The 106,535-nt window shown below is 41.6% G+C and overlaps 4 protein-coding genes across 14 annotated transcripts; 3 read left to right on the plus strand and 1 right to left on the minus strand.

The window, feature by feature from the left end:
* Positions 1–10,150: 10,150 nt before the first annotated feature.
* PGAP4 (post-GPI attachment to proteins GalNAc transferase 4) lies at positions 10,151–50,240 on the plus strand. 6 transcript variants are annotated; one of them, XR_011254225.1, is made up of 5 exons: positions 10,168–10,408; positions 25,707–27,388; positions 31,972–32,138; positions 32,918–32,996; positions 50,179–50,240. XR_011254225.1 is itself a non-coding variant. In XM_069575541.1 (2 exons), the coding sequence occupies exon 2, from the start codon at positions 25,783–25,785 to the stop codon at positions 26,992–26,994; it is 1,212 nt and encodes a 403-aa protein (XP_069431642.1). In that variant the 5' UTR covers positions 10,151–10,800; positions 25,707–25,782; the 3' UTR covers positions 26,995–29,669. The 6 variants fall into 6 exon arrangements, 1 of the variants encoding a protein (XP_069431642.1); XR_011254223.1 differs by having other exon boundaries at positions 10,212–10,800; XR_011254222.1 differs by lacking the exon at positions 50,179–50,240 and adding an exon at positions 34,122–34,601 and having other exon boundaries at positions 10,212–10,800.
* A 12,285-nt stretch (positions 50,241–62,525) lies between these two features.
* On the plus strand, positions 62,526–76,208 carry ALDOB (aldolase, fructose-bisphosphate B). Of its 2 annotated transcripts, XM_069575549.1 has the most exons (10): positions 62,541–62,989; positions 64,293–64,398; positions 67,715–67,836; positions 68,680–68,891; positions 69,922–69,976; positions 70,268–70,428; positions 71,359–71,442; positions 72,285–72,459; positions 72,875–73,074; positions 75,675–76,208. In XM_069575549.1, the coding sequence occupies exons 3-10, from the start codon at positions 67,725–67,727 to the stop codon at positions 75,768–75,770; spliced, it is 1,095 nt and encodes a 364-aa protein (XP_069431650.1). In that variant the 5' UTR covers positions 62,541–62,989; positions 64,293–64,398; positions 67,715–67,724; the 3' UTR covers positions 75,771–76,208. The 2 variants fall into 2 exon arrangements, with proteins under 2 accessions (XP_069431649.1, XP_069431650.1); XM_069575548.1 differs by lacking the exon at positions 64,293–64,398 and having other exon boundaries at positions 62,526–62,989.
* Positions 76,209–86,769: 10,561 nt separating this feature from the next.
* On the minus strand, positions 86,770–98,494 carry ZNF189 (zinc finger protein 189). Of its 5 annotated transcripts, none has more exons than XM_069575545.1 (3): positions 98,005–98,494; positions 97,204–97,288; positions 86,770–89,484 (listed from the first exon to the last, which is right to left on the minus strand). In XM_069575545.1, the coding sequence occupies exons 1-3, from the start codon at positions 98,035–98,037 to the stop codon at positions 87,764–87,766; spliced, it is 1,839 nt and encodes a 612-aa protein (XP_069431646.1). In that variant the 5' UTR covers positions 98,038–98,494; the 3' UTR covers positions 86,770–87,763. The 5 variants fall into 5 exon arrangements, with proteins under 5 accessions (XP_069431646.1, XP_069431645.1, XP_069431648.1 ...); XM_069575544.1 differs by having other exon boundaries at positions 97,204–97,330; positions 98,005–98,459; XM_069575547.1 differs by lacking the exons at positions 97,204–97,288; positions 98,005–98,494 and adding an exon at positions 93,395–93,479.
* Positions 98,495–98,557: 63 nt separating this feature from the next.
* Positions 98,558–106,109, plus strand: MRPL50 (mitochondrial ribosomal protein L50). The gene is made up of 2 exons (XM_069575551.1): positions 98,558–98,689; positions 105,323–106,109. The coding sequence occupies exons 1-2, from the start codon at positions 98,598–98,600 to the stop codon at positions 105,708–105,710; spliced, it is 480 nt and encodes a 159-aa protein (XP_069431652.1). The 5' UTR covers positions 98,558–98,597; the 3' UTR covers positions 105,711–106,109.
* Positions 106,110–106,535: the final 426 nt, after the last annotated feature.

A 106,535-nucleotide genomic window follows, 5' to 3' on the forward strand; every position in this document is an offset into this window, starting at 1 on the left:
TCATTGGAAGAGACCCTGATGCTGGGAAAGAATGAGGGCAGGAGGAGAAGGGGATGACAGAGGATGAGATCGTGGGATGACATCACTGACTTGATGGACATGGTTTTGGGTGGACTTCGGGAGTTGGTGATGGACAGGGAGGCCTGGCGTGCTGCGGTTCATTGTGTCGCAAAGAGTCAGACACAACTGAGCAACTGAACTGAACTGAACTGATGAGAGGGTAATAGGAAGGAAGGCTAGGGGTCTCCAAATGGAGGAAATAGGCTGCAAGTGTTAGACATTTTTTATCTCTCTCTTAAGCAGCAGGAGGAAATAAACTACAAGTGCCAGGTTTTTTTCCCTTCTGTATACAAAGTTAAAAGGAGATTTCTCTTTAAGTTCTATGTTGCCATGATGACACCTGGTTCCACCGGAACTTAACTTTTCTCAGACCTTGATCTAACCAATTTGTTTTTCTTACGGAAATGCTTTTCTAAAGCTATGTTAATGAACTATGTATTTTCTTGACTCTTTCTTCAAGGTGGTTCTGCCTAAGACTCAGAATGATAGTTCAGTTCAGTCGCTCAGTTGCGTCTGACTCTACGACCCCATGGATCGCAGCACGCCAGGCCTCCCTGTCCATCACCATCTCCCGGAGTTCACTCAGACTCTCGTCCACCGAGTCAGTGATGCCATCCAGCCATCTCATCCTCTGTCGTCCCCTTCTCCTCCTGCCCCCAATCCCTCCCAGCATCAGAGTCTTTTCCAATGAGTCAACTCTTCACCTGAGGTGGCCAAAGTACTGGAGTTTCAGCTTTAGCATCATTCCTTCCAAAGAAATCCCAGAGCTGATCTCCTTCAGAATGGATTGGTTGGATATCCTTGCAATCCAAGGGACTCTCAAGAGTCTTCTCCAACTCCACAGTTCAAAAGCATCAATTCTTCAGCGCTCAGCCTTCTTCACAATCCAACTCTCACATTCATACATGACCACTGGAAAAACCATAGCCTTGACTAGACGGACCTTAGTCGGCGAAGTAATGTCTCTGCTTTTGAATATGCTCTCTAGGTTGGTCATAACTTTTCTTCCAAGGACTATGTGTCTTTTAATTTCATGGCTGCAATCACCATCTGCAGTGATTTGGGAGCTCAAAAAAATAAAGTCTGACACTGTTTCACTGTTTCCCCATCTATTTCCCATGAAGTGATGGGACCAGATGCCAAGATCTTCGTTTTCTGAATGTTGAGCTTTAAGCCAATTTTTTCACTCTCCTCTTTCACTTTCATCAAGGGGCTTCCTAGTTCCTCTTTACTTTCTGCCATAAGAGTGGTGTCATCTGCATATTTGAGGTTATTGATATTTCTCCTGGCAATCTTGATTCCAGCTTGTGCTTCTTCCAGCCCAGGGTTTCTCATGATGTACTCTGCATAGAAGTTAAATAAGCAGGGTGACAATATACAGCCTTGACGTACCCCTTTTCCTATTTGGAACCAGTCTGTTGTTCCATGTCCAGGTCTAACTGTTGCTTCCTGAGCTGCATATAGATTTCTCAAGAGGCAGGTCAGGTGGTCTGGTATTCCCATCTCTTTCAGAATTTTCCACAGTTTATTGTGATCCACACAGTCAAAGGCTTTGGCATAGTCAATAAAGAAGAAATAGATGTTTTTCTGGAACTCTCTTGCTTTTTCGATGATCCAGCGGAGGTTGGCAATTTGATCTCTGGTTCCTCTGCCTTTTCTAAAACCAGCTTGAACATCAGGTCGGGGTGGCTAGGAGGAGCCACCCCATGCCCAAGGCCAGGGGCGGAGGCCCGGGAAGACTCAGAATGATAAGGACTCAACAGACCAGTATGTTTTACTCATACGTTGTTCTCCTAATCTATGTTGATGAAACTATATATTTACTTGGAAACCTGTCATTCTTCAAGATTCATGTCAATGTTTCTTCATGTTTTATGGCCTGGAATGACTCAACCTGTGCCAGTGTTATCTCAAAATGCACGTTGTGGGTGAGGGGCCTGGTGCCAGTCTGTGAGTTTTGAGACATTTCCTTTCTCTAATTAACAGCTTGCTGATAGGTACATAACTTACTCCTAAACACTAGCAAAAGGGCACTCTTTCTGCCCCCTTCTGATGTCTAAGTCAGAAGCTTTCTCTATCTCTTTTATACTGTAATAAAACTTTTTTACACAAAAGCTCTGAGCAATCAGGCCTCGTCACTGGCCCTGGATTGAAATCATCTCTTACAGAGGCCAAGAATCCTGGCATATTTCATGGCTCAGCAACAACCTTTCAATTAGGGATCCAGTTGCAGCAAAACCAGGCCATCCCAGGGAAAAACCCTTAAGCTGTCGTCTGGTTTTAGAAGTAGTGAGGCTGCAAATGGCTTCTTTCTTTTCCTGGGATAGGCTTTTCTAACCTTCTGTGAGAATGAGGCCTATGTAGGTCACCCTAGTTGGTGTCTTTTGAGCCTTTTGGCGGGGTGGGGGTGGGGGTGGGGGGCAGCACCTTACATCCATTATTGGCTAGGTGGTCGGGAGTGGTTACAGTATTTTTGTCAGAGGCCTCCTTAGCAGGGCTGGCATTGAGAATGTTTTCTACATAGTGGAGGAAGGTAGGGAAGAGATCAAGAAGGTCCTAAGGAGGAGGGTCAGGAACTGGTATTACCTCAGTGGAGGAGAGCTCACATCCCCTTTGAAGGACTTTGTTTTGATATAAGGCTGTTAAAACACTGGACATAAGGAATTTCACCCTACTTCTTTTGTCTCTGGCATAACAAGTACAACTGTAAAACAGCATTGTAATTTAGCAACCCATTGGCAGGACAACTTTCCTCATCTCCCAGTCAATATTGGGGCCAGGCTGTATAACATAGGAAGATTAAATATTTTGGGGTCATGGGGTGATACCCTATAAAACTTCCAGTTCTGTGTGATGCACCCTAATGGGCTATCCTTTGGCATGGTGGATGTTTTGTTCCTTAGATATTCCATTTTGGATTTGTTTCCAACTACTGAGGGGGTAGTTGGAGAGACTTATTGGCAGGCAAATGCCAGAATATTTGACTCAAGATTTATAGTTCAGGAAACTTGGAACCAGGACCAAACTGTTAATGGGTCCCTCACAAGACCAAAATAGGAGGTGTACAAATGTCATGGGCTTGGATATAACTGAGAGTCCTACTTGAATTTCTAATGACCCGTGTTTGAGGTAGTAAGTCCCTCCTCAGTCAGAATATCCCACAGGAGGTAAGAATGTCTCCAGGCCATGGCAGCTTAGCCACCTTAGTTCCTGACCATGTTGACCTGTTAAGTAGTGACATAGCTGTCTGGGGGTAGGGGTGGGGGGCGGGGGCGGGTGGCAGTCTTTTTCCTCTTCAGCTGAAAAGGAGTGTTTGGACTTCTGAGTGAGAGCTAAAAGCAGGAGGGAGTCCCACAGGGGATGTGCCAGATCTCTGGGGCAGCTGGCATTCTGTGCTGATGCCAGAAGAGCCCTGAAAGCTTGGGCAATAAGGAATCATCGAAGGTTCACCTCCCAAGCAGTTGTAGGAGGAGAGCTTGGGCAGTGGGTGTTTCCTGATCTTGCCAGCAGTTCAAAGGGTGTCCCAATAATGGGGCTTCTGGATTTGCAAGAAGCTTATAAGACACCCCAGCCTACCTCAGAGAAACTAGCACTGACCAGGAGAGGTCAAGTCACTGGCCGAGTATACCTACCTTAGGGCCCTTTCCCTTTCAGGCACCCCTGCGTGTCCTTTCCTAGATTTGGATTGAGCATCTTTCTGTTTTGTCAGGTAGCTGTCATTCTTGGCCTTTTCCTGGTCTCGCCTGTTGGCTCTTGGGCCTGGCCACTTCCCTTTACCAAACCGAAAGTGACTATGGGGAATGCTACTGTTGGCCCCAGGAGGTCAGCGAGGAGGGCAGAAAGCCCTCTTGCAGCCAACACTGCCTAGGACAGGGGTCAAGGGGAGAGCAGCACTGGCAAGACTGCAGTGGCCTCCTCTTATCCACAGGCTCCCACCGTCCCTGTGTTACCAAACCAAACTTGGGTCTGCTCACCACACAGTGAAGCCAATCTAGAGACACCGGGTTGTGGTGAAGGAAAATGCAGCATTTATTGTAGATACCATACAAGGAGTCCAGGGCAGCTAATAACTCAAATAAATCTGAACTCTCCAGTGGGTTTCAGGAAGCATTTTTAAAGGCAAGGTGAGCTTTGCCTTTAAAGGAGGGGAGTCACCCCTCCTTTATTTGATCAGCTGATGTGCAGTTCTCTGATTGGTTGATGGTGAAATAGCAGGGCAGTGTCTCAGGGGTTAACATTACCAATCCTCAGGCTTCAGTAGGTCTGGGGGCTATGTGCTTATGCTCATCTAGTAGCTAACTTCTGTTTGGTGGAAGTTTTAGCATCTGTAAAACAACTCAGGAAGTGTGCATCAGATACTGTTATCTAGGTACTTCAGGGATGAACTGAAGACTGCCAAACATAAAATTAGAAAATGAGTGTGAAACAACTTCAGATACTTGTGTAATCCTCTTTATTACCCACTCCAGTATTCTTGCCTGGAGAATCCCAGGGACAGAGGAGCCTGGTGGGCTGCCATCTATGGGGTTGCACAGAGTTGGACACAACTGAAGCAACTTAGCTGCTGCTGCTGCTTTATTACCTATAATGGATTAAGTTTAATGACACATAATTTTAAAATTACTCCAAAATAACAGCAACTTTAAAATTTTTGTTTAACCTTCTCATATAAAAGAGGTCTGGAAGGTGGAGGTCTGGACTTGGTTCGGGAGACAAGAATAACTTCCTAAGTTGTTTTCTTGTGCCAGATTCAGCTCTCAGCCTATGCGGTCTTATATAGACATCCTGGCATTCCTAACAACAGACTCCTTGAGAGCAAGATGCACATCGAATCCTCGTCTTCTTCTCATCTATACTGTTGGCACTATGTCAGAACAAGTCTTCAATAAATATGGGTTTTAAGAACAGAGGATGTATGGATGCTCAGTTGGATGGATGGAACTCCATATATGAAACTCAATATCTAGTTTCAACTATCCTAACAAACACAAGACAAAACTTACCTCGGGATGCGGCAGTGGGCCCAATAGTGCCAACAACAAGGATGATAAAAGAATTTACTGAGCCAGAAGTGAGGGTAGAAAGCAAGATTTATTGAGTACACTGAAAGGAAGCTGTGGGCAAGACCAAGAGGGGGTCTGCACCTGGGGAAAGAAACTGGGCTTCTTTCATGGACCGTTCTGGTCACCCTTGGATTACTATTCTACCCAAGGGTGGTTAGGGCTTCCTGGAACTTCAACTGCTTGTAACTGCTGGTAATTTTCCACTGGGGAAGGGTGAGATGGTCTTATCTTGAAATGCCCTCCCCAGCCTAAGACTGTTTTATTGTTAAGCTCTACAGAAATCATATGACCACACATAGGCTTTACGGCTTTCCTTGTAACCAGATGAACAGACCTTGTGGTATTGTAAAACCAGCTAACAGATTATTTTACACTAGGTGGGTCACAAGATCTCTGTCTCTATTCACCTCTTATGTTTTATACAATAATAACCATAGAAAATATCTAAATGAATGATCATATGTGAATAGCACTGGCATTTGAATTTCATGTGATTTTCACATGTCTTGAAATGGTCTCCTTTTAATTTGTAACCATTTAATATTGTAAAAACCATTCTTGCCTTGTGGGCAGCACAAAAAAACAGGCAGTGAGTGGTAGTTTGCTAATGCCTTGCCTAGCAAGGCAAACGATTAAAATTAGGAGCTGAAAAAGGCAGTAAAACGTTGTGGTAGAAGCCCTAAGAAGAAGGTCAGGCTGGAATATAGCTGGCTTTCACTTTTTTAACTCCATATTTTTCCTTTCCAGAGTCATTCCACATTTCTTTCCTGTGCTCCACTTCTTCCAGGATGGCTTTCAACAGCACACACATTTTTTCATGTGTCTTCAGTGTTCTCTTGCAGGACCATTTGTGTTTAAAAATGTTTCTAGAAGACTGAAAAACATTCAGGCCCCAAAGTAACTGCTTTCTAATGAAGGGCTTTAGTTCATTGGTTCATTGAGAGACAGCATTTCATTAATGCACATCAATCTCTGTGTGCCTCCCAAATGAAATATAATGCTGGATTCTATTCCTTTCACAAAAGCCACATGCTTCTGTTTGCATGACTTGGGGGCAGCCCAGAAAGCAGGAACAGATTTATATAAATGTGCTTCGATGGGTAGTGAAGGCCATCTGAGTGGGGCGAAGGGAAGGACATCCTGCAGTACTGTTTTGGAGACTGAGTGGGCTTGAGACCTCATTGTTCTTTTAAAAAGTGCCTAGATTTATGATCATTTCATTCTTGATACATGAATGAAACAAAAGTTACAAATTATAACAGATCACATCTTCAGTTCAGTTTGGTTCAGTTCAGTTGCTCAGTTGTGTCCGACTCTTTGCGACCCCATGAATCACAGCACACCAGGCCTCCCTGTCCATCACCATCTCTCGGAGTTCACTCAGACTCATGTCCATCGAGTCAGTGATGCCATTCAGCCATCTCATCCTCGGTCGTCCCCTTCTCCTCCTGCCCCCAACCCCTCCCAGCATCAGAGTCTTTTCCAATGAGTCAACTCTTTGCATGAGGTGGCCAAAGTACTGGAGTTTCAGCTTTAGCATCATTCCTTTCAAAGAAATCCCAGGGCCGATCTCCTTCAGAATGGACTGGTTGGATCTCCTTGCAGTCCAAGGGACTCTCAAGAGTCTTCCCCAACACCACAGTTCAAAAGCATCAATTCTTCGGTGCTCAGCCTTCTTCACAGTCCAACTCTCACATCCATACATGACCACTGGAAAAACCATAGGCTTGACTAGACGGACCTTAGTCAGCAAAGTAATGTCTCTGCTTTTGAATATGCTATCTAGGTTGGTCATAACTTTTCTTCCAAGGAATAAGCATCTTTTAATTTCATGGCTGCAGTCACCACCTGTGGTGATTTGGGAGCCCCCCAAAATAAAGTCTGACACTGTTTGCACTGTTTCCCCATCTATTTCCCATGAAGTGATGGGACCAGATGCCAAGATCTTCGTTTTCTGAATGTTGAGCTTTAAGCCAACTTTTTTACTCTCCTCTTTCACTTTCATCAAGAGGCTTCCTAGTTCCTCTTCACTTTCTGCCATAAGAGTGGTGTCATCTGCATATTTGAGGTTATTGATATTTCTCCCGGCAATCTTGATTCCAGCTTGTGTTTCTTCCAGTCCAGAGTTTCTCATGATGGACTCTGCATAGAAGTTAAATAAGCAGGGTGACAATATACAGCCTTGACATACCCCTTTGCCTATTTGGAACCAGTATATTGTTCCATGTCCAGTTCTAACTGTTGCTTCCTGACCTGCATACAGATTTCTCAAGAGGCAGGTCAGGTGGTCTGGTATTCCTGTCTCTTTCAGAATTTTCCACAGTTTATTGTGATCCACACAGTCAAAGGCTTTGGCATAGTCAATAAAGAAGAAATAGATGTTTTTCTGGAACTCTCTTGCTTTTTCGATGATCCAGCGGAGGTTGGCAATTTGATCTCTGGTTCCTCTGCCTTTTCTAAAACCAGCTTGAACATCAGGAAGTTCACGGTTCACGTATTGCTGAAGCCTGCCTTGGAGAATTTTGAGCATTACTTTACTAGCGTGTGAGATAAGTGCAACTGTGCAGTAGTTTGAGCATTCTTTGGCATTGCCTTTCTTTGGGATTGGAATGAAAACTGACCTTTTCCAGTCCTGTGGCCACTGCTGAGTTTTCCAAATTTGTTGGCATATTGAGTGCAGCACTTTCACAGCATCACCTTTCAGGATTTGAAATAGCTCAACTGGAATTCCATCACCTCCACTAGCTCGTAGTGATGCTTTCTAAGGCCCACTTGACTTCACATTCCAGGATGTCTGGCTCTACATGAGTGATGCGATTTAAATTAGCATTTATGATATACTCTATGAACACTTACTGCCTTCACAGTAAACACTTGCTGGGGGCCAGCGTGAGGAACTCCACCCATGGCAAACGTCATGAGGAAGGAGGCTTGGCATACGCAAAGGCGTGATCAAGCCTCAGGAAACCCCCTGTTCCCGAGCATCTAACCCCAAAACCAGAGTCTGTTTTATGCTCTCCCCTACACCTCTGACTTTACGGGGGGCTCTCCCCCATAACCGTTTCTCTCGGAGAAGGAGTAAATGTGCAGCTCCAAGGCAATAAAAATTCTTGGGTGTGACAAGAGTGTTTCAGCTTACGGACTCCTCTGAAGGTTATCTAGCCTGCCTGTATAGGTTCGTCTGGCCACATATGATTGTTTACAGCCTCCCAATCTGAGAGGCATGAGATGTTTTAGACTTACTAAAGGCAAATTCTTTTGGGGAGTTAGAAATTATTAGTATAGTGGGTTGGTTAGGAATTATATTGGTGACAGGTTTTTCATTTGTTGTGTCAATAATTGCTGCTAATTCCCTGCTCTGGGTGGGACAAGGATGTCTCAGGTCAAACCTCTCTGCTGACAGACTAGCTTGTGTGACAGGATTATCCATACTCCTGCCACATGATTGTTTACTACCTCTTAACCATAAACAGTACAGAGAGTTTTGGAGTATTTTGAGAGCCTTAATTTGCATAGGGCTTTTTCTTCTTGTTGAGTCAATGATTGCCGCCAGGCCTCCATATCCTTAGGCACCTGGGAATATATAAATCAATGTATTTGGAATAGAGCAAAGGAAATATAGTAGTTTTTGATGTTAGCAATACTAGACTTTTTGAGTTAATGGATTTTCTCTTTTGTAATAGATCACTGTGCTTTGTTATAAATCACTGTGTCCTTGCTATGTAAAAATGTAACTTTATCACTATCTTAAGACCAAATAGGTCTTAAGGGGAACATTGGTGAAAGGATTTTCATTTGTTGGGCTGATGTTTGCTGCTAAATCTCCATGTTCCCTACCCTTATAATGAATATAACTAGCATATAGGAAGAAATAAGTATTAACCTTTAAGCATATAGGAGAAATAAGTATTAACCTTTAAGATTAATCATGTTAACCTTGGGTTAAATAAATTCCTTTCTTGATTGTAACTCACCACACCCTCACCCTATAGGAATGCAACTTTATTTGGAGGGTGGTTCCTGGTTTAAGAGAAAACGCCCTTGGAAAAAATAAGTTTTTTGGTCATCAGAAAGACAGGCTCATAAAATCCCTAAGACCTTTTTATGTGAAGCACCTGATTTTGATAAAGGTCAGGACTGCTGACCCCTCTGTGACTCTGTATTCATCCCTATGTGTAACAAAAGGTATATAAGCAAACCTAAAAATAAAGAAAACGGATCAGTTTCTGGAAAGACTGATTCCCCCATGTCACTTCTTTCTTGTTCCCGTTTTTTCTGGCTGAATTCCCATCTGGAGCATGGATGCTATTCCATGTAATCCAAGTTATTCAGCCTCTTTTTCTCCACTAATCTTCCTACTACACTATCCATTTCTAATCTCTCTATATCTGTGATTAAATATGTATTTTTCCAAAGACGCCGACTCCGTCCCCACCTTCGAATCACCTTGGATCCACCGGGGCTGGACCCGGGCAAACACTAAGTTGTATTCAGCTATCACCTAATTATGTCTACAATCTTTTATTAAACTTCTGTCGCCTATGGAGTAAATGATTTTCAAGAGGTGAAGCTCAACAATGATCTCAATGCATGAAAGCCCAATGATCTAAATGCATGAAAGCCTTGAGGCTTTCATGGATAGCTAATTTGATTAGAGCAAACCTGTCTCGGTTTTTGTTGTTAATGAAAAAGTATTCTGGCTTTTGGAGTATTGCACTTGGTAAGTTACCTTCTCAAATTTTCTTTGGTCATTTGCAAATTGGGCGAACAGTCTCTTAAAGTGAAAGAGGCGTTTTCATACAGCGTCTTTGGCATAACGGGGGTACGGTGGGGATTAGGGATGGAAGCGGTGTCCGCTATTATTTTTATTACTGGCAAAAACAAATCTCCCGCAGAGAACACGTTTAATGGCCAGCTGGGACTGTGAACCGTGCAGATACTTAATCCTTCCAGCATTTCAACCTCCTTTGCGCGGAGCCTGCTTTTCCCTTTCTGCCCATCAGTTGGCGCCTTTTGCCGTCCTTTTTTCCCCAAGCTGGCTTTTGGGGGCTGCGGTCGCTCCCCAGCTCGCAGGTCACATGGCCTGCCAGAGCGAGGGGACCGCGCCAGAGCTGCGCCGTGGGAGGTGAGGCTTCCGCGCGCGTCCAAGTCCTGCGGCGACCGCTGCTCCTCTGAGGCCTCAAGGTCCAGCGATGGCTCCTCCGTGGTCATGAGCCAGACAGCCTAGGCGACTTCGGCAGTGGCCGTCAGCGTGCTCAGAGAACCCAGCTGACCGCTCTCACCCGGTAGGTTCCCGCTGCGAACGATCTGCTCTGCCCCTTTGGCATCATGACCAGAGCGCCCACCAGGGAGATGTCTGCAGAGCGAGGGAAAATGGATTAGGGTTGCTGCAGCCGGCACACGGAGAGCAGTTGCAGGGGCTGGCGAGCCTGGGAGGGCCTGTGCCCCCGGCGGTGCGCTTTGGCGGGCTGGCTTCAGTGTGGCCCCGCTCGTGGGGCCGGCTGCTTCCTGCGGGAGGAATGTGGAGACCCCAGAAGGGCGTCCCCCGCACGGCCTGGGCCGGCATCCGCGCAGGGATGACTGCGTGTCGCAGCAAGGACGCCTCCCTACCCCTCGCCTGTTTCCTTGGCGCCGCTAGGCCGACGGAAAGGCGCGAGCCCGGCGTGTACGAGTCCAGGTAAGATTCCGCTGCTTGCCTAGTGTGGCTGGGCCCAGCACCCCAAGGGTGGATCGCCTAATGGCCGCCCGCTCGCGGCTTTATCTGCCCGCGCCTCGGGCCAGCCCAGAGCACGGACAAACGCCCTGCTGCGGCGTTGGGTTTCTGCAGGCGACCTCGCAGCCCCGAGACCGAGGAAGGTCAATGGGGCAGAGGAAGGCGTCCTTCCCAGCTCCGGGAAAGACAGGACGCCCGGAGGCAACGCCGCGATTTAGGCTGTTAGTTTCCTCCTACGGGTAGGGAAACTGAGACCAGAGCGCCGCGGGGACTCCCCACGGTCGGTGGCAGACGCTAAATCCGAGACTCTGGTCCTCCGCTGCCATTCTCTTTCCTTGAGGGATAGTTAGGACCACCCCGGCTCGCCTCGCCCTTTTCCTGGTCTCTGTGTACGGGCGTTGCCAGTTGCCGCACTGCGCCCGCAGTATCCAGGGCGAAAATTGGAGGGTGAGTGTAACCCCGCCAGCCCCTGCTTGTCTCCTGTTCTCCCTGGAGGTGAACGGACACAAGGGCGGATCCAATGATGATCTCACTATGCGGACCATTAGCGAAAACCTGCTGGTATGTGTGTGCGCGCGTAGGCGTGCGCGCGTTTCCCCTAGAGAACTAAGCCTTCTAAGGGGAAATTGGCTTTTAGGAATGCATTTCTAGAGTGCCCGGCACCAGATATTTTAGGTGAGAAGATAAAACCATGCTTGTTTAACGTTATCTAAATTAGAATTTTTTAAAAGGATAAGCTTATTACAAAACAGAAAAATGTAAAGAAAATAAAAATAACTTAAAACTTCATCTCCTAGATTGTTGTTTTCCTAGATATCTTAAAAATTTCTCTGCATGCACACCTTTAAACCAGTAAGGTGGGCAAAAAAAATTATTTCAATTTGTATGTCTGATTATCCAGAGGTAATCAGCTTTTTCCTCTCTGTATTGGCCTTTTGCATTGGTGTGAGTGAACTATTAATTCTCTTACCTCTTTCAGTCAGTATCTTTCTGTTCATGAGTTTTAAGTGCTTGTTATATATTACACATTAAAGTACTGATATGTAATTCTGTCATCTGTGTTGCACAGTCTTTTGCCTAATTTTTTAAGATTTATTTTTAATTAAAAGATAATTACAATATTGTGTTGGTTTCTGCCGTACATCAACATGTGTTTTGTTTTTTTTTGGGGGGGGGGTCAGCTTTTCATCTTTGGCCATTCAGTTCTATTCTTTTTCTTTATGGTTTCTGCTTGAGAGTCTTGCTGAGAAAGGCCTTTCCCAGCTTGAGTTTGTATAAATATTCACCTGTATTTTCTTCAGGTATTTTTAAGCTTTTGTTGAAAATTTTTAATGTGTCATTTATTCTAATTTAAGATGTAAAGTGGAGAGCTAATTACTTTTTGTAAATGGTAGCCAGTTGCTGCAAAGCTAAGTTCATTTTTTATGCCTGATTTAGACTGCTATAATTATGGTATATTAAATTATTATATATTTATGTCTGCAGATTTTTGCATGTGTCTATCAGTATATTTCGGTGCAAGGGCCATGTTATTTTAATTACTGAAGTTTTATAACAAATTTAATATCTTTGTTATTACCCAGTAATATCCACCTGGCTTTTAAAAAAATCAGTTTTATTAAGATATAGTGTGTGTGCATGCTCCATCGCTCAGTTGTATCCAGCTCTTTTCAACTCTATGGACTATAGCCCCCCAGGCTCCTCTGTTCATGGAATTTCCCAAGCAAGAATACTGGAGTGGGTTGCCATTTCCTCCTCCAGGGCATCTTCCCGGCCTAGGCATCAAATTCAAGTCTCCTGCATCTCCTGCATTGTCCGGAAAATTCTTTACCACCGAGCCACATGGGAAGCCCCACGCTTTGGTCAAATTATCCATCCTGTCTCTGCTCCACCAAAAGAGACAAATCATCTTTGGATTCCGATAGGATCTTTGATAATTAGGGTCCTGAGAGTAGGTCCCCTGGGTGTCACATTCACTATCCCAGTGCCTGGTACAAGACTCAGTATTGGTTGAATTAAACTATGATCATAGAAGTAATGCATGTGCTTTCAGAAGGGTAGAAAGCAAGAGTAGAACCTTCCATCCCTCATACTTTAATCTCTCCTTCACTAAGTTATACTCCACATTAAAAATAAAATGATCATACCATGTACCCTTTTCTACGATTTGCACTGACATAGTTTACATTTTTCGATTAGAGATTTCAAACTGCTTTGTTTGATACAATGTATTACCATGAACTGGATAGCTTAAGCAGAACATTCATGTCCCACAGTTCTGGAGTCTGAAGTCTGAGATTAGGGTGGGTGCCAGCATAGTTGGGTTCTGATAAGTGGCCCTTTTCCTGGTTTATGGATGCCTGCCTTCCTGATTTGTACTCACTGGCAGAGGAGAGAGAGAAAGCAACCTGTCTTCTGTCTCTTCTAATAAGGGCACTAGTCCCAGCAAAAGAGTTCCATGGGCACGATCTTAATATCTCCTAAAGACCCTATCTCCAAACATCATCACATCAGGTATTCAGATTTTGATTATGAATTTGGGAATGGGGGACACAAACATTCAGTCCACAGCAGAGATTTAGGTAAGGCTTTTTAAATGTCAGTGTATTTAAACCCTTCTTTTTCTTTTTAATGTGTCCGTATCATCCCCATGTATAATTATCTAAACATTGTTCCCTGTTTTTGGCCATTTCCTTTCCCTGTAGTTTGCCTATCCTTCCCTGTGGTTTGTCCAGCCATCCTGATGCCCTGCCCTCCATCTATTCCTCTCCCCCTCTTTCTCCCTCTCTTTCTTACTTTCAAGCAAAATTTCTGTGAACATTCCTTGTCTATGTTTGGTAGCCTGTGTTGGCTTTGCTGCAGAGTAGATTGCTAGAAGTAGAATTTCTATGTCAAAGGAGATGCACATATAAAATTTTTGCAGATATCCAAACTTTCTCTCTAAAGGTCACACCAATTTATATAAAAGTGCCCATTTACTGTACTGGCTCACTCTCTCAAAGAAAATTGAATTGATGTTATCTTAAATGTAGAGATTGATTTTGGAGCAAGAGACCTCCATCTCCTCTTTTAATAGTGAAGGTTCTCAGCAGGGAAGATGTTACTTTTATCCATTTATTAGACTTTTACAGTGTCCTTCAGTGGGATTTTATAGAAGTATATATGCTACATATTTTTTAAGTTTATTCTAGATATTTTTGGTTTCTTTTTTTTGTTCATTTTGACTGAAATGTTTTATCCCATTGATTAGTAATTGTCTGATTATATGAAAGCAATCATATATATATGATTATGTGTAACATAGCATAGGGCTTCCCAGGTGGCACAGTGGTAAAAAGAATCACCTGCCAATGCAGGAGACGCAAGAGACAGAGCTTCCCTGGTGGCTCAGATGGTAGAGACTCTGCCTGCAATGCTGGAGACTTGGGTTCAATCTCGGAGTTGGGAAGATCCCCTAGAGCAAGAAATGGCAACCCACTCCAGTATTCTTGCCTGGAAAATTCCATGGACAGAAAAGCCTGGTGGGCTACAGTCCATGGGGTCACAGAGTCAGACATGACTGAGTGAGCACACACACAGATCATAGCATATATTATTTTTGCATACTAATTCTGCTACCAAACACATTCTGAAAGTCTGTACCATTTCTAATCATCTTCCAGTTGATTTTCTTGGCTTTCCAATCTATGCAGAGACAATATTGCATAATGGTTGAGAACATGAGTTCTGTAAACAGTCTGCTTGCTTTTCAAGTTTTGCCACCTATTTAAAGCTTTGCTAACCTTGGGTACAAGTTAAATGTGCCTTAATTTTTTTCAGATATAAAATGGATTTAATAATAGTATTTCTCATAGGCTTCTTATGATAATAAATGAAATGCTTAAAACTGTGACCATAAGAAGGGCTCAGCAAGCATTTCCAAGTTAGTTGATCTCTGCACATTATATGACCAGACTCTTTGCTACTCCCAATTTTATATCTTAGGAATTAAACCCTATAGAAGTCTTTTATTTGCTTAACAAACATTAAATCTTTTCTGTGCAAAGAATCCTGTTCTGGGTCTGTGAAGGATATCAAAGATAAATCAAACTGAGTCTACTAACAGGGGTCTATAAGTCCAGTTCAGTTAAGTTCAGTCGCTCAGTCGTGTCCGACTCTTTGTGACCCCATGAATCGCAGCATGCCAGGCCTCCCTGTCCATCACCAACTCCCAGAGTTCACTCAAACTCATGTCTATCAAGTCGGTGATGCCATCCAGCCATCTCATCCTCTGTCGTCCCCTTCTCCTCCTGCCCCCAATCCCTCCCAGCATCAGAGTCTTTTCCAATGAGTCAACTCTTCGCATGAGGTGGCTAAAGTATTGGAGTTTCAGCTTTAGCATCGGTCCTTCGAATGAACATCCAGGACTGATCTCCTTTAGGATGGACTGGTTGGATCTCCTTGCAGTCCAAGGGACTCTCAAGAGTCTTCTCCAACACCGTAGTTCAAAAGCATCAATTCTTCGGCATTCAGCTTTATTCACAGTCCAACTCTCACATCCATACATGACCACTGGAAAAACCATAGCCTTGACTAGATGGACCTTTGTTATAAGTCCAACTAGGTTGTAAATCACAGGCCATGAACCAAGCCATGTAAGATAGCATGCATCATATAAAAAGTATAAGCTTTGAAATCTTTCCTGTGTTTGAATTCCCTGCTTTCACCTTGGTAGCATTTTTTTTTCCATTTAAATGAGATTAGTTCCATTAATGTTTGAGAGTTGCTCTTTGGTCAGAAGAAATATATGTAAGTCTAGTCCAGAACTTGGATACGTAGTAGGATCTTAACTGTTGTTGTTTAGTCGCTAAGTCGTGTCCGACTCTTTGTGACCCCGTGGACTGTAGCCCACCAGGCTCCTCTGTCCATGAGACTTCCCAGGCAAGAATACTTTTGTGGGTTGCCATTTCCTTTACCAGGGCATCTTCCCAGGAATTGAACCCTTGTCTCCTGCATTAGGAGGTGGATTCCTTATTGCTAAGCCACCAGGGAAGCCCAGGAGGAGCTTAATAAGTGGTAGCTACAAATAGATGCAGTTTAAAGTAGAAAGTGACAAATGAATGTTCTGGAATGAAAATTCATGTAAAGGACCCTAGAACTTGAAGAAAAAAAGAAATTATTTTTGTTTGGGCGTGTTTACCTGAAACAGATTGCCATTTATTTCTCCAGCAAAGATGGGTTTATTTGGGATCAGCAGAGAACTGCAGGTCAGGATCTACAACCATGGTGAGTCATGTGCAAGTTTCTGCACATCAAGGGAGGGCAAGTGTTTTTATGGAGGGGAAAATAATGTTGGAAGGCAATAGTAAACTAAGAGCTCATGACTTTTTGTTGGCTGAGTCCTTGCCAGGAAAGAAGGGAAGTCTTTCTTCTTCCCGGTGACTCTGTTGTCATTCTAGGACCTGAGAGCTCCCTTTCTGATCCTCAAGCTCTATTTAATTGAGTTTTCTATTTATTAATTTTTTTATATCTCCCCCTTTTGATGAAGATCTTTTTCCAAAAGCATTGCTTATCAAGTGTCAGGTTTTCTACTTTCAGAGGTATTTTGTTCTTCAATGTAAGGAAAGACATTTTCTAGGTATTATGTCTCATGTTGGAGGGAATAGATTAGGAGTCTAATTATTAAGGTCACATGTGAGTAACAAGGAGTGGTAGGAGGGAGAATGATCAGGCACTTTTCATTTAAAGTTCATGTGTTATCAATATCATAGACATTAGGGATTTCCTTGGTGGTCCAGCAGTTAAGAACCACCTTCCAATGCAGGAGGTGTGTGAAGGGTTAATGCGACCACAATAGGGAAAGTGGAGATGTGCTGCTTGCAAACAGGATGTTCTGCCAGGGAGACGGACACAGCCTTGAGATTAATGGTCCCTTGCAAATAAGGGAACATTCCCTTCTTGTGATAAGGGCTCTGGACAGACTCTACCGTAGGCTGGAATTTCACTCCCTTTTGCTGTAGGATAACATTTATGCACATGTGCTGTATTGAACAAGTTTGGTCATACAGTCTGGAATTCTGCCCAGAGGGGATGTATATAAATAAACCGCGAGCTCACTGGTGCACGCAGTTCTTGTCCCTCTGGCCAGAGTGTATGTCTCTTGTGTGCATCTCGTATGTCTTGTATGTTCTGTGTCATTTCACTCATAGTAACCAACAGGTGTGGGTGTGATCCCTGGTCAGGGAACTAAGATTCCACATGCCATGGGGCAACTAAGGCCACACATCACAACTAGAGAGAAGCCTTCCCACTGAAACAAACAAACAAAAAATCCCTCAAGCCAACGATTGAGACTGGATGCAGCCAAAAATAAATCAGTTCAGTACAGTCACTCAGTCGTGTCTGACTCTTTGTGACCCCATGAACCACAGCACGCCAGGCCTCCCTATCCATCACCAACTCCTGGAGTTCACCCAAACCCATCTCCATCGAGTCGGTGATGCCATCCAACCATCTCATCCTCTGTCATCCCCTTCTCCTCCTGCCCTCAATCTTTCCCAGCATCAGGGTCTTTTCAAATGAGTCAGCTTTTTGCATCAGGTGGCCAAAGTATTGGAGTTTCAGCTTCAACATCAGTCCTTCCAATGAACACCCAGGACTGATCTCCTTTAGGATGGACTGGTTGGGTCTCCTTGCAGTCCAAGGGACTCTCAAGACTCTTCTCCAACACCACAGTTCAAAAGTATCAATTCTTCAGCGTTCAGCTTTCTTTATAGTTCAACTCGCACATCCGTACATGACTACTGGAAAAACCATAGCCTTCTCTAGAAGGACCTTTGTTGGCAAAGTAATGTCTCTGCTTTTGAATATGCTATCTAGGTTGGTCATAACTTTCCTTCCAAGGAGTAAGCGTCTTTTAATTTCATGGCTGCAGTCACCATCTGCAGCTCCAGGTCTTGTTTTTATTGCATAGAGTTTCTTCATATTTGGCTGCAAAAGAGCATGATTAATCTGATTTCTTTTGGTATTTACTATCTGATGATGTTCATGTGTAGAGTCAACTCTTGTGTTGTTGGAAAAGGGTGTTTACTATGACCAACATGTTCTCTTGACAAAACTGTTAGCTTTGCCCTGCTTCATTTTGTACTCCAAAGTCAAATTTGCATGTTTTTCCAGATATCTCTTGACTTCCTACTTTTGCATTCCAATCCTCTATGATTGAAAGGGCATCTTTTTTTTGGTATTGGATCTAGGTCTTATATGGAGAAGGAAATGGCAACCCACTCCAGTATTCTTGCCTAGAGAATCCTGTGGACAGAGGAGCCTGGTGGGCTGCTGTCCATAGGGTTGCATAGAGTTGGACATGACTGAAGTGACTTAGCATGCATGTATGCATTGGAGAAGAAAATGGAAACCCACTCCAGTATTCTTGCTTGGAGAATCCCAGGGACAGAGGAGCCTGGTGGGCTGCTGTCTATGGGGTCTCACAGAGTCGGACACAACTAAAGCAACTTAGCAGCAGTAGCAGCTAGATCTTATAGGTCTTCATAGAACTGGTCAACTTCAACTTCTTCAGCATCAATGGTTGGGGCATAGACTTGGATTACTGTGATATTGAATGGTTTGCCTTGGAAACAACCCAAGATCATTCTGTTGTTTTTGAGATTGCACCGAAATACTGCATTTTGGACTCTCTTGATGGCTATGAAGGCTACTCCATTTCTTCTAAGGATTCTTGCCCACATTAGTAGATACAATGGTCATCTGAATTAATTTTGCCCCTTCCCATTCATTTTTGTTCCCTGATTCCTAAGATATCAATGTTCATTCTTGCCATCTCCTGTTTGGCCACTTCCAATTTACCCTGATTCATGGACCTAACATTCCAGGTTCCTATGCAATATTTCTTTACAGCATCAGACTTTACTTTCTCCACCAGATACATCCACACCTGAGTGCCATTTCCGCTTTGGCCCAGTCACTTCATTCTGGAGCTTTTAGTAACTGCCCTCTGCTCTTCCCCAGTAGCATATGGGACACCTTCCCACCTGGGGGGATTATCTTCCTGTGTCATATCTGTTTACCTTTCCATACAGTCCTTGGGGTTCTCTAGGTAAGAATACTGGAAAGTGAAAGTCACTCAGTTGTGTTGAACTCTTTGCAACCCCATGGACTGTAGCCCACTAGGCTCCTCCTCTGTTCATGGAATTCTCCAGGCAATAATATTGGAGTGGGCTGTCATTTCCTCTCCAGGGGATCTTCCTGATTCAGGGATCAAACCTAGGACTCCAGCATTGCAGGTATATTCTTTACCATCTGAGCCATCAGAAAAGCCCCAAGAATACTGAAGTGGCTGTTATTTCCTCCTTCCTTGGACCATGTTTTATCAGAACTCTTCACTATGACCTGTCTGTCTTGGGTGGCTTATATGGCGTGGCTCGTAGCTTCATTGAGTTATGCAAGCTCGTTTGCCCTGACAAGGTTGTGATCCATGAAGGAAACTTAAATTTGTAACAATCTCTTTTTCTGATGTCCTGGCTCTTTGCAACACGCCACACACTCTGGGAGTAGCTTATAAAGTGTTCAGTCAAACCCTTACCCAGGAAAGAGTGGGAGATGGACATTGTTTTGACCTTTTCTCTCACCTTTGAGCCCTGGAGGTTCGGCAACGGAGAGTACTCACATACCCATTAAGAACTGCTTCTTTCTTTGCTATTCCTGTTGGTCTAATGGATGTGTGCCCCATTGGTCTTCAGAGCTAGGTGTTTGGGGCCTGTCCATCAGGTGGGAGCCTTGAAAGTTGGAGCTCTGTGTATGTGGTCCAAATCTTTCACTCAGGGACCAGCTGGTTGTTGTTGGGTGTGTTAGTCCCAATTGACTGGCACTGTGCCAGGTTGGAATTTTTGGTAAGAGCTTGTTTTGATATGGGTATTTTCTTATTTGCCTGATGTGTAGGAGTCACTCAGCTAGGTTCTGGATTTCTCTTAGAAGGAATTTTCCTTGTGCAGCTGTACATTCAATATGTCCATGGGAAGAGGAAAGATCAGGAGCATTAAATGTTGTCATCTTTGTCTCTCCCTGAGTTTCCTTCTTTTATTGGGTAGCTGTATCCCATTCTTTGGAGGTACCATAGTTTATTTGATTCACTTAATTGATGGGTGCTTGGCAATATTCTGCTCTTCTACTTGGTGCTATAAGTCATTCCTCACACATGAGAATATATATCTAGGAAAGAATGCTAGAAATTGAATTGCTGAGCTTTAGGGCGTCTTGTTGCGTGAGTGCATGCAAAGTTGCTTCAGTCATGTCTGACTCTTTGTGACCCTAGGGACCATAGTCTGCCAGGTTGCTCTGTCCATGGGATCCTCCAGGCAAGAATACTGGAGTGGGTTGCCATGCCCTCCTCCAGGGGATCTTCCTGACCCAGGGATCTAACCCACGCCCCTTATGTCTCCTGCATTGGCAGGCAGGTTCTTTACCACTAGTGCCACCTAGGAGGCCCCAGTGTGTCTTGTTAGATAGTTCTAAATTAATTCTACAGAGGTTGTGCCAATTTACAACTCCCATTTAGCTAATGCAAAACACATGAGTAACCTGTAACACATAAAACCTATGTAGTAAGTCCTATCTTTATGAAGGCCGCAAACAGCTCCTCTAGGAGACTGTGTTACAGAATGAGAAAAAAGCTTTCTATATGAAGAGGCAAGGAAAGGTGTGGGGATTAGAATGTTCTCAGGTAAGGGAGTTGAGTGAGCAAAGGCCAGGAGATAGGCAAGAGCTTAGCACAGTCGATGTTCTGAAAGAAGATCAGCATATCTAGAGGTGCCTTGCTCACTGGCTATATGTGGCTATTCAGTTCAGTTCAGTTCAGTCACTCAGTCATGTCCGATTCTTTGCGACCCCATGAATCACAGCACTCCAGGCCTCCCTGTCCATCACCAACTCCCAGAGTTCACTCAAACTCATGGCCATTGAGTCAGTGATGCCATCCAGCCATCTCATCCTCGGTCGTCCCCTTCTCCTCCTGCCCCCAATCCCTCCCAGCATCAGAGTCTTTTCCAATGAGTCAACTCTTCGCATGAGGTGGCCAAAGTACTGGAGTTTCAGCTTTAGCATCATTCCTTCCAAAGAAATCCCAGGGCTGATCTCCTTCAGAATGGACTGGTTGGATCTCCTTGCAGTCCAAGGGACTCTCAAGAGTCTTCCCCAACACCACAGTTCAAAAGCATCAATTCCTCGGTGCTCAGCTTGCTTCACAGTCCAACTTTCACATCCATACATGACCACTGGAAAAACCATAGCTTTGATTAGATGGACCTTTGTTGGCAAAGTAATGTCTCTGCTTTTGAATATGCTATCTAGGTTGGTCATAACTTTCCTTCCAAGGAGTAAGCGTCTTTTAATTTCATGGCTGCAATCACCATCTGCAGTGATTTTGGAGCTCAAAAAAATAAAGTCTGACACTATTTCCACTGTTTTCCCATCCATTTCCCATGAAGTGATGGGACCAGATGCCAAGATCTTCGTTTTCTGAATGTTGAGCTTTAAGCCAACTTTTTTACTCTCCTCTTTCACTTTCATCAAGAGGCTTTTTAGTTCCTCTTCAGTTTCTGCCATAAGGATGGTGTCATCTGCATATCTGAGGTTTATTGATATTTCTCCTGGCAGTCTTGATTCCAGCTTGTGCTTCTTCCAGCCCAGAGTTTCTCATGATGTATTCTACATGTAAGTTAAATAAGCAGGGTGACAATATACAGCCTTAACATACTCCTTTTCCTATTTGGAACCTAAGCACTTAAATGTGGCTCATGTTGAATTGAAATATGCTGTGAATATAAAATACACACCTGAATTTCAAAGACTTAGCATGGGAAAAAGAATATAGAATGCCTCATTTGTAACTTTTTATATTGATTTCATGTTGAAATCATAATTTTGATGTGTTGTGTTAAAATACATTATTAAAATGAATTTCATCTGTTTATTTTTACTTTTTTATTATGGCTGCTAGAAAAATTTTAACTGCATATATGACTTACAGTATATTTCCGTTGGACAGTCATAGTCTAGAGCATAGGGTTGGTAAACTATGAGTTGAAGGCCAGATTTGGTCTACAGCCTGTTTTGATGTGACCTGAGTGCTAAAAATAGTTTTTACATTTTTTCAAAGAGTTAAAAAAAGAAATAATGTAAGGGGAATATGCAACTGTGTGTCTAAAATACACACACAGTCTAAAATACTGACTATCTTGCCTTTATTAGTCTAGAACATACAAAGAGGGCAGTAGAACAAGATATCAAGGGAGGGCAGGGTCCAGATCGTAAAGGGCCTTTTGAATCACAATAAGATGTTTCAGTTCAGTTCAGTTCAGTCGCTCAGTCATGTCTGACTCTTTGCGACCCCATGAATTGCAGCACGCCAGGCCTCCCTGTCCATCACCAACTCCCGGAGTTCACTCAGACTCACGTCCATCGAGTCAGTGATACCATCCAGCCGTCTCATCCTCTATCGTCCCCTTCTCCTCCTGCCCCCAATCCCTTCCAGCATCAGAGTCTTTTCCAATGAGTCAACTCTTTGCATGAGGTGGCCAAAGTACTAGAGTTTCAGCTTTAGCACCATTCCTTCCAAAGAAATCCCAGGGTTGATCTTCAGAATGGACTGGTTGGATCTCCTTGCAGTCCAAGGGACTCTCAAGAGTCTTCAATACCACAGTTCAAAAGCTCTTATTAAAAGAGCAGTAGAAATATAAGAATGGTTTTAAGCATGAGCATGACATGATCAGATTTATATTCTTAAATAATTTTATGTGTGTGTGTGTGTGTGTGTGCACATGTATTCCTTGAATAGTCTACCCGGGACTTATTTGGACTAAAGAGTGTCACTTTCTTGTTGTACCAAAAACTCACTGGAAGAGGGTGTTGAAGGAGACTGGATGGCAGTTTTACACCAAACCCTGAGTTCTGCATTGTCATCATAATTGCACTGTCATCTTAGCACTTAGCATGTGCCTGGCATTTTCTGAGCTGCATGTCTTATCCCTTTGACTGCATTTTGTTCCTTCTTTAAGTGGTTACAGCTCCCTTAGCAAGATAGAACAGTATGAACAGGAGTGAATGACTCCATTCCCAAGACCAACTAAGGCTTTGGTCCTTGGCTTCCGCTGGTAGTGATGCGGAACTGGTTGAGGCCATGGAAATGTGCAACCATGTGACTGAACAGATCCCAGGGAGATGCAGCCAATCTGCAGTACTTTGGAAGTCCACATCCCAGCAAGGATTGCATACTACTCAAACCTCTCCCTGCTTATTTCCCTCTTTAATAGTCTTTTACTATTACTGGGATAGTCTGTCTCACCTCTGAGGCCCCGCAATATAATCTGCTTCTGTTGATGAAATGAGACTTGTCTCTCTACTTCCTTGAATTACTATGTCATCATACCATAGAGAGAGGTTTGGTATTGTATACAACTCTAATGGGCAGGGTGGGCTTCCCAGGTGATTCAGAGGTAAAGAATCCACCTGCCAATGCAGGAGATGCAGGTTCGATCCCTGTGTTGGGAAGATCCCCGGGAGGAGGAAATGGCAACCCATTTCAATTCTTGCCTGGAGAATTCCATGAACAGAGGAGCCTGGTGGGCTACAGTCCATAGGCTTGCAGAGTCGGTCATGACTGAGTGAATGAGTGTGTGTGTGTGCGCATGCGTGCACACACACACACAAAACGTGCAGGGTAGGCTAACCACTAATAAGTCAAAAAATCATTAGTGGCTAGATACAACAGTTTGTGTATGACTGACAACACATCCCACTCTAGGTTGGATGGGTGCTGGGAGATGAGCAGTAGGAGAGACCTCAGTTCTATGCAGTCATTCAAGGACCCAGGCTCATGCCAGCTAGTGGCTCCTCCCTCCTGTAGATCCAGCAAGGCTGTCCAGCTCCAGGTGGAGAAAGAGAAAGTCAAGAAGGCACAACTGCTCTCAGTTACCTTGATCTGGAAGTCATAGCTGTCACGTTGCTCACATTTTACTGGCAAGCCTGAGTCACATGACCCCACCTGAAGATGGTGGGATAGAAAATGTGATCTTTCTGTGTGCCCAAGGAGGAGAAAATGTATGAGAGCACTACAGACTGCAGCACAGCAGCCTCATATGGTACCTGGGCAGTTCTTTAGGATAACCCACAAGCTAGGCCATTTTCTTCCCAATATGTGCAAACTTTATTATACTTCTCAGGTAAGAGATTTGCCTTTATTCTGTTGGGCTTCCCTGGTGACTCAGACGGTAAAGCGTCTGCCTGCAATGTGGGTTCGATTCCTGGGTCGGGAAGATCCCCTGGAGAAGGAAACAGCAATCCACTCCAGCACTCTTGCCTGGAAAATCCCATGCTCATACACTGACCTTACTGGTGTTATACTGGCTTTGTCCTTTTAGTTCTGTTTTTTTGGTGCAAATCTATTTTCCCTCGGATTTTAGACCTTCTTACTCCTATTACTAAGTTTGTATGTATAGTCTGTGTATGTGTGTGTGTGTATCTATATATATATAGGCTGTGTATATATATATAGGCTTTCCCAGTGGCTTAGCAGTGATGAAGCCATCTGCAATGCAGGAGTTGCAGGTTCCATACCTGGGTTGGGAAGATCCCCTGGAGGAGGGCACGGCAACTGACTCCAGTATCCTTGTTTGGAGAATCCCATGGACAGAGGAACCTGACAGGCTACAGTCCAGAGTCACAAAAAGTCAGACGCAACTGAAGTGACTAAGCACACACATATGTGTATATATATATACATATATATAGGCTGTGCTGCACGGCATGTAGGATCTTAGTTCCCCAACCACAGATTGAACCTGTTCCCCCTGCAGTGGAAGCACAGAGTCTTAATCTCTGGACCACCAGGGAAATCCCCATATGGGTATATTTTAATGGCATTTTTAGTTTGTATTATTTTGCTCTGTAACACGCTTAATCTTCATAGTAACCCTATGAGATGGGTATTATTATTACCTCCACTTTAGAGGTATAGAGATGTGGAGAGATGAAGTGACCTTTTACCAAGTGAGTGGCTGAGCTGTTTTCACTCCTGCCTGACCTCAGGCCTGAACTCTGAGAGAAGACCTCATGCTGCATTCCTTTCTGGACCAGGCTAGACCAACTTTTTCATCTTCCTCTCTGCCTCCCCCTTCCCTACCTCACAAAAAGCTGCCCATACATCTTCCTTCAGATAACTCTGGGGCTCTAGATTTCACTTGCATATGTAGGGAGATCCTGTCTCTGACTGGTTCCCATGGTAGTTTTATAAAATATAAAATGGAAGACCAATCAGGATTAAGTTAATATGAAATTTTGAATTTAGTTACATAAAGTTAGAGAAAAAAGAATGGAAAACGTTGATAAAGACATTTCAGGGAATCCTAAATAGTCCCTTTCTTGTTTGGGACATACAAAGTTTTTAGAAATTACTATGTACAGTCAGTCAACAAGTACTTGCAGTGTATTTATTGGAACTTACTCTAAATTTGTTTTTCCTTTGGGTCAAGCCTTGCTATTTTTGTGTCAGTTGGAAGAACCTGTGTCTGTGTAGCTGTTGAATTGAAATAACGATTTTACTAGCCTCTCTGGTGATTTTTCTGGCACACTATGAATCTTAACTAAGTGTCTGTAGGTGTGGAGATTTGGTTGAATGCACCAAGGTTTCATTACTCTTAGAAATGATCAAAGAACCCCAGAGATCACTAACAGATACAATCTAAGAAGAAAGTACTAGAGAAAACACTTGAGTCTCTAGCAGCAACAGAGACTAGAATAAGAATTTCTGGTTTGATATGTGCTGAGTTCCATCCCTGAATTTTTTTAAGCCCTGTACCATTCTTTACTTCTTCCCTTTTTAGGTTTGACTTGCACTGATTTTGGCCTACGGTCCAGGATGGTTTGTTCTTGGGACCAGACCTGACCAGAGTCGACCTCATGAGCACTTCAGCCTCTCCAGCTGCCATGCTCCTCCGGAGGCTGAGGCGGCTCTCCTGGGGCAGCACTGCTGTCCAGCTCTTCATCTTAACTGTGGTGACCTTTGGTCTGCTGGCCCCGCTGGCCTGTCACCGGCTTCTGCACTCTTACTTCTACCTGCGCCACTGGCATCTGAACCAAATGAGCCAAGAGTTCCTGCAGCAAAGCCTGAAAGAAGGTGAAGCTGCCCTGCACTACTTTGAGGAGCTGCCCTCTGCCAATGGCTCGGTGCCCATCGTCTGGCAGGCCACACCACGGCCCTGGCTGGTCATCACCATCATCACTGTGGACAGGCAGCCTGGCTTCCACTACGTCCTGCAGGTGGTGTCCCAGTTCCACCGGCTCCTTCAACAGTGTGGCCCCCAGTGCGAGGGGCACCAACTCTTCCTGTGCAACGTGGAGCGGAGCGTGAGCCATTTCGATGCCAAGCTGCTGTCCAAGTACGTCCCCGTGGCCAACCGCTATGAGGGCACCGAGGATGACTATGGTGACGACCCTTCCACCAACTCGTTTGAGAAAGAGAAGCAGGACTATGTCTATTGTCTGGAATCCTCCCTGCAGACCTACAACCCAGACTACGTCCTGATGGTGGAAGATGATGCTGTCCCAGAGGAGCAGATCTTTCCAGTCCTGGAACACCTTCTGCGGGCTCGCTTCTCTGAGCCCCACCTCCAAGATGCCCTCTATCTGAAGCTCTATCACCCCGAGAGGCTCCAGCACTACATCAACCCGGAGCCCATGCGTATCCTTGAGTGGGTCGGTGTCGGCATGTTGCTGGGGCCCTTACTAACCTGGATATACATGCGGTTTGCCAGCCGCCCGGGGTTTAGCTGGCCCGTCATGCTCTTCTTCTCCTTGTACAGCATGGGTCTGGTGGAGCTGGTGGGCCGCCACTACTTCCTGGAGCTGCGGCGGCTGAGTCCTTCCCTGTACAGCGTGGTCCCCGCTTCACAGTGTTGCACCCCTGCCATGCTCTTCCCTGCCCCTGCGGCCCGCCGGACCCTCACCTACCTATCCCAGGTTTACTGCCACAAGGGCTTTGGCAAGGACATGGCACTGTACTCACTGTTGAGGGCCAAGGGGGAACGGGCCTACGTGGTGGAGCCCAATCTCGTGAAACACATTGGACTCTTCTCCAGCCTTCGGTACAACTTTCACCCCAGTCTGCTCTAGCCTGCCAAGAAATGCCTTCCTGAAACTGGCCACTTCTTGGGGATTCAACTGTTGAGCTCTTTATTTGGACCTGATTGCTTGCAGATAATTCATTGTTTTAAGGTTGCCAGGGATATAGGCACTGGGATGGCTGAGATTAAATATAAGTCAAGAACGTTGGCTTTAATAACTCTCAGGCAAAGGCAAGCTGTTGACTGTGGGCCCAGACCTCTTGCCCTCCACACAGCCACATTGCCTCATGCAGTCTGACCCACTCAATGATGGACATTTAAATACCACTTATATTCTCCTATTTCTCATTCTGCTTCGTGACAGAGTTTGTGACTGCCAAAATTATTGTGCACAGTGGTTCAACTGGTTTAGGATTTTAAAGGTAGAATATGAATGATGAAAGGTGAGATTCTCTTATAGTGACTTCTTTCTCACTGGGAATAAGAATGGATATATATTTAGGATATATATCCCAAGACGCAGGACCATAGATTCTATTTGTTTCCTTGCTATGACATAATAAAAGCTGCATAGTGCCTGCCATCTTGGAGGCAGGTGAGCTGGCTACTGTTACCTGGCATTTTCTTTTCCACACATCTGTAGTGCACTGATAATCAATTTTGACTGTGAAAACCTTAAGGCACAGCAAGATCTGAAAGCGCCTTCTGGATCATCAAGTCAGATTGCTTATGTTTAGTTTTCAATTTAATATTGAAGATTTCTATCATATTCTGATTCTTTAAAAGTTGGACTTTGCAGAATGATGTAGAATGGGTGAGCTCTTTACTGATAGCAAATCCTTTCCCCCAACTTTGCTGGCTAATCATTCACCCTCATTCTTTTTCTTCTATAGCATGATGTTACAGAAGAAAAAGTAGGGACTGAAGTCAGAAGACCTGAATTTTTATATCAAATCTCTGTCGTGTCCTAGTGGTGTGAACTTGGGCAAGTTATACGCACTCTGAGCCTCAGGTTTCTCACCTGTAAAATGGGGACAGTGATATCTTCCCTTTTAAGTTGCCTTGGGGATTAAATGACAGAATATGTGTAAAACACTACCAAGTGCTTATCTCATAAAGGGCATTTGATGAATATTAACTCTTTTCTCTCCTATATTCAGCATATAAAACTCAAGTGTATTTTGGATAAAGGTATTAGTGATATTTTTTAAAGTATGAGATGGGGTCTAGGGCTGACACCTATGGAGCAGCTGTTCCTGACCAAACACTACTAGAATAAAGGTTGACTTTTCCTTGTGGCTTCAGAAGGATATACAGCTCAGTTTCATCTAGCCCCACCTCCAACCAAGCCCAAAATAAGAATTGTTCATTCAAACTGAAAATGATCTAAGACTCTGGTTGAGCCTATTCCAAGACTAGCATCTGAAAATTACTTTTCTCAAAAGTTACAAATAAATGTCACTTGACAATACTTATCAAACCAGTGGCCAAAGAGTCCCTTATGGCGGTGGATGATTATATTAGAGTTCAAGCAGCTCTCTGCTTTGTTTCAGTGCCACGTCTTCTGTTTGCTTTAAGTTTTCACAGTGAGCTCCTGTCTTGGAATCTGCTTGAGAACATCGAGGGAGTAACAGGGCTTCATCACCACACTTTACAGATGAACAAAGAGGCCCAGAGATGTTAAAGGACTTCTTCAGGTTCACACAGCTGAACAGCAGCAGAGAGGACTGGAATGTAGTAGCTTTTCTGACTTCAAGCCCCTGTACTTTTCTCTCAACTACATTCATTTTATAAATATCTATATAGTCAAATTCTCTTTTGTGAAATCTGTAACCTGGATGAAATAATGTCTTTGTAAGCTAAGATGGTAAAAACTCACTGTGGTGTTGGTCTTGGGGAACAAACAGGTGTCCGTGTGTGTTGTGTTGTTATAGTGAGCTGTTATATATCCCCTGGGAATGTCCAAAGTGACCAGAGCTGCTAGGTGACTTACTGAGATGCTCAGATTCCACCCTTTCATCCCCTGCCCCCACCCCAGTAACAGGTTCAGCCTCATGTCTGAGAACAGAACCACTCCCAACCTAGAACTAATTTGAGTTTGTTGCATTAAGATTACATCTCCTTGCAGAAAGTTTGTGTCCGATGACAGAACATTTAAGCTAGCTAATCCCTAGATCAGAATCTTTGCTGGTTTTCATTTCTGCTCTTTCTAATTCCATTGTCTACTGCACACAGACATCCCTTCCTGTGACTCCTTCCTTCTCAATGGCTGAGGTCATCTTTGTCTTGTCTTATTTCTCTACCTACACACTAAGACATATTCCCACGTTGATCTTAGCTAGAATCTGCCACCCTTGGACGTTTTCTGCAGAAGCAACAATCCTACCCACTTTTATCCCTATCCACTCTCTAGATCACCCTTCCTTTTGTCTCTCATTCCTAGAGTCCAAATTGTGTACGTTGTCTTGGATTAGGACTGCTGGCAGCTTTACACCAAAGCTGAGGTCTCTCGTTTAATCCTAAGAAGGGGGCTAGGGAGAAACTCAAGTCCCCTTCCAGTATCAAGGGACATAATCTACCAGAAGGATGAAGGTCTCTAATAGTCCTGTATACTTTTCAGAATTTAAATTATTGTCAGGTCTAAGAAGCTCCCTATTGTGACTGAGTGTATTTGCATAGACTTATCAGTTCAAATAAATGAACCGTTTCACTGAGGCATCCTAAGAAGCCTTGGTTTTCTCTCATTTCTATAGCTGGATTTTTGTGATATGGTGAATAGGATCAAAACCACCCACATGCTTACACTATTGTGGAGTCCCAAGGTAGCAATTCAAAAGTATGGGCTGTTTGCTTAAAAGTTCATAACTGATTTTCTTATATTTCTTAAATGGAAACATTGGAATTGTGTGTGTGTGTGTGTGTGTTTTTCTACTGTCATAATTTTTAAAAAGTGGTGAGAATACTACAGTGCAACTAGAGAATACAAGTAGGATGAATATAATGATAGGATTAATTTAATTTACCTTGGATACAGTCCTCATTTAAGGGGATTTATTTAATTGGTAACTTAATTTGTGTAAAGAGACATCCTGATTGGATTTGATTACTGTGGGATTTTTATATATACTATGATGCATTTTGAATTACAGTGACATGATACAAAACTGGGTAATTTTAAAGTCACACGAACCATTTGGATATTTTTATCCCAACCACATGAATCTGCTGAGAAATGTTCATTAGTTGACAGTTATTTTTTTGGTTGGATTTTGTTTGAAATACCTTTGGGACTATGTCAAAGATGACTGGAGATGTAATTTTAAAGTACTTAATATAACTGCAGTGAAGATGTGCTATGGCTTCCAGTAGTCAGATTACAGCATTGTTGTGAGTCATCGGTGTGCAATGAATGGGGAATTCTGCTTTAAAATTTAACAGATTTTCTTTTTTTTCCTAAAAAACCTTTTGATTCTGTATGAGGATGTAGCCAATTAAAAATGTTGTGATAGTTTCAGATGAATAGGGAAGGTATTCAGGCACACATATGCATGTATCCATTCTCTGCCAAACTCCCCTCCCGTCCAGGCTAGCCCCTAACATTGAGCAGAATTCCCTGTGCTATTCAGTAGGTCCTGTTGGTTATCCATTCTAAATATAGCAGTGTGTACATGATCATCCCAAACTCCCTAATTATTCCTTCCCCGCATCCTTCCCCCCATGGCACCCATAAAGAAAATTAACAAATTTTCATGATCTTTTCTCTAATGACCTATGCAGAAACATAGATGAGTGATTTTTTTTAAGTATTATGTTAACAAATTGGGGGTAAAACCAGATGAGAATCCAAAGGCAAATGATTAATTTATCAAAAAGAAGGACAGCTGGCATACTTATGTAGGAACAGGGCAGCTCAGAGAGCTGGGTGAAGTAGACAAGGATGTAGAGTGAAGCAGAGGGTCTCACATTTGTCGCCTCTTGTGTGTCCCAGACTCCTTTATGTAATAAATCCTCTATGTCCGCCCCACTGTCATGAAATGCTTATAGGGCTAGCCTATGGAAAATACAAAGGAACAAAATAATGGATAGTGTTCTGGATAAATAATTCATCCCTTTGCTAGGACCCGGCTTCCTCTCACACTTAGAATAAAATACAAACCCCTACATTACCTTCCAGGCCAGATGTGACCTGTCCCTGCAAAACTTCATGTCTTGCCACTTCCATCCTCTTTCTCCAAGCTATAGTCACACCTGCTGTCTTTCACTTCCTTGGACTTGTTACATAGGTTCTAACCACAGAGGGACTTTGCACTGCCATTCTCTCTATCTGGAATGCTTTTCTCTTAGCTGAATCTTTCCTGTATACAGATCTCAATTAAAATTTAACCCCTCCTCCACGAACAGACTTTTCCCATCTAAAGCATTCTTATCCCTTCCCAACCCCCAGGTCATCTATCAGTTTATGCAGTTTGATTCCCTCTGAAGCTCTTATTACCTGAAATTTATTATTTTGTCTTTTTTTCCCCCTCCATTCTCCCCACCTCCGTACAGAATATAAGTGTCACAATATCAGGAGTCTTCTAGGTTTCATTCATTGCTCTATCCCTTGAACCTAGAACAATACTTGACACATAGTAGGAAACGAATGAGAGAAATGGGGGTAGTGGGAGAAGGAAGGAAGGGAGGAAAAGAGTAAAGGGATCCACAGTGGAAATGCATACAGAAAAGAATACTGAAAGGAAGAGAACTGGAACTAGGGAAGAAAATTAGGGAAGAGCGAAGAGGATCCAGGTAGTGAGGACTGGTTGCAATGTACAATTTTGACTCCTGAAAAGATTTTCTACTTGCATTCCAGGCAAAGAGAATGGGAAATCCAAAAAGGAACTTTCTACACCACCACATAGCCACTTTTTCCTTTGTTGTTATTAGAGTTTTGGTTTCAGTGTGTGTGTTGGGGGTTGTGTGTGTTTGGGAGGGGGAGTCCTCCCTACGTGTTATTCTTAGGGGAGGGATGGGTTTTCTCTTTCAGGTTTCAACTGCTGCGTCTTCCTGGTATTACCAGTAGGAATCGTCTAGACGTGCACACCACCCATGGTGGCTCTACAACCTATTCTAGGACTTATAGACAAGAGGCTGGAAAGAGAATGAAAGAAAGATCACCACCTGGTACCAGTGAACTCTTCTCAAGTTCTTTCAGTAAGTGGCAAGATGGTTTAAGTCATACCACATAGCTCTGCACGATAGGGGTGGGCTTTGGCAAAGCATTATATGACTTAACACAAACCAAGAATAGAGAGGTAAACTTTCCCTAGAGGCTGGATGGGAGGAGCAGGAAACTTTAAGGATCATTTTTCCTGGTACACAACTTGGGTGTTTATGTTCTGTTAGTGTAGCTTTGTTTAAATCTGAACAAGTTGAGTCCTCTGCAAAATTCGTGCACTAGCAACATGTTAGACAAATAATTCTGTCTAACCCCTATTTGCTTTTATCCAGAAAAAAATGTAAACCCTGGCATTGTTGCGACTGGGAGACCTGAAACAGAAGTCAACAAGTGTGTGTAGATTTCTTTCTAACAACATGTTTGGACAGTTGCTCTTGTCCTTTACCAAACCCCTTTCCAGCCGCAATACATACACAACCAGAAGCCATAACCAGCAAAAGCAGCTTGGCTTCTGTCTAGCTCTCCCTCCAGAGAGGTTTGTGATAAAGGAGCAGTAGGATTACATCTTCTTCCTGTAATGTACACATGGAATGCTTTCCCTCTTTTGAACAAGAAAAGGAAAGAGCAACCATATTTTAAAAGATACTAAACAATGATATGTATCTTCACATTCAAAATTGTAGTTCATGTATTATTATATAAGGAGCTACGCCAAACAAACTAATCATAAGTAAATTTAAATTTAGCTAACTTAATAAATGTCTAAATCATATTAGCAGTATTCAGTTGACTCAAGATTTGTTTTCTTTTTCAGACTAGCTGAACTATTAGCATAAATGCCCCAATCTGCAGAAACACAGTCTTGAATCTGAAAGAGAAAAGGCTTTGAAGAGGTTAGAATCATTTTTTTTTTCAGATGCCTGTTCAGTTCAATTCAGTCACTCAGTCATGTCCAACTCTTTGCAACCCCATGGACTGCAGCACACCAGGCTTCCCTGTCCATCACCAACTCCCAGAGCCTACTCAAACTCATGTCCATCACGAAAGTGATACCATCCAACCATCTCATCTTCTGTCATCCCCTTCTCTTGCCTTCAATCGTTCCCAGCATCAGTGTCTTTTCCATTGAGTTGGTTCTTCGTGTCAAATGGCCAAAGTATTGGAGTTTCAGCTTCAGCATCAGTCCTTCCAATGAATGTTCTGGACTGGTCTCCTTTAGGATGGACTGGTTGGATCTCCTTGTAGTCCAAGGGACTCTTAAGAGTCTTCTCCAACACCACAGTTCAAAAGCATCAATTCTTCTACGCTCAGCTTTCTTTACAGTCCAACTCTCACATCCATACCCGACTACTGGAAAAACCATAGCTTTGGCTAGACAGACCTTTGTTGGTAAAGTAATGTCTCTGCTTTTTAATATGCTGTCTAGGTTGGTCATAACTTTTTTTCCAAGGAACAAGCATCTTTTAATTTCATGGCTGCAGTCACCATCTGCAGTGATTTTGGAGCCCCCCAAAAAGAGTCTCTCACCGTTTCCATTGTTTCCCCATCTATTTGCCATGAAGTGATGGAACTGGATGCTATGATCTTAGTTTTGTGAATGTCGAGTTTTAAGCCAGCTGTTTCACTCTTCTTTTTCACTTTCATCCAGAGGCTTTTTAGTTCTTCTTCACTTTCTTCCATAAGGGTGGTGTCATCTGCATGTCTGAGGTTATTGATATTTCTCCAGGCAATCTTGATTCCAGATACCAGTTAACACCAGCCAATGGAAGAAAAGAACTGTTTCAGCCAAATTAACCCCTTATTGTCACACTTAAACATAGTCCTCACACTAAGGTAGATGCATTAAATTCTGAATGGCATCTCAGGAGCCCTTTAAGACAAGTAATTTTGTTTTTTAAAAGACACCGTCATACCTCACATATTAATTTGCATTTATTGAGTGCCTACAGCGTCACAGGGACTATGCCTAGTGCTAGAGACACAACGATGAGTGAGTAAGACAGCTTTCTTCTTTTCAGGACTTTGGCATCCAAGGGAGCAGCTAGTATAGTAAGGTGAGTCTGGGATGGTGGGATTATAGGATACTGTCTGTAAATCACTCCAAAATGCCAGGGGTCTAAGTTACTCCAACTTCCTCAGCTCTTCTGCAACCACTTTTGCTGAGCACAACGTGGTCCACCAAAGAAGTCTCCAACTAACAAAGGAAATGTTTTACATAAATATTTATTTACAGAAAAAAATGAGAGGTGTGGGTGAAGGGAATTGGCTTGTCCCAGCTAAAAGGAATTTAAGGAGGGTGAGTTGATGCTTGGTAAAGGTACTGTGGGGATAAGATATGTATCTTTTGATGTAAGAGGAAGATTCAGAAAATTATCCTTGAAGGGTTATTTCTTTTTCTTGCATTTCTAGGAAAACAAGTCTCTTGATATCCTATTTTCTAATCCAAATTCATGTGAGGTCTTTTTTCTGAAACTGAATAAAATTGACTTCCAAAGAAAGAACTTTGCTTGCCCAGAGGTGACACACCTTGTTGGCAGCAACTTGCCCTTACCTCAGAAAAGAATCAAGGAAACCTCTCACTCCAGGGACTTCCCCAGCACTCTGCGCTTTCACTGCAGTGGGCATGAGTTCCATCACTGGTCAGGAACTAAGATTCACATGTCATGCAGCCAAAAAAAGAGGAAGAAAACCTCACAACCTCACCCCAAATGTTTTACTATCTCATCTTGGTGACAAAAGCTTGTTGATCCTCACATAAAGAGGACTGTGAGGGTCACAGTTGTCCTCAGTCTCTCAAGGTGAAAACCAGCATTGCCTTGCCAAGGCTTGTAGCCTTTGAGTCTCTTTTGCAAAGTCTGTTCTTTGCAATGCTTATATTCTCCACAGCTAACTGCACGTTAGATCCAGTTTCCTAGAGCTTCCTGCCCTCATAAGTGGGTGACTTTCTCACCCACCACAAGAGAGTAAGCACCCTTCTTTAAACTATGAAGGATATTTAACTGAGGGCCAAAAATTTCTTCTGCTTGTCCTCATCAGTTTCGTGTAGATCTGAAGCCTGAAGACACTCATTCCTTTTAAAATTAATTTCTGTCGATTCACATTGAAACAATATTAGCCAAAGTTGTCAGTCTGGCTGTAAGGCTAGCTGATCAAAGTGCTCTTCCACAGACAATGGGATATTTTGTTAACTCACAGTCAAGGTTCATAACTCTTCAGCAACTCGAATCCTTACCTCCAAGGATTCCCCCGTATGAATAAACAAAGCAGGAAAACAAAACAATAAGAGAAAGACCTGAGTTTTCAGCAAATGTAATTCCTAGTTAGAAAGCATTCACTAGTAATTTCTAGTCACTTGACAATAAGTTTGGTTTGCAAATGAAAATTCTGATTTTATTTGCCAAAGATCAGACAGCTCAAATGAACTGGAAAAATGCTATTATCACTCTACTTCTCTGAAAAAGATGTTTGGGGTGCTTTTTGGGAGACCCAGCTTCGATCCTTGGGTCGGAAGATCCCTGGAGAAGGAAATGGCAACCCACTCCAGTATTCTTGCCTGGTAAATCCCTTGGGTGGAGGAGTCAGGCAGGCTACAGTCGATGGGGGTCACAAAGTCCGACAAGGCTGAGCCACTACACTTTCACTTTCTTTAACTTACGTCTGGAAATTGTGTTGTGAATTTTGCAGGTTGGTTTCAGCTTGGGATGGTTGTAGCATTAGGATGCATTCACCAGCAAATAACAGAATCCAGTCTCCCAGGGCCTTCCTTAAGCAATAGTGATGTTAAATTTTCTCACCTAAGAAGTCAGTCAGCAGTGCAATGATGTCATTAAGGACCCAGACTCTCCTCTGTCTTGTTCTGCCACCTTTTGCCACTTCATGTCTATTGCAGCTTCTAAGATCAAGTCCACATTCAAAGCAAAAAGGAAAGGCTGAGGTAAAATGCTTTCTTCATGAGAATTTCTGTGGGTGTGTGTGTTTTTTTTTTCCAGGAGGAACAATTACAGGAAGTCTCCCAACTGACCTCTCCTTTTGTTTCATCTGCCAGATATGGGCCGTAGGCCCATTCCTAGACCAATCAGAGGCAAAGGGAAATAAACGAGAAAAGCCCAACCACAATTTACTCCCTTGTGGCTTGTGTGAGGCCCTGTCTTTCTTGACCTGAAGGGCTCTACTCACCATCCAAACAAGAAGAGATCTTTGACAACAAGGAAGTAGATCTATATGGATAGCTCATAGGCAAAATGTGAACAGTAACCCTGGGGGGAAGTGATCAAAGTGTTTAGTATTCTTCCTGATTGTGCCACTTTATATGGTATTTAGAAATCAAAGCAACATGTAGATTTATTTAGATTAGATTTATTTAACTGTATAATCATATGGTTAGGTCATAGGGACCTTTCAAAAATACAGTGCTACAGGATTAATTATAGGATTCATTAGTTAAAAGCATTACAGGGCTTGGAGAAGCTTCTCCGATTCCTAGAGGCCCATAAGATTGCATTTTCTTCCTGAACAATTGTACATGAAACATCATGGAAACAAGATTGTTGCTGCTACTTTCAAAGAAGTATAGATATTTAAACTCAAATTGGATATGAGGATTAGCCATTGACTACTGAAAACTATGCTTTCAATCTGTTGTTGAACTGTCCTGAAATTATTGATTTAGGGCACACGAAGAGCTTTGAATTTTTTTTCAAGATTCACAGTTTTGTAAAGTGGTTGCATGAATTTTAACGCACAGTAGGGACCATGTTATAAATTTCTGAAACTTTCTTTGGCGTGCAAACCTTAATACATCTGCATTAGAAATGTTTTCCTGTTTGTACTCAGTTTCAAGAGAAAACAATGAAATTGAAATCACATTATGTTTACCAAGAGACCTCATCCTTGGAAGTTTGGAGGTAAGTCCAACATGAATCCCAGGAAGATCCCAAAGTTTCTAGTAATGTGAACAATGTTTGAGAGTTTACTATTCAAGGAAGAAGTAAGGACAAAGAGAAGAACGCAGTCAGCTCTGCCAGCTAGAACTGGAATTGCAAACCCTCTCCAACACAGGATATCCCACAACTCAGTCAATTAATACCTAGAGACACCAGGTCTCACCTGGTGACACTAATATAGTCATTTAATATCAAATAATGCATAGTTTCCTTTGTTGACACACTCTTCTCCACCCCTCAAAATTCTCACTCAAATATTTCTGAGAATCTCCAAGGAGAAAGCTTACAACTATGTGTTCTCAAAGCAGTTTGCTAACCACAGTCATCACAGAGCATCTGTCTCGTCTTTCCTCTCCTATTCTGGCTCCACAAAGTAACTCTAAAGGGCATCTCTCTTGTCCCTGCTCATGATAACCATTTTGGGAACATCAATACCTGTGCTAAGGTTACTATTTCTTAGTGTTCAGCAAACTCTCAGTTTTCCAGGCAAGGCTAAACTGGCATAGCAAGGACAAAAGCCAATGTCTCAGTTAGTGACTTGCTATGACAAGGGTTTTATTTCTCAATACCACAAAATCTAATAAAGATCTGGGCACCCTTTAGGGGAACTATTTCGCTTATAGAAACCTAGCAATTTAGACTGAGGACTTCACAGTCCTGTAACTGCTCCATTAGAGGTTTCTTATAGAAACCTCTCTGATCAACCAAGCAGGCTTACAGGGATACTCACCAGATAAAGGACTGAATGGTACTCTCTGCTGTAGACTGCATATGGGCTGAGCCACTCAACTGCAAGATGTCCAAAAAGTGCCGAGAGGTCTTCTATATCAATATGTAAAAGGGAAGAGAACAGATTTTGGTGAATGCTGGGAATATCTGCTTTACAGGTCAGTGCTGGATTCTTGGAAAACATGGAAATAATGACCCTTCTCCAGTTCTATGCTATTTTGTTACCTGATCCTCAAATCAGTACATCTTATGCCCAGAGTCTCCAAAATTAGCTCATGAGTATAAGCTCCACTGTTTAATTCTAATTTCCCTTTCTACAGGAGCTTCAACAAGTCTAAGATTGTGGGGGCAATGCTGTGAGATCTCTCATTCTAACTTCTTTTTCTTTTATGACAAATTCACATACATTCTCCCACCTTTTCCCCTAATCCTCCCTCAGACAGTGTTCAACTTGTTTGCTGCTATATCGTAATGTCCCAGCTTGGTGCCTAGAACTCAGAAATGTGTTGATGAGTGGATGGATGGATGGGGAGGTAGGTGGATGGCTGAATGATCATTTCTTATCTACCCACACACAGATGAAGCTCAAAGGAGCCTGTTTCCATTTTCTTTTTTTTTTTTTCCCCTTTACTTTAAAATTATTTTTTATTTTATTTTCCATTGGTGTATAGTTGATTAACAATGTTGTGTTAGTTTCAGGTATACAGCAAAATGATTTGGTTATATATATACATGTCTCTTTCCACTTTATTTTCCTGTCACCTTGACCCTCTTTGTAGTCCTTTTGTCTCAGGTACTATTGTGCATTTTGGGGGCCCCGTTTGGGTGAGGACTTTCTTGAGGATTAATTATGGAAATGTTAGTTACAGTTTAGGGGCTGAAATCCTACCACTCAAACCTCTTCAGGGATTCCTAATTGAGGAATATGCCCATGAGAACAATAACCAAATGGAAAATAAAATAACATTTTTTGGCCACGCTGCATGGCATGCGGGAACTTAGTTCCCTGACCAGGGATTGAGCCTGCACTCCCCTGCAGTGGAAGTGCAGAGTCTTAACCACTGGACCACCAGGAAAATCCCAAAATAAGCTTTATGACCTGATAGGCACCCAGTTGTCTCCCAGTACAGAGATCTTTGTCAAGCCAAATCAGATTATGCTGTTTAGGCCTAGAATCCTAAAGAAGCTTCCATCATTTCCATTACTCAGAGTTGGTGGAAAGGTCTGGAACAGACCAGGGGCAACTGATGCAGAACCCATGTATAGAAGAGAGAATAGGCAGATCCTGACTGAAATGCTGCTGCTGCTAAGTCACTTCAGTTGTGTCCTACTCTGTGTGACCCCATAGATGGCAGCCCACCAGGCTCCCCTGTCCCTGGGATTCTCCAGGCAAGAACACGAGTGGGTTGCCATTTCCTTCTCCAAGGCATGAAAGTGAAAAGTGAAAGGGAAGTCACTCAGTCATGTCCGACTCTTTGCGACCCCATGGACTGCAGCCTACCAGGCTCCTCCGTTCATGGGATTTTCCAGGCAAGAGTACTGGAGTGGGGTGCCATCGCCTTCTCTGATGCACTGAAATAGGGGACTGTAATTGCAGATGAGGGAACACCAGCTTAGAGACTCCATCCTCTTAACATGACTAGCTCTTCTCTCCTGTTCACAGTGATTGTTATCTTCACTTCTGCCTCTGCCCAGGCCCTTCAATCCTTTACCCCTAGTCACACCCATTACACTCTGTTACAAACTATCTTCAGAACTGTAGTCTAGGTCAGTGTTCTCACCCTACCTGCTTGCTAGAGAGACAAGGTCAAACTCTAGGCTTATTACTGTGCTTTGTATGAAGTCATTTTTTTAAAAAATACAAAACTTGCTAGATGTTAACACTCCCATATGGATAAACTTTCTTTTGCTTACACATGGGTTTCTGATCCAGTGGCCCATGGTTGAGAATTCTTGGCAGCCTACCACAAAGGATGGCCTATAGCTAGTTTCCTCTGCTGAAGTAGGCTTCCCATCTTCTTAACATATTTTCTATAAAGGAACAAAGGTTCATCCATAATAATGAAAAAAAAAAAGACATTTGGGAGGTGGGGGGAAGGGCTGCAAAGAGTAGACCATGATATAGATAGTTTGGGGCACATGTGGGAGTGGAGACTTTGGATGGAGCAAAATCAATCTTGCCCTGCCTAGCTTATTCTTCTCAGCCTTTCCCACTGTCTCCCAATTCTATGCCATCATTTCCCCACTCACTTTCACTTCTGCCAGCTTAAATAAGTGTGAATCATCTCTATGGATGCCACAAATATCAGCCCATTTGGATAGTTCTCTCTTAATATGGATCTTCTTTGTTTCTAACTAATAGTGCTATTTATCTAATAGTTTTATCAACAAAATTTTAGAATAGACAAAGAGTGTAAACTGCCTCAAAGCATTCTCATTATGGCAGAAACTTTATAAGGAGTGTAAAGTTTACAAGGAAAAAAAAACTAAAAGAATTGAAAGATTTATAAGTAGTGGCACAGATACTCCCACCACAGAAGATGGCAACCACAACAAAGATGCTCAACATTACTAGTCATTGGATAAATACAAATTCAAACTACAATGAGATACTATCATACAGCCAATACAATAGCTAAAAAAATTTTAAATGACTACACCAACTGTTGGTGAGCACACAGAGCAACTAGACTCTCATACACTCATGTTGGGAATATAAAATGCTACAGTCATTTTGAAGAACAAGTGGGAAGTTTCTTGAAAAGTTACATATACATACTATTTGATCAGATCTAGCCATTCCACTCCTAGGTATTCCAAGAAAAGTGAAAACATACATTTACTTTAAGACCTATACATGAATACTTATAGGGCTTTATTTTGCAGTAGTTAAAAACTGGCAGCCACTCAGATGTCCATCAGCAGCACATGAAATACTACTCAGCAATGAAAAGGATGGATATGGATGAATTTCAAAATAATTATGCTGAATGAAAGAAGCTAGGCCAAAAAAAAATTGGTACCTATTGAATGATGCCATTTATGTAAAATTTTAGAAAATGCAAACTAATCTCTATAGTGACAGGAAGCAAATAAGTTTTGCTTGGAGATGGGGTGGGGCTTATACAATTTAAAAAATAAACTTGCAGGGGTAATGTAAATATACGTTCAATATCTTGATTGCAGTGATGTTTTCATATGTGTGAAAACATATGGATGTAATCATATGTCAAGACATCAACTGTTATGCTTTACAAATGTGAAGTTTGTTATAAGCCAATTATATCTCAATAAAGTTATTTTTAAAAGATTTGCTTAGTGCTTTGCACCAGCCAAAGATGAAAGAATTGGCTTGGTGTCTTTTCCTTATGTTTCAGACTGCTCCCTAAAGGTTCCTTTTACTGTAGGTCAGCAGAGAGGAGGGGGTGGATGTTCTGGGTTGCCTATCATCCCACTCCACTTTTATCTGTCTATATACAGTTTCAATGGACATGGATTTGAGCAAACTCCAGGAGAAAATGAAGGACAGGGGAGCCTGGTGTGATGCAGCCCATGGGGTTGCAAAGGGTCAGACACAACTTAGCAACTGAACAACAACTATTTATAGTCTCTCTAAAGACTTACTTCAAAAAATGACCAGTTTAAGGGAAAAAATTAAAAAAAATCTTTTTAAGTCTTTAGAATCTTCTGGATCATCTGATCTTTAATGCTAAAATATTTTATGAATCTAAAGTTCTATTGATGAGTTACATTAATATACTCTTCCTTTGATTTGAAAATATCCTCAATTATAAAACACTAAATCTCTAGCTTTTAATGACTTTTTTAGGGGGAAAGAGTAAAATAAATATATTAAAATACACTTATTATAATATTCACTCCATTTTCAAAAATATTAGAAGTATGACTTAGAGTACTCATTATAATACATAGTCCCCAGGTTATAGGAAGGGATATTTTTGAGAACTAAAAGTGTTTGCATGAGTCAGGGTACAAAGTGTAACAAAAAGACCCCAAAATGCAACAGTTTAAACTGGGTAGAAGTGTGTTTCAGTCTCAACATCCAGCAGGTAGGCAGTCCAGGTCTAGCTTAATGACTATTTGATCTGTGCAGTTCCACAGAGCCCCATGCTCAGAAGGGCCCAGAGCTTGGTTTAATGGGCTGCTGTTACTATCTTGAAAGTCTTACTAATTTTATCTTTGAACTTGTGTTTTAAAAGTAAAGTCCAGTGGAAACTTTTACTTTTAAAAGTAAAGTCACTGCTCATGCAAGTGAGCAGAGGAATACACAGTCCATGTCTGTCATTCCTGCCCTCTATGTGCGTGTCATGTCGGCAGTGCTTCATGAACCCAGAATTCCAGTGGACCCACAGCACAGAGAAGTTCAGAGAAACTCAAAGTGAGTACAAGTATGTTATGTTGATGACTAAGAAAGGACCAGTCCATTCTAAAGGAGATCAGCCCTGGATGTTTTTCAGAAGGAATGATGCTAAAGCTGAAACTCCAGTACTTTGGCCACCTCATGCGAAGAGTTGACTCATTGGAAAAGACTCCGATGCTGGGAGGGATTGGGGGCAGGAGGAGAAGGAGACAACAGAGGATGAGATGGCTGGATGGCATCACTGACTCTATGGACTTGAGTTTGAGTGAACTCCAGGAGATGGTGATGAACAGGGAGGCCTGGCGTGCTGCGATTCATGGGGTCACAAAGAGTAGGACACAACTGAGCGACTGAACTGAAGAAAGGAAGTGAGGAAGGGAACTGGCAGTCCTGGGAGTCCTGGGAGGACATGCTCTCCATTTAAACTAGAATTTAATACTAATCCAGAAAGAAGACAGTAATACTCTAAGAAACACAAACAACAAGGAACCTCTTCACATCTTTCCTTACTTGCATTACTTCCCTGTATTAACAAGTCACTTACCTTGAAAATGATAGCCTAGGAAAACAGGGAAAGTTTTTTTCCTTTCAGTCTTTCCTTACTCATCAATAACCTGAAGATAGAGTATTGATAGAATATGTATGAAGAAGTGAAACAAAACATTTAAATCAGTTTTGTGCAGCATTTATACTCTTCTGATAAGAATGAGATATATATGCTTGTATGAATTACAAAATACAAATCATGTAATTTTGGTGATTCTGCACATGAGTTAAATGTTCTTATATTTGCATTTATAAATGGACATTGCACAATATAATGAATGGTAAAATTCATGTTAATGATCTAAGTTTTAAGTTTACTTAGCCGAAAACTAAATAGCAAAAAAAAATGCCGGAAGAAAGAGCATGGAAAGATGAGAAGACTAAATTTTACTATATTAATGGCAATCCCCCCACCTTTTTTTTTTTTTAACAAGAGGCTTGAAGTTTCATTTTGCATTGGGCCCCCAAATTGTAGCTGGCCCTGCTGCTGTCTTCAACACATGACTTCCACTTGTGGGTTCAATTTGGCTGCTTCAGTGTCTTTCATCTTCCAGCCCGTGAAGAGCTGGAGAAAGACCAGGAAAGTGAAGCACAATTCTTTCTTTCTTTCTTAACATTCATTTATTTATTTGGCTGGACTAGGTCTTAAATTGAGGCATGCAGGATCTTTAGTTGCAGCATGGGAAATCTTAATTGCAGTATGTGGGATCTAGTTCGCTAACCAGGTATCAGACTTGAGCTCCCTGCACTGGGCATGTGTAATCTTAGCCACTGGACCACCAGGAAAGTTCTGGAAGCACAATTCTTTTATGGGCCTTCATCACTAAACTCAAATTCCATCAGCCAGAACTTAGTCATACAGCCACATCTAGCTATGAGGCTGACTGGGAACTATCTTTAGCCAAGCAGCCTTTTACTCAGCTAATACTTTGTTATTTTAGAAGAAGAGGAAAATGGGTATTGGAAACAATGTGAAGTTGACCGCAGTATTCATCCAGTTTGATTCTAATATTTCCAGTTCAGTTCAGTCGCTCAGTCATGTCCGACTCTTTGCGACCCCATGAATCGCAGCATGCCAGGCCTCCCTGTTCATCACCATCTCCTGGAGTTCACTCAGACTCACGTCCATCGAGTCCGTGATGCCATCCAGCCATCTCATCCTCGGTCGTCCCCTTCTCCTCCTGCCCCCAACCCCTCCCAGCATCAGAGTCTTTTCCAATGAGTCAGCTCTTTGCATGAGGTGGCCAAAGTACTGGAGCTTCAGCTTTAGCATCAGTCCTTCCAAAGAAATCCCAGGGTTGATCTTCAGAATGGACTGGTTGGATCTCCTTCCAGTCCAATGGACTCTCAAGAGTCTTCTCCAACACCACAGTTCAAAAGCATCAATTCTTCGGCGCTCAGCCTTCTTCACAGTCCAACTCTCACATCCATACATGACCACAGGAAAAACCACAGCCTTGACTAGATGGACTTTAGTCAGCAAAGTAATGTCTCCGCTTTTGAATATGCTATCTAGGTTGGTCATAACTTTTCTTCCAAGGAGTAAGTGTCTTTTAATTTCATGGCTGTAGTCACCATGTGCAGTGATTCTGGAGCCCAAAAAAATGAAGTCTGACACCGTTTCCACTGTTTCCCCATCTATTTCCCATGAAGTGATGGGACTGGATACCATGATCTTCGTTTTCTGAATATTTCCAGTCCTAGGAATTTATCTTAAGGAAATAACAGAAATGTATAATAAAAACTTTTAAGTATAAGGATAATCACTGTATCTCTTTTTATAGTTACGACAAATAAATTAGAAACAACCCAGATTTCCAAAGCAGAAAAAATGGTTAAATAAATAAAGACATATCTATATTCTAGAAAATTAAATACCCATTAAAATTGTGTTCTCAAAGAATATTCAGTGTTATAGGAAAATGCTCAAGATGCAATGGTACATGAGAAAAGCAAAATGCACAACTCTACAGATAATACTATTTAGAAGCACTTTTTCAGCTGGATAGGTATGTCTGGGTTTATCACAGGGATTAAGGGAACAAGACTACAGACCTCACAGAGTAAATTTCTCCCAGCATATGTTTGAACCACAGTCCCTCAGGATCAGAATCTGGATTTTGTTTGCAGACTCAGGACAGATTTGTCTCTCAGAATGAGACATTTTAACGAGAATCATAAGATAAATATGTACATCAAGAAGGCAAGTTTATTTGCTTATGAGGACATAAAATAACATATATATGCAACGCCCTCCCCCAGTCTCATACTAAGTGTGAGTGCCCTTCCTACAGGCAATATATTGCATCATTGTATTTGATGATTCTGCAGCATAACCAAGAAAATTTCAGTCCAATAATAAAGTTGAACATTTATTCTTAAAGAACTCTCCATGAGGATTTTTCAAGAAAACCAGCCAGACTGTGAAAACAACCACATTTTTCGAGCACTCTATTCTGTGAAGAATTACTGAGAAACAGAGGCAAAAAGCCCCTATGTCCTCCAGCCATTTTCTAGAGTCCTGTAGCTGGTGATCAAGAACAGAAGTTTTGACTTCCGTTTCCTGTGGGGAAGAAATGTGGAGGGGCACAAGGAATATTCCATGGACAGAAGAGCCTGGCAAGTTACAGTCCATGGAGTTGCAACGAGTTGGACACAGCTGAGCACACACACCCAAGGGAAGGGGGACAGAGAAGTTTCTGTCTCGAGAGGCGTGTGGGAGAGCTTTGGAGGAGAGTGAAGATGGAGAGTTTGTGACAGTGACTCTAAAGCTCATGGGTATAAGATAAAAACAAAAGGATATTCAAAGAAGTGTTGCTGTAGTTATAAGCCTGATCTTCGTTAATGTCCCTTGAGAAACATGAATAAATCTGAATTATTTTTAATAGCTTTTGGTTTTGTGACCTTGCTAGGACCCTGGAGCAATCCAGGGATACACAAGATACAAAAGTAATTAATGATTTTTAAATCTACACTATACCAACAATAATAAATCATTTTTTAAAAAACATCAGACTTTGATAATAATTCAATATTTGCTTTTATTTTGTGAAAGATTATAATCTCCACTGAAGAAAGATTCATAGTTACTCTTAAGATAGTTGTCTTCAAACTGTGCCCATGTGTTTCCACAAATAATTTTCAGAAACTGTGTACACTCTTGCACTTTATATTAACATACAATTTAAAGAGTTCCAAAGGATATAATATCCAATGCTTTAATATTGGTCACTGTTTTAAATACATGCAAAGGGTTCTAAAATACTATAATGATAAATATTCATCATCATTCTTTAAAGCTTTCCAGGTGGCTCAGTGGTAAAGAATCCACTTGCCAATGCAGGCGACACAGAGACAGGGGTTCAATTCGTGAGTGTGGAAGATCCCCTGGAGGAGGAAATGGCAAGCCCCTCCAGATAATTCTTGCCTAGATACTTCTATGACAGAGGTGCCTGGCAGGATACCGTCCTTAGGAGTTGCAAAGAGTTGGACATGACTAAGGACTCATGCACATACACATCATTCTTTCAAGAAAAATACATGTGATTGTTCAGAACTTATTGTCATTTTTCCTCACAGAATTCTAACTAAATATAATTGTATATAATATATTTTTTAGGCTTGAAAGTCATATTGAGCGCTACATCATACTTCTCTCTGCAACAAACTGCTAAAACTTGCTAAATTTGCTTGGTTTTTTATAACCATAAGGCCCAATATTGTAGCCACTAGTCACATGTGGCTATTAAGCACTTAAAATGAGATTAGAGTAGCTACAAAACTAAATTTTGAATTATATTTAAGTTTTAACATTTTAATTTATAACATTTTCTAACTTTCCCATAGAGATCATACCTATTTGTTAGGTTTATTTCTATTTTATATTGTTTGATGCTTTTCAAAATTATTTTTCAAAAGATATATTTTCTGTTTGTGATGTATTTGAAAAGATATACTGATTTTGTACCTATGGTAAAGAATCTGCCTGCCAGTCCAGGAGATGCAAGAGACACAGGTGTGATCCCTGGGTTAGGAAGATCCCCTGGCGGAGGGCGTAGCGACCCACTCCAGTGTTCTTGCCTGGAGAATTCCATGGGCAGAAGAGCCTGGCGTGTTACAGTCCATGGGGCCTCGAAGATTTAGGCACGACTGTGTGACTGAGTACACGCACGAAACCTTTCAAAACTATGATTAATTCTAATAATTATTCCATCAGGTAGATAACCTTATCACCTACAAATAATGAACAATTTTGTTTCTTCATTTCTAAACTTTATATTTTTTATTCTCTTTCTTGTCTTAAACCATTTATTTCATTGGCTAGGGCAGTGTTGAACAGATGTGGTAATACTGGATACCCTTGCTTTATTCCTTATCCTAAACAAAATGCTTCTAATATTTCACCATTAACTAGGATACAGGTTTTCCATGGATACTTTTATCAGGTTAAAGACAGTTCTTTCTATTGATTAAAATCAGTTTTTTCTAACACCTTTTCACTATGAGATGATGACTTCCCCCCTGTAATCTGATAATGTAATTACTTATATCATTGTATCTTCTCATGATAAAGTACGTTTGCACCCCTGTGATAAATCCATGTCATACTCACTTTTATAAGTTACTGTATTCAACTGACTAAGATATTCTTTAGAATTTTTCCATCTATGTTTTCCCTAAGGGCTTCCCAGATGGTTCTAGTGGTAAAGAACATGCCTGCCAATGCAGGAGACTTAACAGACATCCGTTTAATCCCTGGGTGCGGAAGATTCCCTGGGGTAGGAAATGGCAACCCACTCCAGTATTCTTGCTTGGGAAATGCTATGGAAAGAGGAGTTTAGTGGGCCAGAGTCCATGGGGTCACAAAATGTTGAACACAACTGAGCACCCACACCACACCACCATACGCTCACTAAAGAGACTAACTAATTTTTCATACTATCTTTTTAGGTTTTACTTTCAGGCTCTTGTGAGTCTCATAAATAAGTTGGAAGTGTCTACTTTTTCTGCAGTTTGGAATAGTATTGAGTAAAATCAGAAGCATTTGTTCCATGGTTAAAACAAATCTATAAAACTGTGGCCCTTGAATTTTTTCCATGTGCTAAGAGCAACTTCAGTTTCTACTTCTTCAATGGTTTTTCTATTTCTTCTTTATTTTAAATTTATTTATTTTTAATTGAAGAATAATTGCTTTACAGAATTGTGTTGGTCTATTTCTTCTTGAGTCAATTTTGTTATCATTCCAGTAATCGTCCATTTTAGTTAGGTTTTCAAATATGTGGGCCAGAAGTTTCTTGATATCCTTGTTGTCTTTTTCATACCCTTTTGAAAATTCTTAACTTTGATGAAGACAAGGAGAAGGCAAAATCAATCATCTTGGCAGAAGGTCTGTCATTTGTCTTTTCAAAGAATAAACTTATCTAGTTTCGTTTCTGTGTTAGTCACTCAGTTGTGTCCAACTCTCCAGGCTCCTTAGTCCATGGACTTCTCCAGGCAAGAATACTGGAGTGCCATTCCCCTCTCCAGGGGATCTTCCTGACCCAGGGATCGAACCTGAGTCCTCCTGCATTGCAGGCAGATTCTTTACTGTCCGAGCTATCAGGGAAGTCATTTGTTTTATTTGTTTCTACTGAAAGCCTTTCTTTAGATTTATTCTGGTTTCTTCTCTTTTTTTAACTTTAGCGCAGTCTTTCTGCTATTCTAATAAGTGTACTTCAGGTAAAAAAATGTGCTACTTCATTTGCCTCTGAAAATCTTTAATATAAATTATTTCCATTATTTAATTAAAATATTTTCAGTTCACTTGTCTGCTTATCTTTTAAGGTGTGTTAGATATTGTATTTGAAACATGTGTGGAAAAAACTTGGAGCCTAAAATGAAGTTATCTTATTTCAGGAAAGGATTTTTAATTTCCTTCCATCAGATTGGGGTGGGGGTGGTGCTGAGGCACTTCTATATCTTACTTGTACAAAGGGGTTTTCCATTTATTTTGTTAATGTCTTATTAGATAATTGACTACATCCACACACCCCTACTTTTCTATTACTCAAAAGTGCCTGCATATCTTCAGTTTATTTTGGAAGTGTGAGATGGTACATATCTATATTTTATCTATATATATTTTATATCTATATACAAGGATCTCTCCCAGCTTCTGTTCTTTACCTGTAATATTCTGCTATGGTCACACATTTTATTGCACTTCTAAGGTTAATTCAGCTGACTGTGCTGGTGCCTAGAATTATGGTTACCCCAGTGGGACACAACTGAGCAACTAACACTTGCTTTCATGAGCTATACTTTTTAGGAAGCTGCCTGGAGACACATGGATTATATCGTTACTCATCCTCTTTTCTTGCACATCCATCTGAGATTTGATTAAGAAAATATTTTCAACTCTTGAGAAGCCAACATGCGTTGGATTCCAAGGCCAAATAGTCAAGTGGCTCCATTTGCTCAAGGACACAAGTGGTGGTGCTTGCCGCCTCTGAAATCCAACACCCCATCCTGGGCCGCCTCCTGGGTAACCACATCCTCGTGCGCCGCCTAGTGGCCACTTGGCCAGCTTTGCGCGGGCTCCAGGACGCGCTCAGGGTCAGCGTGCTCCCTGTGGAATAACGGATCTCTTCACGCTTTGCCCCTTTTTATTGCCCCTTCGCCCTGATTCCGCCAGGCCCAGCGACAGCCTCTACCACCACAAAATCGAGACCTGGCCCTGCACTCCGTGCCCACTCGGGCAAAGTTGCCTATGACAACTTTGTCACTAATCCATCCCAGGCAGCACCTACTGCAGATGACCTGTGGCCAGAGGCTGCTGAAAGCAGCTTCTTCAGTGTTCTTTATCATTTTTTTTAAATTTGGAGGATACTTGCTTTACCATGTTGTGTTAGTTTCTGCCCTACAACAAGGTGAATCAGTCATAACTAGATATATTTTTTATCTCCCTCTTGAGTCTTCCTTCCCTCCCACTCCATCCCTTTAGGTCCTCACAGAGCAGCCAGGTTGGGCTCCCTGTGTTATTCAGCAGCTTCCCACTAGCCATCTATTGTATATATAGCAGTGTACAGTATGTCAGTGCTAGTCTCTGAATTCACCCCATCTTCTCCTTCTCCCATTATGTCCATAAGTCCATTCTCGATCTCTGCGTCTCCATTCTTGCCCTGCAAATAGGTTCATACGTACCATTTTTCTAGATTCCACATATATGTGTTAATTTATATTTGTTTTTCTCTCATCATTTTAGTTCAGATTAAGATATATAATTTTTTAAAGAATGGATATCTCATATCTCAAACTAAAAAAGCAATATTACACTTAATGAAACACTGATAACTTTACTATGAAAAATAATAAGAAGCATAGTATTAACACAAAATTTTAGCCTTTTTCTGTAAATCATAACCAATGTAAAAGAAGCTGAAAATGAATATAACAATTGTGAATTATTTCTACACAATATAATTTCTCTTATTTTAGATTTTTTTCAAGGAAAGACAATCAACTGGAAAACAATTAGAACTAGTTATGGATGTCAAAAAGGAGGTGAGTTACTAAAGAAAACTTTTCTATAATATATAGATTTTCTAATACCGTTAATAAGTTAAAATATAATGAAAAATGTTCCACTAATAGAAACAACAACAAAAATTCCTAGGATAAACTGAACAGAAAATGCAAAGTTCCAATTATCAAAAGAAGTTAGAAAATTTAGTGAATTACAAAAATTAAGGTGTAAATGGAGTGGTATATTGCTTTTCTTTATGGTAAACTTTAACAACCACCAATTACTTCCCTATTTGTTTATAACGTTAGTATAATTGCAGTCAGGATGCCAAATTGAGGATTTCATGAAACCAGTCTAAAGTTTGTTTGGAAAATTAAAAGGTAAGAAGAGGCAAGAAATCTCTGAAGATTGTAGGGACATTTTCTTTTAGATATTTAAATGTATCATAAGCTATAATAATTAAAACAGTGTTGAGTAATACAAGATAAACAAAAATGCATCAGTGGAAAAATAGAAAGCATAATACATTTGTGTGTGTGTTAATGCTGTGGATACATCTATGTATTAATCAATGTTTTATGGGCAGTATTTCAAAAGAATGCTGAACTGTTTTAGAGACAGTATTGAGATAACTGATTACTGTAGTGGAACTCTGCATTATGGCTGCCTGATATCTTTTGAATACCCTTCTGACATTCTAATTATGTCTCACAACATAAGCAAGTCCTGCTTTTCTGAGAGAATCCATAAATCAGGCATATGACTTTGATTCTATTACTCCTCCCACCACTGACATCTGAGGTAGAAGGGAACCATGATGTAGAAGAGGGCATATTCAGAGAGATCCGTCTGGCAAGTGTGGAGTCAAAAATATTTGCTCTTTCAGACCACCGTGTCAGAGTTGCAAGTGTCCCACTGAATCTTTTTTTTTTTTTCAAGTTTTTCATTTGCTTGTTTTTTTGTTTGGTTTTGTTTTTTGCCAGAACTATCCTGTGGTGTGGTCAAGTATTTCTTCTGGATGTATTGACCATGCTTGTCTTGTTCTAGGCTGTGTGGCCTACAAAGTCTAGTTCTCTGGCTCTCTCAGAGGTCTGTGAATTACCCAGAATCCAAATGTTGAAATCCTAACCTTCAGTGTGACAGTCTTAGGAGGTGGGGACCCTGGGAGGTGATTAGGTCTTAAGGGTAGAGCCTTCAAGGAACAGGATTAATGCCTTTATAAAAAGACAGGAGAGAGCTTCTTTCACCTCTCTGCTGTCTGCCATGTCAGAATGCAATGAGAAGATACTCATCTGCAAACCAGGAAGTGGGTCTTCTGCAGACCTTGGATCTGCCTGCATCTACCTTTATTTTGGACTTCTCAGCCTCCGGAACTGTGAAGAAAATATTTGTTGCTATTTAAGCTATTCAACCTGTGCTATTTTTATTGCAACTCAAGTTAAGACAGGTAGAATCTGTTATTTGCAATTTAAGAACATGCACGGCTCACAATTTAGTATTTGGGGAAAAATATATTTACATCCCTGCCTAATACCATTCACAAAAATAAAATACACCTGGATTAAGAACTAAAATATTAAAAACCAAAATAAAAAAACAAACACCAAAAACAAAAGCCCAGAGATAAAACTGAAAAGAAGTAGTAAACAAATTAGATTTAACTAATGGTCTGCCACTTTGTATGGGTAGATCAAAAATGTGTCTGTGAATGAACTAACAGACCATGAGAAATGGAAACCTAGCTAGTTGAGCAACTTCAGAACATTATAAGATAAAATTAAACTCATTGCTCAGGAGAAGAACTAAATATTCTTAGGTCTCAGATCAGACAAGAATTTCTGTCTGAAGTTCATAACGAACACAGTCTGTGATGAGATTTTATTGGACGATAACCAGAGAGTGAGTTACACAGAACTATTTTTAATGATGGCCCTCAGGCAAGTCACATGGCATTACATGGAAAGCACACTAATGCTATTTACCCAGAACAACTCCAGAAGCAAAGACTGGCTGTGCAATGTACCTCTGATATCATCAAACTAGATAGACTACATATTCGTTAAAGAATCTCTTCCTCATATTTCTTTCAGGGGATCGTTTGATAAATAATTAGGGGACTTGAGTCCAAGTTTATATTCCTTTGTTATGTATATAAACAATCAAGGTAGGTGTAGGATGTTGGCTGTCAGTGCCCAAGAGAGACCCAGGCTATTTCCATAATTTTAAGGTTCCAGTAAATATACTGAAAATGTAGAAATGGCAGAGCTAGAGTGACCAAATCTGTGGTGTAATTTGAATGCATACATTCAGCAAATTAATGTTTTGAACACATATGCAAAGAAATAACTGTTGTGTAACTCATGTAGAGATAACATATAAAGGAAATTTGAGGTCTTTCTTGAATGTGAAGCATAGCCCCTCCTGGCCTCTGGCACTGTTCCTGGTGAAAGTTGAGGAAGCTGTGGGCCTAAATAGCCCAATCTTTACTCAGCCTAGAACCACAGGTATGGAAGCAAATACAAAAACGGTTTTGTTCATTTTAAATGGATGCAAGTATGGTAACTCGCTTTATCCTGTTGAACTCTTTGCAACCCCATGCACTGTAGCCCCCCAGAGTGGGTTGCTGTGCCCTCCTCCAGGGGATCTTCCTTACCCAGGGATAGAACTCTTACCTCTTTTTCATTGACAGGCAGATTCTTTACCACTAGCACCACCTGGAAGCCCCTTACATAGGTGCCTGGAGTGCAGTCTGTATGTTAATGGATATGTGGTTCTAATTTGGCCTAGACTCCCTACTTGGCCAAGAGAAAAATTCCATTGATACACACCGAACTTAAAATATTGCTCTTCCTGGGTGTCACAGAAGGAATGTGGAGGAAGGTCAACCCTGTGTGGGCAGATTTTTACACCCAGTTTAAAGGAGGTGGAAGTCTATACATTAAAAAAAAAAATACTAACTTAAAGTTCAGAATCATCCATATCTTCCCTTGCTTTTCTTCCTGGCATGATTAGCTCACAGAACCACCATCTGTCCTGGTCACGTCTAGCTCAAGAAAATGAATTTACATCATCCGAATCCAAAGGAACGCTTGTCCTTTGTTAATTCTTCCCTGGTGGTTTCCGATTCTGTTTCACTGGCACAGTCACAGGGAAGAAGGGCGGCGGGGGAGGAGAGGGAGAACAGGACCACGCAAAGATTGCTTCTCATCTCAACGCGGCGCCCACGTTGTTCCCACATCCACGGCTTGCACCGGAAGTTCTGTGTCAGAGCTGGAGACTTAGCACAGACCCAACTCTGATCTGCCTGCGCTGTTTCTGTTCTTCTCAGGGAGAGAACATTCCTTTGAACTCGCCAGCAAGGGCTTGCCAGTCTCGTGCCCCACACCACACACCCTTGGAATAGCCTTAAGTGAGAACTCAAAATTGTGACCTAACACGAAGGAAGGTGTTTGAAGGAAGGGTCCTTTAAAGGAAGGTGCACCATAGAAGAGGAAGTCTCAGGGTTCCTGAGCGCGCCTCACGTGCAGAGTAGATGGCGCGTCGATCGCGCAAGCGGATTTGTTTGGAGATAGAATGTTTCGAGGTGAGTTGAGGGGGCACTGCTTCAGTTGGTGCAGTAGAATCAACCCTCACTTCCAAGGGCAGTCTGCGAGGGAGGAAGTGAGGACGAGCATGGCAGGTGGGGGAAAGGACACTGCGGCGGCGTCTTACATCTGCTGTGTTTCAGAAGGCTCTTGGAACGAGGGACGGCTAATGCTCAATTTTAAATTGTTCTGTGGCCGCCATGTAACTCCCGTTTCCACACACCTTTAGTGATGTCCGCTGTTAAACGAATTCAGCAAGGAGGCCATGAGACGCCTTCCTTGGCTTCCACCTGTGCTCTATGAAAGCGGTTCCCCAGCTTCCTTCTATAGAGCGCTTCTAATCAGCTGGCATTGCCCAAGTAAATTCCCATATTTTTAATATTCCTCAGTTTATATTTTAACATTACCAGAGAACTTTGTGAGAGTGAGCTTTGTGTCTTTTTTTTTTTTTTGCTTTTTTGTGGAAGTCTAATGAAGGAGTTGACTCATTGGAAAAGACTGATGCTGGGAGGGATTGGGGGCAGGAGGAGAAGGGGACAACGGAGGATGAGATGGCTGGATGGCATCACTGACTCGATGGACGTGAGTCTGAGTGAACTCTGGGAGTTGGTGATGGACAGGGAGGCCTGGTGTGCTGCAATTTATGGGGTTACAAAGAGTCGGACATGACTGAGTCACTGAACTGAACTGAACTGAATGAAGGAGTGGAATCTCCCATCTGGGTCACCAAGGCTTGGGCAGAACTGGTGCCCTGGGGCTGGAAGAATGACTCCTGTGCTTGGCTGAACTATCAGTGAAAGGAGAAGCTCTGAGCCAGAGTGACCTTAATAATTTCCAAGAGCTCCCCTGGGAAATTTCCTCAACGTGGAGGAAGGCACTGGGCTTTTTCGAGGTTGTAGAATGGAGGTTTGAGCCAAGCACATGTGGATCTAAAAAGGCAAGGAGAAGGACTTCCCTGGCAGCCAAGGGTTAAAACTCTGTGTTTCCAGTGTAGGGGCAATAGTTCAACCCCTGATTGGGGAACCAGTCCTGCATGCTGGGCAGTACAAACCCCACCCCCACCCCCATCACCACCACCACACACACACATACGCAAAAGGTGCACAGAGCTGAGATCTGAGTTATGTATATCTATTTATGGTCTTCCTTTCTCTTTCCTACTAGATCCTAAAGGGACCTTCTCTTTTGCAGAACCACTATAGGCAGCTAACCTCTTAGGTCCGAGATGGATATGGGAGAAGTTATAAGGGAAAAAAGACCCTAGAGACAAGTGCCTTAGTGGTTGGGGAGAGGAAAGGACATGGGAAAAATGGTAACTTTACCTACACACATGTGAACAAGAGCACTAGGAGGAGGTAATCGTGTTTTCTCTAACCATGGCATTCTAGCGTATAATTATTTGGTGACTGCCTTTTTTCTTCCTGTTTTTTTTTTTAAGTGACAGCTTTAACAGTCCTTCCTGGGATCAAAGAGCTCTGTTCTCACTTGGCAAATGATCAAAGGAGAGGCAATAAAATGAGAGACAGAAGAGGGTAGGCCCAGGACAGGAAACAGATTTTTAAAAGGGTGAATATTCCCCCTTATTCCTCCCTACAAGGAAATCAGGGCATCCACTACCAGGTCATGAGCATTTGGCATGCAGCCTCCTCTCCTGGGGTGCCAGTCATTGGATGAGGACCTCCCTGGGCTCCATGCCACAGAGACAACATGTTCCAGTCTGTTATTTTCACCTTCAACTGGTAGCCCAGTGGGTCCTAGCGTGTTTAAGAGTCAGCTGTGCTGCAGAGGATAGGCATGCAGTGGCCACAAGGCAGGCCAGTCTTGTATGGTGAACAGTGCATCACAGGAGTGCTAATGAAGTCAGCTTGTCTGCCTGCCTGGCAGGGTGGACCCTTCCTGCCACCCAGTCTGCTTCTAAGTCTGGAAGCCTGGGTGCATAGCCTTCTCTCTTTGTCTTGTCTCCTTCATTCCACTTTATACTTTCCACACATAATATTGCCATCTTCTTCAGTGTCCTCTCATCTGTTTCAGCCTCTCTTCATCTTTTCCAATGGATAAGTCATTCTTCTTTCCATTGCATAATGGGTGAAAAAAGTCATTCCTCATCTGCAGCTCTCCACCACTTTCTGAGAGGGTCCCTCTTCTTGGGTGTAGGTATGCAACTTTTGAGATGGACTCAGCATCCAGCTTAATTTTTCTGCATAAGTAAATGGAGAAAGCTTGTGAGAGTGAGAGGGAGATGGAAGAATTCGGGATGAAAGGCACAGGAGATGATGAGATTGAGTGCTGGGGAAGCAAAAATTTTGGAACAACTCCTCTTTGGTGATAGACAGAGAGAAAGGAATTTGGAGAATGTGGGGAGGAGAAAGAATGATTATGCTGACAGCAATATCTGCTATTGATCCAGTACCTAATTTTTGTTCGGCATTATACTTAGCTCCTTTTGTTCAGTATTCAATCCAATCCTCCAACAATGTTGTAGGCTAAGTTTTATTATCATTTTGATGCTGAGGAAACCAAGGCTCAGCAAAGTTAGAGAACTTGCCCAAAGTAACACAGCCAGGAAGCTGTGAAATTCAGTGCAAGTTCTAGGTGACTTTAGAGTTTAAATTCATAATGATTAAATTATATTGACTCGCCAAGAAAATGTATGACTGGACCTTCAGAAAGGCAGAATGTTGAGCTTCTAAGTGACTAGATTTGTTACCTGGGAAGCTCAGTGACCCTCTTCTTCCTTTCTCTGAGAGGGTAGGTGGCACTGAAGTGGCCACTAAGCCACTGACTGGCCTATCATCTGCATATGCTGGTTGGCTGCCTGCCCCTCAGTGTCAGAGCCTTTTGTTCCGCTTTTATGGAAAATGTGATTCTGGATCTGGTCAGTCTGGCACTTTTCATTCCAAAAGACTGCTGAGGTGGGATAAAACAAACCCAAAGAGCAGGGAAATAAGAGACAAAGGATTAGAACCAACCAGTTTCTTTCATACACAGCAGTATTTTGAGAAACTCTAGTCAATAAATAACCCATTTCAACAATACTTCCCCAAAGAAAACTTTCTATGGTCTTATTCAAGCTTCTCATCTTGCTGTTTAAAATCATTTCCTTTGTTTTAGGACAACTGTGTGTGTAAAACACATGCAATTTCAGGGGACAAGACCTCGGAATATTAGAGCTAGAAGTGACCCCCTCCTTCACTGTGCAGATCATGAGCTCAAGGTCCCAGGATGACTTTAGAGTCACAGATCTGTATCTCAGTCCTTTTCCTGATGCTTTGCTAATGGTGTAAGAACTCTAGCCAGAGACAGGATCAACTCTGTCCCCTAAAACGCTGCCTACCCTGGTGATGGATGTAGTGGGGATTAAATGAAGTGTTCTACCTGAAGTGCCTAGAAAAGGTCCTGTAAGAAGTAAATGCTCAACAAATGCCTGTGCGCTTTCTTGGGCCATGTTATTTGTCTATTCAGGGTAGAGCTAAGGCCAGAGCCTTGTTTTCTGAGTCTCGTGTGTGTGTGTGTGTGTGTGTGTGTGTGTGTGTGTGTGTGTACATGCTGCAGAGCAGTGTGATGTCTGCTTCCATGACTTCATGGTTTACTACCCTTTCTAATTCCTTTAGGGTTATGATATTCCAAGCACTTATTTAGATGCTATTGTTCAATTAGTGCAACAAAATGGTAAAGTTGGTAGACAGGCATAGTATCACTGGATCCACTTTCCACATCAGGGAAGGCAGGCTGGAAGAACGTGATTTCCTTCAGTCCCGTGGCTAGTCAGGGGTGCAGTTAGATCACTAGGTAGTTTTACTAAAGAGATAAGGGAGAGTGAAAGAAATACTAAGCTGGAGGTCATAAATGACATAAGTGACTGATAATTCTGATTAGATAGTGAGAGAAAAAATGGACTTTGAGATGATTGAGCAAAAGACCAAGAGAAAACACTGACAAAGCAGTAAACAACCCACTGTGAGGGACTGGGGAAAATTAACAGTGGTGGTCACTGCTGACCACAGAGTAACTTTCCTATCAGATAAGTACTGGTTACTCAGCAGTTCTGAAATTCTCCAGTGCATTCTTTCCAGCTCACTTTGCTTCTACAGCATCCTAACTGTACAAACGCTCTTCTTCAGACAAGAAAACAGAAAACTTAAAAAAAAAATCATATTTCAGTTTCAATTTTACTCTGTAGTCTCAAGGTAGTGGTATTCTAAACCCTAGAATTTGGATTGCTTTAAATTTATTCATCTGGGATATATGAACATACACAGGTACTCCAGTCTTCCTAAAATACACAGAGTTCACAGAGTCGGACACGACTGAAGCTACTTAGCAGCAGCAGCAGCAAGCATGATAATGATACAGAAAAAATTCACCATGAGAAAATGAAAGATGATCCCTGACTCTTCCATCCCCACATCTGCTGCACCCAGTGGCTCTTGACCCTGGGCTTCATTCTGGTGCTCTGAGTTTATACCCTCAGATTCTGAGCTTTTTGAAAACCCACCACATGTCTTTCATAAGCTGACCTGTAATACCCTGTGAATATACCAAATATCATTGGATTGTACACTTTAAACAAGTGAATTGTATGGCATGTGAATTCTCTTTCAGTCAAGTTGTTACATTAATAAAGGGACCATAAAAGAATTGAAAGCACAATCTTAGATATGTGCACACCCATTTTTATAGCAGCATTATTCAAAATAGCCAAAAGGTGAAAGCAGCTCAAGTGTCCAGAGACCAATGAATAAAATAGCAAAATGTGATATCTATACTTATCTATGTCTATATCTATAACCTATATCTATAAATGTGTTATATGATATGTGTACACACACTGGAATATTATGCAGCCTTTAAAAATTAAAAAACAATATTCTTGGCTGTGTTGAGTCTTTGTTACTGAGCGCGCGCTTTCTCTAATTGCAGAGAGCAGGACTCTCATTTCTCTCATTGCTGTCTCTGGGCTTCTCTTTGCAGTGGCTTCTCTTGTCACAGAGCACAGACTCTAGAGCATGAGGTCCTCAGTAGCTGTGGCGCGTGGGTTCAGTAGCTGTGGAGCACGGAGTTAGTTGCCTTGGGGTATGTGGAATCTTACCAGAGCAGGGATTGAACCCATATCCTCTGCACTGGCAGACAGACTCTCAACCACTGAACCATCAGGGAAGTCCTATACAGCCTTTAAAAAGAAGGAAAATCTGACATGTGCTACAACATGGATGAAACTTGAGGGTATTATACTAAGTGAATAAGCCAGTCACAAAAATACAAAACTAAATCATTCCACTTGTATGATACCTAGAGTAAATTCAGAGCCAGGAGGTAGAAAGATAGTTTCCAGGGGCTGTAGAGGGAGAAGTGGAGAATGGTTGTCTAACGGATACAAAGTATTAGTTTTGTAAGATGAGAAGAGTTCTATAGATTGGATACACAGCAGTGTGACTGTATCGAACACTAATGAGCACTACTGAACACTTAAAGATGCTATATTTTATATTATGTTTGTTTTACCACACTTTTTTAAAAGGGGAGATGGGGCTGTGGTTCATGTGTACCCTTTAAGGGAGCTGCAGCCTGGTTGCCTGTGAAATTCCAGTAAACAATGATAGAAGAACTTTCAGAATCTAATACAGTCTTAGAAGAAAGTAATGGTTATGTTCTACCCCTTAATGATTTCAAAGTTCTCAGAGATAGGAATTATCAGACAGTTACTCTAGACTTTTCTGACATGGATAGGAAAGGATTCATGTATTTATTAATTCATGTATTCACAAACATTGAGTGTGTGCCTACTGTGTTTTAGGCATGGTGCTGATTGCTGGGAAGACAGCAGCAAGGTGTCACTGCCCCAACCCACATAGGTTCTACAGTCTGATGGGCTGAGTCAATTGATATGGAACATGACTTGTAAAAGTCCAGAATGTCTAGGCTTTTGATCTGTGTATTTTATAGAGTCTTTCATGAGCCCTGCGGTAACAGCCACCACTACAACTATCTCTTGATACTTTCATATACATTTTCTTACTACTTGGTTTGATTTGATTCTGACCTCAACCTGCTCCTCCCACCTCTTAGATTATAAGTTTCTTGAGAACAGACCAGTCTTATTCATTTTATATTTGCTACAAACGTGTATCCTCTACGAAAAGTCCCTGTAGCGAACAAAGTGCTATTCATCCAGAACCTCAGTAACAATTTTGTGAACTATGCTGAGATAACACTGCCCTGTAACTGGGACCAAAATAGTCACTGCTGCTTTCAGGGTCCTGAACTCATCCCAGCCACCAAAGCGGGTTGTAATACACAAGGAAATGTCTGTCCTACAAGTTAGGAAAGATGTTTTAAAATATGTTGAGGGACTTCCCTGGCGGTCCAGGGACTGGGACTTCGCACTCCCACTGCAAGGGCCCAGGTTTGATCCCTGGTCAGGGAACTGGATCCCACATGCAGCACCTAAGAGTTCAAGTGTGCAGCGAAAGTTCCCTCATGCTGCAGCTAGCACCTGGCACAGACAAATTCCATCCCCGCTTCTTCCTTGCACTATGAAGATTTGGCCCCATTTTGCAAAGTTCTTTTTCCATAACATTACTAATCCTACAGTGAGTATAACCTGAGAAACACAAGATTTATTTGCATGTGCAAGTTTGTAGACCCAGACCTCATACTATGCATGAGCTCATTTAACTCATGTAAAATCGTATTCAGGCTAGAAGTATCCAGAGTGGGGAAAGAGTGAAAGAAATTAGGCAGTTGTTGGAGGTTTTGAAAGTAATGATCTGGAATGATGCCATCTTATTATTGCCTATGAGAAGAGTCTGCAGTCAGAGGCCTCTAACTCAGAATTATGTATTCAGATCCAGTTATTTAGTGAAATAACTGTACTAAATTCCTAGTTGTATGCTATTTCATTCATCTTCATAATCAGTTTCTGATGGAGGCATTACCAGCTCATTTTACAGATAGTGAAACTGAGGAATAACGAGATTGGGAGATTCCACAATGTTCCACAGCCTCCAAGTTCACATATCATGACATCTCAATTTTAATATTTTACTGAGTTAAGAGACTCAAAAAACCTGTAAACAGTCTGTGTTTCACAGGAGTTGCTGGTTCTATAAGATCCAGTAAGCGTCACTCTTGCTTTCCTGAACTTTGAGCTTCAGTTGCACGTCAGACCGTGGAGGTGGCCAAATGCTGATGCCATGGAGCAGCAGCAGGCGGCACCACTCGGGGGCAGATGAATTCATGCACCTCCGTCATGCCTGGCCACTCTGCTGTTCACGTGAAGCGACGCTCAGCAGATCAGGGCCACCTTGGTCTGCAAACGCAAGCCATTCTTCCCTGATTAATGCAGATTTAATGTCCAAGGGTACAAACTGCTGGGAGGTGGAGAGGGAGAGAGCGAATCTCTGCAGTTTGAGGTCACCAAAACGTAAGCAGCTCGCCCTGACTTGGAGTGAGACAAGTACTCCGTGTACCTTTCCTGTGACTTAAGGCAAGTTACTTAATCTCTCTGAGCCAGAGTTTCCTTGTCCAGAAAGTGGGGCTAATAAACCTTTCCTGAGAGAGGCGCTAGATTAGAGATCATACATGAAAAGAATCAAGTGCATCATAAAACTTCAAAAAGAGCTATTATTATTGTTATTGTTGTCATTATTACAACAAAAATAATTAGTCCTAGTAGTCTGTGGAAAATTATCTCTACCATAAATTTCCCAGTGGGTAAAATGTTCCAGTCACAGTTCTGACCACCCCAGCCCTGATGCCCAACAACTATTACTAACCCCACTTTCTATTCTTTCATCATCATCCACCTCTTATTCCTCCTTTCTTCTCTGACAAAAGTCAAATTTGATGAAACTTCAACATGTCTCAAGATCAGTCATCCTAGTCTGATAAGTCAAGCACCAGGTGTTTGAATGAGCACCAGGAAGTGTGCCTTGGGGAGGCCGGTGAAGTCAACAGAGCTGATGAGAACTTTCCGTGATTTAACCCTCGGTTATCCTTAGGACAGCCCTTGGCCAAACTTCCCTAGACAAATGAGCCTCAAATTTGTGTTTCAAACATTTCAGTTTCCTTCAGTAGTCACATTCAGTGTGTAACACTTTCCACCTTTAGAAGCTGTCTGAGCCTAAACTCTAAACCCAGTGCTCTGCTTCTTTCCCCTTCGTTTCATGGGTATTTCCCTCACTATAGTATTGCACTGTATACCACAGAGCACTTTGGTTTTGAGGGTTTTTTCCTCCTATGTTATGAGTTATTTCAAAGGAGAATGTTTCTGAGAATTATACTTTACCTGTGATCATGATCATTGCGTTATTTTTAGATTTCCCCACAAATTTTGCCTCTTTCATTATTTAACTTAGGAAGCATACACTATTTTTATTTGCCTTCTCTTGAATTAGATTTGGGTTTAATGCTCAGAGGAAAAAAAAAAAAACCAAAAACGCTGTAGAATGAACTAGTCCTCAGACAGTGCTGTAACTAGGGGAGCTGATGGCTTACATCAGTCACTTTGAGTTTTATTCTAGTTTTTACCAACTTTAAAGACAAAAATATAAAGGTTGAGAGAGAATGAGACTAAAGAGACATTGTGTTCTGACATTAAAAGCATCGGGGAGCCCAGCTTGGTTTGAGGCACTGGGAAGGATCTTTGAGTGTCTCCTCTATGCAGGCACTTTACAGACTCAATGCTTTTGTGAAGTTCAGATCCCACTTTACAGAGGAGGAAGTTCAGGCTCAGAGAAGTGAAAATAATCATGACCAAGGTCATGTGTGTGTAAGTGCTGGAGCTGAGCTAGCATGCTTCCCAGTTTTCCTTGGTGGACTCCAGAGCCCAGTCATCTACTCGGTGCCTGACTGCTCCTCATCCTTTGTCTGTGTTTCCTCATTTGTAAGATAGAGAATCTGGATTGAGAACTACGAGGGCTCCAGATGTCCCTTATAGTGTTAATTAACACTGAGCACAGAGGGTGTGTGAGCATGATTAGAAGGATTGGCTGTTTATGAGCCAATCAGAGTTATTGGTTAAACACCTCTCTACCAGGCCAAGGTGGGAAGGAGAGGCTAAAAGTTAGGGTGGGGGGGGAACCCAACTTGGGTGAGAAGTCTATAAAAACTGGGTGTTGCCGAAAGTTCATCCTATTTGGCAGCTGCTGCCTCATCCACAGCTTCTGATAGATCTAAGAGGACTCTCCTCTCTCAAACTGTAAGTAAAGAACCTCCTTTGTCTACCTGGAGAATACCAGGGAGTCAGAGGTTAGTGATAGCACTAAGCTCAGAGAGGAACGTTTGTTGGCTTTTGTTTTCAGGAAAAGTGTGATGGTGGCTGAAAGTGTGGTGATCTGCTGAAATGATTGTTTTCCTCTCTACCCGTTCTGGTAGATCCAGACTGATCCAGTTACCAGCAGTCCCTGTAAGAGGGCTCTTTTGAGTCTTTGGCTTAGGGGAAGCAGAGTGAATAGTCCTATTTGGTTAGATTCTACTCAGTTTTTTAAATGCGTGCTCATTTCTGCTCCCTGCATAACAGCTGCTTATTCCAGTGATTTATTTACATATCTATCTCCTTCTGTAATTTTCTTCATTCTCTTCCCACACCTATTAATACTTGCACTGAAGTTTCTTTGTCACAGAAATGAACTCTTGGCTTGTTTTTCCCTTCGTCTGCACCCACGGCTCAAATGAGAAAATGGAACAGGCATCACAGAGCATAGTTGTCCTTTGATTATGAATTGTCAAACATTTTCCTTCTTTGATACTTTCTATAACATTTCCTACTATAGAAAATGTATGAAAATCCTACAGCTTAAGATATTCAAAATCAAAAGCTGCTGATGTATTTTGCCATATTTGTTCTACTAACTGAAGAATAGGCATGTTGTGAGGATATGTTGCCTTTTAAAATAAACTTCTCTTTAAATAGCTGGGGCTTCCCCTGTCACTCAGATGGTAAAGAATCTGCATGCAATGCAGGAAACCCAGGTTCCATCCCTGGGTCTAGGAGATTATAGGTACCTAGAGTTCCATTAGCTGATGTGGATCCAGCAGGGGCTCCTGCTCTGCTGCCACCATCACTTGAAGCAAGGTTCATCTGCAGACGATCCAGGCCCAGGCTAGACCTGAGGTGCTGGGTTAGGGAACAGAGTATAGTTGCTGTAAATCTAGGGTTCCCATGGTTTAGGTGCCAGTTTAGAGGAAAGAGCGACACTCAGGTCTCTTTGTGAGCTACTCCACATGTGTTCAAAGGCACCAGGGATCAGGCTGCTTTAGAGTATCTCACTGGACTTGTCACTGTGGAATCAGATACATAACAAAGCTGTGGGCATGTTCCTGCATCTGTATGTGAAAGTGCCAAATGCAGTGCCTGACAGTCATGGGCTCCCAGTGAATAAGCCCCTCATGTCTTCTTGAAAATCCACCTGCCTTGTACATGGAGAAGCAAATGAATTCTCTACACCCTTATATTCTCCAAGAGTTAAATACTGATATTTTACACATTATTATATTTTCAGAGAGTCTCTTTAAAGAAGGCAGAAAGAACTATATAATAGAGTTTCATCTGTTATTCTGCTGAAGAAGGATTGGAAAAAGAATTCCAAGTCATAAGCCAAGTAGAATGTGAGTTACAGTCCTAAAACATCACAACTTAGAAGGGGTATCAGACACATTCTTCCTGGGCCTGAATTTCCTCATCTCTAAAGTCAGCAAGGTTGATACAGATACCTCTAAGTTCGCTCGTAGCTCTGTTTTCTGTAGTTACCTTCTATTCATGTATGTTTGTGCTCGCAACCTTCTCCCAGATTTGCATATGTATTACCTGATAATATGGGGCTTCCCTCGTGGCTCAGGTAAAGAACCTGCCTGCAATACAAGAGAGCCGGGTTTGATCCCTGGGTCAGGAAGACCCCCTAGAGAAGGGAATGGCAACCCACTATAGTATTCTTGCCTGAAGAATTTCATGGACAGAGGTACAGCCCATGGGTCCACTAAAAGTCAGACATAACTGAGCAGGTAACACTTTCACTTATAGCTGTTAATATATTATGTTTAGTAAATAATATAATATATAAACTTATTCACTGAGAAATAAAACACTTTAAAAAACCATAAAGTGAACTATGAGTCACCCCACCCTATTTCATTCCCCAGGAGTAAGCTCAATGTGGTTATTCTCTGCTTATATAGACCCATAAACAGTATGTGTGCATACCATTTTTGTTTAATTTAAAAAAGAGTGACATTATGTATTGCATACTTTTCTGAAACTTGCCTTTATTTTTTCTTAATCATATAATGTAAACAACTTCCTATCACACTTTTTAAAAAGTTGGCATGAGATCTCAGTAAGCAGAAGCTTAGGGACACAGAAATCATTCTCTATCATTACCCGCTTCCAGCTGGCCTCCTCTCATCCAGTGGTGAACATTAGCCTGTGACCCTGTTTTATGATTAACAGAGAAGCAATATTTGTGCTGATGTGGTACAGAACTTTAATCCCTCTGTAGAAGTTTAACTTCTTGTAAACAGTATTGGTTCGATTTGACCTTTTCTCTGTTTTATTTTTTAGTTGAGTCAGCATACTCAGACGGAAGAAAATCACTTGGTAGTAGTAAACAGAAATATGGAAATCCCTTAGGGAGTTATTTTTTCATTAAAAAATAGAAATACTGATTCCAGACATTTTCATAAAGTCTATAAAAAGCATCCTCATGTTTATTATGTGATTCCACAAATACATTCTAAGCAACTACAATGAGTAGGTTGTTCACAGGTCACATGTGATCCATCTTGCAGTGAGACAACCAGAACAAATATTACAGCCATTTAATCCATAGTAAGCTAGGACTCAGAAAAGTTATCAATTTGCCCATGGTCCCAGTGAGGAAGAGGCGGAGCTGGTCCTTGAACCCAGGTCTGTCTGATCTACTTCTGTGTAAATGTGTCAGATATTTATGAATTGGTAATGTGGTGTGGGGTTAATGATGCATAGCTCAAGGATTTTTGGCACTCTGGGCGGAATCACCAAGGACATTAGAGTCACCTAAAGGCCAGTTCCTTTCTCCAGTCTCACTGTTTATGTGGAAGAGGGAGTATTCCTCCTTATCCCTACATGCGCCTTATTAGCTATTTGTCCTGGGACATATAATTAAACTATCTTACATTTTTTTCTTATCTATTATATGGCAGAGGGTATGGAAAAGGGGGAAGCCTGCCTACCTTTTGAGATTATTGTGGGGAGTGCACTTTATAGTGCATGTAAAGCAATTATCAGAGTGCATGGCAGTAAATAGCATTTGCTATTATTGGGCTATGTTTTTCTTTTGTTTTATTAAAGAAACATTTTTTTTTTTTTTGGTATTTTTCAACTCCTTTATGACAGGAGAAAAGTTTAGAGGAGAAATCTAAACTGACAGAGAAAATTTGTACTTTGGCTTGAAGTTCACCAACCTCAGGTTGTCTTAAATCTGACATGAAGATCTGGAGATCAGGTCCAAAGCTAACAGTCCCTGACTACAATTTAGGAACTAATATATAAACAGGGGGAACACTGTCTTCGGGTGGCTGGGATATAAAGGGCATTGGAAAATTATCTTCTTTGTGATTACTGCCCACTACCTGTTCTGGTACCCCAGTGACAGCATTGTGGTTCTGTTCTTGGGGTTAAGTGTTGAAGTGAGAGTAGCCACAGTGAGTGCCATCAGTTACACCTTGTCAGGAATTAGTTCAGTAGCCACTGACTTCTCTATCAAGGGATAGAATACTGACAGCTTGCTTTGAAAAGACACAGAAAATATCAAGGTTGATTTGCCATGAGAAGGACAACTGGGTGGGGTTGCCTCATCCTAGGTGGGACCTTGGACAAGTCAGTTAGCCTCTCCAAGTCTTAGCTTGCTCATTAATTAATGAAGATAATACTTGTCCTCGTTATCTCATTGTTGAATGGATGGAATGAGAAGTGAGGGGTCCCTTAGTTTCCAGGAAGTAAAAAGCAGACATAGGGCATCTACCCTGTGTGTGAGTATATGAGGGGAGAGCAGACAGGGGAAAGGAGGAGACCACAGGGTAATCTTCACTGCCATTTTTTTCTTTGATAATCCAACCTATTCTAATATCCAAGATGAGAGTCCTGTGAGCTTGCATTTTCAAGACTAGCCCTAAGTGGCAGCAAACAGCAGCCTTTAGATGACCACTACTGAGAAGTTGCTTGGGTAGGGGATTTTTGAGCCAGAGTCTGTCCTTGCCAAAGCAGTGAAGCTGAGAATTACTGGAGCAGGAATCATCACATGACATAGGCATAATGTCCAGCCCAGAGGTTAGGAAAAATCCTCCCTGTCTGCCCCAGATAGTCTCACAGGTGGTCGAAGATAAGAAAAAGGAGACGCACTCCACCCTCTATGTCCCAAAGCTGAAGAGAAGTTAAATTCAAGGCCAAATGGCAGCTTCTCCTCCTAAGCTTGCTGCCTAGACAATACTCTGGTGAGACTATAGGCGAACAGAGTAAGGTTAGGAATGGCCACAGAGGTGGAAAGCTTCACTATCTTGGCCTCAAAGTCAGCCAGGGCCCCTGATAGCACCAGGAATCCACAGAATAGAGAGACAGTCAATTACTGCCATGATCCCTGTTTGTCAGATTTAAGCAGATCACTCATTAGTTGGTTGAGTTTTAAGATCAGTCATCCCAGTGATTTCCTGAAAGACATTCTGTTTAGGATCACCATGACATTTGGCATCCCACCTTCATCCATTATGACTAATTGCAACTAGTTAGGCTTCAAAACAGAACAGACCTCATTTGTTTAGCTAGTTGTAGAAATGGGCCAGAAATGTCAGAGGTGCCTATGGGGCTTTTCTGCACACATGCTGTCTTGGGCATGAATCCATGTGAAAGACCCACAGTTCAATTCACAACTAACTGTCCTACACTCTTTTCCAGACCTGTGACCATGGCCCACCAGTTTCCAGCCCTCACTTCAGAACAGAAGAAGGCACTCTCAGAAACTGCCCGACGCATTGTTGCCAATGGGAAGGGGATCCTGGCTGCAGATGAGTCTGTAGGTGAGTGTAGGAAACATCACACTCCAACATCCTCCTGATTCTCCACTTAGCAAAGGCAACGTGATCATATTCTCTCTCCTCTCAGAGGAAAAAAAAGGTTTATGTACACAGGAGGGGGAACAGAAGACTCAGTAAGCACAGACCTTTTGTGTCTTGTCATTCCAGAAGACAGATTTCTGAAAACCAAGTGAACAGGCTCAAGTCCTACATCCAAGCTGTAGCAGGCCAGGAACTCAGTAAGCAGGATGAGACCTCTGCCGCTGATGAGAAGTCAGTGTAAAGCCAGCCAAGGAAGGGCGGTGAGAGCAGCGAAGTGTCAGCGTCAGGAATGGGGCAGAGCTTGTGACTGAGAGCAGCTCAGGATGACACAAGGGAGGGCCTCAATGGCCCCCCGATAAAATGACAGGAGTCAGAGAAGTCAAGAGCCTGCCTAACCCCTCCTTCCACTGTCTATACATCTGGTCAGATCAGGGCTGGACCAGGGGAGAGCTAAAGAGGCCTGAGAGCCTTGCAGCCCCATTTGTGCCCAATGATGGCATATACCTCGATGACATATCCAGCACCTGCGCTTCCTCACCAGCATCGTGATAGCAGCCAGGTCTTTCCCTGGGGAGACAAAAAAGAGAGAGGAGCTCTGAATCACTCAGTCATGCCCAACTCTTTGGGACCCCATGGACTGCAGTCTACCAGGCTCCTCTGTCCATGAGATTGTCAGGAGCTCTGAAGATCTGAATAAAAAAAGAGCATTGCTGTCCATCCTGGTGAGGATCAGTGGTTGGTATGGAGGGGGTTGGCAGGGAAGCACCAGCCTGCTCCTTATGCTGCCTTCACTGGCCCATGTAGGCACGATGGGGAACCGCCTGCAAAGGATCAAGGTGGAGAACACGGAAGAGAACCGCCGGCAGTTCCGCGAGCTCCTGTTCACTGTGGACAGCTCCGTCAGCCAGAGCATCGGGGGTGTGATCCTCTTCCATGAGACCCTCTACCAGAAGGATGGCCAGGGAAAGCTGTTCAGAGACATCCTCAAGGAAAAAGGGATCGTGGTGGGAATCAAGGTGAATACATCTCACTCCCATCTCACCACAGCCACCCTCACAACACAGAGGTTGGGACAGGGCCAACACGAGGAGCACTCTCATCATCTAATTGCTCTTCTCACTCCTTTCCATCCTCACCATCCCACTGAGAAGCAGATCTTCCTCTTGACCTTTCCAGTACCTGCTTCTTTCAACCATTTTCCTACAAAGAACTTAATCACTTTGTGTCTCCATTTTCTCATTTTAAAAGTGGGAATAATAGTACCTTCCTCATAAAGTTCTTATAAAAATAAAGTGAGCTTGTAAAACAGTGCCTGTCACACCATTATTATTTAGTTCATGATAGTTATTACTGTTAAAACACTTAACTGTTCTACTGTAACTAGGTCTTCCAAAACTTCATGAACTTCTCAAGGGTGATCATCCGTATTTGTTGAGTGCTTACAACTCCAGGTGCTCATTTACTCCTCACAACCTCTAGAGATAGACTCAATTATTATCCCTATTTTAGAGATGAGGCAAGAAAACAGAATTACAGGGAGGAGTATAACTTGTCCACAGCAAGGCAAAATTGAAGCCAGTTCAAACCCAGACTGCTGCCTCTTGGGCTCATGACCATAGCCTCTGTTATGCTGACAGTAGAGGCTGCATCCCTATTCCTCTTAACTCCTATAATAGCATAGGGCTTGATATGTGCAGTGCTCGATAAATGTCTCTTGAGTAAATGAATGAATCATTTAAAGGCAGTGGCTCTTATACGGGCACCTCTTCATCTCAGATGCTATCAGATTACTTCTTGCTTCTCAAGCTCCAGGCCTGTGCTTTCCATACTTTCCATCCTCTTAGGGTTGATACTCTTACACTGTTCTTTCCAGATAACTTCACTTCTACTGTGGACTGAATTGTGTCCCCTCAATGACTGATGTACCTTCCTAATTCAACTCCTTGGTTTGTGAAAGATGAGAACTACTATTTAGCACCAGGAGCTCTGCTTGCATTTTCCAGGGACACCTGACACCTGCTAATTGTTAATTATTTATATTCACAGTTAGATCAAGGAGTTGCTCCGCTTGCAGGAACAAACAAAGAAACCACCGTTCAAGGTGAGGATTTTGCCCACTGATATGAATCATGCCAATATATGCCAGAAATGAAGACAAGCAAAGAAGTGATGGAGGGAAACAAACTGTGAATATCACACTAGTTTTAGAGTCACACAGCTGTTCTTCAGCCCCAGCTACTCTATTTAATAACTGTATGCCCTCAGGCTAGTCACTTAAATATTCTGAGTCTCCATTAAAGTGAGATAGCAATATCTACTTTGCAGAATAGTTGTGGGAATTAAAGTAGACAGTGCACATAAAATGCTTATCTTTCTCCCTCATGACTTGCAGGGCTTGATGGCCTTTCTGAACGCTGTGCTCAGTATAAGAAAGATGGTGCTGACTTTGGGAAGTGGCGTGCTGTGCTGAAGATTGACAACCAGTGTCCATCCCATCTTGCTATCCAGGAAAACGCCAACACCCTCGCCCGCTATGCCAGCATCTGTCAGCAGGTGCTCTTCCTTACCCTTGGCCTCAAATATAGTAGGCAAGAGTTTTCTCCAAAGCCCAACTTTCTAATTTTACTGTAACCATACATGATCCTTCCTTTTCTCTCACCACTATAATCTGATGGCGTTTAGAAAAATTTTTTTTTCTGCTTATACTAGGTGTGGTAGAGTAAGATTTGGTTCCACAAGGAATCAAATGAATCCAAAAGGCAAACATAATCAAGTGTGGCCTTCTACCAAAGCACTGTAAGCTGAGTCTTGAAAGCAATCATCTCCTGAGGCCAGGGCATTTGCATGTCTATGCCCCACCGTGGCCAAGGACATGATCCTCTTAATCCCCAGCTCAAGGGTGACAGCCTTGATCTGTTTCCAATTCAAGTAATTTGTTAGAGGATGGTAGCTTGATGCTAAAGTTTCCAACCTGTTGCAAAGTGCCTCTGGGATCCAACTTAAGTCTGATTGCTCGTGTGGGTACAGTGCTAGGGTTACCAGAACTGTGGGTACTTGGAGCTTCCCAATCAGAATTGAAAACATTGCTTGAATTCCTTAGTTAATTCATATGAGAGGCATCTTTATTGGTGATTTAAGCTTGCCTGCCCTAAAAGGATGACATATAGGTTCTGAGGTAGTAGAATAGTCTCTAGAATGATATACAGAAATAGAGTTTGCATTTACTGTACCCCATTTCAAGGAAAACTTTTTTTTTCCCTCACTGTTCTTTTTTGGCTAAACCACAGATGCTCACTAGATATCCCATTAAATTTATTTTCATTGACTTTAAGTCATTTATATGATATTTCTCCATAAGGGCTTCACCCTGTACCAGTTGGAATATCTTAAGGAAACATCTTAAGGAAAAGATCTTATAAATATCTTAAGGAAAAGATCCCAGTGAACAGAGCTTCATTCTGTCCCCTCCATTTTTCTCTTTAGAATGGTCTGGTACCCATTGTTGAACCAGAGGTAATTCCCGATGGCAGCCATGACATGGAACACTGCCAGTATGTTACTGAGAAGGTAAGTCTTAAACATAAAGATGGCAATGCCGGTTAAAAAAATCTGTTTTTAAGTATCAGTTGTTACTTATATATCAGCTGTTACATGTGAGGTATTCTACGGTTAGAAACATTATGCAGTGTTGAGAAGGTAAGGAGGTATTATCAAACCTTCCACTTTTGGGGGCACATGGTACACTCCTGGCGAAAAAGCAGATCTGCATTACCAAGGCCAGGGTTTAAGCATCCATATTCCCAGTTGTGGGACCTGGGGCAAGTCGTATTATCTTTTTGGACCTCATTTCCATTATGTTTAAGAGATTTTAAAATAAGATGAGGCTTCCATGAGAAAATGTAATTAGAAGGTGATTTTTTCACATATAACTTTCTAAATTAGCCATGTACATCCGTAAGAAAGTCCTCAGTTTCTCCACTTGCAAAATGAGGTGGGCTGAAATGAGCTCTGAAAGCACTCCTGTCTCTAAAATTTATATTTTTATGATCACTCAGCTTCAATAGGGATGGAGAATGGAGGATGATTTGGATGTCCCCAGCAAATTAAATCAAGGCAGACTCAATTGACAGAAGGAAGTAATGGGAAGGAAGCAGTGAGGGGCTTCTGGGAAGCAGAGCCATCCGGGTAGTCCATGCAGTGAGCAGTTAGGGGAGGGGCAGCTGGGACAGGCTGGCTTGGCTGTGATTTGCAGGCATCACCCTGATTGAGCCTGAGGGCTGGTTGGAAGCTTCGGGCAAGCAATGTGTGGGGATTCCTTCATCCTCCTTCCCTACAGTGTAGAAGTGCCGTGGTCAGATGACTCTATGGCTGGCTCTGGGTCTCACCTATGTGGGTCTTTTGTCCTTCAGGTCCTGGCTGCTGTATACAAGGCCCTGAATGACCATCACGTTTACTTGGAGGGCACCTTGTTGAAGCCCAACATGGTGACTGCTGGACATGCCTGCACCAAGAAGTATACTCCAGAGCAGGTGGCAATGGCCACGGTTACAGCTCTCCACCGTACCGTTCCTGCAGCTGTGCCTGGTAAGATTTTCTTTCTTCTCTAACTTGAGGTCTTAGTCCTCACTCTTTGAAGGAGTGCCAGAAGCATTTGCATATGTCCAGGACTCTCCTTCCAGCCATGAAACAGATCTCTGCTATCTCACAGGTAGCCAACACTTCCCCCTCAAACTCCATGATGCCACCTATCCTGAGTCCATCAAAATACATACAATCCATTTATTTCCTTGACATTTCACTGCCCTTTTATTTACTAAATCCCTTCTCTCCTCAGCCCAGCTAGCCTCAGCAAAGGCAAGCTAATTTCTCCAACCTAGTCCCATGCAAATCAAGTGGGGAAAAGATTGAGCCATGACATTTCTTTTAGGCTCCTTGCTTGCTTTCTCAAGTAGGGTACAGAGCCAAGATTAGTGGAGTGGAATGGCTTCTCTCCTTCCAGGCATCTGCTTTTTGTCTGGTGGCATGAGTGAAGAGGATGCTACTCTCAACCTCAATGCTATCAACCTTTGCCCTCTACCAAAGCCCTGGAAACTAAGTTTCTCTTACGGACGAGCCCTGCAGGCCAGTGCACTGGCTGCATGGGGTGGCAAGGCTGAAAACAAGAAGGCAACCCAGGAGGCCTTTATGAAGCGGGCCTTGGTAAGACACTTCTTCTTATGTACTTAATCAAGTGGATTCTTGGGACCTGGCTCTCATTGCTTTCTTCAGGCCATGATGGACTCCAGAGAGTGTCTACCAGGTATTTGAAATTGTGGCATTAGAGCTTAGTAGGAAAGTCAAGGCTGGAGAGAGTTTTGACCTCTCCACACAGGGAGTATAATTGATGTTAGTAGATTGAAGGACAATTCCACAGAGACACTTTAGAGGGACAATGAGAGGGCCAAGGAATGAACATAGGATATCTTTCATTTTGAGAAGATGAAGAGGAGAAGCCACCAAGACAAGCAATGATTATATATATTAAGATGAACTAAGGATTCTAGGAACAAACAGAACAAAGTTTCAAAGGGTCAATAACAGCACCCTACAAAGAGGTTAAAAATAAAGGTGGGAAAGGCTTTGGAGATACTGGCATTGAAGGGCATATCAGTGACCCTCAACAAAACGGGTTCAATAAAGAAAAGGTGCCCATTCAAGATGCTTGTCAGAAAAAGACACAGAAAGGTTACCAGGAACAATGAGGACAAAGAAGGGTCTTATTCAACTACTAACATTCCTTTTTGAGTACATATGAACCAAGGATTGGGGTGAACAAAGCAGACACAGCCAGTGCCTTCAGGGGACTTAGAGTTTAGCCAAATAGGAAAGAGCTTGGCATGTTTAAATGTAAAGCAGAAGGATCCAGAGGAGAGATTAAAGATTAGGAAAGGACAGAAACTTAGAGGAAACAGTGCTACATGAGACAAAATGTTAAATACAGGTGGCAGAGTTGGTCTTAGAAAGGAGGGAAGAGATAGCAAAAAAGAAATAGAATGAGTTTGGAATCAAGTCTGTGGAGGTGGAGAGATGCAGTGGTTGATCATTGATTACAGGTGAGGGCATCTGTTGAGAGTGATAAGGGAATGGAGATTTTGGTCTTCACAGTGGGGAACTTGGAATAGTTGTTGAAGTAGTTGCTAGGAAACTGACCAGAGGTTATGGCTAAGCATCAAGCAAGGCACAGTTGAAATGAATTTGTTTGGTATGTTAAATTAGATCCTGAATGTTCCCGACAGCATGTAGGATGATTCAGATCAGCCTAAATGGGAAAGAGCAGGGTTGAAGAATCAGAGTTTAACAGGGAGATGGAACAAATTTGAGTCATAGCCTTATCCAGCTTGCTGCTGATGATGAGAGGGGAGCCTGGGCAAAGAATCAGGTGTAGCCAAAATTTTGATGATATGGCACTAAAGGAAAGGAAGGCTACAGAGAAGCTAAAAACATCATCTCAGAGGTGTAAGAGAGGTGTGAGATTTTAGAGGTAGTGCTTTACCTTTTGGTGATGATGGGTGTGGCTCTGCTGGTGTGTGGCTGATAAGGTGGGAAGATATAGCAAATATGATGAAGGGATTATGCAAGTAAGGGTTAGCAACACAAAAGAAGGGATGCTAAGCTTGTCATCTAGAACAGTGGTTCTCAAGTTGAGCATGCATCCAAATCACCTGACGGAGAAGGTGACGGAACCCCACTCCAGTACTCTTGCCTGGAAAATCCCATGGACGGAGGAGGCTGGTAGGCTGCAGTCCATGGGGTCGTAAAGAGTCGGACACGACTGAGTGACTTCCCTTTCACGTTTCACTTTCATGCATTGGAGGAGGAAATGGGAACCCACTCCAGTGTTCTTGCCTGGAGAATCCCAGGGACGGGGGAGCCTGGTGGGCTGCCGTCTCTGGGGTCGCACAGAGTCGGACATGACTGAAGCGACTTAGCAGCAGCAGCAGCAGCCAAATCACCTGAAAGGTGTGTTAAAATGCAGGTGGCTGTACCCAGCCACTGAGTTTCTGATTCAGAAGATCTGGGGTTAAGCTGGAGAATTTCCATTTCTAACAAGTGCTTAATTAGGTCCATGAAACCTAACTTTGAAAATCATTGTAGATGTAGAAATAAGTCCTGGAGAGATCAGAAAATGGCAACAGTGACTTGAAGACAGGTACTGTTAAGTGGCATTTGAGTGTTATGACAGGTTTCATAATTCTGAAGTCAACTTTAATTGGAATTTACACAGGGTATCATGATATTACAATAACAACTACATAAAAATTATATATTCTTATGGACAAATATATGTAGAAAATGTAAAACATTAAATTATTTTTTTCTTTTTGCTATAGTGAAGCTTCAGCTACACTTGCCTGATGTTTGGCAATATGTCTGGTCATTTTCCTAGCAGACTACTCAACTACTATTCCAAGGTTCCCAAATTGGAACTGAGATTTCCTTTTCCCGATCACTGTATGAGTGAGAAGTTTCTCAGTTTTAATTTCTAGGATGGCTGTTGCAGTATTACTGGTGCTAAAAAGAAATCTTCTTAGTTACACAGAGTTCAGGCTTGCCTGAGAAATGCTCAGAAAACTGGGATTTTAAAAAGGAAGTAAGGATAAAAGCATAAAAGGAAGAAATGGTATCAGCAGCAATATTTAGCAAAACCACTGTATGGACGAAAAATCTCCATGAAGGTGTAGCTGGTTTCAAATGAGAAGCAAAGAGGATGAAGCTCAGGTTGCTCTAACTCGGTCTCCTCTCTCACACTTGTGTTTTAGGCTAACAGCCAGGCAGCCAAAGGACAGTATGTTCACATGGGCTCTTCTGACTCTGCTTCCACCCAGTCGCTCTTCACTGCCAGCTATACCTACTAGAACCCGAGGCTGACCAGCTTGGCTCTGGCGCTCTAGGTGTCTTGGTAGGAGGGCTGAAAAGAAACAACGACTTTTCGACTGACCCTGGAAATTAGATGAAATTAGGTTGCAAACTGCTGGAAACACAACACATGTTAATTTCTTAGACACAAGCGGAAAAAAATCAGTTATGGAAACATAAATCTGAATATCAGGGATCTGATGAAATCTCACCCAATGGTTTCCTTACAACGCTTCTAGCTCCCCACACCCCAAAGTATCTATCTAAGAACAGACTTTAAAACAGAACCAGCTCTCCATCCAGATCACCAAATGAAATACCTCCCAAGCCGAGTGCAGAGAAGCTCATCTTATTAAACAGTCTTAGCAGTGGTAGGTTATGAAGGAGACAGCTGCAACCAAAAAAGGAAATAAAGTGTTCTACAAACCTTTAGTTCATATCAGGTTTTACTTTGTGCTCTTGCTTTCAAAGGATTTGATACATTTCATTACCTTTGACTCTACAGACCTGACTGCCATTAGCGTCAGGATCCTCAACACTGGTTACTTGTTGGATTAACCTGGCAAAATTAAAAAACCCAGGATGCTCAGGCCACGCTCCAGCCAAGTTTGAGAACTACCAAGCTAGATTTCAAGTTTGAGGGTATTTAGAAATGAAGGCTATTTATAAGGTGAAGCAAGCTACATTGAAAAATGATTCCAAACAACATAAGGAGTGTAATAAAGCAATCACTGTGACGCTGATGCTTGGAACATTTCTCATCAGATGGCACAGGTTTGGTGACACAGGACTGCATCTTCCTCTGCACATCCAAGCACACCACGTAGTTTTGCAGAAAGTAATATTCACATAATTATGCTTATTGGCTTCTGATTTTCAGAATTAACCTATAAAGCATTAAAGACAACCATAGTTACAAGAGAGAATTTAATTATAACTTTGGACAATGTAATAGTAATGATTTTGGTGAAAAAAAAAAGTAACGTTTTAGCTGAGAGGAGCTGAGAAATTCAAGGGGGAGAAGACGTGGAGGAAAGCAAAGAAAACAGTAATTTACTTAATGGGGAATTAGGCTACTACTTGAAATTGATGGATTAAGAAGTAGTGCTTGAAAAAAAGTGCTTTGAATCTATTAAAATACAAGGGAAATGGATTTAATCATTAAAATATTTCTACCTATAACAAAAATATAGGAGAAGGTAGTAAACTAAATTCTTTGTCTGGAAGACAAAGTTTTCTAAATATTACTTAGAGTGGATAAATTAGGAAGTAGAGGTATAAACATATGATTTAGAGTAATAAGACAGAATTAATTCAAAGGGACTTCTGAGGGAAAAGACTTGGGAATGGGGCACAGGGAAGATGTTTACTTACGTGCTTCTACAACGTTTGAGTGTTTCTTTCCATGGGGCTGTATTACTTTTCTAAAAACAACTACTAATATATTCATATAAACAATTCAAACCTACTTAGAGGTTATTTAATCCAAGGCTCTCATTCTACAGGTGATAAAACCGAATCTAGAGAAATTAAATTACTTGAGACAGTCATACATTTAGGGGTTTAGGGTAAAGTTGAGAGATTAGAATTTAGGTCTTTTTCTCCTATAATGGACACACGGTCAGGGAAGAAGGTAAGGGCAGGGCAACAGGCTGTGTTCAGTACCTCTGCCACCAGCACTATTGATCTTTTAGATTTCTTTTTGCATTCATCTGCTCAATCATCAGCAAGTAGTTGATGTGCTAAACTGTCCTAAATGCTGGTGACACTTGATGTGACGAAGCTTTCCTGCCAGAAATTTTTTATCTAGAGCTTATTCAGCTTCCCTAGTGGCTCAGACAGTAAAGAATCTGCTTGCAATGCAGGAGACATGGGTTTGATCCTGGTGTTGGAAAGATCCACTGGAGAAGAAAATCACTACCCACTCCAGTGTTCTTGCCAGGACGGAGGAGCCTGGCAGGCTACAGTCCATGGGACTGCAAAGAGTCAGACATGACTGAGAGACTAACATTTTCATTTATTCAGTGTCACTGACCCTAAGTTGTAAAGAAACCTCTCAGATTCTCATTTATGGTTGGGCAGAAATTTATAATCAAGGTTGAGCTATTTATATCTTTTGGTCAAAGCTGAATTACATTACACTGTGGGTGAGGATTTATATATTTTCCCTGGCTATCTGATGTATTTTCCTGACTGCAGTTGTCTTTGAAATCTCAACCCCAGTAATTTCCTTCACTCACAGTAATATGAAGACAAATGTTACAAACTTCAGTTCCTATTAACTGTGTGGTCACTGAGTGAATGCATTAGTTGTGTCCTAGTTTTTAGTACACTGTCAGATTTATTCTAGGAGTTACTGAAAATCTACTAAAAATAAAACCTGGTACCAGGCACTGAAAGTAAGTAAGAAAAGTTTCAGCTTTAGAGTAGCTATGATATTTGCATACCAAGCAATTAAATTTGAGTAGCTAAGCCAGAAACACAAATGCCACTGACTGTGGGTTGGGAAGTGGGGAGGAGAGTCTATCAATATGGCTGGGTGCAGAAAGGGAGGAGGTGACATTTAGTTTGGACATCACAGGATGGCAAAAGCAAAGGAACTCTTAGAAAAGGAACTGCCTTTGTATGAGGAAACATTTGAATAATTCACTGGGAGGAGATGGGACTTCGAAGGCATAAGTAGCAAAAGCTCAGGCCACAGAATAATTACTGAATGCTGGAAGGAATAATAAAAAGGAATTTGGTTTTGCTACGAAAAGGAAGAGGGAGAGAAGTGAGGGAAGAGGCTGGGAAATGGCAGACGGGAAAGGCTAGGGCAATGTGGAATTGTGGAGATGTCTAAAAGACTTCTGAGAAGGAGAGAAATATCAACCAATCTAAACCTATTTGTCTTCTTGAGAGCAAGGGCTGAGTTTCACATATGAGTCCACATCATCCTTCACGAAACCAAGATGCTGAGATGATTCATAATGTGAACTGATTTAGCAGAAGCCAACTGTAACAATGAGAATATATGCTTCTAGAAACTTGCAGAAATCTTGAAGCAGGCTTTGGGCAAATCAGGAATGGGACTTCTAGACCATCTGATCTAGCTGTGCTGGGGTAAGAGTCTCTAGCTGACACTGACATTTCATTCACAGCAACAATGGAGGAAAGTGGCATCCAGTGTGCTAGGGAATTCTTCAAGGTCACATAACCTGTAGTGAGACTTAGGCTGGTATGATCTGCAAAGTCCTATGGGAAGGCAGTACTCATAGGGAAGCACAGGTTCTGGAGTCTGACAGTCTAGGTTCCAATGCTGGCTCTGCTGCTTCCTAGTCGTGTGACCTTGGACACCTTATACAACCTTTCTGTGGTCAGTTTCTTCCTCTCCAGAATAATAGTATCATGAACTATTGAGAGATTAAATGAGTCAATACATCTCAGTGACACATTCAGAATCTCTTATCCACAACTCTGAAATCCAAAAAGCTTTAAAAACCAAAAATTTTCTCAAAAGTTTACAGCAAATTATTTGGTAGCAAACCCTAACTCAAGAATGTGATCTTGATTCCACTTGACGGGAAGCACAGATGTGTCTGATGATAGGAGCTGACTCAGACCCTATAGAGGGGATGATGAAATACATAGCATAAACATATATTTGCTCTCTAAAATATAAAAAATTTGATTTGTGAAACATATATGTTCTCAAAGCTCAAAGAATTGTGAAGCTGTTTTTTAGAACAATATCTGCTATACTTCTAGAATAACAGATGAACTTTCCATGCTCTAGAGTCCCAAGGCTCATGTAATCCTACGAATTCTCGAAGCATATTTTTTACGGAAGATAAATTAAGAGACAGGAGTAACAGCAAAGCTCAACAGTCAGTTACAGCTCTATTTTCATCACTCGAATATGGTTTTCTGGCTGTAACACACTCTGTCCTAAGGCTCCTGAAATAGTCTAACACTCAGAACTGGGTGCCACTATATGTAGACATATATAAAATCAGTCAGCAAGTATTCATTTAGCACTACTGTATGCTTGGTGCTGAAAATAATACTATATCGTCCTTGTATGCTTACCATTGAGATGAGGAAGGCAAGCATACAGTTAGGAAACAAAATGGTATACAATAATGTGCTAAATTACACTGGTATAAGTAAGGTGCTAAAATCAAAAGAAGCGGTATGAATTGCAGACAGTTTATTGCTAGTTGTATGATCTTTGGATCTTGAGTCTCAGTTTTCCCATCTGTAAAAATAGGTTTGCTGTTAGATTAGCAATATTTTTTGTAAAGTGCCAGATATATAAGTCATGAATAAATATTTTATTTTTTCTCTGTCAGTTGGCTCTTAAAAGAATGGTAAAGGCAGTTGAGTGGAAGTGAAGATGAATTGACCATGTCCTGATTAGAGTACAGATTGTATATTTTGAGGAAGTTGTGGGAAATTAGATTAAAATGGTGAGAAATTAGATTAAAATGGTGAGGCCAAGCAGAGTGGCACAGTGGGGTGGGAGAGCAGACTGGGCAGGGATATTAGGAAAAGTTTTGCCTTAAAGCAATGAGAAATGGGGACCTTTGAGTAATCTTTGATCAGGGAATAACATAATAGAAGAGTATTGCTGAAAATTAGTTTTTATACTGTAGAATATTGGGAGGAAACTGGGAGCCAGCTAAGTGGGCATAATAGCAAATCAACATAGAGCCGAGCCTCTGGGTGGCAGAAGTCAGTGAGTGGATGTGACATCTTTATTTTGATTTTAAAATATTTATTATTTTCATTTATTTGGCTGCACCGGTTATTTGGTTGCAGCACTCAGGATCTTGGCTGCAGTATGCAGGATCTTGAGTTGCAGAATGTGGGATCTAATTCCCTGAGCAGGGATAGAACTTAGGCCACCTGCATTGGGAACATGGAGTCAGCCACTGGATCTCCATAGAAGTCCCTAACATGACATCTTTAGGTTGGGAAAAACAACCCCAGACTCTCCTTATGTAGCGTAGCTATTTGCCATCCTAATAAATCTGTTCTACTGGAACTTGAAAGGCAAACACTGGGACAAATGAAAATCCAAAATTCTTTTGCATCTAATTCTCAAAAAGAGGCTGATGGGCGTGCACAGACTTAGCCCTCTGAGTATGGTGGCACAGTGAAATATAGAGCATCTTCTAAGCACATAACTAATTCTTCCGGTAGTTCACAGCAACCAGCGGTATGCCGCAGTCCGAGGTCTCAGGTGTGCCCTCTTCAGATGTCCAAGGTCAAGGCATCTTTGTGCAGCCACATCCAGAGTTTCCTTGTCCTGCCCTGGTTTTCCCAGGGGGAATTTACAGGTCAGAATGCAGTGGATCCAGGGACACAATGACTATCATGTGATAAAGGTTTATCTTAGCCATTGGACTGATATCAGAAGTATGTTCTTGAGAACATGGCTCTTGGACTGAAAATATCACAGGCAAAATTATGAATTATGTTTTATTTGTGCAAAATGTATCAAAACTAGGTGTCTTGGAAAGCTGGGTGATTTTCTTTTTTACTGGCAGTCTTTCTGCTGTGGAATACATGATTTACTATTCACTCCCCAGTGAATGAGAATAAAGGACTTCCCGGTGCCACTATATAACTAATACCTGGCAGATATTTTTTAAAAATACATTTTAATTGGACTTGTCCCATTTGCACAGTAAATATATCTGTCCTTTTTCTATTTGGCCATGCTTATAGCCAAATAAGCTATAGCTTATAGCTCAGATAGTAAAGAAATCACCTGTAATGCAGGAGAGCTGGGTTCGATCCCTTTGTCGGGAAGATCTCCTGGAGAAGGAAATGGTGACCCACTCCAGTATTCTTCCCTGGAGAATCCCATAAACAGAGGAGCCTGGTGGGCTACAGTCCATGGGGTCATAAAGAGTTGGACATGACTGAGCAACTAACACATTGTTATAGAGAAAGCTTTGGTGGTGGTGGTTTAGTTGCTCAGTCGTGTCCTACTCTTGAGACCCCATGGACTACAGCCTGCCAGGCTTCTCTGTCCATGGGATTCTCCAGGCAAGAATACTGGAGTGGGTTGCCATTTCCTTCTCATCTCACCCCTACCAATACCCAAGGCCACAAAACAATTTTGAAGGAGGTAGAGAAGGAAGATGAAGGATAAAAATTACAAATGAGGAATAGTAACTTCAAAAAATGATTGGAATATCTTTTTTTAAATTGAAATTTACTCTGCAAGCAAATATCATACTCAACTGGGTATGCTGGGTATGCCCCTAGATTTGCTGCTGCTATCTTCCTTTAGGAAGACAGATGAAAATGAAAGGCCTCACTCATCAAAATTACAAGTAAATGGAGTATTACAGTAGTTAGCTTCCTTTTTTATTTTCTTTTTGCCAGCAAAGACTCCTTTCACCTACTCTATTTATGTATTTGGCTACACTGCATGTCTTGTGGGATCTCAATTTCCCAACCAGGAATTGAATCTAGGCCCATAGCAGTGAAAGGGCCAAGTCCTAACCATTCGACCACCAGGGAATTCTTTCACCTGCTCATTTTAAACTGTTATCTACTATGATGAAAATGTTATATTTCAATTCTGGTGGACTAATATCGGTGAAACATTGTTTCTGGGTATGTCTGTGAAGGTGTTTCTGAAACAGAGTTGCATATTAAGTCTGTAGACTGAGTGAAGAAGATTGCCTTCAATAATGCTGAGTGCATTACCCAATTTGTTGAGGGTCTGAACCAAGCAGAAAGGTGGAGGGCAAATTTGTTCTCTGCCCAAGTGGGGCATCCATCTTCTCTCTTTGGACGTCAGTGTTTCTGGTTCTTAGGCTTCTTTGGATTCAGACTGAATTACACCATTGGCTTTCATAGTTCTCCAACATATGGAGAGCATGCCATGGGACATCATATATTCTAATCACATGTGCTGTGCTATGCGCAGTTGCTAAGTCACGTCTGATCCTTTGCATCTGCATGGACTGTAGCCTGCAAGGCTCCTCTGTCAATGGGATTTTCCAAGCAAGAATACTGGAGTGGGTTGCCATTTCCTACTCCAGGGGATCTTCCCGACTCAGGGCTTGAAGCTGCGTATCTTGCATCTCCTGCATTGGCAGGCAGATTCTTTACCACTCTACCACCTGGGAGCCCAATTCCTATAATCTATCATTCTGTTGTTTAGTTGCTCAGTTGTATCTGACTCTGCAACCCCATGAACTGTAGCCCGCCAGGCTCCTTTCTCCATGGACTTTCCCAGGCAAAACTACTGGAGTGGGTTGCCATTTCCTTCTCCAGGGGATCTTCCTGACCCAGGGTTTGAACCTGCATCTCCACACCTCCTGCTTTGCAGAGAGATTCTTTACTGCTGAGTCACTAGGGAAGCTCCTATCTATATATCTATCCTACTGGTTTATTGGTTTTCTCTGGAGAACCCCAAAACATCTCATATTTTGCTTCATCTGCTTTAACCCTAATTTTCTTTCTGACTGTTCCATGTGTTAACTCCAAGGAATCTGAATAATGCCGTAGAAGCCAATGCAGGAGACACAAGAGATGTGGGTTCAGTCCCTGGGTTGGGAAGAGTCCCTGGAGTAGGAAATGGCAACCTGCTCCAGTATCCTAGCCTGGAAAACTCCATGGACAGAGGAGCCTGGAGGACTACAGTCCATGGGGTTGCAGAATTGGACAAGACTGAGAGACTGAGCACACACATTAAAAGTTCAGCCTTTTCCTTCAGCTGGGCCCTAAATAAAACCCCAAAAGCCCTCCCCAAGTTTTTGATTGGTTCTTTCCCATTGTCCCTAATGGCTACTCAAAACTATCACTATTGACAAGGTTCCCAACTCTACTGCTCATGGTAGTCACCCCTCTTCCTTTCCTCTCATGAATTTGACTGTTTTTGGAAAATGGGTCATCTCAAGTGTATTCCATTGCTTTCTCTTCCCTCAAAGTGAAAGTTGCTCAGTGGAGTCCAACTCTTTGAACCCCATGGACTATATACAGTCCATGGAATTCTCCAGGCCAGAATACTGGAGACGGTAGCCATTCCCTTCTCTAGATCTTCCCAACCCAGGGATTGAACCCAGGTCTCTGGTATTGCAGGTAGATTATCAGCTGAGCCACCAGAGAAGCCCTCTCTTCCCTCAGCCAGACACTAAATTTGTACTCTTTACTTTTCTCCCAATTGGGAGGAAAAAAGCTGTCATAATAAGTCCTCCCATTAGGGCTAAAATTCATCTTTGCTTATCTAATAATTCAATTTTCAGCTGCTCTCCCTTATCTTCAGTTTCTCCCTCAACTGGGTATCTATTCAGAATGGAAAAATACTCAAGTTTTTCTCTTTAAAAAATTTCCCTTCTTTTTATTCCCTTTTACAGACCAGTAAAATTAAGAATCGGAAAAGGCAATGGCACCCCACTCCAGTACTCTTGCCTGGAAAATCCCATGAACGGAGGAGCCTGGTAGGCTGCAGTCCATGGGGTCGCTGAGAGTCGGACATGACTGACCGACTTCACTTTCACTTTTCACTTTCATGCATTGGAGAAGGAAATGGCAACCCACTCGTGTTCTTGCCTGGAGAATCCCAGGGACGGGGAAGCCTGGTGGGCTGCCGTCCATGGGGTCACAGAGTTGGACACGACTGAAGCGACTTAGCAGTAGCAGCAGCAAAATTAATAATAATCAAGAAGGGTTGTCATGTTTTTAAAACTAAAGACATACAGTCAGATCAAAATTACTATTATTTCATGAAAGGACTTTTATTTCTAAGCGGGGCATTATTTCAGAATAAGGCTAAGATCTTGAATCAATTTAGCTTTTTTTACAAAGACATTATATTGTCCTTGTTTTACCATTGAATGTAGACGTTACCTTTTCACCATGAATTTACAGTATTTGAGAATTGATGTACTCTTCAGACACTATTTAAGCCCCTGAAAACTGGCTCTTCTCTATTTCAGAAGCTGCTCTTACAGAACTCATTAATGACTTTTTAATTATCCAATCTAAAGGACACACTTCAACCCTATTTGACATCTCTGCAGCACTCTTCCAGGTCACTTCCCTGTACCAATTATCACTATGTACTGGGTTTCCCAGGTGGTGCTAGTGGTTAAGAACCCACCTGCCAATGCAGAAGATATGAGATGTGGGTTTGATCCTGGGATTGGGGATTTCCTGGAGGAGGGTATAGCAACCCACTCCAGTATTCTTGCTTGGAAAATTCCACTGACAGAGGAGCCTGGCAGGCTATGGTCTATAGGGTTACAGAGTTGGACACGACTGAAGTGACTAAGCATGCACACGCTGGGTTTTCCACACTTCTGGCTGTTTCTCAGTCTCCTTTGAATCTTTCCCAGTCACTCAACAAGGCTGGCCCTCAGGATTCTGCTCTGGATTTATTTTCTCCTTAAATCTTAATTCATTTCTGTGTCTAAGCACTGGTGAATTCCTAAATCAAACTCTAATCCAGATCTTCCCTATGCACCATATCTACATCTAATCTTTAGACATCTCTCACAGACCAAACATTACATGCTCAAAAACTTGAGTAATTAATCTCCTCATTCCACACTAGGTGCACCTTCTTCCTCCTCCACCCTCAGGATTGAGTACCAACCGGCCAAACCCACTCTGAATCTTTTCTCTTCTTCAGCCTTTCTCATCCAACTAGCAATCAAGTTTTACTCTGCATTTTTCAAGTTCATATCCTTCTTTCATCTGGCCTTAAAGGCACCACAACCTCTCAACAGTACTACTCTTAAGAGACTCTTTGAAGTTAACATGGAAACGACAGGCCCTTGAACCCTTCCTTTGTGCAATTTTCTGAGGTTAAGATCCCCAGATCTAAGAAAGGGCAAGAACCAGTTTTTTCTGGCCTATTCATTTCCACATCACCTCGAGTTAAAATGAAGGCACCACAAGATATGTGTATATTTGGAAAGGTACACAAGAATCTGGGGTACCTGTAATATTTCTTAAGTGGAGTACCAGTTATTTAGGGGTTTACTTGTGAAAACTGAACTGTATTCTTAAAATGTGTCCTTACTCAACATATCATAAATAGAAGAAAAACATTACCATGGGATTTTAGGCAGAAATCAAGTCCTGTCTCTTAAGCACGATGCTTGTTTATGGGCAGTCTTGCCTCTTGTCACATTCCTATCACGAGTTCACTCTGTAGCTACCAGATCCTCACAACCCTGTTTTCAGACAGTATTCATCTTTTCTAGTACTCGATTGTCTCATCTTAGGCGTCATTTCCTCCTGAAAGATTCAACTTTCTCCTTCCCAGTCTTCTACGAACTTCATATCCCTCTCTAAAACCCCCTGGCTATTTCTATCATTTCCTTGGAAAAAAGTAGTGTATACTGCAGTGGACTTGCTTAAAAACAAAAACTAAAACCTTTCTGGCTATGCTTTTTTGTAACCAATGAACTGAACACATAAGAACCATTTCATTGTTACTGGAATTTGGAGCTAAGATGCAAGATTCACATTCAAGTATGTTAAAAATTATGTACTTTTAGTGGGAACACCTCGAACCATGGCCCCAAATTACAGTGAAGTCAACAGCCAGAACTTCTGCTCAGCTAGATAACCATACATGAAACAATGCAACTTCAGCAAAAAGCAGAGAAAATGTTTAGTGTGCATGCAGCAAAACTACACTTTGCATTAGGTTTTCAAAACAGAGAACAGGTCTAAGAACCCCATTATTAGTTGTGAACCTGGGCTGGGGAACGACTGGTGCAGAAAAAGTAGAATGTCTAGGTTATAGGAGAAAGTGAGGTCTTTTGCTTAAACTATTAAGAAATCTAGAATAAGAGTGTGCTGGTGATTTGGAATTAGGAATGAAAGACTTAACCTCAATTGAACTATCCCAGAAAAGGTAACTAGTCAGAAGCAGAACAAATGAGAGCAATTTAAATTCTTGATTCTAATTTTTAAATGCAGTAATGCACTTGATAGGATAGATTTTACAATGGAGTAATAAATAAACTCTTACACAAAGCAAAAAACAAATCATATTTAATGACTAGAACAAATGAATTATAGGTTTATAATAACCATTAACTAAGGGAAGCCCTAGAACCAGAAATAAAGATTGCATGCAAAGTCTGGTTACCATAAAAACCAAAGCATACCAAAATATCTGTTTCCTAGCATAGACTCCAGGTCTTTTTATTTCCAACTCTCAGTAATCAAAATATTTACACTTTCACATGCTACTGGTAGTAGAGGAATAAGATTTAGTCTGTCTAGGACTACAAATATCTTTCACAGAATGGAGCACACAAAAAGAACAGCATCTTCCTCTACCTTTTTGGCCCCATCTTAGAGGAAAAAAAGGCACTCCCAAAGGTTCCTTAGTAACACCTTTGCTAGGTTTGTTACATAATCTTTACATGTAAAATTAATGGTCCACTCATTTCACAGATCTGGGAACCACATGGCATTGGAACTGCCTTTAACCCACATGCCTAACCAGCTTTAACAAGGACAACAGCTTTGGATGTCAGTTCTTAAAAAAAAAATGGGGGCTTTGTTTTCTTGAAAACGTAATTATATGTTTAACTACTGAACTCTGGCATACACAGCCAAACATATTGTGGAACTGAAAGAACCACCATATATTTTGGTGCCAGAGGACTGAGTTTTCTAACATCAGCTGCTTCCAACTCCCCTAGGCATATGCAACTTTGTTCTTCTCCCTTTTATTAATTATAATTAAGTGCTCTGAACTTGGGTTTAACCTCTCCACTGAGAGATCTGAAAAAAAAAAAAAAAGATGCTTAAATTACTGAGTCTTTCTCTGATCAAAATGAATAATGAAGTCTTCAACTGCATGTGAGCAGCTGCCTATTATTCACAGAATCTTTAGAAACCATGTGCCTGAGGCCAAACAGAATCTGCTTTGATCACTAAGTGTGACTCACACTGAGCCATACTGAAACTGCACTTGGGTACCTGGTCTCAAGTCAAACTGAACTTAAGTATTTCTCCACATTTACTGCATCCATGTAGCATGCAATTTTTGATGCTGAATAAGAGAAATGCGGCAATTGAAGGCTTCACCACAAGCATCACATTCATGGGTTTCCTGAATTTTCACCTCTGCATGGATCTTCTGATGGTTGACAAGGCTGCGCTGCTGACTAAAACTTTTGTCGCACTTCTCACACTTATAAGGTTTTTCTCCTGTATGTATTCTCTGATGCTGAATCAGGCCGGAGTTCCGGCTAAAGGCCTTCCCACATTCATCACATTTATGGGGTTTATTACCTGTGTGAACACCCTGATGTCGAATAAGATTACAAAGTTGACTAAAACTTTTGCCACACTGTCTGCAAAGATAGGGTCTCTCTCCAGTGTGGATTCTCTGGTGTTCAATAAGAAATGAGCTCCGACTGAAGCTTTTCCCACATACAGTACATAGGTAGGGTTTTTCACCAGTGTGGATTCTTTGATGTTGCACAAGATGAGCACTGACACTGAAAGTTTTCCCACATTCATCACATTTATAAGATTTTTCCTTAGGGTAGACTTCCTGTTGTATAACAAGACCGCCATTTGGGTCAAAACTTTCCTTGGTTTCATTGTATGAATAAGTCTTCTCTCTGGTATGGATTCTCTGGTGCTGAATAAGACCTGAGCTTCTACTAAAGGCTTTTCCACATTCCTCACATTTATGGGGTTTGTCCCCTGTGTGAATTCTCTGATGACGAGTAAGGTTGCAAAGTTGACTGAAGCTTTTCCCACACTCTTTGCACTGATAAGGTCTTTCACCTGTATGGATCCTCTGATGTTCAATAAGGAATGAGCTCCGACTGAAGCTTTTTCCACATTCAATACAAAGAAAAGGTTTCTCACCAGTGTGGATTTTTTGGTGTTGTATAAGATATGTACTTAATCTAAAGGCCTTCCCACATTCACCACATTTATGAGGTCTTTCCCCAGTGTGAATTCTCTGATGTTCAACAAGTAAAGAATTTCTACTAAAGCTTTTCTTACATTTGGTACAGTGATAGGGTTTCTCACCAGTGTGTGTTCTCTGATGTTCAATCAGGTGTGACTTCCAACTGAAGGCTTTCCCACAGTCACCACATTTATGGGGTTTCTCACCTGTGTGAATCCTTTGATGTTTAACAAGGCTTCTTCGCTGGCTGAAGCTCTGTTTACAGTGATTACACTGATAGGGTCTCTCTCCAGTGTGGATTCTCTGATGTCTAATAAGGGTTGAGCTCACACTAAAGGTTTTTCCGCAGTAATTACACTCATAGGGCCTTTCCCCGGTGTGAATTCTCTGATGTTCAATAACAAATGAACTGCGACTAAAACTTTTCCCACATTCATTACATTGGAAAGGTTTCTCTCCAGTATGGACCCTTTGATGTTGAATGAAATGAGCCTTACGGACAAAACCCTTTCCACATTCTTCACATTTATGACATTTCTCTTCTGAATTTGGTCTCTTACGGATAATGTTAGTGTTTCCTCTGAACATTCTTTGTTCCTGGGTCAAAGATTCCCTTGGTATTTCCCATAAGAAGATTCCTCTTTGTTTATCTAACCTACCAACAAGTTCAAAGGTTTCTCTATGCATGGGATCCTGGTCAATTTCACTTTTGATTCTTGTAACTATTATACCCTGTGGTTCCATTTCTTCCTCAATTTCCTCAATTTCTTGTTTCACAGTTGGTTCCTCATCCTTATCTCTGTTCAAAACATCTGGAATAAATGGAAAACAGAAATGTCAGCTTAGTTCTTTGCCAGCAAGGAGAAACTGTCATAAAAATAAGATAATTAAAATAACCTACTATGTGCATAAAATGTAGTTCACTATATCACAGCACCCTTGTGATGATTACATTAGTTCAAATACATAAAACATTTAAAACTACCTGGCAAACAGTACAAGCTATATAAACATTATTTAGTATTAATTTTCTGATAAAATGAAATGTTTTCCTTAAAGAAAGGGTAACAAAGAAATAAAATAAGTCACAGTAGGATAAACTAGCTATCAGAAAAGAAAGGACAATGTGGAAAAAAAACAGTAGGTTCAGAAAAACTTAGGATGAAGTAGCATTATTGTAATGTGAATAAGCCAAATAACTGACAGAAAAGAACACATAAAATGATGCTGAGAAGGAAACAGACAAAAACCAGAGGAAACAACAATTCATTCATTAATAAGAATTTATTGTGAATAAAAGCATTCCAGGCATTGTATTAATAAAATGAATTAGAATTTAGAGATAAGGCAAGAAGCCTCTTAACAAGTGGAATGGATGATAAGTACAAATAGGGAAAGAGTAGAATATGACAAAGAAAATACTAAGTAAAACAGTTCCTATATGGAGATAAATGGCTTTAAAAAACTGAGTTGAAGTGATATGGATTCTGTTATATAGAAAAACAGGAAAAAAAGAACATGTTTAGAGCTAATGGAAGAAACTAGGAAAAAGAATAGTCTGTGGTAGTTTATGACTTCACCTACCACAGATACCACATTCTTCATGTATAGATGAGTCTCGTTCCTCTAAAGATATAAGACCCACATTGGAACTATCCATTTCCGACTGGGAGTCTGCATGACATCCGAGAAACGATAATCTTGCATGCATTGGAAGAAAGATAACATAATGGTCTATAATAAAACAGAGTAGCATATGGGACATTTAAGTCTGCCTCTGACTTCTTTTCTGATTTTCTATCTCTTGCTGCCTGGTGGATAACTTCATGAGAAGATTCAATCACCACTAAATTCTTATTTGACCCTAACAATTTCTCCTTTTTTTATACCTCCTTTTTTCTTTCAATTTTATAATCTTCTAACTGTGGAGTCATCGTTGAATTTTCTTTTCACTTACTTCAAACCAGTCATTATTTTATTCCAAAAAAACTTCTCTTCTGTTATTGCCCTAAGAAACTTTATTTTTATTTAAGGTTACTTACAGTACTCTCTCTCAAATTCATTTTCAGTAGAGTGTTTTCTTTCACTCAAAGAAAAAGAATGAGAACTGCCTCACCAATCTGCCTCCTACCTAAAATTACCTGCACTGCTACATGAAGATATATCCCATTCTTATCCAAGGCTAAATCATCTACTCTCTCGATCCCACTTGCCTCTGGGCACTTGTTCAATTATTACCATTTCTTCCTCTTTCTTCAATCTGTATTCTCCATAGAATTCTACATACACCTTCTTCAGTTCAGTTCAGTTCAGTCGCTCAGTCGTGTACACCTTCTTACCAACATACAAAATATATCCAACTTTATCTTGAACCTGAAATCCTTTTCTTGATGAAATCCAAGCTTTGAAAAAAAACTCAGCACTGTACCTCTCCATTTTCTAACTATGTTTTCCACACTCAATCTCTTCCCATTCAATCTACTTGATAATCTACTATAAAATCTGGTTTCTGTTTCTAGTATCTAGAGAAACTTCTCATTAAATCACCAATGACTTTCAAGTAATAAATGCAACGGACATTTATTAGTCCTTATTTTACTTGCAGCATGTGATATTCTTGACTACTCCCATTCCTTTACACTGTTTTTGGTTTCTATGCTATTGTATTCTAGTTCTCTTCATACTTCTTATTTGGCCTTTTCTAATACATTTCCCTCATGCATTTCTCTTCTCCTCAATTGTTTAAGGATATTACTATACATGTTTATATCCTCATCATGCTCTATATACACACATTCTCTGAATGTTGCCACTAAGCTGTCTCAAAAAGGTCTCACAAATAACATGACCATCATCACTTGTCATGTCCATCTCCACCTTTAATCATGTTCCCTTTAGAAGCATTAACTGTCCATCACAGCAGGAAATCATTCTAGATTTCTGCCTTTTTCTTACTATTAATCAATCACCAAAATCAATGATTCTACTCTTTAGCATTTGCCCTCTCTGTTTTCCATAGATTACTGCAAAAGCCAACTAATGATCTTTGGCTCTGATCTTTAGGCTGTATCTACTTCACTGAATCCAGAAAGATTTTCATGAAATGGAATTCTAATCATGTAACTACCTACAGATCCTATTATCTCTAAAATCAAACCAAATCTCTCTACATTATGATACTCAGTACTTCTTGAGGTCTCTAAGCTTCATCTCACTCTCCTTCCCATGCTCTCACACTTTAAGTGTGTAAATTGCTTATGCTTTAGTCATTTATGGTATTTTTTGCATATCTCATTTATGAACTATCCACTGGCATTGTTTACTTGAGAATCTCTTGGTTTAAGATTCAATGCAATGCAATAGTTCCTCTATAAAGTTCCTTCACTTAATCCACTGGATGATTCAAGTGTTCTGTTTTTCATGACCATCCCTTGTCTATAACTGCATTATAGCTATTATTACACTGTACTTCAGTTTGTATTTTCCATTGGATTACAAGTTCTTTCTGAGACTTTGTGTTAAAGTCTCTTCATAGCATTTACTCAGTGGAAATTTTTCCAGGGTCTTACTCAAAGCAGTAGTACAAAATTACGTTATTTGCAGATGGTATGACTGCCTCCCCTTCATGGATCGCACCTATGTCGTGACAAAGGGGTTTGCATAACTCAATGCAGCTGGAGCTATGCTGTGCAGTACCACCCAAGATAGACAAGTCATAGTGGAGAATTCTGAGAAAATGGGTGGCAGAGGATGAAATGGTTAGATGACATCACCAACTCAATGGACATGAATCTGAGCAAATTCTGGGAGACAGTGAAGGACAGGGAAGCCTGGCATGCTGCAGTCCACAGGGTTGCAGAGTCAGACACAACTTAGCAACTAAACAACAATGACCACCTACCCAAAATTCCCAGAAGAATTAAATGAAATATAATAGCTATGAAAGGACTAAGATATAAAACAAATACTGGTTCTTACCAAGAATAGCTAGTTAATAAATATTATAGGAAAAGAAATATGCTCTTCATATTAAAAACCATAAGGCCTAGGAATATATCTAACAAGAAATGCAAGATCCATAAAAGAATCCATACAATTTTTCTGAAAGACATAAGACAGTTAACTAGAATCAACCAATTGCCAAAGAGAGTCAATATTATAAAGCTCTTACTTCTTCCCAAACCAACTAACAACTTAACTATTCAAACCAAAATCCCATGAACCAATTAAAAAACCCCAATGAATCTAAATTTCAACTGGAAGAATGCAGAAAACTAGTTAAGTACAACTGACCCTTGGACAACATGAAGGTTAGGGGCACTGATCCTCCGCTCTGTTGAAGATGCACATATAACTTTGAAGTTGGCCCTCTGTCTCAATGGTTTTGCACCTACAGATTCAGTCAGTTGCAGACTGTATAGTACTGTAGTACGTATTTCGTGAAAAAAAATCACAAACAAGTAGACTCTCACATTTCAAACCCATATTGCTCAAGGGTCAACTGTATAACCTGAAAGAGAATATAAGACTGACTTTATCTTACTAGAAGTGAAATATAATATATTGCTAAAGTAAATAAAACACAGAGGCACTAGCATGAAAACAAATAGGTCAAATAGAGAGACATGTAAAACAAGTGAATCTAGGCTTCCAAACAGAGCAGTCTGGAAATGACTAGCCATTAGACCTGGGCTTGGTAGCTATAACCACCTTCTGAGGTACCTGCCATGCTTGTACTGTATGTTCCCATCCTCTGGTCAAAGCTAATTTTTCTAGAGTAAACAGGTGCCTCAAAGTGCAGTTCTCTCAGTTTTCTAGGAAAAAAAAAACAAAACAAAACAATGAGAGAATGGGGAAGGACTTGCATTTTTAGGCCAACCACAATGCTTTATAATTATTTATTGAATGAATGAGCAGTTGAATAAATATTTGGAGAGATTAAGGTCCAATCTGGCTCTAGCAGTCTGGAGAGAAGTTATCAAAACTGAAGAAGTCTATTTTAACTGAAAGAACTGAAAGGTCAAGAACTGAGAGATCAAACTGTCATCAATGTAGTTATTGCAGGTTTTAAAGAAAAATCAGCCTGGAAGAGGCAAAATTACAAAGCTAGACGAGTTGTGTTAAGTAGAGTAACAGGATGAAATGCCAGAAAACACTACACTGGAATAGTTGAGTAACCGTAATCTCTCATCAAGGGAGCACAAATCAAGGGGGTGGATACAGAATTTATACAGGAAGATGAAAAGATTGTATAGGAAGAAATAATAACTCATGAAAAGCTGTATTTCAGCTACAATAAAGAGAGCCTGAACGCAGGAGATCACAGATGGGCTCACTGCTATTTTACAGTACTAGGCACAGGCAAGGCTGGGCATTCACCTGATATTATCAGCCAGGACACTATATGGGTGGAAAAAGCTGTCAATGACTCAGAGATACCATAGCATAATGGAAAAAAAACCTAGCATCTGATATGGCTGGAGACTGAAGTTGTATCCTGAAAACAACAGATGAGGCTAGAAAGCTACATGGGAGCTATATAAGGTGGTTCCAGTATGCAGGACAAGAAATTAAGATTTTTTTTTTTTAATCCTTTAAGGTATCAGAAATCACAGAAGTTGTAAGCAGTTAACTAACACAAAATCACTTTGGTAGCAATAAAGAGAATATATTAGAAGAAAGGGAGACTGGAGGCAAGGAGCTAGATTACAAGCTAGTGCAATAATCTTGTCAAAAGATACTGAGTCTTAAGTATACTCACTCAGTCACCCAAATATTTAAGAAGCATATAATATATGCCTGGCTCTGTGCTAAGTGCTGGAGAAATCAAATGAAAGAATACAGTTACTATCCTCTTGAAGATCAGTCTCCCTAGAGAAATAACATGATTATGGTACACTATAATAATTCAACAATGGCAGTGTATAAAAGACAGCACAGAGAATGGAGTACTGAATTCTGAAGAGGAGGCCCTTATATCTTGGTAGATAACTTGAGATCTGCCAGATGTGAGTTACTTATGTGGTCTTCAAAAGGAGATGACTAAGAAGTTGGAGTTCAACAGAGAAAATAATGACAATGATTATGAAGGTAACAATTGACATTTATACATTGTACTTAATACGTGTTTGTCAGTGTCCTAAATGCTTTACATGTATTAACTGAGTTAATGCTCACAATAATCCTAAGATTTGTATTATTATTATTTCCATTTTTATATAAAAAAAGAAAACAGGTACAGAAAGGTTAAGTAATTCACCCATGGTCACAAGTCTTGTAAGTAGTGGAATTGGGATTTTTATTTAGGCAGTTAGGTTCCATATTTTCTCTCTACTTAAGCAGAGATAAAGATTTGGAACTTATCATGACATACTTGATAACCTGAGTGTAAATAAGATCTGTCAAGGTAGGTTTATAGACTGAGAGAAAGTCTGAGAATGCAAAGAAATAGAAGGAAGCAATAAAGAGTTTCAAATATCTATAAAGAAATGGAAGTCCCAAAAGAATCTACTGTATTTGACAATTGGGTCATTACTGATGAATGTTAAACAACTGAAAGTAAGTGGCAGAGGTACAAAAAGAGGCTTAGAGATAATCGGAAGTAAAGAAGTAGAGAATACACATTAACTACTCTTACAAAAATCTGGCTGTGAAGCAAACAAGTAGGACGTTACAGGAGCAGCAAGACAGACTCAAAGGAGAACTCTGGCGCCATGAACATACCTATCATCAAATTACACGGTGGGGTGCAGGGCAGGTGGTGGTGGGGGGCTGGAAAAAAGACTGATATGTTCTTGGAGAATGTGCAACCTTATGTGTGCAATGAGGGGTAGAAAACTTGAGAGTTCATGTGTGGTGGTCTCTATCTTCTCTGTGAAACAGAAGGTGAGGTCCACCACTGAGTGATGAACCCAAGGAAAACTCAAAGTTTCTGAAACAGTCACTAAAAGAAACAGGGGTAGGAGCAAATCAATGATAAAAAAATTTGCTGAGATATAAAAAGTGGTTTTTATTTAAAAAACCCTGGGTTTTTATATCCAGAAGAAGGAAACCACCTGTATATATGCAGGGCATCAATTCTTTCAGTTACAGAACTTCTCTTGCTGTGTTCAGCAAATCAGGTAAGAGAAAAAGGCAGATTTTATAACCAGTACAGGACTTCAAGTGTGCAGAATGGGTAGAACATAATGACAAAAGTGGCAAGAGAGCATGCTGGTGATCATTTTATATATAGGTCTATGGGTTAGCGGAGAAGGCAACGGCAACCCACTCCAGTACTCTTGCCTGGAAAATCCCATGGCACGGAGGAGCCTGGTAGGCTGCAGTTCATGGGGTCGCTAGGAGTCGGACACAACTGAGCGACTTTACTTTCACTTTTCATTTTCATGCATTGGAGAGGGAAATGGCAACCCACTCCAGTATTCTTGCCTGGAGAAACCCAGGAATGGGGGAGCCTGATGGGCTACCATCTACGGAGTTGCACAGAGTCGGACACAACTGCAGCAACTTAGCAGCAGCAGCTATGGGTTAGATGAGAAGGTGAAGCAAGAGGGAACTAAGAGCCTGGGGGGAAAGAAGGAAGTCAAGGAACAGGAAAGATTAAGAATAAACAGGTTCAGTAGGAGAGGAGAAGAGGTAGACAGGTAGGAAGTTACAGTAAGCTCCACATGGGCAGAGATCATGGCTGTTTTGTCGACTTGTTTAGTTATAGTCAATAAACATCTACTGCTGAGAAAGAATAAGGTATTAGTCAAAATACAAGATACTGGGGTTTAAAATTTGCCTGTTATAACAAAATTGAGTGTGATCATTGATGTGAGGTGCTTAATAGGAATGGAAAAGCAGGGTCCTTGAAGATACACTGAGGCAGAAGTAATACTGCATGATGGATGGTGTGGCTTAACAAAGAGGAGATTCCAAAATGTGACAAAATCTATGTGTGAGACACCAACAACAAAAAAAAATTGACAGATGATAGTGTAAAGAAATTAAGAGGGTAGAGCAAGATAGCTGAGACCTCAAAAGAGAAATTACGTTTGAAGATGGAAAACGAATGCTTTGCGAACAGTACTGAAAAGTCAGGAGAACAATTATTTTTTCCTTTCAGCCCTGAGACAAAGGATGGGGAAGGAAGAGGATGTGGGAGAATAAGCTGCCCCTGCCAGAGAAGTAGTGTCCTTGGGAAAGTGCCAGGTTTCAGTTAAGGCCAGGAGGGGTAGGGAACACCATGTGAAGAGAAACAGGGGCTCCAGAAGGCAGAGTGAAAAGGGGTGGGAGGAAAGCAGTGGGAGGATGAGCTAGGAGGGAAAGTACAGAGCAATATGGGAATGAGATTACGAGGATGGAAGCCAGAAAAGCTTGTATTTTGGTCACTGCAAGGACGGTAGGGATGAGAGCCATGGAAACAATTCATGGCTGAAAGGTCTGAATTGGAGCCTTGAAACAAAGCCATTTGGTATGGTACTAGTTCATGTGTTCTGCTTTCTTACAGTTTCTTAGCTATTCTGATCCAAGAAACAGCAGATTCTTACCCAGTGAGACCAGGTTTCCATAATTCTCCATCATGACATCTTTATACAGGCTTCTCTGAGCTGGATCCAGATAATCCCACTCCTCCTGGGTAAAAAACACAGCCACATCCTCAAATGTCAGCAAGCCCTGAAATAGTATGATTTCTGCAGTCAGTTTTGTTGTCTCAAGGACAATTCTACCGCTAAAAGTAGCAGAAACAACCACTTAGCAGAACCGGGTAGGCTAGGAGGAACATGATAACTAAGAGTTACAAGTGAGGCTCAATTCTGGGACCCGCCAAAATTCAGACACCTCAAATTAGAAGAAAACACAGCTGGATCTCTGTCCTCTGTAGTGAGGAGCTTAAGGATAAGGTTTACCCAGTATGCCCTAATATTTAATTTTAGTAAGCTGCACTAAGGCCTTCCCAAGTTTCCTTCACCTCATCGCCCCGTTCCAACTCAATTACGACCCTTTTCAACTCAATTATGTTAATTTTTCTAAGCGTCTACTTTGGGTCCAGGCATGGGGCAGGTGTAGAAGACACAAGGGAGGATGAAAAAAGCTAACCTCACCTGGAAGAACTCATAAATGAAAACGCTAGTTTGGAGCATTACTAATTTTCTTTAGATTTAGCAAGTCACTCTTGAAAAAAGGAGCCACTGGGCAGTGTGATCGCGAAGGGCTCCCCGGTACATTAGGGGGTACTTCATTGCACAGCGCTGGCCTTAAAGACCCGAAAAGGGGGGGTGGGGGCGGTGGCGCGGCCTAGCGAGCTAGGTAAAGGCGAGAGAACGGGGATACTCCGAGGGGCCACTTACCTTTGGCTGTGGCGGGGGACTCGGCGAGGCCATCTCCCAGACAGAAAATCAGGGCAGGAATCCCGGGTGGCCGCACGAAAAGGAGGCTCTGGCAAGGCCTACCCGGCCGCTGAATATTAGGCCCGAAGAAAGCGAGGCCTCTAGGCTGGATCTGGCCAGGTCTTGCCCCGAACGGTCACGACCCCAGCAGCCGGTCAGAAGCGCTACTTGGCCGCCCCCACCCCGCACCCCCCTCCCCTGCCTGGCTGTGCAGCCTTCCAGGCCTCGCTAGAGCCTCCTCTCGGTCGCCAGTTCCTGCTGCTTTCAGCCAAAGAGCTCTGTGACCGCCCGCCCCCGGACCAGAAGGCGTCACCGGGAACCTTCCCGGGACGCCCCTCAACTACAACTCCCGTCATGCTCTGAGAGAGCGCTGGGGTCCAGCCTGCCACGGCCATGGCGACCGAACTACGCTTCCCGGAGTGCAAAAGGCGAGGGAGCCTGGGTTGGTCTCAACCGGAAAAGGACACTTGCCACTAAGCTTACATTTTATTGGCTGATCTTCGCGTGCCGCTGCCGCCTGGGGGTGGAGCTCTGTCACCAAGGTCTCCCCGAAGATGGCGGCGCTCTGGGTGGCCGGCGTTTGCAGAAAAAGCTTCACAGGGGTAGCTTCAGGGGCGCCAAGCAGAGCATTTTGGTCTCGACTCAGGTAAAGCGGAAGGTTAGACCGTGGGTCATGTTCACAGAAAGTAAGGAGAGGAACTGAGAATGATGAACTTAAGACGGGACCGTGGTCCTGCGCTTTACCGGGGAAAGGACGAGAAAGTGCGTGAGGGTTCTGCGTTCAGAAGCTTCAGCTCCTGTTTCCGCGAGTGGTGGGGTCCACTTACTTCGTGTGCCCTCAGTTTACTCATCTTAGAACCGAAATACCGCCCCCTTCTTCTGTTTCACCTGTTAATTTATTAGGTAAACCATACTTACTGACCACGTGTTCCAGACGCGGAGTATAATGTGGTGTCAGGAAACAAATGACTGTTTTAGGACAGGCAACTTAGAACATGAATGTGAAGGTGTTCGCTGAACTAAAGAAACATTCAGGGTGCAGTGTCCTCATTTTGTCCGCTCATTGATTTACTCAAATAGCTATTAAACAACTGTCCTGGCTCAGCATTTCTTTATATAGGATGCAGCCGCGAAACAGAGTCCCTTCACAGAGCATGAGTACTCTGGCAAGAGGAAACCGAGCCAGCACCGGAAGGAAATAGCAATATTTTGCTAAAAGTCAGAAAGCAAGTTAATGACAGGGCTGGATCTGGAATCCCGGTCTCTTAACTCTCCCATCTGCTGCTTTTTCTGCAGGGCCAAGTGAAATTTTGTGACTTAGTGTTAGGACATGACTTAGACATGTGACTTAGACAAGTGAAATGTCTGTGACTTAGTGTTAGGAGATGAAGATTTGTAGGAACCTCAAGAAACAGTGTAAACGCTCAATAAGTTTCCAAGAAAAACTTCAACCCAAAGGGATTTTTCTCATCAGCTCATGTTTTATTAGCTTTCCTTCTGTTCCATTTTGTTTTGATTCTTTTTTTATATGTGATTTGTTTATTTAGTTTTTGGTTGCACTAGGGCTTCCTTGCTGCTTTCAGGCTTCTGTAGTCACAGCGAGTCAGGGCAGCTCAGCTCTTCGCTCCCTTGTGTGGGCTTCTCATTGCGGTGGCTTCTCTCTCGTGGAGCACAGACTAGGTGCCCGGGCTTCAGGAGTTGTAGCATGTAGGCTCAGGAGTTGTAACTCCTGGGCTCTACAGCATAGGCTCAATAATTGTGGCGCATGGGTTTAGTTGCTCCTTGGCATGTGGGATGTTTCCATACCAAGGATCTAACCCATGTCACCTGCATTGGCAGGTGGATTCCTATCCAGTGCACCACCAGGGAAGTCCTTGTTTTCTGTATATTTTGGCTAGTATTTATTATTATCTCTTAAATCTCCTTCAAGTTTGTTTCAATGACTCATTTAACAAGTATTCCTAGAGTGTCTACTGTCTAAATGTGAGGAATGCAGTTGTAATAAGATAAACCAAATCTTTGTCCTCATAAAGCATGTTTTGGTGGAGGAAAAAGTGAACAAGTATAATTTCAAAAAGTGGTAAATTATGAAGAAAACTAGAGCAGTACAGGCATACCTTGGAGTTGCTGAAGTTTGTTTCCAGATTGCTGTGATAAAGCAAGTATCTCAGCATGTTATACAGATTTTGGGGTTTCCCAGTACATTTAAAGTTACGCTTACACCATACTGTAGTGTTTAATGTGCAATAGCATTATGTCTAAGAAAACAATAAACATATCTTAGTTAAAAAATAGTTTATTGCTAAAAATTGCTAACCATCATCTGAGCCTTCAGAGAGAGATAATCTTTCTGATAGTGGAGAGTCTTGCTTTGATGTTAATGGCAAAGGATAGTTCAGGGTGTTGGTTGCTGAAGGGTGGGGTGTCTGGTAATTTCTTAATGTAACACAAAAAGGAAGTTTGCAGCGTTGATTGACTCTTCCTCTCATGAGTGATTTCTCTGTAGCATGTAATGCTGTTTGATAGCATTTTACCCACAGTAGAACTTCTTTCAGTATTAAAATCAATTCTCTCAAACTCTGCCCCTTCTTTATCAACTAAGTTGGTGTAATATTCTCAGTCCTTTGTTGTCTTTTCAACAGTCCTCACAGTATTTTTACCAGGAGTAGATTCTATCTCAGGAAACTATTTTCTTTGCTCGTTCCTAAGGAACAGCTCTTCAGTGATGAGGTTTTATCCTGAAACTGAACGCATTAGTTCCTCAGTTGTTTCCGACTCTCTGCAACCCAATGGACTGTAGCCTGCCAGGCTCCTCTGTCCATGGAATTCTCCAGGCGAGAATATTGGAGTGGGTAGCCATTCCCTTCTCCGGGGGAATCTTCCCAACTCAGGGATGGAATCTGTGTCTCCTGCACTGCAGGCAAATTCCTTACCGTCTGAGCCACCAGAGATTGCAGCAATTCAGTTATGTCTGAGGATTCACTTCTAATTCTAGTTCTCTTGCTATTCCTTCTATATTTGCAATTACTTCTTCACCGATATCTTGAACCCCTAAAAATCATTCATGAGGGTTAGAATTGGTTTCTTCCAAATTTCTGTTACTCTTTTGATCTCTTCTCATGAATCATGAACGGGCTTCTCTAGTGGCTCAGCTGGTTAAGAATCTGCCTGCAATGCCGGAGACCTGGTTTCGAGCCCTGGCTTGGAAAGATACCCTGGAGAAGGGAATGACTACCCACTCCAGTATTTTGGCCTGGAGAATTCCAGGGACTGTATAGTCTGGGGTTGCAGAGTTGGACACAACTGACCAACTTTCACTTTCATGAATCATGACTATTCTCAATGGCATCTAGATTGATGAATTATTTTTAGAACATTTTCAGCTGATTTTGCCCAGATTCATCAGAGGAATCATTGTCTATGGCAGCTATAGCCTTAAAAAATGTGTTTCTTAAATGATAAAACTTGAAAGTAAAGCTCATTCCTTGCTCCATGGACTGCAGAGTGGAAGTTGTGTTGGCATGCATGAAAACATTAATCTTGTATATCTCCATCAGGGAGCTTACTTAGGTGACCAGGTGTATTGTTAAATGAGCAGTAATATTTTGAAAGGAATCTTTTTCTGAGTGATAGGTCTCAACTGTACATGTACAGTAAAACTTGTTGTAAGCAGATGTTCTGTCTTCCAGGCTTTGTTGTTGGATTTATAGAACACAAGCCTGGTAGATTTAGCATAATTCTTAAGGGCCCTCGGATTTTCAGAATGGTAAATGAGCATTGATTTTAACTTCAAGTCACCAGCTATGTTAGCCTCTAGCAGCGTAAGCCTGTCCTTTGAAGTCAGGCATTGATTTTCTTCTGTCTATAAAAGTTCTAGATGGCATTTTTCAATAGAAGCCTGTTTTGTCTACAAGGAAAATCAATTGTTTAGTGTAGCCACCTTCGTTACCTTAGCTAAATTTTCTGGATAACTTGGTACAACTTGTAGTTGCTGTGTCACCCTGCACTTTTATGTTACAGGGACAGCTTCTTTCCTTAAACCTCGTGAACCAACCTCTCCTGTTGTTCAGTCACTAAGTCCTGTCCCACTCTTTGCTACCCCATGGACTGCAGCATGCAGACTGCCCCATCCTTTACTTTGTCTCAGAGTTTGCTCAGATTCATATCCATTGAGTCGGTGATACTATCTAACCATCTCATCCTCTGCCACCGCCTTCGCCTTTTGCCTTCAATCTTTCCCAGGATCAGGGTCTTTACCAGTGAGGCAGCTCTTTGCATCAGGTGGGCAAAGTACTGAAGCTTTAGCTTCGGCAGCAGTCCTTCCAATGAATATTCAAGGTTGATTTCCTTCAGGATTAACTAGTTTGATCTCTGCAGTCCAAGGGGCTCTCAAGACTCTCCTCCAACACCACCATTTGAAAGCATCAGTTCTTCAGTGTTCAGCCTTCTTTATGGTCCAGCTCTCACATCCATACATGACTACTGGAAAAACTATAGCTTTGACCTTTGTCAGCAAAGTGTCTCTGCTTTTTAATATGCTATCTAGTTTTGTCATAGCTTTCCTTTCAAGGAGCAAGTGTCTTAACTTCCATGGCTGCAGTCACCATCCACAGTGATTTTGGAGCCCAAGAAAATGAAATCTGTCACTGCTTCCACTTACAGCTTCCTCACCTTTTCAGCCTTCATTGAATTGAATAGCATTGGGGGCCTGATCTGGACTAGACTTTGACTTAAGGAAATATTGTGGCTAGTTTGATCTTCTGTTCAGACCATTAAAACTTTTTCCACATCAGGAATAAAGCTGTTTTGCTTTTTAATATTTGTATGTGCATTGGAGTCATACTTTTAATTTCCTTCAGGAACTTTTTCTATGCATTCATGACTTGGCTAACTGTTTAGCTGGAAGTCCTAGTTTTCAGCCTAATTTGGCTTTTGACATGCCTTCACTCAGCTTAATCATTCTAGCTTTTGATTTAAAGTAAAAGATGGGCAATTCTTCCATTCACTTGAACACATAATTATAGGCTCTTGTGGGGTTAATTGACCTAATTTCAGTATTGTTGTACCTCAGGGAGTAGGGTGGTCCAAGAAGAGGGGGAGAGCACTTGGTGGAGCAGTGAGAACACGCACAATATTCGTCAGTTAAGTTTTGTCTGTAGGAGCATGGTTTGTGACACTACAAAACAATTACAATAGTAAATCAAAGATCACTGGTCATCACCATAACAAATAAAATATTGAAAAAGTTTGAAGTATTGTGAGAATTCTGAAGATGTCACAGACACTAAGTGAGCAAATGCTGTTGGAATCATGGTGCCCATAGACTTGATGGTTGCAGGGTTGCCACAGACCTTCAGTTTGTAAAAAAAAACAACACAGTATCTATGAAGTGCTATAAGATGAAGTATACCTGTATAAGAGATTACTGAGATGAAGGGAATAGACTACATTTCATTGCGATGAGTTGTGAAACAAGTAGTTTCAAGAGAAAGTGGGAGGTCAGGAGGTACAGAAGTTGTGTAGGCAACTCTTGAGAAGTTTGTTGTAAAGGCAGCTGGAGTGGAACATGGAATCTGGAGGTTATTTCCTTTAAAGATGGGAAATACTACAGCATATTTGTGTGTCATGAGAATAGTAGATAGGGAGAAATTGATAAAGAATTGACGTAGAAAGAGGGATCAGTAACTAGAAGAGTCTTTGAATAGATATAGGGGAATAGCATTATAAATCATCCTTGACTAATGTTGTCCATTTCTGATACCCTCCAATTTCTGTTGTGATGACTGATCCCAATCAGATGATAGCTCCATAGGAAGCAGGAGTTAGTTTATGAACAGATATTAAGCACTGAAATAATATGTAAAGACAGACTCCCTCACATTGGGCCATGTGTAATAGTTATACAAGCTATTTTAAAGGACTCCTAAACACATCTCTGTATTCAAGTTTATAATCTGACACAGTGATTCTTAACTGGGGACAGTTTTGTCCACCAGGGACATTTGACAATGTCTTTTGGTTATTATGACTTGGAGGACAGGAGTGCTACTGGAATTTAGTGGGGAGAGGCCAGGGGTGCTGCTGAGCAACCTGTAGTGAACAGGACAGCTTCCCACAATAAAAAATTATCTGGTCCAAAATGTCAGTAGCGCTTGTGCTGAAAAATCCTGATTTAGTAAGAAGTAGAATGTAAATAAAATTAAAACTCAGGTGGAATGAGGTGTGCTTTGAGAACAATATTAAGTGCTGTGATATATGTGGGATCTTAAAAAAAAAAAAGATGAACTTATTTACAAAGCAGATACAGACTCACAGACATAGAAAGCAAACTTATGGTTACCAAAGGGGAAAGGAGGGGAGGGATAAATTAGGAGTTTGGGATTAACGTACACACACTACAATATACACATGAATGAATGAAATTGCTCAGTCATGTCCGACTCTTTGCAACCCCATGGACAGTAGCCTACCAGGCTCTGTCGTCCATGGGATTTTCCAGGCAAGAATACTGGAGTGGGCTGCCATTTCCTTCTCCAGGGGATCTTCCCAACCCAGGGATCGAACCTGGGTCTCCTGCATTGCAGACAGACGCTTTACCATCTGAGCCCCCAGGGCAGCCCTACACATATATAGATTCAAAACTGAATCACTGCTGTACACTTGAAACTAACACAACATGTAAATCAATTATACTTCACTTTTGTAAAAAGTGCTATGAGAAAGCAGAGGAGCTTACAGTTATATTTGATTGAGGAAATCAAGTAAAGCTTGAGAGAAGAGTTTTGTCCTAGAACTTAAAGGATGGATTAAGAATTCTGTAATTGGAGGTGAAAAATAGATACTTCAGGTAGGGTATAACTTGAGCTAATGTGATATCAGAAGAGTGGGAATCAGAAGGTAATTCAGTTTGAGTAGGGCATATAATGTATATAAGATATTAGTGGGAAATGAGGTTAGGTAGATTGGGTTTGGATCTGGGAGGACCAGAAACTCCAGAGGATTTACCATCTTCATCCATTCCTGGAAATTCTTAGGGCATGTAAAATCTGAAGTTAGCTTTTGTTTTCTCTTTGTGCCAGTTGAGTTCAACTATGAATTTATAAGGGCAGAGACCTATTTAATTCTCTCAACAGAACCCAGAAAGAGTTAAGAATAAGTAATAAATGTGCAGTATATTGATTTAGATTGTTGGGCAAAATTAGGTCTGGTGTTGGTCAACTTGTCAATTTCGTTAATGCAGTGAACTGAAGATTCACTTATTTGTTTTTGATCCCTCCAGAAAAGAGAAACAGCCAATGGTAGCTGAGACAGTAGAAGAGGTGAAGAAAGAACCTATCTTGGTGTGTCCACCCTTACGAAGCCAAGCATACATACCACCTAAAGATCTCCAGAGTCGTTTGGAATCTCATGTCAAAGAAGTTTTTGGTTCATCTGTTCCTACCAGTTGGCAGGAGATCTCCCTGGAAGATGTTCACATGAAGTTCAGCTTCTTAGCACGTTTAGCTGATGACTTGGGCCATGCAGTACCTAACTCCAGGCTTCACCAGATGTGCAGGGTTAGAGATGTTCTTGATTTCTATACTGTGCCTGTTCAGGATAGATCTAAATTTGATGAACTTATTGCCAGTAATCTGCCTCCCAACTTAAAAATCACCTGGGGTTACTGAACAGTTCAAAGGAAGATCACATTGAAATTTTTTTTTCCCCTGGAAAGGGGGCTGTTTATTAGACTTTTTGAATCTTTACCATGTGAAACGCTGTCAGAACTGGTCTCTACACCCACTTTTCTCTGTGGAAGAAAGTTATTAATCTTTTTTTTTTTATTGTCATGAATTGACAAATAAGATTTTTTCACATTTGCGGAAACTTTTAATGGAATCAGGTCATTCATAATTTATGAAAATATATATTACTATATAGATAAAATAACATTTATAAAAGAAATAATCTGTATAGTATATTACGAAAGTTGTTTCACTACTTGCTTTACTGTACAACTAGAAATAGTAGAAAATAATACTGTTCAATCTAGATAAATCTCTTGGAATTAAAGTAGATTTGGAGCATGTTTTTGTTTTTGTTTAAGGTGAAATTTGCTTTTCTGCCTCATCATTTTCTTGTTATTGTTTAGTTGCTAAGTTATGTCCTACTCTTGTGACCCTATGGACTGTGACCCACCAGGCTCCTCTGTCCATGAGATTTCCCAGGCAAGAATACTGGAGTGGTTTGCCATTTCCTTCTCCAGGGGTCTTCCCGACCCAAGGATCAAATTCAGATCTCCTGCATTGCAAGTAGATTCTTTACCACTGTGCCATTTAGGAATCCTGTCATTTTCTTCAGTATTGTAAATGGAGAAGAATACTTGCCAAGTGTTAAGAGCTATGGGCTTCCCTCGTAGCTTTGCTGATAAAGAATCTGCCTGAAATGCGGGAGACCTGGGTTGGTTTAATTTCTGGTTCGGGAAAATCCACTGGACAAGGGATGGGTTACAC

The sequence above is a fragment of the Ovis canadensis genome, chromosome 2 (assembly GCF_042477335.2).
Source record: "Ovis canadensis isolate MfBH-ARS-UI-01 breed Bighorn chromosome 2, ARS-UI_OviCan_v2, whole genome shotgun sequence".
Classification (NCBI taxonomy): domain Eukaryota; kingdom Metazoa; phylum Chordata; class Mammalia; order Artiodactyla; family Bovidae; genus Ovis; species Ovis canadensis.

Coding starts and splice junctions, on each gene's coding strand:
- ZNF189 (XM_069575543.1), bottom strand. CDS start 90,437: ATGTCCCATATGCTACTCTGTTTTATTATAGACCATTATGTTATCTTT. Junction 89,485..90,256: donor TGAAGAATGTGGTATCTGTG/GTAGGTGAAGTC, acceptor CATTTATTCCAG/ATGTTTTGAACAGAGATAAG.
- MRPL50 (XM_069575551.1), top strand. CDS start 98,598: ATGGCGGCGCTCTGGGTGGCCGGCGTTTGCAGAAAAAGCTTCACAGGG. Junction 98,690..105,322: donor GCATTTTGGTCTCGACTCAG/GTAAAGCGGAAG, acceptor TGATCCCTCCAG/AAAAGAGAAACAGCCAATGG.
- PGAP4 (XM_069575541.1), top strand. CDS start 25,783: ATGAGCACTTCAGCCTCTCCAGCTGCCATGCTCCTCCGGAGGCTGAGG.
- ALDOB (XM_069575548.1), top strand. CDS start 67,725: ATGGCCCACCAGTTTCCAGCCCTCACTTCAGAACAGAAGAAGGCACTC. Junction 67,837..68,679: donor GGCTGCAGATGAGTCTGTAG/GTGAGTGTAGGA, acceptor TGGCCCATGTAG/GCACGATGGGGAACCGCCTG. Junction 70,429..71,358: donor ATGCCAGCATCTGTCAGCAG/GTGCTCTTCCTT, acceptor TTTTCTCTTTAG/AATGGTCTGGTACCCATTGT.